Source organism: Melopsittacus undulatus, chromosome 6 (assembly GCF_012275295.1).
Source record: "Melopsittacus undulatus isolate bMelUnd1 chromosome 6, bMelUnd1.mat.Z, whole genome shotgun sequence".
Lineage (NCBI taxonomy): Eukaryota > Metazoa > Chordata > Aves > Psittaciformes > Psittaculidae > Melopsittacus > Melopsittacus undulatus.
In genome coordinates, this window is record NC_047532.1 from 73,074,004 (window position 1) to 73,204,967 (window position 130,964).

Here is a 130,964-nt window from a genome sequence, read left to right on the forward strand (position 1 = left end):
CAAGGAGCTACAGGACTGCAGGAGAGAATCTGGAACTGGCAGTATGTGCATTAGGACCTTGTGTGCACATTGGTTAATGGAGTAGGATGTAGGAAGCGCACATGGCAGGAACAGCAGCTTGCAGTTCAAAATCGTCCCCTGAGCTGACCTTAGGTCATCAGATCTGGCCTTCTGCATCTCTTGAACGAGGACATCAGAAGGATGCTCTTGTACCTGCTATGCTTCAGGCCGAGGGGAGTCCATCTCCCTCTCAGTAAAGCCACCCCACATGAGTCTGGCATTCACTCAAAACTGGCTGCTGATGTGCTGAGAGCAGAATTAACATGAGAGCGGCTGCAGTGCAGGTACCCATCCTGCTCAACACCAGGAGCTGCTGAGGGATCTGCACCAGCATGGGTGCGGGTCAAGAACTCCAGAGCTGGGACACATGCGGGAACTGTTGGGGACAGACCAGATGCCCTGAATGGATGTAGGGAGAGGGGGATGCATGGAGGGAGGGAGGAGGGGATGGATGGATGGACAGACAGAGAGACAGATGGAGGGGCTCCCTGTGTGCCTTCCTCCAGCAGTCAGAGTTGCAGCAGGGATGGGTGTGGGAGAGTCTTACCTCTGCTTATGGCTGGGATTGTAGGCAATCAGCATCAGTGGGGCCAGGCTGCTAGAGGCAGTTCCTGGGGTGCTGTGTATCTGTCAGCACAGCTCTTTTTATGATTTGTAATTACTGCATGGAATAGCGTTTTTTTTTCTCTGGCATCAGGCAAGCTGTGATGGTGTGGGGATCAGGCTGCTGCTGCTCAGTGTCCTCACGAAGAACACTGTCAGTGCAGGCCATGGGGGCCAAGGAAGCCATCTGTCGGCCTCCCACCGAGACCCCAACACCACTGGCTGCTGCTGAATGCTCATTTTAGAGGTGGCAGAGATGGCTCCAAGGTTATTCCCGACCTGTAGCCACCAACTCTGAGTTCAGCATCAGGCAGACATGACTTTGGTCATGTTTCTTGGGGTATGTGTAAGGATGGCAGCCAGGACATCTGGCCTAATACGCCCCACACAGTTATTCCAGCTTAATTTGCCTCCTCTGATCCATCTGCTGCAGAAACCCATGTGTGTCCCCAGCACCTCTGACAGTAAAGACCAACACAAAGCAGTCCCTGACCTTCTCTGCTGTGGCCTCAGCATCCCCAGGCTGCCCCTTTGTCATCAAGATGGTCCCACCAGTTTCAACACTCTCACTTTTGGGGGATTTCCTCTCCTTGATGCCGTTTCTTTCTTTCTTCTTCTTTTTTTTTTTTTGACAACTTATGTGATTTTTACATTTTCCTTTCCTAAAACTGAGCACGTGTGCACTGGATTTCTTTGACCTGCACCATCCCTCTGCAGCATTACACCTAATTGTATGGTGGCTCCTGTTACAGAGCAGCTCACCCCGATGCATCCTGACCCAGGCCCTGTGCAGCACTCTGCACCAAGTCCAGGGAAGCCTCCTCCCTTGGGGGTTTGAGACAAGTTTGTTCAGGGATCACCATCTATGTCCAATAACGTTACCTCTGCCTCTGCTTTCCCCTCTCCAGCCTGACAGGACAGCAGTCAGTGGAGTAGCTGGTCTCCTACTGTCATCTTCTACTTGAAATACGCAGTGTCTCTAATCCTAGTCAAATTTCCACATCAGCCCCATCGTTGCTGCAGTCTGGGTTTTCCCCTGAAGGCAACCTGGTTTGTTTTGCCTATTCATTGTGATGGTATGTCTCCCCTGAGGCTTCTTAGCGGCACAAGGGCCTCTGGCTGCATCCACCCCTAAAGTAGATCAGTTTGGACAAAGTGTCCTTCCTGTTGCCTTCCCACAGCTTCCAGCACCCTGTTTGGCCAGCCACTGTACAGCCAGGGCAGCCCCTGCCACGATGTCACAGAGCCTGGGGCAAAGAGCTGGTTAGAGGTGTCATCTTAAGGTCTGTTACCTGGGAACAGCTCCCAGAGCCACACACAGGAACCATCCCACACCTTCTTCTGATCTGCAGGGAGGTCAGCACCAGCATCACTGCCAGAGAAGCATCCCTGTCAGACCAGCATCCCTGCTGGAGCACCATCCCTGCCACACCAGCATCCTTGCCACATCAGTATCCTGGGGTGCAGGGCTGCTCCCAGGCAGTGCTGATGACTTGTTTATGGCACAGAAATCGTTTTTATCCAGGTTGTCATTTCAACCTGGGACCTTCCCAGCAGAAGCTCCAGCTCATTTTGCCACAGCACAGCAAAGTCCTGGGTGAGGCCAAGGCCAAGGGGCAGCTCTGATGTGAGGCAGGAGGTGAGCTTGGCTGTCCAGCAGCACAGACTGTGGAGCGAGTGCAGGAGGGGACCTGGCTCAATGCAGTGGCTGCTGTAGCTGTGAGCAAGAACAGAAGAGAACCCACAAAGGCTTTGAAGTCCTGGACAGTTTGTAATGGGAAAATCCCAGGCTCTGAAGCTTCTACCTATGTTTAGCTTTAGGTATTATAGTGCTGGGCTTATGGGTTCAGAAACTTGCATCCACACTGGACAGCCAGTTCAAAGGTCTTTCTCCAGAGGGAAGGATTAGTTACCTCCCATTCATCTGCCCAGATGCAGTCAGACTAGTCTCAGAAAAGGTCCTGGTTCCCTAGAAAGGCTCGGGGCAGAGCTGCTCTCCTGTTCCTCCCAAAGGTGGGTCAGAGGAACAGCATTCAGTAGCAGCCAGGATTAAAGCAGCTTCGGGAAAAAACCCATCACAAGTTAAAAGCAGCTGCTTCAGTGTGGTCACAGCCCACATTTTCCTCCTGCTGCTAGTCACTGGGGAAGACAAGTGCCCAGGATGGTGTCTGCAGAGCAGCAGTGTTTACAGGGATGGGATGCTGAGCCATGGTTACATGGTCTCTTGATTATGATTATCACATCTGAAGTCATTCTCGGTGGGTCAGGAGGGGCTGTCTGTGGGCGCTTGATGGCTGTGCTGCTTTCCCCCCTCCAGCCCCTGTTTGAGAGGGATTACTTTAGAACACCAAAAGCACTGGACTTGAGTGAGCATCTTATATTCCCTCGTGTTAGCTCTATCTGAGCTCCCAAAGGAGGAATCCCACTCAGAATCACCCTCAGCCCCTGTACTGAAAGGTGTACTCCATGGATCAGATCTATCTGCATCCACCCAGGATCCACAGAGAGATGTGGTGGCCACAGTCACCTCATGGCTCTTGCCATGCTGCCCCGTAGAGGGCCTGGCTGTGTGATCCCACCATGGCCATTCCTGCTGTCCCTCAGACCCTGTCCCTGCCCAGGGCCTCAGGGAAGGTTTCTGGTGGATCATTGTCCAATGGACTCTTGGGTTTGGTCTCAGTATCGCTGTTGCTCTTGCCAGTGTGCAGCATCAAGGCCCGTGTGCAATGTGCCTCTTGGGTTCTTTCAAGCATTCTTCTTCCCTGCACTGTGCAGCCCTCAATAGGAATCCTCCTCCCTCAGAAATGATTTAGTGTCTCTGAGCCTCCTGTTCCCCAAGTGCTTGGCCTCTGGGATCCCTTTTCCTCCTTATGCCATGTCACACACAGCATTTCCATAGAACAACAGGCTTTGAGAAGGAAATAAATGACATCCTTATGCTTCTTCAAGTAACAGCAGTTGCTCCATAAGTGATGGGATTATATTGACTCCTCTGAGGTTTAAAACCAATCTTGAAATGCTGCCACTGAAGCGCAGGCATAAAGGGGGAAAGGCATTTGCATAGAGCACATGCCCTGCTTTGTATCTGGCACAGTAGCTCCTGGGTGGTTGGGGCTGGGGGGACCTTGGGGGTCACCTCATTTGGCAGCGTCACCTGGAGCCCAGCACTGAGCCTGGATGGTCTGTTTGCATTTCTTGCCACACTGGGGGTCTGGCTCACAGGTAGCTCATCTCTTCCCATACAGCTGCTTTCTGAGGGGATGTTCCAGGGGATGCTTCAAGCTGGTCTCCCTGCTTGACTCGATGCTAGGCATCAAATGCTCAGGTACCCTGGGGTGATTTCAGACTGCCAGAGCTTTAATCATTGGCAGAATCAAGTCAGGTTTACAGCATGGGTGAGAGACACTCTGGTCTGCACAAGCACAGAAGCATGTGGCAAGATGGATGTGACAGGGCCTGGCTGCAGCTCTGCCACATCATCACTTCCATTCTGCATCCCTTGGCATGTTTTCCATTGCTTGTACCACACTGTCAGGACCTCCCTAATTGTCTTCCCTCACTGCAGCACCATGCGCAGAGTCCCCCGAGGGGCTCAACTCAGCTGAGGAGGCAAGTACGCATGCTCAAGGACTGCAGGAGTGCCTAGAAACCCCCCTTCCGAAGAGCTGCACATGGGGCAGGGCTGCTCCCTGCTCCAAGAAACCATGCCCAGGAGGAAAGAGCAGGCATCCCATACAACCTGAGCACAGAGAGAAAGGTCCTGCCATGTCTGTAAAGGGGCTGGCATGTGAAAAGAGCACCTCTACCTCCCAGCAATGCCTCCTCCTCCCACAAAGGTCTCTGAGACCTTTCATTTAGGGATGCAGAGCTGCACAGCTCACGCCATGGTCCGGGGTGTCCTTGGCAGGACCAAGGGCCCAGATGCAGGGGCACAGACCCAGAAAGCTGCCCCCAGAGAGCAGGCAGGAGCACCTGCTGCACCACAGGGCTGCCAATGTGGGGCTCGGGCTGTTGTGGGTTGCAGGCGGCAGCAGGAGCATGGGCAGCACAGACGGTCCCACTCTCCTCCTGCTCTCTCCAAGCACCTCAACTCTCAAAGCCACCGGCACGGAGAAGATGGGAAGGTTTGAGCAGACCGCTGCAGTGGGAGGGATGGGGATGCTCTTGCTCAGCACCGAGCCAACACCGGGCAAACCAACGTGGGGAAAGAGAAGCTGAAAGGGGGCAAGGGCTGCATCCACCCAAGCAGGGCTCCAGCGCTGGAGGGATGGAGCCTGGCCCCGAGCAGCCGCAGCCCCTGGGCCAGGCGGGGCCAGGACTCTCCTCCTGCCGGTGGAGCCGCAGCTTTCTGCTGCAGGAGGGGTTCAGGTGTGTAAGCCGGTCTCCCTCGGAAAGGGCAACAAATATGATGGGAATGTTTGTTTCCAAGGAGTCAGCAGAAGTGAAACCAGAAACAAGCAGCGAACGAAACCCAAATATTTGTGTTTTCTCCACGCGGAGGTTTGTTTGTTGCAAAGTAGCGGCCCTTTCCCTGGGAGCCCAGGAGCGGCTCTTCACATGGGAGCAAGGGGAGCGATGCCAGGACCCAGCAGCACAGCGGAGGTTTAGCTTTCAGACCCTCCTGCCACCTCTCCACTATCAAGTACTCCTGCAAACCAGGAGCATGTGGAGAAGCGGTTCTGAGATGGGGCAGCATTGCCAGCGGGCTCCGGGAGGGAGAGCTGTTCCCTGGGACCTCCTCCAGAGAGGGGCTGCTCCAGCTCTGGCTGTTTCCAGTTTTCCTCACGGAGCTGCATGTTCTGACACTTGGTCATCTTGGTCGGATGGATGCTCTGCATCTGACCAGTCACACATGCTGGGTACCAGCTGACAGGGAAACAGAGGCAGCATGGATAGACAGCACTGGGACTAATTCAGGATTCTGGGTTTTAAGCTTTGATGTGTGTTTATTTCCAAAGAATTTGGATTTAAATAAAAAACCCGGGCAGAGGAGAAAATCTGTCTAATTGCAGCGTGTCTGCTCCTTTCTGGTGTCGCTGGCACTGGGAGAGGTTTGATCTTTCCATTCAGTCTGCCTTTGAGACTGCACAGAAAAGGCACACCTCACAACTCCGTATTTCTTAAGCCCAGCAGACGTTCAGGCTTTGGGGCAGCATCATTCGAGGTGGAAGGAAGTCCAGCACCTTTTGCTTGTCCCTTCTGCTGCTTCTCACTGCCCCAGCACCAAGCTATTGGGTGCTGGGCAATTCTCATCTGCTGCCTCAACCAATCTGCTCTCATCTGAGGCCTGTGCTGTGCTTTATGTGGGTTCTGCAAGGCTCCTGCAGCAGAAGCTGAGCCTGTGTGGGGTCTCTGAATCCTGCTTTCAGAAACAAGCTGGGAAGGGATGTGCCAGCCCAGAGAAATCATCATCCTTCCTGAGGCCCTCCATAGCTGGTCTGCACGGGTCACTGTGTCTGCTAGACACAGGAGCCAAGCCAGCTCCATCCCTGCTTTGCTGGATTTCCTGTCTCCCTCTGCTGCTTCGCTTCCCAGTGTCACTAATCCTGGCCAGGTTCAGGATCTCTGTCAGCTTCCAGAGATGATAACCTAGGTGCTGCTTGCTATGTTCACCCATGGCACTGTGTGAGCCTGGCCGTGTGCTGTGTGTCCAGTGCCATGCGTCTGCTGCTCCCACCAACCTTTCTTGTGGATCACATCTGTTTCTCAGTGCTGTGGTTTCAGCAGCCTGAAAGCTGCTGCAGGAGCTGGGAGCTAATGAAAATGCTACCCAGGGCATTTGGCCTCCCTTCTTGTCCAGGAGACGTCTGCCTCTGGCAAACTGGAAGCTGCTTTTGCCTTCAGAGAAGATGCTGCTGAGCACAACCACTCTTGCCTGTACCATCTGGAGAGTGTCACACTGCTGCCCGCAGCAGATAACAGTGTTTTTCTTTTCTTCTCCTCTCTGCTTTTCCCTTTCATCTTGGCTGTTGCAGCTCTGCAGCTTGCCTGCTGTGATCAAAGCCGGTTCAGTGTGAGCTCATCTGCCTCCCGCTTCTCCACGTGGGAATGGGCTCTGCAAAGATGCCCTGGGCCAGGTTTTCTCGTGCTTCAGCCTGGGCAAAGCCATAGTCACCCCTCCTCATTCCCTGCAATATGCTGGCCAGCCCCAGATGCTGTTCAGGGGTCCATGTGGATTAAACCTGCAATGATAAGCTGCTCTGTGATAACTTCTGCTCCTCCTGCAGAGACATGAAGCTCTTCACACCAAGGGACTCAGGCTAAAACCTGCCACCAGTAGTGATCCCATCACTCCTGCTGCTTCCCATGGATGACAGAAGCAAGCAGACCAAGGGGAGTGAGAGGAAGCCAAGCTCTCCTGCTGTTCCAGGCTCCCCTGTTATATCTGGTGCAGGCAAGCCCCTCCCTGTGGGGTTTCCTCTCTGGGTGGGAAACCTCCTCCTGCATCCTTTCTCCGCAGCAAGCATCCTGCTTGGTTGGATCCCATGCTGCTTTCCAGATCAACATGCCCCGCTCCATGTTTAGCCATGGCAATGGGAGCTCTCCTCGGACACGTGTGGCTGGGATCCTTCACTCTGGTTGGTGTTATCTCCCGCTTCCTCCTTGAAATGCTCTTATGTGTTCCTTCTGCCAGTGCTGCCTTCCCACACATCCTAGGAGGGGGGCTCAGCACATTTGCTGAGCACTAATGAGACTTCCCCAGTGAGCTTAAAACCGAGCTGGACTCCCAATTAGCAGCAGAGAAGTGGGAGCAAGCATGGCCTTGGTGTGGCTGGAGCCCACACCAGAGCCAAGGGCATCTTGGGCCTCACTCAGCAGTGGGCACTGGGCAGGGGGTGCTGGGGACCCCTGTGTCAGGGCCCAGCACTGTCCCTGTCCTCCCGCTGCTGCTGGAACAGGGGGGCCATGCAGGGACACAGCGGGTGCTGTGTTTACAGCTCCCTCCATGCCGTTACCAGCCCAGTCCCTTCAGCAACAAGCACAAAGCCACTTATTACATCAGTTAAACATCCATCTTGTTGTATTTTTTAGCTTGCAGAGAAAAACCACCAGCAGTACCAGGAAGGTATCTAATTATAGCCCATGATGGCAGATTTTATATCCCCAAATTGGAGTGTGCTGTATTTAATTCAATTAGACATTATAAAACTCTCGTTATCCCCTTCAGATGTTAATAAACTCAAGAACTTACAACTCACTTTATTTGGGACTCTCCCCACACTGAGCTGCTATTATTTATACATTTCTGAGCTGTTTCTAAACAACAGATTTTTATTACTTTCTGGCCATATGCCCAGAATAGGCAAAGTTTCGGGGGAAAAAATAAACCCGAGAACTTCTTGTTCTTTTTCTCCTTGTGTGCCCTTTGCTCTGTGCGACCGCACAGGCTGTGTCACAAGCAAGGGGTCAATTACTGACGGGGTTCATGGACCCCTCTGGGGGTTCCTCCTGGCTGCAGTACGGAGCTGCAGCATCCTGCAGGCAGTGGGGACAGATGCTGCCCTCACCCCTTCTGGTGACTTTGGGGGCTCTTCCCAGCAGCAAGTGCTCTCAGATCCACTGGGAGCTGTGGGAAGCCAGGCAGGCTGAGGCTGTGCTCCCAGCTGCAGCCAGGACAGGGCTGCTGCAAACCACCCCACTGTTCCCATAGACCTGCTCTGCTAGAAGCCAGGCACGGCTCCACACCTTCTGGGCTGGGCCCCCTCCCTGAGCGCTCTGTCCCTCTGACACAGCAGTGCTGAACCTTGGGCTCTTCATCGAGGTGATGGCTCTCCAGATGGGAGCTCCACAAACCTGAGTCCTGCAGCTCTCTGGGGCTCTCACAGATGCCTGGGAACAAGACATTCGCGAGGTGTCAGAAGAGCAGCTGGCCAGTGAAGCAGCTCTGGCTGCTGCACTGCAGTGTTCCACCAGCCTCACACAGCTGAGGGCACTCAGCACTCTGGGTGGCTCGTTACAGACCCTTCAAAAGAGCTATTTGCTCCAGCACAGCACTTCTTTGGCTTTCCATGTTGTCCTGAGTTGTAAGTCAGTTGTAAGTCAGTTGCTTCCTGATATGGGGTATCTCAGCTCTAGGGGATGAGGGACTTGTGCCAGCCTGTAGTGAGCAGTCAGCATCTCTCGCAAGAGCCTGCACTGGCAAAAGGGCACCCAGTGCCTACAGGCATTGGCAGCACCTTCAGGAGATGCAGGTAAATGTCCTCAAGCATATGAGGACCGCAGTGGGTGGGAGACTCACTCTGTGGACAGGAGGGGGTTTTGCTGTATGTGTCTGGGCAGCTGGACCAGGTCCTGGGGGTGAGGCTGTGCAGACAGCCTCAAGGTGCTGGTTGTGCACCCCAGTGCTCATTGTGGTGGCTGCAAGGGGGGGTCCCTGTGTGCTCCTTCCCTTGGGCAGGGTGGCAGGACACTGTCTTGTCAGCAGAGTCTTTTGGAGCTGGAGCCAGCAGAGCTGGGCTCTGGTGGAGAGCTCTGGGCATTGGCAGCAAACACAGCTGCTGGAGCCAGGATTGTTCATGCTGTCTGGAGACACTGGCTTGGTGGCCAGATCCTGGAACTGGGATGAGATCCCAGATGGCCCCAGGGTGGGCTCTGGGGTGACTTGAAGCAGGCTGGGCCAAGTGCAGACAGTTGTATCCAGCAAAGCTCTTGCTTTTGCAGGGTATGGTCCCTGAGGTCTGCTTGGGCTTGTTGCATTTACTGGTGGGAAATCAGGGTGAGCAGAGCAATCTGTGCTGGGAACCAAGGGCAAAGCCTTGGGGCAGCTCCCTGCCACCTTCACTCCGACTCACGACACTGAGATATGTCCAGTGCTCCTCACATGTGTGCCTTGGAGCTCACATCTGCCAGTGTAAGCAGGCAACTGCAGCAGGAGGAGTCCTGTAGCTGAGCAGTAGAGGAGGAGGAGGAGGTGAGCTGGACATGCTGTCAGACTCATTTCTGGTGATGCTTTGACTCTGAACTGTTTCTACTTTGGGATGAGAAGTGCCAAGCTGTTTGCTTGCAGTACGGCACAGGGCTGCCTGGAGACTTGGGAGCTGAAAGGAGATGGGAAAGTCAGAGAATTATTTTTGTATGCATGCTCTTTTCTTTTTAAAATCTTTTCCCAATTCCCCTGAGGCTTTTCAAAGTGGGAATCTGTGCACTTGTGTGGCAGCTGCATTGACTGGCTCTGTCATGTTGATAACCTGTGTCTCGGAGAGCTCGTTGATGCTGAAGAGCACAACTCATCCCAGTCCCAGGCCCACTTGACATCTGCTTTCAGGGATGTCTCCTAAATAAAAGCTGACTTGAGCACAGGGGATGGGATACTGAAGAGTGGGAAGAAGGTTCGTCGTTAGAGCAAGCTGAAGACCCAGAATAGGAATAACAGCATTTGCTGAGCTCAGCGAGTAGCATTGGACAGATGAAGAAGTCAGCAAACAGGAACCAAGACAAACGTCAGGGCTGATCCAGAGCCAGGGCTTGGACAGCTGCATCTGCACCAGCTCAGGCTGGCAGAAGTGAAACCAGGAGCATGGGAATGATGGGTATCTTCACATCAGTGCTTGAAAGAGGGAAGTTCTCTAAACTGGTTTTGATTCTGGCTCCATAAGAGGACTAGAGCTGAGCAAACTCCCCTGGCCCCCTGGTTCCTTTGATGAATTCAGACAGAGATTCTGCTGGAGATTATCAGTGATGTGGAGAGATTCCTTCATTATTAATTATTCAGTGAGCATCTCGCTGCACCAGCGCTTCTGCTGCTGGGCAGTTTGCAGGCCCTATGCTGGCATTTGTGTTCCCTCCTCTGCAGGGTCTGGGTTATCTGTACCGTGACTTCTGCCGAGAAGTTCATTCGCAACTAATGGCAAATCAACAGGAGTTTGTACTTGAGCTTGTAGCTTTCCTTCAGGGTTTCTCACATGAAGAAGGTGTGACCAAGTGGACAATGTGTGTGACAAATGGCTGTGGAGCTGAGTGCCTGCGCCTGCCCCAACTGACAGGCTACGGTGGTTTTCTGGAGCAGGAAAACCTGTCTTTACAAATATTTCCACACCTTGGGAAAGAGCTAGCAAGCTGGGAGAGCAGTGCGGGTCTACCTGGGATGCATGGGTTGAGGGATTTTTAAGTGCTGGTCTACCTGGGGAGGGTTTTTCCCCCTGGCCCACTGGTTAGTCTAATAAAAGCTGCTAGCTGGCTTTTATATGCATGGATTAAGGGATTTTTAAGAAAGCAACAGAAAATGTGTGCCTTGGCAACAGTGATGGTCACATTGCACATCAGTAGCATGACTTTGAATCACAACGTCTCCACTGTTTTCCATTGCTAGATGGACTCAGGGGCAGCCTCAGAAGCTGGCACCACAGAACCCACCTCTGTGTCCCTCCTAGGCATCCATCCCCACAGTGTGTGTGGTCCAGGCATGGCTTTTGCTTTGCTTTGCAAAGATTTCAGCCTGCAGCCAAATGCCCACAGTGCTGGTGAGAGTGGCTCATGGGCACTGATGTTAATGTGGCTAGGACAGGCCACCAGCACCATGCAGGGCTGCAGCCTGCCCCACACTTCATAGCACAGTTGGAAACACTTTGCAATGAAAGTAAACCCCAGTATCTTCTTTTGGTGTCTGTGTGAAATGGAAGCCAGCTCACGCTCTATTTTTAGCCTCCCCATAACCAGCCGTGTGAGCAGGCAAGAGGAGCAGCATGCTGATGAGGAAGGTTATCCCACACCGAACCTCCTGCAGGCAAGCTTCTCTTAGGGGGTACCAGCAGCCTGTGCAGGGGGGTCTCCCACCCCTAGCAAAGGGAATGCTCTTGGTCTTCCCTTGCTTATGAGTAAGGAGTTCAAGTCTGCCAAAAAGGCTGGTGTTGAGATCTGGTGGTTCCTCAATAGCATCATCCTGATGGAGCAGAGCAGCCCACTGTACCTGGGATTCATGGATGTGCTTGGTCTCCCTGCTGACTTGGTTTTGCTTTGCCTTTGTCTCAAGGTTGTAGGTGAAATTCCCATTGTGAGAATGAAGATGAGCCCCCATTTGGGAAGGCAATGCTTCGCAGACAGTCCTGGCCCAGTGAATCCTCCTGGCAGAAGATGACAAGACCTGAAGCATGGCTGTGTGGCAGGGAAGGGCAGCACTTCACACTCCCTGAAATACACTACAAAAGCAGGAATAAGCCTGACCTAGATACATGAAATAACACGGTCCCTGGCAAAGTGCTGCAGCACAAGTGAAAATTGAACATTCATCAAAACCCCAACTCGCTCACTGTCCACAGATACACACAGCCTGGAATGGGACAGGTGCAGGGGTGGCATGGCATTGGCACAAGCCACATCTGGCAATGGCATGGATGTGTTAAATCCTGCTGTCAGCCAGGAGCAGGGGTGATACAGGTACCCTCCTCTGGCATTACCTGGTCACAGTGACAGGTCCTGCCCTGCCTGCTGAGAGGGATGTGTTTGTTCCCTGCTGCACTGGAAGGGAACATATGACCTCACAGGTCTCTGCAGGGTGGTCCAACCTGCAGGAAGGTGCTGATAGTCCCCTGGCCTGGAACTGCTGGTTAGCAGTGCTGCTGGCATGCTGTTCCCAGTGTGGCATGAGGCTGTGCCTGCTGTGTTCACCGCTTTGGGGCCCATCTTGGGCTTTCTCTCCCCTGCTTTGCAACAGTGTGTGCTGGAACAAGTCTGCTTGGGTACTTTCCTCGTGCCCTGGAGCGGATAATGTGGACCAAGGAACACGGAGGTCTCTGATCCTCTTGCCAAGTGCAGAACATGCCAGGGCTGGCACAGCCCGTCAGGCAGGCGCTCCTTGGTAACAGCTCCTGCTCTGGCACTCAGGCACTGCCTCACATCCCCACCTAGCACTGGGGGAAATGCAGTTCTCTCTGGGCACTAAGGACTGAGCACACAGGGTGCTGCACGGGGGCAGTGTGAGCAGGGAATGGGAGTGGGAACCCCATTTGGGAAGTGCAAGGGATCAGTGCAAGACTCCCCATTCCCACCCCACAGTTCCTCTGCTCCAAGCACAGTCTGTTTAAGCAACTTCAGTGACTCGAGCAGCTTCAGACCTCTCTCAAGCTCTGCCTCCTCCATCGCAAGGAAGTGGCAGCTGCTGGATGTCTGCCTGTGACATTAATCAGAGTGGGAATGGCAGGCAATCTGTGAGAGAGACAAAGGGGTTTATAGCTCAGCTTAAACCTGAAGTGTTGAAAGGCTCTTCCAGACTGTGGCTTTCAGAGATTGTGACCCCTGTGCATTTAGGTTTCCAGCACGTGGAGGATGAGGGAGCTGACAAGTTCTGTCTTGATCCATTACTCATGTTGTACTATTGATGCTCAGGATGCAGCTGAAGCTGTTGTCTGGGGCTGTCTGTGCTACTTGCCATTAGCAGAGCACAGTGGCAATCGTCTACAGCCAGACCCCATCCCCACAGCAGAGAGGATTTGCTCTGCAAGTCCAAGGCTGCAGCTTGAAGGGCTGGTACACAATTGACAGCTGCTTGGTGGCTGCTCCAATCATCACCTGAATGGAGGAGATAATGAAAATGTTTGCCTGATCCCGCTGATCCTCATGCCAACATGCAAACAGTAGCGCCAGTCACTCCAAAACTGTGTTCAGCCCCATCCTGGTGTGGCTGTGAGCACTGAATATGCTGCACAGTACAAGCAGCTCTGTGAGGAGCTTCCAAAGGTACATGGGAGCACGCAGCGCAGCAGCCAATGTGCTGAGAAGCTCTGCAATAGATCAGAGCTGTGCTCAGCACCCTGCTGATGTGCTGTGTCCCTGCTGGCAACACATGCTGCAGGTTTCTTGCAAGATCTAAGCTGGCAATGCAACAGCCCTATGTAAAGGGGGTGCAGCTGGAGACAGCCAGAGGTGCAAAGCACAGAGCCTACATATTGAATGGGAAGATATTTGAGGGGGGAAATTGTCCCTACTGGAAGTGTTCTGGGACCCACACGCATGAAAGAGAAGCAAACAGGGGCTGGAATTTATGCTTGTGAGCTCTCATTTGGGACTCCAGGCAGAGATACGAGCTAATGTGAGTCGTAAAGGAGAAATATCTTCAGTCATGAACGAGGGGCTGGGGAGATGCTGCTGCCTCACGTGCCCATCCCTGTGGATGAGGAGTTTTGCAAGGCCCATAAACATCAGTATTGTTGCTTTACAGCAGGGAATCGGAGTGTTTGAAAGAGATGTGATGTGTGAGAAGTTGCTGAGCAGCATCCAAACCTCCTGCTGCAGATGGAGTTCTTTGCTGAGTGCCCGGCGGCATCACCCTTGCTTGCATGGGTGCCCCATTGCCTTCATGCAGGATCAATGTGTCCAGCTCCAGTATGCTCTGACCTATGGCAAGGACCAGTCTGGGGGCTGGTGTGTGACGTGTGGGAGATGTGGCATGCCTGAATCCTGGTCCCACTGCAGCTCCAGGCTGTTTTCCGCAATGACACGGGCAGGGGGAATGCCCTGCACAAGGGAGAGCAGCAGGACAGAGAACAGGGAGACGGCACCAGACCATTCCATGCATTGTGCAACACCCTTCTGCCTGTGAGGAGCTGCTCCACAGCCCATCCCAGGCCCTGGGCCACCAACACAACAGCCCCCAGACAAGAACAGCCCCCAGGTGGTTTTCCCAACATGGTGGCTGTTGGCTGCCAGTGATGAATTCACCCAGGACACCAACTTCCCCTGTTCTGGGGCTGCTTTGTTCTTCTCTGCTATGACTCTTTCCCTAGTTAGGGAACCAGAAGTATGATTCTAATAGATTTAGGCTAGGCTCTGTGTGTAACACAGGGGGGAATTTGTACAGACAGATGAGCCTTAAAGCTGAGGAGCAGGAATCAGGCATCTTCGCAAGAATTCTGACCCAGGAAGGCTTCGGTCCTATTTCAAAAGAGAAGAGAAGGAGAAAGGGAGGAAATAACCAACACATGTCTTTTAGAGCTGCCAATGGCAGATTCCCTGAGGTGACCTAGCTGACAATCCTCCTGTTCCACCTCTGACAGGTCCCTGTTTCCAGCTGACCATCAACACCAGTGTCTCCATGCTCTGGCACCTGAGGGCTGGCACACAGGTGGGGGGACAGTGGGATGTGGCAGGACAGCCCCTACTCTCCCCAGCCATTTGCTGGCACAGGTGTCTCTGTAATGGTGTTAACTCTGACTTACTGAATGATTTATGGCTAGCGACGGCTTCAGCTGGGCTGGGAGCTGCCTGCTGCAGAGCTCCATGTAGACCCAAAGGCAGCTCTGAGCCCAGTGCCCGTGTGTGATGCTTAAGCTGGGGGGTCTTTGCCATCCTGGCATGCATGGGTTAGTGTGAAGGCATCAGCCATGTTGTGTCCTTCCCTTCCAGTGTTTTTTCGGGGGGATGCACCGACAGATCTCCACATCGTGAGGGCTAATTTTATGTCCTCTTTCACATTCCCTTGGAGGGCTACATTGGCCTAAAACTGTGTTTTGATCAAAAGGCAACTGAAAAACTTGCAGAAAATCAGTCCAGAGCCTTCTGTGTTTCAGGACTCTGGTGTAGGGCCAGACCTGACATCTCACGTTGTATCCATGAGTACCTGTGGAACACTGTGCTGGTGTCATGGAAGTAACTGTGCAGGTTCAAAAGCACCCACTGAGCACAGCACGGGTCCATTGGCACTCGAGGTCTAGTGGTCAACAGCCTGTGTGATGGCGTTGCCTGGTCCTGCAGCAGGAGGGTCCCATCACTCCCACTACCATCTGCTCTGGGACCACTGGTCTAGTGCTGGACTTGAGTACAAGCTTGAGGTTGCTCTCCTCTATGGGAGCAGAGGATCCTCTCCTGTGCAGGAGATCACAGCGCTTTTTTCTGTTGGGTGACAGGAGGGCCTGGCCGGGGAGCCTGCACCCTCTCTGCCAGCAGGAGAGAACCAGGACAAGTTCCCCCCAGGCTGCCTGCTTGGGCAGCACAGGGGAAGGACACCACCTCCCAGGCACTGCTGGACATAGGTAGTTACAGTGAGCTCCTAGCATCAGTCCTTCTTCACTGTGTTCCTGAAACTTACCCAACAAAAGAGGCATCTTCTAACATGCACCAGAGTGCATGAGTGATACACAAACATGATGTGATGACAAGGGTGAGGAGTGGCAGCATTCCCAGTTATCCAACAGGCAGAAGAGCTGCCTGCAGGGGCTGCATCCAGGAGCTGTGGGGAGCTGTCTTCAGTTTTGGTCCCCACTGCTGAGTGGCTGATTGCTCAGCACTGTGGAGCACGCACATCCTGCTACATGCAACCAGTCCTGCAGCATCACCCCCAGTTCCTGTCCTGCTGAAGTTGCAGGGCATTCGCAGATGCTGTGAAATCCTTGTCTAAAGGATTTCATCTGCTCAAGGGGAGTCATCCAGAATGGGCCACAGCTGGGCACCTGCCCACACAGCAAGGGGAAACTGCAACATGCCAGAGCACTCCATGTGGGCATGCGTGCTGCTCCAGGAAAAGTGGCTGTTGAGCATCCCCTGCCTTGAGGGGAGGATGAGGAGAGCAGGGTGGTAGGCCCTCATGGAGACACAGGTGCTGGAGTCAGCTCCTACCCTGGGACGTGTGGTTCACTCCTCATTTCCTCGCATCATTCACAGAGGTAAATGCACCTTCAGGAGGCCACATCCAACACCCCTCTTGGCCAGAGGCAAAGCAAAGCCATGGTCTATTGTGGTGTGGGGCTTCTCAGGGCTTTCTGACCCCCACATCTCCCCACATACAACCAGAGCAGGTGTTGAGAGGGAAAGTGATACCCAGGGCTCACCGCAGCAGGACTGGATGGTGCTGGTGACTGGAGGTGCCTCGCCAGCCATGAGCTGGCGAGTTCCTGGGAGCAAAACTCCCTGCAGGCTGTAGGTTGAGGCCAGTTTCTGGGTCTGGGAGGTGCTGCAGCTTGACCACCTCACACACAGCCAGGCCCTGCAAACCCCATTGGGTCCCCCTCAAACAACCTTTGGCCTGGGATCCATGGGACATCCAACTCCCCACTGGGTGCAGGAGAAAAGAGAAGCCAGAGCCTCAGCCAGCTCATGATCCCCTTTGGGTCTGCAGATGCAGGGTGTGAGAAAGTCACTCTTCTGCTCTCATGCTGGGAAAGACGGGCCAACTTCACAGGGGAAAAGCTTCTGCTTGAGCCATTTACATGCTGGATCTGACCACTGAAAATCAAAATACCTCGGGAAAGGAACCAGCTGGAGGTGGGAGAACCATGCATTGATGCACAGGGACTCCATCACCTGGAAAACACAGAACTTCCCTGTACTGCCATAGCTGGTGCTGGGAGAACATGAGCAGGGTTATGTATAGAGGCTTATCCGTGTTTATGCCCAAATTCACCTTGTCCACCTCTGCCTTCCTGGTACCAAGCTGCTGACAGCCCGGCAGAGCTTCAGGATGGGCTGCAGGCTTTCCCGGGAAAACACGCTTTAAAATCCTAATTGTGAGTCTTGTTCTCATCTGACCTACTCAACACCACATGATCCATAGAGCAAATTATCTGGGTACTGAGTAATTACAGCTTAGTGCTAATAAATGAGCATCAAACTCGTAATTATCTGCAGAAGTTACTTGATGAATGGTTTAAAGAGCCCCACCATGAATCCAGCCACATTTGGCAGGAATGGAAGGCTGTCCACAGTCGGGGGGGAGGTGAGCTCTGGCCCTTCCATTACCATGTGAGGGTGAGGTTTGTGCTGCCTTCTGCCTGGTGGATTCTGGTGTGCATCCTATTAGGCCTCCAGAGAGTCTTACTTCCTGGCTCCTTCAGAGCCCACCACGGCACTCTGGGCATGGGTGCTGACAGCAGATCTGGTACATCCAGGGGGAGTTTTGCTTCCTGTTGTGGACAGAGAAAGCAAGAAGGAGAAATCCAAGCTGTGTTTCTGCTTCTCTAGGTTCCCAGACTGGGGATTGTTTAGCCTTTGGACAAGTCTCTGGGGCTAACTGATCAAGGGGGAATGCTGTCAACACCCTCACAGTGATGTGCAATAATGTGCAGTGATGGGATCTGGAGCAGGCTCAGTGCATGCACCCGCCTGCTGACACAGTGAGGGGCTGCACCACACCTCTGCCCTCAGCCAGGGGCAGCTGGGACCCCACTGGGTCCAGCCCCAGCTCCAGCCATGGGACAGGGCTGGGAAAAGCAGCTGTGCTCCCAGGAGAGTGCTCTGCATCACCTGATGTGATGGGGCTTCTCAGCTCAGCTTCAGCCCCTTTCCTCTCAGTGGCACCTCCCACCCCCCAGCCTGTGCTCTGTGCCCAGCCTCAGCACACTCCATCCCTCCAGACCACGCTGGGTTGTGCTGCTGCTCCCATTGGGACAGGCAGGACCTGGTAGCCTGTGGCCAAGCTTGGGAGCTCCCTTGCCCACTGCAGCCCACCAAGCAGCACCCTGAGGATGCAGGGAGGTCCTAACCTCATGCCCCCCTGAGCAGTGAGTCCCTGCTGGTAGCAGGATCTTGCCTGGGCACACAGCATCCACACTTTGAGCAGCATTCCCTTCCTCTGGAATTAGTGGGAATCTGTTTTCCAAGCCCGTAATCCTCTGTGGTGGATATAAAGCTGAAGAAACCCACCCAAGCTACTGCAGTATGTGCAATTCAGGTACCTCCATGGCAGTTGCCTGCTGCAGGAAGTGTTGTTTCCATATGGAAATAAACTGAAAATGATGATTTCCCCCCCTTGCTCTGTTAAGCCACGTGCACCACAAAGCAGTAACTCCTGGCTGGCTGAGGGGTGCCCGGCAGTGCTCTTCCACTGACTAAATGAAAAAGCATCTGAACCAGGAAGGTTCTCTGAAGGTCCTTGTAGCCCTGATTTGTGATTGTTTATTCCCGGCAGCAGAGCAGAATCCATTAAAATGGATGTGCCTGTTATGGAGCACATTTCCCTGCTCCCTGCAAGGTGCAATTACAATAATGAGCTGCACGAGAGTGAGACCAGCTTTCCAAGCAGCAGGTCCTGTGAGCAGCTCTAGCTCCACACACCAGGGTACGATGGGCACAAGGGTATGACAATGGGAAGGGCCCTTTCACCTGGTCAGCACCATCCCCTCCCTCCCTCCTCCAGTCCTCCATGGTCAGCAGGACCTGGGGACAGTGTCAAAGCACCCACCCTGCCCATCGCCTTCTGTCCAACAGCACTATGCTGGAGGAGCTGGAGGCTGCTGCAGGGTCCCTGCCTCTGGGGCATGTTCTCTTTAAAAGCTCCCATCCACGTTCTCTTTGTGTTCATGTGCCAGAAACTCACCCGGCTTTGTAAGAAGGTGAGATGTGAAAATGCTCCAGGAACCGGAGCTTTAAAATCAGTATATACATGCTCTGCAGGACCCTCATGCTGGCTGGAGACAGAGAACCCTGTGTAGATGCACACTGGTTTCACCTAGCAGGAGCCTTCAGGAAAGCCAGGAGATAAACCACCTCAATGATAATTCTTCAGAGCTCTTAGATGTGAAGTTTTAACCTTCTGTCTCCATCCAAGTTACAAACATTTCTGTTGTGCTGTGTCAGCTGAAGGCACCGCTGACTTTCTGGGGGGGATCCGGGTGCTTCATCACAGCAGGATCAGCGCTGCTCTGCTCCCATCTAACTGGGGAAGGAGAGGACCTGGCTGGCTGTCAGGTCTCTGGCAATGGAGATTCCACCACATCCCTCACTGAAGTGCTTGCATAGCATATCACCCCACAGCGAGCACTGCGTGTCCTGTTTCTCATCTGAATTTCTGGGTTAAACTCCCAGCTCTGCTCTCCCATCAGACCTGTATGAGGTTAAAGAATCTTTCCACATCCAGTGCAGCTCCCCACATGGTTTCCATGGCTGGGCTGGAGTCACCCCTCCAGAGGAGGATGCACAGTCTCACAGCATCACAACTGCCCAGAAAGGATTTCAGAAGCAGTGCAGGCATCTTCCGCTCTCTGCTCCTCCTGGTGTCCACCTCCTTCTCCATAACCTCACAACTCTGGTCCTAACAGTCCAACCACAGAAGCCAAAGGAGAAACTGGGAGTACAGGAGCTGCTTTGCACCCAGCGGGTGGGTGAAGAGCCAAAACTCAGTATCTGTCTGTTTATCTAGCTACAGGACAAATACTGTGAGAACAGGCATGAGGCAAAAGCAAGGGAAGGGAAGCAGAAACGAAGGGAACTGAGACTTGTCTAGAGGTACAGAGCAAGGGGTGAGGAGTTCACCATGGGATAGGGGCACTTCTCCACCAGTGCCTAATCACTGTGGTACTGCAGACAAGTGTTTCAGACACATCCTGCATGGATAAACCCTCTGGTTAAAGCATTCCCTCTGGAGCAACAACTGCTTCTCCCATGCTCCTGCTGTGCTCTTCCTTTCCCTCTGTCCAGCCTTGTTATCCTCCCTGTTACAGTTTGGTCAGGCACAGCCACCAGCAGAGAGCCCACCATCTCCTCATAATCTGAGCACAGTCCCAGCTCCATCCCTCACTGTCCTTCACCTTATGCTGCAGGCTCCACTATGGTGCTTGTTTCGGCATTGCTGCCTCTCCCCGAGTAGCAGCAGCAGGAGCTCACGTTATCTGGGGATGAGCTTTTCTTGCTCTGTTTTCCACGCTGTGGTTTCTGCCCAATACGAACCTGCCGCAGGGGCCCCGATGCCGGTTTCACTCTCAAGGAGGCGTTGGCTGGAGAAGGACCAACCTCCCACCTTGAGCCCGTGTCCAGCTTCGCTCCCGGTTTCAGCCATGTGAGACAGAGGCCGTGTTGTTTCCGGGATGCCTGCCCGTTCCCAGCTCCCAGATAAGCATCGCAGCTTTCCCCGCCCCAGACGGGCTCAGCCCCACACCTGGGCCTGGCAACCTTCTGGGAAGAGCCCATGGGAAGTCAGCCCCTGGCAATCCCTGCAGTGGTTCCTGGCTCCATGCTGCCTTTCGCAGCAGTCTATGTCACATCCTCAGCTAGTGTATGCCCTCAGCGTGCCTCTTGCTCCCTCCTCGTCCTCACTAACAGACTGTGCTGTTCATTTCCTGCTGGGGGTTTGTTCCCCAGCCCCTGCCTAGTGCCTGCTCCTGCCCAAAGGAGCTACCTCGAACTCCAAGAGCAGCTCTGCTGTGATTTGTTTCTCCTTAAACTCCCTTTGGTTCAGCGCACATTTCCTCTCCTTCCCTTCTAACTGCTGAGGTGTGAGCAGGGAGTAATCACTTGCTGAGTGCTCCAGGGGTGGGGGAGCAGCTCCTTGCTTTCCTGGAAGGGTGAGACGTTTTCAGGGTTCTTGGAGAGCAGGTGATGGATGCTGAGGAAACTCTGAATGCTCTGGAATGAGGCCATTGCTTTTATTGTGGTTACAAGCCTGATCTGGGTCTTAGCAATTGCATATTTGCTTTATGTAATTCCTAAGCTAGCCTAATGCTGGGTGCAAAAGCTGGCAGCAGGGTATGTGCTACCTGTCCGTATGTGAGGCTGCAAGGAAGTGCAAGATGCAGGTTAATGTTCAAGGACTGCTCCAAATACATGTGACAGTGAAGTGGGAAGCATAGGAATGCTTCCCACAGTGTGGTGGGGTCAGGGGCTGACTTCGGGTTTGGGGAGACTGTTCTGGCTGCTGGAAGCCAGTTTCTCTTTTGCAAGGCATAAAGGTTACCCTGCAGCATCCTTGGAGACAGCATAACGTGCTGCAGGAGCCACTGACAGCAGCCTGGACTGTGCTGGGCACAGAGCTGAGGAATGCAGGTACCTCTCCTCCCCTTCCTGCCTGTGTTGGGGTTTGGGGGGCGGGTTCCCACATGCAGTTTGGGATGTTCAGAGAAAAGGGAAGCCTCAGTAAAGACCCTCTTGGCCTGCTCACTGCTCAGCTCCTGCTGTAGTTAGTTACTAGCCCTTGCAGGCTGTGGTCACTTGTGTATTTGGATGGCAAGTGCTTTAGGATGGAGATACGGAATAGCTCCTGCTGCTGCTATGGATCCTTGCAGCTGGTCTGTAGGACAAGAGGCTGCACTGGCCCCAGCTCGCTCCTCTGCCTGCTCCCTGTGGCCAGTGTTATATCAGGGGTTGTTCAGTACTGTTGTTAAAAGCAGGTTCTCAGGGCTGCAGAGGTCAGTGTGTATATGGGCAGTGAAGCTTTCCACCTTACACAAACTCCTCTCATGCATATGTATGGCAGGTATTCAGTAACTACATTGTTCATAGCAGTTTTTCCTGGGACCCTGTGCCCTTTGGTCAGGGTTTTTATGCAACAGTTCTGTGTTCACCCTCCAAGGTGAGGCTTTAGGAGCCCTGCAGTGGTTGTGGAGATAAGGCCCTGGTCTCCAGGGTGGCACCAAACTGTCCGTAACCCATCACACTGCTTTCCTCTGCCGGTAGCCACTGGGCACTTTTCCATTTTACCAGTCAGCAGCAGAGTTCTCTGCAGAGTGTGGCCCCATTCACTAAACCAGCCCCTGCCTCAGCAGCATCCTTCCTCCAGCTCTTGGGCTCCCCTTGAGCAATCCCCCTTTGCCTGCCACCAACAGGGATGGCTGGACTCTGACCTAAGAGGAATGCAAACCAGCACCTGAAATACAGGATGTATTGTAGGACATTGAGATGTGCAGGAGATGGCTTGAAATGTGGCTAGATGGTCCTTGCCTGTCAAACCCCAGCTCCTTATCCAGGGGAGGATTTCCCCCCTGGGGGTCCCAGGGGAGGCAGAAGATGGGATTGCTCAGAACCAAGGGGGTGCAAAATACTCTCCTGTGTTCCTCCTTAGAGAGCTGGGCTGGACCGAGGAAGTGTTGAGGGCTGGTTGTGTGCAGCCAGAGATGCACCAAGCACTGGGGCCTGGCCGCAGCGCGTGACACCACCACCACCCATCACTGTGCCACGGAGGGGTGTTGGCAAGCAGATGTGAAGCCAGAAGAGCTTGTTCTGCGACAGGTGAGGCCGGTGGTTTGCTCATGAAAGAGAGCTGGAGCTTGGATCAGGCCCTGAAATTCCCAGCCTCAACATGAGGTGGTGCAAAGCATCCACTTCCCGTCGTGAGAGCACGGCTCCCTGTGCAGCAGCAAGGACGAACGGAGCGCCTCTGGGGAAGAACTGGAAATAAAGGACGTGCTAATGAAAGCTGGGAGAATGAAGTCATCAAAATGTAAAATGAAAAGAGGTTCTTCATGGGGAATTCATCCATCCCCACTCATCCATCTCCACACCTGCCCACCTGCTTTGTGGAAGCACTGGGGAGGGGGATTGGCAAGTTAAAAGGGTTTTATTCCCCCTCTTTGCTTTCCACTGTAAAAGTACATTTTAGAGGGGGAATCCTGCTTCATAACCCTGTGTTATTTATTCACCAGGCATTCCAGGCACGCGGAACAACTCGCGTGTTCCCACTCCCCGTCCGTGAAGCGCGAATTCTCATGCATACCAGCCTTGGGCAGCAGGAGCAGCAGCGTGCGGCAGCTGCGTATTAGAACGCCCAGGCAGCTCCTGTTGGGAACACACAGGTCCTCCTGGAAGGGCTGCTGAGCACTTGCCACTCCAACACGAGCTGGTGGGCAGATGGAGCCGTTCTCCCCACCCCTGAGAACCTGACTCACTCTGGAGTGGTGAGCACGTACATTAGCGCAGAGAGATCTCCCTCCTGCTGCTCTGCTTGCTCAATTAAAGCACCACCGGAACCTGATCCCTCCGTGTTTTGAACACACGCAGCACCCAGAGCCACTGTAATTGTAAATATTTACCCAAGGTCACCTCTGACACCTCCAGCTTTTACCACAGAGGCTCAATAATCTCAGCACTCATCAGGCTGTGGGAGGGGCTGTTGCCTGCTGCTGATCTCCTGGGAAAGCTCTTTGGGAACTTAAAAAGTAATAATAATAATAATTATATATATATATATACATATATATACACACACTCTGTCACTGAGCTGTGGTTTGGTGGATCCCAGCCTCCATGGGCTCAGCATCAGCTCTGTTCTAGGGATGCAGACACTACTGTGCTCTCCCCTTGATGCTCTCAGTTGTAGCTGATTCCTGGAGGGCAGGGGAAGGTGCTGAGGCTGATCTGCACCGTGTTGTACCTGCAGCTGGTCCAGCCCCTTGTGCTCCCCACATCTGCCAGCAACTTCTCCCTCTGTGTGTCATCAGAGCGGGGGTGACATTGTGGTGCTTAGCAGCTGCCATCTCTGCATAATTCTTGTTGGGGCTTATTTCTCCCTGGTGTACCAGGGGGAAGCCTAGAGATCTCTGAGCTTGGGTCTGTTACAGTACCTGTGGTACCTGCATCCCTTGCAGTAGCTGCTCCCTGGCTGCTGCCACTGAGCCCCAGGTAATGGAGCTCTGCTGTGATCTCCAGCATCTGCCAGCTGTTGGTGGCCTCGTTCCTCCTGCAGCCTGATGTGCCATGTCTTGGGGCTGCACATCAGTGCCGTGGCTCTTGCTGCTTCACCCCAGCCACCAGCACCAGTGCTGAGCAGCCTCGAGTTGTTCCTGGCTGCTTGCTGTGATCTGGAGGCAGCACTGGGCTCAGAAAAGCAGCTTGAATTTCCTGCTGCCTGAGTGAAGGAGGATGGGGCTGTATCAGGCCCTAATCGGGTCGTTTGTTCTCTTCCCATCAGCCTGCACAGATGCAGACGACAAGGACTGGTCCCAGGACAGCCATGAACTACGTGACTTGGCCATGGCTGTGCAGGCTCCATTCTTGCTGCCAGAAAAGCGGAGATAGGATTTAATGCAGACTAAGCGGCGCATATTAAATACCCACTGTCAGGTCCTTCTAGGGAAAAGGGTTTGTGATTCCTTTGCAGCGAGTGAGGTAGGAACAAGGCTGGCTATGATGTGGTGTTGACCTCCACAGCTTGGTGGGGTACTGCTGTCTTCCTCCACTGGGAAGTCACAGTGGGACAGCTACCATGTGCTGTGTCTGGCTGTGAGAGTGCAACACGTGTGTGTGCACTGATGATGCTATCACAGCACAGGATAGCTGCAGATCCCTGCTCACCGAGCCCTCCTCCAGCACCTAGAAATTCTCTTCCCATCCCACCTCGAGGAGGCTGGGAGGCTTTTTCCTGGTGTTGATTTTTAAAGAGATGGCTCAGTGAACACCCTGGGCCATCTTCAAATATAAATAACCTGTGCAGCACATACCCATGTTACCAAGGAATAAACCACACTCAGTTCCCCTTCCCTTGCCTCCCTCTGATGTAACTGCAGTGGATACATCCATATGCACACGGATACCCCACAAATGACATGGGTCACCCCATGGTCCTTCCAGCGTGCAGAGGGCACCAGGATGGCCACTGCGGGAGAGAAAATCTCGGGTGACCAATTGGTCCGTGCAGTCTGCCCTAGTGAAAACCGGTGTGCTGGGGACCCGCTGGGGCCTCCCTGCCGTGCGAGGGGCCCGGTCTTGCCTCCTGCCCGCGGACACGAACCGCTCCCTGTCGCACCGGACTGCCCGCGGTCCCGGTGCGGGCAGCAGATGACGGCTGGGCTCCGGCGCCCACGGGCCGCGGTAACGCGAGGCGGGGGGTGATGGACGGGGAGCGCGGGGCCTCACCTGCGGCGGGGCGGGACGAGGCCCCTGGAGGGGCGGGACGGGGCAGGGCGGGCGGGACCGAGCGCGCCTGGCACCGCCCCCCCCCCGCACTTCACTGCCGCTGCCGCCGCCGTCTCCTCCGCTCCACCAAGATGCCCGGGCAGCGGCGGGGACGCTGCCGCAGTCCGCTGGTAGGTACTGGCCCTGGGCAGCGCCGCGGGGCCTGCCAGGAGTGGGGGGGAACGGGAGCGCGGGGCCCTTCCCGGGGGTTTGCAGCAGCAAGTGGTGGGGGGGGGGGGTCGGCGCCTGCCCTTCCCGGGAGCCGGTGCCCAGTGGCGGCTCCCGCCACCCCTGCTCGGCGTGACCGGCGGCCCAGTGCGGTCGCGAACGCGCCCCGCGGGGAGACCGGGCCGGGCTGGGGGGGCTGCCCCTTCCCCCCACCCTCCCTCGGTGGCGGCAGCAGCGAGGAGCCCCGGGCCCCCCCCCCCCCCCCCCCCCCGACCTTCCTCCGCTGGAAGCGCGGCTCGTTCCCGGCTGCCTGGGGGAGGGCGAAGCGCCGGCCCCGCTAACCGGTTTAGCGACCCGGCCCCGGTGGAGCGGGCCGCGGCTTAGCTCCCTGCGTGTTTCTGTTCCCGGTGCTGTGAGAAGGGATCGGTGAGGGGATCAGACATCCCACTCCCCCCCTGCAGCCCCCGGTGACAAAGTTCGGTTCAATGGAAGTTCCAGGGTAACGGCGCTTCTCGCAGGGCGAGCGCTGGGAACGGGCGAGATGTGCCCGGCCCCGGGAGGCGGCTCCGGTGGTTTACAGCTCTCGGCGCAGTGATCGCTGGGCTTGCACCGGAGCGTGGTTTTTGACTGTTGAGCTGTCGGAAATCGCTCCCGAGCGACCCGCGGGAGCCGCCCTCCCTCCTGGGTCGATGTGTTTCGGTTCCAAACCCACCTCAGCCGCGGGTTTCGGGGCTCTGCCGCGCGGCTGCGGAGGGCTGTGCCGCGGCCAAGGGCCGCGCTGCTGAGCGGGTTCGCGAGTTTCTGGGGAGGGCAAATGGCTCTTGTTGCTCCATAATTTTCTCAAGTCTGGACACGCCGGGTGTTGATGGCTCCGGCTCTGCCTGCCCTGCCTGGCTGCCGCCCAGGCTTCCGCGCGCTCCCGGCGAGCCCTGGAACCTCGGCTGAGCCTTTGTTGTTGGAAGGCGGCTTCAAGGAGACCGGCTGGGCTCGAGGAGCTCTGCAGCCAGCTCGAGGCCGGCAGCCGGGCCTGCCGGGGCTCCCGGGCATAGGTCCAGCGGCGGGGTCACTGCTGGGCAGCATCCGGCAAGGCCGGGCGGTGCCAGCATCTGGAGCGTGGGGTCGAGTGGGGCCCGAGTTGCTCCTTGACCTTATTATAAGACCAATGGTGCCCTTCCTTCCTCACCCCTGCTCCGGCGAGGCCGCGGTATGTGGTGGCGCTGGGTCTGTGCTGGCAGAGCCCTTTGCCTTCCGTGGGTGCCCTGAGCTCTGCGCTGTGGCCATTGCTGCTGTGTTCCTTCTGCCAGGAGCATGCTCGAAACTCCTCACTTGGCTCCTGCCCCTCACGAGGGGAGTAGAAGAGAAGCAAGGGAGGCTGGTTGTGCCAGTCTGCTTGCCCCAAACAGTGATATTAGAATGCTCTCATGCCCAAGGGGGGGGGGTATTCTCTGAGGATGATTCTGGGAAAAGACAGTGAATGGGGTAGAAAGATGAGGAGGGAGAGTGTAAGTCGGGCACAGGAGCGGTTGCATCGGCTCAGGCAGGTGGTGTTATTGCTACAGAACTGGGGTGTGCCGGCAACTCACAGGCGGTTAGAGATGGGTCTGTGCCCTGCAGAGCCTTCTGCAGCAGTGGGTGACAGCAGTGGGTGCCAGTGGTGTGGGGTGCAGCCAGGTGCTGAGAGCTGCCCCTTTTGTAGCCAGGCCTTGAGAGGCAGGCATGGAGCTGCAGTGGGTGATGAATTCCCTTCCCTTGCCAAGTGCTCGTGCTCCAGTAGCCTCATTGGCACCAGCACAGCTTGGAGGGTGATGTGCTAATGAGTTGTATGTCACCGCATATGTGTATATATATATATATATATATATGTGTGTGTGTTTGTGTGTATATATATATACGTATGTGTGTGTTTGTAAGCAGGGTGGGATCATCCTAGAGACCACACGAGATCAATAAACAACTTATTTTTAGAATCAGGATTGTCTTTTCTCTTGATCGTCTCCTCCAGCCGATGAGATGTTTCCAGACCTGCACTCAGGGTTTCGCCCTGAATCCCCTGAACCGTGGCTCTGAACACTCTGGGGCCACTGAACCCTCTGAGGGGGAGGGGGAGGGTTTAAGCTGTTATCTCAGGTAAGCTCCTGGCTTTGGGAGTTGTCATGTCTCAGAGGGTGGTCACTGAGGGACTGTGGCTTTCAGCTGTCCCATCAGAGCCATTGAAACCAGGACTTTGTCTGCCAGCTGCACGGCTGGTTCTTTGCACAGAGCTCATAACTGTGTGATTGTACCTCTGGAGGGAGTTACTGCTTCTCATAATGTACCCACCTTCACTGGCTTGAAACCTCCCTGAAGCTGCTGCTGCCTTCTCTGAGAGAGCTGTCAGGATGTTAGCTCGGGAGGATTTGTGACTGCAGAGAATGCTTCCCCTGAGCATTCTCCTCTGGAGGAACAAATAGCCCTGGGAAGGTGTGGGGTCAGGGTCTGATCTCAGGGCCTGGTCTCCTTGCCAGGGGTTCAACCTGCACTGCTACTTTTGCTTATTTGTAATGTTGTCCACTGGAAAAGGGGCGCATGTTGTGACTGAACAAGTGCCTGGCTTCACAGTCAGCTCTTGCCCATGAGCAGCTCCCTCCCTTCCTGCACTGGGAGGATGCAGTGAGGGAGCTGGTGCCCAGCCTCCCTCTGCTGTCTTTCCCAATCACTTCGTGGTGCTGAGCCCAGGGCACCCAGATGCCAGGGCAGGGAGGTCACGGATGTGAAGAATGGGGCATGTGTGCGCTGCTGAAAGCAGCGTTGTTTGAGGCGAGGGCTGTGGCGCCGGGAGCGGCTCATCGCAGGTCTGGGGCTGCCTTCCTGTTTCCTTACACACGGAACCTCATGCTGGCTCTTCTGACTGGCACCAGCCTCCCATTTGCTGGGCATGGAGCAGGATATTTTGCTGAGCCCCGAGCTGGCAGCTTGCCTCATTCTTGGTGGAGATGTGGGACAGAACTTTAGGCACAGGGATGCATTGGCATCCCTGGGATGTGCAGTGCTTGGTGGCTTCGATATCTGCCCTCCTCTTGTTTCTCGCCCAAGCCCAGGCACAGCCAGCAGCAGAATAGCATCCTTTGTGCCTCTGGACACACTGGCCTTTCTCAGGAAATAGCTTATTGTGCTCGCTGGCAGCTCCAGGCCCCATCATCGCCTCCGCTGGCTGTCCCTGCTCTACTGCACAGTGGGCAGAGGAGCGGGTGCTGCCCACTGGGACCACCGCAGAGCTGGGGCTCAGAATGCCTGGCTGTTCCTGGCCTGCTATGTTAAAGCTCCGGGTTGCATGCTGTGCCCTATTGCTGGTGACATCATGCCCCATGGGACCAGGGTTCCCCAGACCTGGCACCCCTGGTGGGCACCTGCCTATGCATGACCTCAGACCTCCTTGTCCTCTCTGCATTCCCCCTTTCAGCACCATGGAGCTGGGCTGCCTTCCCGCAGCTTGTCCTCATGTCACTGCCTGGCCTTGGCTTCCTCCCTGAGCAAACAGCCCTGACATGCCAACAGTGCCGGAAGGGCCAGGGACAGAACATCCCTCTGCTGCCCCTTTCTGCTGTTCTTCTCTTGCCTTTGGAGTCTTCCTCACAGCCAAATTTAAGCTGTTGTCCCTCTTAGATCCCTGTCTCCGCATTCCTCCCCACGATGTCCCCTGTTCTGTGTGAGGGTGCTTGTAGGGGCTGTGGCTGTCCCAAGTGTCCCCCAGTGTCACATCAGTGGCTCTTGCCCGGAGCTGAGGAGGGGATGCTGCACTGCTGTAAGCACCATTGCTTCCCCCGTCACTAGGAGCATCGGAAAACCTGAAGTGCTCTACAGCTCCAGGGCTGCTCCCTGCCTTGGCTAGGGCTGCCTGGGGATGGTCCAGGCTTGTTCAGGCTGTGCTGAACCGCTGGAGCCTTTTAAACTGAAGTGGAAAAATCCTGTGGGATTCAGAGGGTGTTTCCCGATGAAAACAGTGTTTGTTATTTAAAGCTGCTCTGGCTGGATGTGTCTGAGTGAGGACTGTGCTTGCAGCTGCTACAGTCTGGCCTGGGCTGGGTGTTGGCAGCTGGTTTTGTTTCTTTTCGGGCATTTCCTGCAGGATTTCCATGGTGCGGAAGGAAGAGGGTGCGGATGGGATCCGGTTCAGATGCAAGCTTCAGCCGGTGCCGTGTGGCTGAGCAGGGGCAGTTGCTCTGACCAGGCAGATTGAAAGCAATGCTGGATTTGGTGCTGCCACATTTGAGAGTAGAGAGACTAACTAGAAAAGGGGGTGTTGTGTGGTATGTTCTTGCTGTTTGGGTTCGTGTTGGATGTTGCAGAGCTGGAGGCTGCAAGCTCTTGGGTCTCAAACCTGTGTTCTGCATGTCTCGCTATTTGGGCTCTGCTTGGGAGGGCAAAGGAAAACCCAGTAGCCTGTGAGAACTAACAGGAAATCTGCTACATCAGTGGGAAGCTGAGGCCAAATCCCTGAGATTCCTTTTGCGGCCCATGCAAGAAGCACTCTCACAGGCCTGTGCTAGCTTGGCACAAGGGGCTTGGCACGCTTCGGGGTGCCTGGGCTTTGCATGCCACTGCAGTGGGCTCCTGAAGCGAACAGGGCTCTGTGCAGATCACTCCTGTTGTTTGTAACTGGAATTCAGGTCCAAGGGGGAAGTGAATGGCTGGGTCTGTTTGTTTGTTCCTCACTCTGCACATGCGGGAGCCAGACCGCATCGGGGGATGGCCTAGAAATTAGATTTCATTTTAATACACAAACCCAGTGTTGGGCTGGGTGAGTAACAAGGGGAAAACCTTCCTGAAGCGGGGCTTAAGCGCAGCACAGTGAATGTAAGCTGGCTGAGGGTCTGTATGGAGTAAAGATGTGGACACACACCCCTCTGAAGTGCAGCTGTGCAGCACCCTTCAGTAGCACATCAGGGAGAACATAGAATAAATGAGCTTTCTGCTTCTTCAGAGGGTGTAGAGTGAGTTCAGTGTGCCTTGTGGATGGTCATCAGAACCCCACTGCATCTGGCTGTGTAGCTGGGCTGATGAAACCAAGGCAGGGTAAGGCTGTGTTGATGATGCTTGCGTGCCGGTTGTCATCAACCTGGTTTGAAGGTTTCTGCTTTGCAGCCTGCTCCTGGGCTGAGGAGAGAAACGCTCCTCCAGGCAGTTATGGGTGAGCTGAGCAAGGAAAGCAGACTGCATTTAGAAGTGATTGCAGTTGTTTAACTCAGCGCCCATAAAGGTGGTGGTGATGTGTAAAGAAGTCGTTCAGTGTGCTCAGCCTTCGTCTGCTGCCTGCTCAGCTCTCAGAATACCTGGGGAATTCGGATGAGAAGGAAGGCATGGATTTTCAATGAAGTACAGAGAACCAACTAGATTGGAAAAGACCTTTGAGATCATCAGGTCCAAGTGATGAATTGCTGCACAGAAGTGGTGATGCTCCAGAAACGTGCTGTCTCAGGGTCCAAAGGCAGCTGGGCAATGGGGGCAGTTGCCAAGGCAAGCCCGAGCTGGGGGCAAAGTGTGCTGGCCTGTTATGAGCGTGTGATCAGGCTGTTTGAGGGATGTTTTGGCCTTGAAACTGCTGCTGGTCTCAAGGTCACCCAGGGGTTTCTGCCACTGGGAACAAGCCTTGTGCTGGCTGTGATGGTGTGGTGCTCCCAGGAAGGCCCATTTTCTGAGTTCCTGTGTGTTTTGGATGGCTGAATGCTCCAGGTGCAGAAGTGCAGGAGCTCTGGCTTGTTGCAGAGATGTGTTGGCTCAGGCCATGCATTGGCATCTCTTTTATCCTGGAGCGAGTAATGTGTTGTGGGAGCTGCTGGCACTCCTCTGGAGGCACGTCTGGAGCTGCCTGTGCGTGCCACCGCATCCTGCGCTCCTCTCCAGGGCTCCTGTTGCTGGGTCTTCCCTTGGATCACTTGGCTTCGGTGTTCACGTCGTGGTCTCCTCTCTGCAGGCAGCTTCCCGGAGCTGAGCAGCGCGGCTTGGGGTTGTAGCACAGGGCAAGGATCCTGAGCTGCAGCAGGATGAGCCAGGCCTCACTGAGCAAGTTCCTGGCTGGTGCTGTGCATCCTGGTGTGGTTCTGGTGTACCCGGACCTGGCGCTCCCTGCCGGTGCCTCTGCCCCTGTTGCTGTTTTCCCCTCCCAGAAATGGGCTCTGGTTAGTTTATGTTTTCTGTTTTCTGCTTGGAGGTTTTTCCTAGCTCTGGGTGGCTCCAGCTCTTGCTCCCTGGTGCTGGAAGCATTCGTGTGCCCCTAGGAAGGAGGAACTGTCTGGGCTTTGTCTTGCAGGAGGGTGGTAGGTGCCCAGCTGCATACCTTGGGGCCTTTTGTATAATGAGCAGTGCCAGCCATAATGATCTCAATGCCTGGCATGTGCCTTCCTGTTCATGGCTGTTGGATGGGAGATGTCCTCTGGCATCTCTGCTGGCCTTGTGACCGTGCTGGAGGTTCTCCTGAGCCCCTGCTTTTCTGTGCTTCACCTTTCAGGCTTGCTCTCCTTCTGGGAAATCTGTCTCTCACTGATGAGGGCTGTGTCCTCTCCCAGGAACAGGCTCCTCTTCTTTATCCTCTTTATCCTCTCCTCAGTCCCTGATTCCAGACCTGATGCTTCCTGGTATCCCTTGAAATCGCAGTCCTTCCCTCCATATCCTGGATCATCCTCCTGAGCTCAGTACATGGGCTTCTGGTGTGCCAGCTGTGGGGAACTTGATTTCTGAGGTCAGTGTTGCACCAGTCTAACTTTGTTATGCTTTGGAAGGAGGGAGCCCAGCTTCCTCTGTTTGTCCTCAAAGGATGGTTTTTTGGGTGCTGGCTACTGTCACCTTCCTGGCCGCATGGGTGACATGTTGGCCTTTTTTTGGCATGAAATATTTCAGCTTCTGTTAATCCCTTTTATCTGGTTCCTGATAGAGGACCTTTAGCAGGCTTCATCTCATGAATAATCATCAAGCAGCACTGTCACCCTGCCTGTAGGGAGGTGATTCAGGCCAGGCTTCTGTATCATCAGTGGCAGAGTGACTTGCGTCACCCATCAAGATGCCACGGGGCTGCTGTCCCCTCAACGTGCAGAGTGCTGATGTCCTCTGCCATAGGTGGCTGCCACAGGAGGGGTTGCACTCCCAGTGTCCCACCTGTGTCTGGGGATGCAGGGAGGGCATCCGGGCTTCTCTGTGTTGCCAGGGAAGCTGCTTGACGCTAGGCTGAGGGAGACCATGGTGTGGGTATAGAACCACAGAGTCACAGCCTGGTTTGGGTTGGAAGGAGCCTTAAGATCATCTTGTTCCACCTCCCTGCCGTTGGGAGGGATGCCTCCCACTAGACCAGGTTGCTCCAAGCCCTGTCCAAGGCATGCTAAAGCCATGCCAGGTTGGCTGGATTTATATATAAATATATATAACCTTTTAAAAACACTGTCATTCCTGCCTATATCTTCTTAAGCCTCTGAGCACTTGTACGGTCCTTGCGTGTCCCGCAAAGCGCTGTGCTGTAGCATCACTGGGATGTGCCTGCATTCACTGCTTTTACCAGCCGTGAGCTTTGCCACCCGGCTCCCCGCAGGGATCGAATGCTCTCGGAGGCGAAGGTGCCTGAACCTGTCTCCAGCGGGACTTTCGGGGGTCTGTGATTATTACAAAAGCACCCTACGGAGCGTTTTCCTTTTCTTTCAGATCATTAAAGAACACTTCAGAGTTAACTAGTGGGTATTGTGTGTGCTGCCTATTGTCGCTAAAAGCCGCGCGCTGCCTCCCTTCGGCAGCCCTCCGGCAGGGGGGATCGGGATGGCAGGAAGAAATTACCTTTGTAGTTACCTGCTTCATCTCATGGATCACATATGAGGAGGCTGCAAGGGGCCGAAGGGGGACCTGCAGCCCCTGCGCGCCGGGAGCATGACCCGGTGTCCCCATGGAGCCGGGAGGAGGGCTGCGGGTGATACTCCATAGAGGAGGAGTGCTGCGGGTGATGCTCCATAGCGGCTGCGGTGCTGGGAAGCACAGGCTGCTGCCGGGGACCCGGCTCATGAAGTCAACCGGGAGAGGTTGCGATCCTCCAGGAAACAGGGTGGGATTGTGCACTGGGATACAGGTTGTGCAGGGCTTTGGAGCGGCAGGTTCCAGGGGTATGCCCTGGTCTTTCCCCACATCCTCATCTCTTGGGTGACCTGGTGAGCTGCGTGTTTCCACTGCGGTGGTGTACTCAGGACCTACCTTTCCCGGAGACTAACCCTCACCCTGGCACGAGCCGTGGCATGTGGTGGCCGATGTCCTGCAGATAGCCTGGCTTCGGTTAGACAACACCTCCTGGGTGGCAGGCGTGATCCCCAGAGGATGCCAGGTATTGCATGGCTGGAGGAGCATACTGTGCTGTGCCACACAGAGCATGAGGGGCCACTGCTGTGGGTGTTCGGTGGCATCCAGAGCAGAGGGGGGACATGGGGCAGCATGGGGTGGTGGCTCTGCTGCGGCTCCCTCTGTGTGCTGGAGCCTCCTCGCTGCAGAGCACCAGCTTCTTTGCATGGGCGCCTTGTCATGGTGCTCTGAGAATGCCCCGGGTGCTCGGGGCAGCACCGAAGGCTCCTGAGAGCAGCTCAAACACGTTGCTGCTGCCCGAGTGGGTTATGCTGTGCTCATGCACCCCTGCCCTGTAGCGCTGAGCCATTCCCACTGCATGGGCTGCATCCCACCTGCATTCGCCTCGAGGTGCAAGGACCGGGCTGGCTGCCGGGGCCCCCAGGCTCCAAGCGGGGCCGTGAAGTGGCACAAACACGACTTACAGCAGAGTAACCCCGGAGCTGGGTGGAACTGGCTGGGAAAAGCTGAGTGGGTTGAATCGGTGCTTTATTTCCTTTTTGTGACTGGAAGTGTAAAAGTGCTTGTGTGCAGGAGCGATTGAGGGCTGGAGAGCCCTCTCCAAAGGGATGCTAATAGTTGCCAGTCACCTCGGGAGCGCAGGAGCATTTAGTTTGAAAGGCTTCAAATGACCTGTTTAACGAGGTCAGCGCTGATGTCTCTCTCATTCTGCAGCTCTGGGAGGAGGATGTGGGAATCTGGCTGGCTTACAGAGCTCTCCCGAGGGGCCAGTGCAGGAAGACAGCTAAAAAACTTGTCATGGTTTGAAAACAAGCCTCGGTTTGTCCCTCTCCAAAATGAAGAGGAGGCAACTGTAGTGGCTGAGCTGTGGAGGGAGGAGTGGGGTCTGCAACAGGATGTACCCTTCCTACTGGAGCCCTGCAGTAGCAGAGGAGCTTCCTGTGGGTTTGGTTTGGCTGGTCTGGCACAGCATTGTCACGGCACTAATACACTATTGCTGGCTGTACTGTGCTAGGAGCAAAGCAGGCGTGGAACAGGGGTGCAAACTCCCATCTCCAAACCTTCTGCCCTGGGACTCTCGGTATCGGGGTGCCCTGGCATGAGCCCAGCTGGGAAGATGCCGGGAAAAATGCGTGTCCAAACCACACACCAGCCTCCTCTGGCAATGGGAAGCCTACAGCAGTGAAGCCCTGGGCTGATCCGGCTGCTCTGGTGTTGTGTGGCTTCCCTCCTGTTCAATAGCTTGTGTCTCATCAGGGGCTGTGGACCAAGTTAGACCAGTCTGGGTGCCTCTTCCTGAATGTGGCAGGGGGAGGAGGGGAGTGTAAGCTGTGAAAATTCAAAATATCTGCTACCTGCATTGTTTCTGCACTGGGGATTCATGCCAATGATTCCCCATTGTCTTCAGTTCCCGCAGGAAGCCTTGTTTATCCTACCCCTTCCCAGGAATGCAGCCCCCAGGAGCCTGTGCAGATATATTTAACCTTGCACAAAGCAGCACAATAGCCTTTGAATTCCCGACCCCGTGATATCCGTTGGAAGCTTTGCATTTGGTGGATCTGGGATTTGGAGGCTGGAGCTGGGGCAGCCCAGCGAGGCTTTGGGCTGACGTGCCCAGCCTCCAGTGAACAGCACATGGGATCAGGATCGCTGCCACCAGGTGGGAATTGCCCTTTTCCTGCCGGCAGCACCTGAGCAATGAAGTGGGACTTAGACGCTATCGCGGGACATTCCGTGGGCTCGAGGAGCTGCAGCAGCACAGTGTCTGGAGATGCTGTAGCCCTCAGCAGGATGAGATGCTGGTGGGAGCCTCAGTCCCAGCCACAGCTCCTGGCCCTTCTGAGGCCGTGCCTTGCTCCAGCTTTCTCCCTGCCCTGGTGCTGCACAGTGTCACTCTATGATGTGGAGCAGGGACCCCGAGCACTGGGCTGGCATGGCCAGCTTGGTACCTTCACAGGGATGGGGCTGCACTGTGCAGGAGCCCCTCTTTGGATGAGGATCTGTTTGATGCACAGCATGAGGGTGCCCTGGGGAGCACTGGGGAGGAGTTGGCTCCTCACTGTGCCACAGTCGTGTCGCAGCAGCAGCACCAGTGCCTTCCCAGGTTTCGGTCTGTGTCTTCTGCGTCTTTCTCACAATAGACTTTGCCATGAGCCCAACCTTGTCATCACTAGGGTCGTTTTTCAGCACGTCTTCAGTTCAGCTCACTGTTGGGGAGCAGAGTTGTTTGATGTCCTGTGTTGAGACTTGGTGGTTCAGTAGAAAACACTGAGGTGGTCATAGCTCAGTCCCCAGAAGATGCTCATCCCCCAGTATAGCCCCAGGGCTGTGAGCGCTGAGTGGGTGCTGCTTCTCCAGCTTCCAGACAGGCTGAGGAGTCCCCCCTTGGAATGTGCTTCTCCTCAGCCACCCTGCCCCTCCAGGGACATGCGGGGTGTACCCCAGCATCTCTGCCACCTTGCCTTACTTCTGGCTTAGTGAAGGAGCCGAGCTGTCACAGCGGGTGCAGGAAGGAAGTGGGTTAGGGGCTCCTCTCTCTCTGTAGCTCGTGGCTGTGGGCCCTGGCAGTGCCCAGTTGGGTCTCTGCCCGCAGCAGCAATCTGCAGGGCTGGATGCGTCTCTGTGCATCATCCACTGGGGGTAAGAGCCAGGACTTGCTCATCAGCCTCATGAGACAACAAGAGATTGTTATGAAGCACCAGCTGCTGCCGTGCTGCACTTGCGGCCGTGCCCTCCCCTTGTCCTTGCAGAGCCAGGGGCTCTGGCTGTTGCAGGGATGATGCCAGGCTGGAGCCGCATTGCAGCCGCAGCTGAGGAAGAGGGGAAGGACATGGAGCTGCTGGTATGCTCGTGGAAGGCTTGGATCAAAAGGCTGCTGTGATGTGTGGTCGGGAGCTGCCAGTGCTGTGTTCCTGACAGCAGCGAGGACGAGCAGGTGGCAGGAGCACCAGTGACGACCAGAGAGGTGCGGGAGAGAGATGGCGAGACCTCTAGCAGTGGCTCAGCAGGGAGGGGATGTGGGCCTGGGTGTTGCTGGGGAGTGGTGCCCGCTCTGGCTCCATGCTGAGCCAGGGCCCCAGCTGCTGCTCAGTGCCTGGGCTGGAAGTGGCTCGCTCTATCTGTGCCGGCCTGGGGAGTGTGGAGCTGATCCAAGCACTGCTGCACCCCCAGAGCCATGCACCTGCTGGTATCCCTGGCTCTGGCACCAGGGTGGCTTGTGGAGCTGCGGTCCCTGCGCTGTGGTGGCAGCTCCGGCAGAGGGGCAGAGGCTGGGTTTTGGCAGCTCCAGGCAGAAGCGCACAGCTGAGGAGGCTCAGATGAATGGACTTGGTGCGAGGGGGTATCTGCGATGGGCTGTAGCCTGTGGGGAGTGAGCCTGGCTGCTGCAGTCCCTGGTTCTACTGACTGCTGCAGTGTGGAGAGCCCTAGGGAGCTGCAGCACTCGATGGGAATCAAACCCAACTGTGCTGCGAGTCAGAGTGGGGCAGGGAGATGACTCACACTGCCCAGTGTCCTGCCCACTCGAGGCCATGGCAGGAGGAGGCATGGGAAGGTTTCTATGCCACGTCTGTGAGAATTGACCTGTAAGGCTCGTGGAGGAGAGGGTACCTGATGTGTCCCACTGCAGCATGGGGTTTCTTTGGCCTACTCTGGCTGCTGAGCATCCACACCGCATGGTTCTGCTGCAGGAGCTGGTGAGCAAGGCACTAGAAATCTGTGGTCTTCCTCTCATGTCAGACTTCAAGCACTGGAGCCTTTGGTGGGCACGTGCTGTCCTGAGGCCTTGTGGGAGCACTCAGGGAGCTGAAGAGCCAGGCATGAAGAGGTGAAATCTTTGCTTCAACCAGGATGTAATGGGAGAAAAGCAGATGGTCTTTGGTGCCTGCCTCTCATGTCTTCGAAGTAGATGAGGTCTCTCCTTGCTGGAGACATCATGGGCTTTGGTTGGAGCATCCTTGTCCCCTGCAGGTTCTTTGGGACAAGCTCCTTGGAGCTGCTCCTGCTCTCTAGTGAGTTCCTTCAGAATGGAGCAGCGCTGGGCTCATGCTGAAGGCTTTGCCTCATGGGTGAAGCATTGGCTCCCTCTGTGAGGGCTGTCCTTTGTGCTGCTGGCCTTGGGGTGCTTCCAAGATCCCCACAAAATCCACAGAATGTGTTGGCGCTTGGGACCAACACCAGCACTACACTGTGATGCTTCTGTTCCTGTTCAGTCCTGACCAACCTGACAAACCACCACAAAGAGCCTTTGTGCTTCATCCCTTGCCACAGTTAGCAGCGAATTGGCTGCCGATTGTTTAACCTTTGGCCAAAAGGTTGTCAACTTTTGGCTCTCCTCTTCTCACCATTCCTTCCCATATTGTGCTTCATGGATCTTCAGTTCACACTGGGGGAATCAGAGGTGGCTGCAGATGGGAAGGATTCATACTGTGGCCAAAACTAGCAGTGTAATCAATGGATGTTAGCATGGCTGCAGAAGTGCCATTGACCATTTAAACCATGGGAGAGGCTCAGGTCTAGCACTGGCAGGAGGAGAAGGATGGCAGGGGAAGGTGCTGAGTTGTGGTGGTGGCTTTGGGGCCCCTGTTGGGGCCAGGGCTGCTTGTGCATGTAGAGGATGATGGTGATGAGTACTGGGCGCTCCTGGAGCTGCTTGACAAATGGAGAGGTGTTGTTGGGATGAAAAGGGAGAGAAGTCAGGTGGAAAATGTAGCACCCCAAAGCAGAGCAGCTTGATTTGTAGCCTGAGCGCTGTCGTCACTGCTGCTGCTGCAGAGCGAACAGCAGCAGTGGCCAGATGGATGTGCTGGACCAGTGAGTGATGTGAACGAGGGCTGGAGCCATAGCTTGGTCTGTGCTTGTGTATTGGTTGCCAAGGCTTGTGCAGGGTTTGCATGGTGGGAATAGCTCCCTCTTAGGACTGGGTGGGGAAGAACCCCAACCAAAGCCAGTTGTGCGAGCTGCAAGGGCAGATGTGCTTAGTGGATGCCCCACGGTGTGGAGCCCTCCTCAGCCCTGGGAGCCCTGCTCCAGTATTGGACCCTGATGGGAGCTCAGGAGGAGGTTGAAGTGGCAAAGCAGAACAGTTCTATCCTCTCAGTTAGGACAGTGGAGGCAGTGATGAAGATAGAATTCCAGGGACAGGGGGGATAAGGCACTGTGCAAATGGAGACATGAAACAGCTACAGCTCCTTGGCGCCAGTGGGCTCCAGCCAGCTCTTCTGGAGCGGGTTCAGCAATGGAGCCAGGAGAAAGTAATCTCTCATTAAAAGCTGTTGTTGCTTCATGAGAGTACAGCTCTTGCACAGTGCCCTTCGTTTAGAGAGGTACAGGAGCTGAGGGAGCTGCAGAGCAGCCAGCTTTATTTTAGCACCCAACAAATTGGCTGGGAAAATGCTTAAAGCTGGTGTGGAGATGCCTGTGCTCCAGTGTGATGGATTAAGAACAGCGGCGCGTGGCGGCTGCACAGGAAATCCAGTTTAATCGGCGTTGGGTTTTCCTGCTTTTTCAGGATTGTGATAAGGTGTTTGGGAGGGTGTTTGGGAGGGCAGCTGGGACATGAATTACTGGGATTTCTTCAGGCAGCCTCCGACAGATTCCCCAAGTTACTGAGGAAGCTGTAGAGGCAGGAGCTGCAGGAGGAGATGCCAAGCTCCGGGGGGTGGGGGGGGGGGGGGGGGGGGGGCTTTCAGCTTTCCTGGCTGGAGGGAGTAAGCTAAGGGACTGAAGGATGCTCCTCATCCTCCAGAGGGTGAGGAGCACCCTTTAAAGCCTGGAACTCAGTGTTACGCATGTGGAGCGGCTCCACACACGGCAGTTTACCAAGCTTGCAAGCTGAGCACGGAAAAATTGGGTGATTCTTGGTGTGAACTGGCTGGAGGAGCCTGATGGAGCTCCCCTTGTGCTCCTTCATTAGACAAGAAGCTGGTGCTAATCACACGCCCGGGGCTGTTTGTCCTCATGGGACCTCGGTTCTCTGGGGGCAGCCCGGTCGCAAGGGCAGGGTTAGGGCAGTTCCTTGGCCAGGCTGGTGGCTGCAGGTGTGTGGGGCTGGGGGTGAAGGGCAGCCCCTCTGCCCTCCCCCTCCCCACTGGGGGGATCTTGCTTGCCTGGGGTGGGGGCTCTGGGGCTGGGCTGCGGCGGCTGGAGGAGGGTTCCATTGTTCCCTGAGCGGGGATCCAGTGCTGAGCTGGTTTTCCTGAGGCCAGCAGTGAGCACACAGACAACTGCTGCCCAGATTTGCTGTCCTGCTGTCGGGAGCCAATTAAGGAAAGGGTTGCCATGTTTGATTATATTTCAGTGTAACGTGCGGGTGGAGCAGCACCACGGCTGCTCCCAGCCTGGCTCTTGGCTCAGCAATGCTGCAGCGTTTCTGGGGAAATAGAAACAGAACAACAAGGGAGGGGGGGATGGAAAAGAAAGAAAGAAGAAGAAATCACACTTGCACAGAGAACATCAGCCTGCAGGATTGGCCTGTGCCTGAGCGGGTCCGGAGCAGAGCTGTTTGCCCTGTGGGGCTCTGGTTTTGGTGTGAGAGAGAGCAGGAGGAATTTGAGGTGAACACACAAACCCTGGTAGGAGCAGGGGCTGGCAGAGGTCAGAAGGGGTTGATGCAGTGGAAAACCGGTGGGTGGGTAGGTGGATGGATGGATGGACGGACGGATGGATGGAAGTTGTTGGGTTTTACATGCCCTGTAACAATTCAAGGCAGTGGGAGCTGCTTTGTCCACCTCTGCAGAGGCTGGTGCTGTGCACAAGGTGCACTGACGTGTCACCATCAAATGGTAGCAAAGCCAGGTGTGTCTGGGACCAGGGTTTTAGCATGATAAGCTGTCTGCATTTTTACACTCACTCTATGCTGGTGCATGCAAAGCACTGAGAATCACATCCTCGATAAAGCTAGCCCATGTCTTGCATTGGGGTGAGCTGAGTGCTTCTTGAGCTGTGCATCCAGCTGTGGGCAGGGGCAGGAGGACCCACCTCAAGACAGTTATAGCCAAGCTCAAGAAATTAAATCATGGCTGTTGGTTTTAAACACAGATATGAGTTGCGTTGATTTTCAGTATCTGAGCTCTGTGGCATGGGGTGAGTGGGTGAGCAGCAGCATCTGGTACCAGAGTCCGTAGGGAGACCACAAGCAGAAAGAGCAGGAGGAATTTTGGGCTGCCTGAAGGTGGTCAAAGGCATCAGGGGGAATTTCGGGCTGGCTGACCCTGTCCTTGGGTGATGTGTGCCCGGATGTCCCTTCCCAGGGTAGTCAGGATGATGATGTGAGCAGCATCCCCTCCTGCTGGTCTTCTCTGCTTTTCCTGGTGGTGAACCTCTGCATCACTCACGATGTGCCTCTGAGCTTGAGGTTGCAATGAAGCACATTTGGCTTTGATCTTGTAAAAGCAGTAACTGGGGAGAGGCAGTAGGAGAACCTTTGTATTGAATGACCCTTGGCAGGGTTTGCTAAGGATGCCCTGTGCGCCCCTGGGGTTCCCCACACTCGTGCTGCTCCTAGTCTGCATGTGGGGCTTAGAGCCTCTCAAGTGAGCTGTGACTGTCGCTTTGCCTGTGGGCTGAGAGGTGAGAGTGTGGAGGGATGGAACAGCATGTGGGGTGGTATGTGTGACACCCATGGTGAGGTGTGTGACACCCATGGTGAGGTGTGTGACACCCTTGGCGAGGTGTGTGACACTCGTTGGTCTGTGTCTGTTTGACACCCATGGGGAGGTGTCTGTGACACCCATAGGGATGTGTGTATGACACCCATGGGGAGGTGTGTGACACCCGTGGGCCTCTGTATTTGACACCTGTGGGTCTGTGTTGTGATACCCACAGGGCTGTGTTTGTGACACCCACAGGGAGGTGTGTGACACCTGTGGGTCTGTGTGTGTGACACCCTTAGGGATGTGTGTGTGACACCTGTAGGTCTGTGTAGGGAAGGCAGGTCACAGTGATGCAGACCTCCAGCAGCATGTTGCCCACTGGCAACCACATAAAGCTGGTCATTGCTGCCATTTGTGCCAAGCTCAAGCACCCCGTGGGTGCACTGGAAGGATGCTGCTTGTCTCTGTGTGTTGTGCAGTGGGAGAGATCCCGCCATGGTGTTTCCAGAGCAGAATTTGGGTTTGTAATGTTAGTGCTGTGTTAAACCAACAGCACTCGCAGTCACAGTCCTGCCTGGCTGCTGGGGACGTGGCCAGGGCTGCCAGACCTATGGGCACAAGCAACATGCGGGGCTGTTTGTAGCCCATGTTAATGTTATATAGTGCTTGTATTGAGGGAGTTGATGACTCTGGAGTGAGCCAGTTTTAATCTAATCAGCTATTCCTCGTGCCATGTCAATCCTGGACATCAAAGGGAACATCAAAGTGGGAGGCATGAAAGGCTTCTGCGGCAGCACAGGCTGTGTCGCCCAGGTGCAGGAGCTGCTGCTCCAGCTGCTTCTGGAGGCTCCACTCAGCTGCGTCGCATCTGGGCGGTGCTGTCCCAGGAAGGAAAACAAGTTTCCCACAGGAGTGGCCCTGGGGAGCTATGCAAAAGCCTGGTTAAACGTTTTGCATCTGTCCCTGTCCCTGGAAGCAGCAAGGCCAGGTGAGAGTGCACGGGAGTGCTTTGTGGGGACAGGCCCAGCAAGGAGCAGCAGTGTCTAAGGTTTAAAGCACAAGCACCAGGAGGAAGTGTGCACGGGCTGCCTGGTGCTGCGGTGCTGATGGGGGGGTCGTGGCTGTGCGGTGGGAGCTCCTGGTCCTGCAGCAGGGCAGGGATGGCTGCTGCAGCCAGTGCAAGTGCTTCCGCTTTCCCATAGCTGAGATGGGCTCTGAGGCTTGGGAAAGGCACCAGGGGCTGCAGGGAGGAAGCCCTTGGGAACCTTCACGCTCTGCTGCTTCTGTGGACGCAGCTGCTCTTCACTGTGTCTCTTGGGGGGAAGGCGGGAGTGAAATATGTGTATCTACATAAATATGTGCAAGGCTCACTCAGGCAGGCCCTGATAAGGCTGCTGCAGGATTACCATATCTAAATATCCAATTGCTTAATTTTATAAGCCTCTCGAGCTGGCGCAGGGAAGAGCTCAAGATCTCCTCCAGGCACTGGTGAATCCCATGCCAGGCGGCTGGGAGGAGATGCTGTGATAGAGAGGGCGGGCACGGGCAGGTCCCGGCAGGGCACCCCAGGGATGCACCAAACCCAGGTGCTGGCACAAACTGGCGCTGGGCAGGGTTGGCCAGTCCCTGCCATGGCTGGGGTTACTGCTGGCACCATGTACTGGTGGGGCTGGAACCAGCCCTGGAGCACGTGTGGGCATCGCTCAAGGCTCTGGAGCTGCTTGGTGGGAGGTGCTGGATCATAGGATACCTGCCGGTGGTGGGACCCACCGGTCCTGCAGTGGGCTGCAGAGGGGCTGTCAGTAACATGGGGCTGTCGGTGTGTGCCCCTGTGCCCACTGCGGGCATGTCCTGCAGCCGGGATGGGGAGGGAGCTCAGTGACTGCTGGGTGCATGGAGGACACAGAGCTTGGGAGCATGTGGGGACGAGGGCCAGCTCTCAGGATGCAGTGTGGAGCTCTGCAAACCAGAGCTTGGGAGCAGTGTGACAGCGGGTCCGGTGACTGCAGGGAGCCCGTTTCCAGCCTCAAGCAGAGGGAGTGATCTAAAATTGGAGCATGTTTGCCTCCCGCTGGAATTGGTTCAGGCATCCCTGGCTGTCGCTGGGGTGCAGCGGAGGACAGTGGAGGTGGGACTCTGCGGGCTGTAATTTCCCTGCTCCTCCTTCCCAGCCCTGCTCCAGCAGGCGGCACAGCACCTGGGGACGGTGCGTTGGAGCTCCCATCCCGCTTTGCTCAGTTTCCAGGACAAAATTCATGTTTTTCCCTCCACCAGAAGGAGATGGAACCATGCGGCTGCTGGAGGGGACAGCTGGAGCTGTATCTTTGCTGTGCAGCATAGCTTTTCCACACAGAAGCCAGCACAGTCCCTCCGCTCCTGCCTCGTGCTTGCAAGAAGAAACAAGAAATCATGTGGTTTCTGCTGGGTTTGGCTCCAGCCTTGCTGTCCAAATCCTCTTCTCAGCCGGGCTAAAGGGTGATGGGAAGCAGCTTCCCACTGCCCCTTGTCCCGAGCATCTCTCCTGCCCTGTAGCACCCCCAGGCGCTGTTCTGAGCCAGTGGCTTGGCTCGGGTGGGTGGTACCACAACGTGTCACCACGACTATGGGCTTGTGTGAGCCTGGCTGGGCTGTGTGACAGCATCGGGGGGCAGAGAGCATCGGGGTGCTGCAGAGGCGACGTGTCCAACATCCCCCAGCTGCCTGTTTCTGCCCAGGAGAACCTCTGTCTGATACCTCTGCTCTTATCTCTGCAGGTACCAGCCCACCTTCCCTGCTTTCTGATGCTGAACCCAGATCGTTTTAACTAAAGATGGAAACACTGGAGTCAGAATTAACCTGCCCAATCTGCCTGGAGTTGTTTGAGGACCCCCTCTTGCTGCCGTGTGCCCACAGCCTCTGCTTCAGCTGCGCCCACCGCATCTTGGTGTCCAGCTGCTCTTCCAGCGAGTCCATTGAACCCCTCTCTGCCTTCCAGTGCCCCACGTGCCGCTATGTCATCTCCCTCAACCACCGGGGCCTGGAGGGCCTCAAGAGGAATGTGACCCTGCAGAACATCATTGACCGCTTCCAGAAGGCATCCTTGAGCGGGCCCAACTCCCCCAGCGAGAGCCGCCGCGAGCGGACGTACCACAACAGCCCAACCATGTCGGTGGCCAGCGAGAGGATCGCCTGCCAGTTCTGTGAGCAGGACCCGCCACGGGACGCAGTGAAGACCTGCATCACCTGCGAGGTGTCCTACTGCGACCGCTGCCTACGTGCCACGCATCCCAACAAGAAGCCCTTCACCAGCCACCGGCTGGTGGAGCCTGTGCCCGATGCCCACTTCCGAGGGCTCACGTGCCTGGAGCACGAGAACGAGAAGGTGAACATGTACTGTGTTGCTGACGACCAGCTCATCTGTGCCTTATGCAAACTGGTGGGGCGCCACCGGGACCACCAAGTGGCGTCCCTCAGCGATCGCTTCGAGAAGCTGAAGGTAAGGATCTGGCGAGGTGTCAGGGGCCTGGTGGTGGCTGCCGATGATGCTTGGAGCAGGGGCTGGCTCCAGCAGCACCAGCACTTCTTGTTTACAACAAACAACTAGAGATGCACAGGGTGCAGCTGGTGGGATCCTCTGGGACCCCAGTAGCAGGACTCTGAGCTGGGTCTTATTTGCGCAGTTAGAGCAAAGGCTTTGCTGGTTTGTTTTCCTCCCGGTGCGTGTGTGCCAAGCCCCGGCACCAGCCCTTCTCCCCAGTGTCACTGGTTCTCGGTGGCTTTGCCCCAGGAGCGTGGCTTTGCCCTGTCCTAGGAGAGCTGAGGTGGAGAGAGGTGGCATTGGGGACCCACCAGCATGATCCCCTCAGGCAGCTATGCTGGGGCTGTGCCTGTACAGTCTTCTCAAAGGATGGGAGCAGGATGTGGGCATTTCCTTTGGGCTGCTGTGCGGGGGAACCCTTCTGCTTTACCCATGCCTGATCACTGTGCCCTAAGGAGTGCTTTGGAGAGCACTGTTGTGCCCTCCTCAAGCAGGTTGTCCAAGCTGCTCCACTGTGCTAGGAGAGGGCTGGGCACCAGGAGCCCTGCGGATGGATGGGCTGGGAGCAGCCCTTCAGAGGAGGACTTGGGGGTGCTGGTATGAGAACAGGATATCAGCAGCCACACATGCTCGTGGGAGACTGCTGGGGATTTGGAGGCTGCTGAGGACCCCGTTGTCCCACTGCCTTTGCCTCCTTTCCACCTGTTTCCTGCCAGGAGCAGTCCTCCCATTGCACAATGATCCATTGCAGAAGCCTGTTCTCCACCACAGCTCTGATTTCCTCCTGGCTGGAGTGGCAGGAACAGGCAATCGTCCTGCCCCTCCACTTGCAGCACATATCGATCCGGGCAGAGCTGCTGTTCTGCTGCTCCTCAGGTAGGAGAGAGCAAACTCCCAAGGATCCCTCCGGAGTACTTTGAAACTTCATTCCTATGCCGTGGCTGTGCTGAATGTGTTGTGAACCTGGGTGGGTGAGGTTTGACCTATATACAGGCAGAAATCCCTCTCCATCCCCCCTGCATTCTGCATGAGTCTGCAAAATGCTTTTAATTTCCTTTCTATCTGATAGTAAGAAAATACATAGCTGGTCCCATATGGCACCAGGCTTGGTGTGGCTGCCACTGTGGCAGCAGTCCTATCCCCGTTATAACTCTGCTCATGTGCTTCCAGCTGCTGCTTCCTTGGTCCTTTCTCCCCTAATGTTTTGGGCTTGTTCAGACCCAAAAGCACTTTTCCTGGCTCTTGTCTTGGTAATGTTTTCAGTGAGATCGAGCTGTTTGCTCCTGTGGGTTTTATGGGCAGAAGCAATTCTTCTGTCCCTCTAGCCAAAATACAGAAACCTCTAGTTTTCTGTGTGCAGACCAGATTGTTCTATCACAAAGCAATACCTGGAAAGAAACCCTCCACAGTGCCCAGCTTCCCACTGGTTCCACTCCTGCCCTTCTCCATACTCCCAAGCCTGACAGCCATGCCTGATGCTAAGGCTGATACAGGGGTACCGCTGGGAGGATGGTAGGTGCTGTGGGATGTTCTGGGCTTTGTTCCCGCCTGTGTGGGATCTGTGTCCCAGTGGGGCTGCCCCATGGCACAGAGGCTGCTGTGTGCCTGCAGAGGAGCCTGTGCTGGTTGCTATTTGCTCTCAGGCCTCCCCGTGCCTCTCACCTTTGCATGTGCCTTGCCGTGCTTCCTGGTGCATGTAGCTGTGCCAGCAGCCCCATCCCTAGTCCAGGACATTCTTTTTCCATGAGGAAATGTCTCAATTAGCAAATTGGGAACCTTAGAGAAAAACGAGTGAGGATGTTTGTGCACAGCAAAACCTGGGGGAGAAACTGAACCCTTTCAATCCATTCCCTCTGAGCTGCCTGTGTCAGCCAACCAGGCAGAGCCAACGGGAAGCACAGACCTCTGCCAGCCTCAAGCGCGGCTGCAGCCAGCCCAATTCTGCAGGGTGCCAGAATACCACGTTTTTCCCTTTTTAAATAACAGCCTTAAAAGCGGTTTTGGCCATGGAGGGAGTTCTCCTCTGCCAGCAGCTTTCTTCCTCTGCTGTTAACCCAGGCTGGGAGCAGGGAGCGGGTGGCTGCAGTGCCTTGGGTCTGCAGGGATGGCTTTCTCCTGGTCCTGGTTGCTCCACAGGATGGTGGTTATGTGTCTGTAACCCCTGCCTCCAGCTGTGTGTCCATTGGGCTTGCTCTGGGTGGCTGTTTTCCTACTGCTCCCCCCCCAACTGCAGCACTTGCATGGGATCAATGCTGAGCTCTACCAGCAGAGCCAATATTTGCATTAGTGCTTTGTGTTGTCTTCCTCGTGCAGCCTCAGTCTGTAGCTCTGACCACAAACCTGGCAGCAGTGAAATCCTTGCAAGCGCCTGACATACTTGAGACTATTAAACTTGAGGGTGGTGGGATGCTGCTGGCCGGAACTGCAGCTGATGGAGCTGGTGCTGCCCCGTGGCTCTGCACCTCCCTTCTGTCTCTGAGCTGTTGGTGGTGGAGCTGCTGTTAATGCTGTTAATGGAGTAGCTCCCGAGAAGCCGTGCTGTGCTGTACTGGGGCCATGAGCCCTGGGCTGCGTCTGCTCTTCAGCTCCAGCTTTGATCCTGTAGCTCAAGGGAGCTGGAAGCACCTTTCAGCTTGGGCGTTTTGATGGAAAATTTGGTTTTGAAGCAAATAGCTTCTTTCTATCAAAGGGCCATGCTTCCCATGACTATCTGTGTTGAGAAATTCCACATACACGCCCCTATTTAGGAGAGCTAAACCTCTTGTGTCTAAATCATAAACCGCCTCCCAGTGCTCCCCTTACCCTCTGAGCTGGTTTTCCATCAGACACCCCCAGAGTGTGCCTGTGGCCTGCCTTTCCCACAGAGGCTGTGCAGCAATCTGCCCATAGCACATTATACACCTCAAGGTGCTTTGGGAGCCATCCCTAATCCCTTCAGCATGTTATGGCTTTTTATTTTGTGCATTTTCATCTCTGCTTGTTTCTGTTGTAAAGAAGCGAGTGGTTTTCCTGGCCTGTGCTAAGTCCAAGTTGTGAATGGGGCTGAGGCTTGGGACCTCCCTGCAGGTGTCACATCTTGCCCATTCCCTTGGGATAAAGGAGTTCTTGTTTGGGTTATGCTGCTGTTCACCAGCACATGATTCTGCAGCCGGCCCCTCCACAAAGCAGCTCCATTGCCGTGTGCTCCCCCTCGGACATCAGCCCACCAGCTCCAGCAGCTGCTGGCAGGAATGCTGCAGGCACCAAGGATGCTGATGGTGCAGAGGAGCTGCAGTTGTTTCCAACCTTGGCCATCCAACACTTGGATTTGCTGTGGCAAAAACATCCACCTCTTTTGAAGATGGACAGGGAGGGCCTTCCCGTTTCCACCTCCTTTACTGGGACTTGCAGCCCTGGTGCTTGAGATGAGAGATGTGAATTTGAGGGACCATGTGGATGCCAGGCGGGGCACGCTGGAGGTCGAAGCACCAGCATCACCTGTGTGCATCACCAGCATCACCTGGGATGGATGCAGCAGCACCATGTATCCCTGGGAAGGCTCCTCACCAAGGGTTGTCAGCTACACGAAGGAAGGGAACAACAGCTCTTTGGGTAGGAAAGTGCTTTGTGACAGAGGTGCTGTTCCCCAGAGCTGCTGCTATGTGAGCCTGGCTGTGGGTGCTCAAAGTCCACCAGGATTTTGGTGCTTGTTCTCCTTCCTGGTGTCTTTGGGAAGCGTCAGGATGTTTAGCACAGTCAGTGGCAAGGAACATCTGTCAGCTGGGTTCACAGGCTGAAATCCACATTAAAGATCAAATTAAAAACGTATGGAGATTAAAAGCAAAACTAATGGCTTGACCTAGATAAAGCGTGTGCGGGGACATGGTGCTCTATGTGCTGGTCGCTGCAGTTGTAAATACAGATGCTGGAAGCTCAGAGCTCTCTGAGCACTGCCCTGGCCCTGCTTCCACTGTGCCAGGCACCAGGAATGCCGCAGGGATGCCCTGTGAGGAGGAGATGGCAGCAAAAAGAGCTGGGACCATCTCCTCTGTCCAGGACTTGCAGTGGGGGGTGGTTTCCAGAGAAAGCTCTTTGCTTTAATGACTCGCTGCTCTCTGCTTCTCCATCTGCTCCATTCCCTTTGTGGAAACAGGATAAGGGCCAGCTCAGAGGAGGCTTTTCCTTTGCTGTTGTGGAGGCTTCTGTTGATTGACAGGTTGTAAATGCCAAAAAAGAAGGGAAAGATGTGTTTTGCAACACTTACATCTACTCTTTGCTGAAGGAAGAGCAATAAGCTGAGTGGAAAGCCCGGTGTCTGTGACGCTGCCTCCAGCAGGTTTGTGTGAGTGGGACTCGGATTCAGGGACAACCCAGAACTCCGAGTGCCAGACATGCAGGAAGCCGGTAGTTACTGCAAGGCTCTGGAGAGAGTGGAGGGGTAGAAAGATGAGGAAAAGCCCTCCCTTCCTGCTGCAGTGTAGGACTTCTTCACCCTGGGAGTCGTGAACGGGTTCTCACTTGCACTGTGTGAGTCACTGAGATTGCTGCTTAATTTATAATGTACTGTGCTGCTGCCACAGGGCTAAACTGACTTTCCAGACGTATCTGTACGCATTTCACCACGCAAAGAAGGGTTAGCTGAGAACAGGGGTTACAACTGCAGCTACTGTTACTCCTACACACAGTGCAGGGCTGCACCAGCAGCGGTACAGTGGCTCTGTAACAGCCAGACACGTCCATGCTTCCCTCTGGACCCGCTTAAGGAGAGGATGTGACTCCACCTGAGCTTGCCCCATCCCAGGCTCATGGTGGTGGGAGCCAGGACTCTGTCATTGCTCTAGGGACACTGGTGGGGTGGCCCATGGTCGCCTGCGGGTGCTGCAGTCCCAGGGGTGCTGCAGAGGGGCTGTGAGACCCCCTGATGCAGCCCTGTCTGACTTCAGGCTCCTTGTGGTAGCTGTGGGGCCGGTGCAGGTGAGTTCATCACTTGCGGCTGTGCCAGAAGGCTGGGTGTCCACAGAATGAGTTGCTGCAGCCACGGGGTTGCGAGGGGGCTGCAGCACAGCTCCTGCAATCGATGAATGTCCTGGGACAGGCAGAGCCCCTGCTTCCCCTGCCAGCCTCCTCAGCAGCCTCTTCTGCATTCTGTGCATGAGCCCAGGCATCATCTCCACTCCCCAGCAAGCTCCTGAGGCTTTCCAGCACTGGCTTTTCTCCTAAGCCAGGTAGACAGTGTGTGGTGGGGGAAAACACTGTGTTTTTATGGTTATTTCAGATCGAGTTTGTCACCTAGTGACTGGTTACGTGATCTCTCTGAGCAGGGGAGACCTGTGCCCCAAAACAGGGTCCCCAGCCCAGCATTATCCTCCCCATTGTTCTGTTTGCAGTGGCAACCAAGCACCTTGCAGAGCAGCCAGCACTTACCTGATGTTGAGCATGGGTAAAAGGGCATCTCACTTCATCCCTGCTGCAGATAAAGGCCACTGGTCCCCTGCCAGGACCCCTCTGGCAGGTCACAGGTGCCTTTTGTGTGCTGTGTGGTGGGTGCTGGTCATTGCTGTGGGGTGGGTGCTGAGATCGCAACCAGTGCAGGACCCCTCATTGGAAAGCTGAAAGGCCCTGGAAGGTCCATCACATCTGCACGAGCCCAAGGCGCCAGATTCCCTCCCAGAAACCTGCTATTAAGAGAGGGTTCAGGTTTTCATCTTGATTATCAAACTGCACTATTGTGGCTTGTGAGACATCAACCTGAGCCCCGTGCTGGCAAGGTGCATCTCTTGCTTTTTCAGACACCACGTTCACATCCAGGGTGCTTTCATTGTTACTATCTCCAGAGCACCTTTAGCTGGAAAATGAAAGTGCAAAGCTGTGCAGAAATCACTCAGCGACACGGTGGCTGGGATAAGGCTGAAGGATTAATCTCCAGCCTTTGCCCGGAACTGAGTCTGTTCTGGAAGAGGCATGATGGTAAATAGATGGAGTCATTTTGAAATAACTTTAGAAAAGTGGTGCCACCTTCCTGTACTGCACCCCCTCCGAATGCTGCAGTTTCCATGACCCTGTAGATAAGCAGGGCTGGGAATGCAGGATTCCCCTCTGAGAGCTTTTCTTTGGGGTGAACGAGGCACAGAATGTGCCTGGTTCTGGGAGGGACGGGAGGTGGTTTTGGCAGAAGCTGTTGCACCAGCAAATTAAAAATGAAAAACTCGTGAGTGCAGCAGCTCCCGGGCACTGGGGTTCAGCCCTTGTTTAACTCCGAGCCGATGGTTGACTATTATGCAGTGATTTAGCTGGGTGGGAATAATATGTGTAGAGGTGCTGCCTGTGCCTCCTGCCAGCACCAGAGGCAGGAGGCAATGGCATCATGGGGCAGGATGGGAAGGGAGATGCAGGCACTGGAGGTCCACAGTGTCATGCTCAAAGGGGCTGATGGAAGAGCTTCGTGTATTGTGAGGGAAGGAGCTTCCTCCCTGCAGCAAGAAACTGGGCTCATGGCCCTTTGTGAAGGTTTTTTTGCTTGTTTACTAGGCCTTGGGGCCTATAGGGTGCCAAGAAAATGAATGATGAGAAGAAAGCAGTCCCTGGCTCCCACTTCCTTGGAGGGTGATCTGTCCCTGGGCTTCAGGAGAAGGGAGACATGAGAATGAGAAGAAGACCATTGATCAGCAGCATGTGTCCTGCTGGGACCGGGGCTCTGGGTGCTGGTGCCTCTGTCTCCTGGACCTCTGTCTGGTGGCCTCAGTCAAGTGCTGAGTTTAGGAGATGCTGCCTGTTGGTTGTGCCCATGAATCTCACTCAGAGTGCTGCTTTGCATGGCTGTTGTGTGCTGGGTGCTGCAGACCTGCAGTAACAGCTTCGAGCACTGCAGGAAATGAGGTATTGAACATCTGCAGAGCTCTGCTGTGGCTTTTACTGGGCTCCTCTGCGGCTGGGGTGTCCCTCACACGGCTCCTGCCTGAGGGACGGGTTTAGCAGTTGAGTTTTCAGTGCTATTTCTGGAGACGGGGGAAAATTTGAGTCTCAACACAGCTTTCCAGCGTAAACAAACGCATGCCAGGCCTTGAGCCATGGCCCAGCACTTCTTCAAGCCAGTTTGTGTTCCCATCAAACCTGAGCTTTGTTCTCCTCACCCCACATCATGTGGTTTAACAGAGGGTTTTCCCCCTGTCTTTAAACAGGCTTGTTAGCAATGCAGCTGCTTTTGTGGTGTGGTTTGCTTCAGAGCATCTCTCTGGGTGCCCCAGATCTCTGTTATCTTTTGCAGCTTCTGAATTACCATTTACTCCCGATTCTTCTCTCCATGTGCTCCTGCTGCTTCTCTGCAGCATCAGCTCTCTCTGAGATGGAAAACTCACCCCTGGCTCACAGTTTCCTCCCCAGAACAGGTACTTGTGTTTCCTGAAACAACTGCAAGCTGTTTCCTTTGCAGTGCTTCTGTTCCCTGGTCTTACTGAGGGCATGAGCTGAACTCTAGGTCTGTTGGTTCTACATGAACAGACTTTTAAATGAATAAAACCAGATAAAGGATTATTTTTTATTTATTTATTTAAATAAATACCTGCAGTCCAGTGCCCAGATCAGGGGCCCTTGCACAAGAGCTACACAGAGCCACGGAGATGCTGCGAGGGCTGGAGCAGCTCTGCTCTGGAGCTGGGCTGAGAGAGCTGGGCTGGGGCAGCCTGGAGAAGTGAAAGCTTCTTAAGGGAACACCTTAGAGCAGCTCCAGTGCCTGAAGCGGCTACAGGAAACCTGGAGAGGGGCTTTGGACAAGGGCCTGTAGGGACAGGCCAAGGGGAATGGCTTTAACCTGCCAGAACAGGGGAGACTGAGATGAGCTCTTAGGCAGAAGCTCTTCCCTGTGAGGGTGCTGAGGCGCTGGCACAGGGTGCCCAGAGAAGCTGTGGCTGCCCCATCCCTGGCAGTGTTCAAGGCCAGGTTGGACACAGGGGCTTGGAGGAAGCTGCTCTAGTGGAAGGTGTCCCTGCCTGTGGCAGGGGTTGGAGCTGGATGAGCTTTAAGGTCCCTTCACCCCAAACCAGGCCATGACTCTGTGGTTCTATGAAGTCAAGCTATGGTGGGCAGCCTCACTGGGAAGGGGAGAGGGCTCTGGGCACATGTCCTGCATCCCCCTGCTGCCAGCACCCAAAGCCTGCACTCTCCCAAGCAGCCTCTTTGCCACAAGATGAATATTCCTGCCCCGAGTAGCTGTTGTTTAATATTCCGTGTATCTGGCGCGATGGGTGCAATGAATATTCAGGAGTGTGAATTAGCATAGCTCGGTTAATTGTGCTCCCTGAGCTTGCAGCTATTCGTGGTGCGTACTCTTGCCTGGAAAACAAGAGCAGCAGTTCAGTATCTCCAAGTAATTTGGAAGGTTGGTTGCATGTACCAGGGCAAGCATCATCTGAATTTGTTAGCAGGCTCAAAGTCATGCTCTGAGATGCTGAATATTGCTATTATTATCACATTAGACCCTTAAATAGGCTTACAGGTGTCATTAAGTGATTTTACCATGACAGATGACATGCTTTTAAAAAACCCCACTTTGAATGTCATAGAATCATCCTCTTTGTGTGGTTTATTGTGCCCTTTTATAGAAATCCATGTACAGTAGCAGCACCTTGGCTGACAAAATTCTTCCTGGATTGGGAGTAGAAGTGGATCTTGCGGCCTCAAGATGACGACTATGTGGGGTGACCTGTGCTGCTCTTCCCCCTAGTGTGTCGCAGCTCCTGCTTTGAGATTTCTTCTCAGTGTGCTGGCTCTGGAGAGACCATCCTGCTTCTGGAAGGGGCACGTTATCTGCTGTGGAGCGGAGTGCATCCCACAGAGCTGGCAGGCTCTGGCTCCTGGCGGGTGATGTGACTGTGCCCTTGACCTTAAAGCTCTTTTCCAGCCTAAATAATTCCCTGCATGGCTGGTAAATCAGCCCACTTTGCTTTGATCTTTATCTGGAAACAGGTATGTCTGTGGTGAGGAAAGCAGAGGTGTGTCCCCAAAACCTCCTGAGCTGCTTACAGATGAAATAGTTCTTGCACCTGGAATAATTTCTGGGAGCTGGGTGGTCCATGGGAGCCATATCTGCAGCATCTGCAAAGCCCTGTCCTCACAGGTGATAGTTCTCCTGACCTGCCTTTCTCTTGTGATGGGGCTCTGGCTGTGCACAGCAGGGTGAAGGCTGCCCTCAGGTGCTTGGCATGTCTGAGCTGGGGAGCTGATGTGCTGATTTTGGGGTGTAAATCAGTGTCCTCATCTTTGCTGCGTGGAGCAAAATGGTCTTAGGTGTGAAAAGCAGAGATTTCTGGTTATCTGCCTCTCTAAGGTGCAGATTAGGCATCTCTTCTGCTCCTGCAGTTCCCTTCCTTCTGTTCAGTTGATTTGGGAATGTGTTTTCTCTTTGATGGGAACCTGCCCCTGAGGGGGATCTCTAGTGTTGTCACTTGCAAGCTGCTCCACGTGGCTCTGATCCCATCACCCTTGTACAAGTAGTGCTTCACTGCATGAGCTCTAGAGAAAGATCCCAGCAGGGAGAGACCAGAGTAGCCAAGACCAGGATGGAGCTTGAGGTGGCTGGCATGCTCCTCCATGGGATACTTTTCCCACCTGTGGAAGCAATGGGATTATCCACCTGCATCATGCTGCCTTCTCCCAGTGCAGCCCTTTCAGAGCTGGTCAGAGCACAGCTGCCTGAGAGCATAGGAGTTGTCTGAGAGCTTCTATGGGCTCTGATCCAAACAGTGCCTGGGCCAGCAACCTGCTCATCCTCCACAGCCAGTATCCCACCCTGCAGGGATGGGAAGCATGTGGATGGAGGAAGCTCACATGGCTGCGCCTTGGCCAGCAGCCGCCCGGCAGGGAAGGGGTTCCTGGTGCTGCCCCTGCCAAAGCCCAATCTGGTTGTGAGGGGCTGGGGTTTGGGCCTTCCAGCTTCCAGAGTCAGTGTGATGAGCAGCTGGGTCCCCATGGGGCTGCTGACAGAGCAGGGGAGCTGCCAGCCCCTCCCAGCCCTCGTAGGCACCTCTGGACTATGGGCTGAGCTCAGACAAATAATGTGCAGAACGGTGTGTGTGGTGCAGGATGTACCAAGGCAATAAACCCAGATCCTTCCCTTGATTCCCAAAAGGGCTTTTGGGAAGCAGACATCCGGCTTCCAAGGGGGAATATGCAGGGGTTGTCTTCCAGCTCATGCTCTTTGGCTTTGTTTATTTTTATGGTGATTGGAAAATCCAGGTCACAAGGCAAAAGGCCCTGATGGATCCACCCACAGCAGCTCCATGGCCTAGCAGTCAGCTCATGCTTGTGGCAGAGAGATCCATAAAAACCCAGCCTGTGATGTAAAACGTTAAAAAAAGGCAAAAAGCCCTTTTGTGGCCTCCTAGGGAGGGAATTGTGTCCTGCCTGAAGGTCTTGCCTTACAGCAGAGAAGGAGCTGTTTCCAAGAGCAGTGGCTTGAGGGTAGTGGGTCTGCAGCTAACAGAATGGGAAGCCTCTTTCTGAAGTATATTTGTGATGGTTTGTCTCAAAACAACTTACCCTGGGTACTTCTGTACTGCTCCAGATGGAGTCCTTCCCAACAGCTCCTGTGGGGAGCTGTTTGTTACTGACATTGGGTGGAGGTCTGTGCATTTATTGGGTGCAAGGGTTTAAAGCTGGATATTCTCTGATGGCTCTGCAGGTATAAAACTGGGTTAGGGTCTTGGGGAGCATTGATCCCCCTGGTGATGCCTGGGGAATACTGGTGGTTTATGAGAGGAATCACTCACTAAAGCCATGAGAGTTTAAGTCTGAATTTCTTCCCAGGAACACACAGCTCCTGACAGAAACGCCTTTTGACCAGAGGCTCCTTATACATGGAGCCTTGGTAGCCACCCAGGCAGGCTGGAGATGGGAAGGTGCTCAGTGTGGTGGGGAAAGGAGCCTGGGCTGGCACTACACAGCTTAGGAACGCTGGCACATGAATGTGCTGATCTTGTTTTGAGTGTGCAAGGTGAGGAGAGATGCAGAAGGTTATTTATGCACCTGAGAGGCAGAGATGGGTGGCAGGAAATGTGTGATGGGTTTCATGGCATTCTCCTCCCAGATGCTCTCCAGTGCTGGCATGGGGACTGTGATGGGTGATGTTCTCCAGAGGCAGGAGACACAGCTGTGGTTGCTGCAGTTGCTGGGCCATGGGTTCTGCTTCTAGAGAAGGGATTTGTCCTTCCTGACTCCTTGAGCACTGCTGGAGCTGTGCCCTGGGCAGTGGCCTCTTCCCAAGCTCTGCTGATGCTGTCGGCACTTCCTTCAGTGAGATCAAGATCTGTTGCAAGAAATACCTTTCCTGGGACACCTCTGTCAGCTCTTATACACCCCTTCTGTGTGTGGAGGCTCTGAGAGCTGCAAGATGCAGGCAAGCCATGATGACCAGAGTTTGGCTGCCTGGTCTTCTGGGGCCTCAGAGCAGCACATCCCATTGGGAATATCCTCATCCTCCCCATCAGGGTGGGCACATGGGCATTGCTGGGAACCTGTGCGACCCATGCTAATGCAAATGTGCATTGGTTGCTTGGGACTGGAGCAGTGCTCACAGGAATCCCATTGTCTGTCCCTTGGGCTGATGCTTCCATTGGTGACAAAGAACTGGTTATTTATTTGTCAGTCTTCACCTCTAGTTTTGGCTTTCCTTAGACACGTCTCCCATGCTGCACATGGAGGGTCTGCTCCCAGGCTGCCACGGTCAGGATGCAGCACAGAGCCACAGTGCCACTCTGGCATGGCCAGGCAGGATGTGTCTTTCTGGTGATGGGGCCATCATGCCCGATGAGCATTCCTAGCCAGCAGCAGTCACAGGGGATGTGCAGGGGTTGTGTGTCCACTTGGGGAATATTCATGTTAAAGTTTAGGGTTGGGAGGAAGCTGAAGGAAGGTGGCACAGCCGCAGGCAGGTCCCAGGGCCTTGTCCTCATCAGGGATGCCCTTGGCACCCATGCTGCTGCAGTGCCCCTCCATTGGGAGTCCTGTGTGGGATTAGCTCAAACCCTTCTGCACCATCCCTTTCCACTTAATCTAATGCTGCTTGATTCTTAAAGCTGTGATTTTAGTTTGACAGTGTTCCTTGTCAGTCCCAGCAGGAAATATGTTAGGGACCAGTTGGGAAACAGAGGGGAAAGAAAATTACCAGAAGGTTTTTTCACATCTTTGATCTATCACATTTTTTTATTTATTTATTATTAGCAGCAAGTGCAGCGAGAGGCTCAGCATCCTCCTGCAATCTGTTTGCTGCTCTCTGGGTACTGGCAGATGACACCAGCTGGGCTGGCAAAAAAAACCCTCTGAAGAAAGCAGACTCCGGAGCCCACATTAGCAATTAAACACAGTGCTCGCTCAGTTCCAGAGCTTAATCCATCTTCCCCTTTTCCCCTTTCATTTTGATCTGAGTCCAGGTGTGAGGATTCACGGGGCTCTGACTGGGCAGGTGCTGAGGTGGCTTGTATATAACCCAGGCAGGGTTAATGAAGGTGACGCATGAGGGCTGTGGTGCTGCTGTGCTTGAAAGGGAAGGAGCGTGGTGGCCAAAGACAGGGGCTCAGACCCCTGATTTGGGAAGCGGACACGTGGGCTCTTGCAGAGCTGGTGGGTGATGGAACCAAAAATGTTTGCTTCTGCTCATGGTGGGGCTGGCTCAGCTCTCCTATGGGTCCTGATGTGTGGAGTGATGGTTGATTGCTGCTGTGATGGAGCACAAGGTGGAGGATGCTTTTGGGTCACACCTCTGAGCATGCGGTTTCGATATGCTGAATTTGTACCACTTGCCAAGAGGGATTTCAGTTGGAGCATCTCTGTGCTTCCCAGGAGGGATTTGCTGGAGGATACACATGCCTGGGGAGCAGTGGGCTCAATTCTCACTTGGGAGCCCAGATCTTCTCCTGGGCCAGTCCTTCCAACAAGCTGTTGAGGTGACCCATTTTGGCATGTTGAAACTACCTTCCTCTCATCTCCCTGCTGTGTTGCAGCTCTCATTTCTGTGTTTTATCCTTAGCTGCAGGGTTTGAATGAGTCCTGGAGCCTGCTGGTAACGGCAGCCCCCGGTGAGGTGTTGCTCTCATTGAGCACATCATGGGATAAATCATCTCATAAATCACAGATGAAAGCAGCTTCTCTGTGCTCGGTGGTGTCCCCACAAAGAAAGCCGCATGATTTTAATACAGCAGTGTGGACAAAGCCCCTTTTGTATTGGACCAGAGTCTTGGGAAAGGAGGCTGAAAGCTGATGTGGGAACCACTCCTTTTCCCACCTATCTTCCCCCTATCCCCTTTGGAAGGCACTTGACAGCATGAGGGTAGGAGTGGGCTATTGGCAGCCTCCCTTGATGCCAGTGGCAAGGGCCAGGCTGGGGTGCTTTTCCCTAACCCTAACCCTAACCCTTTCCTCCCAGCTGGAGGGGTTGGAAGGGAATAGGAGGATGCTTTGGTGCAGAGCTGTGTCACCACTGGGCTTGACCACACTGGCAGCAGGACAGTGTGGGGTTTTCATGTGAACATACCCTTGTTTCTCAAAACATAGCACAGTATCCTGCCCAGAGCAGTGCAGTTGTGATCCAGGCCTAGAGCCACCTGCATTCTGATCTTTCTCTTCTTTACCAGCACGTGCTGCTCTGGGAGGAGATGAACATCTCTGCTGGTGGAGGACATGTCCCAGGGAGGAGGGCTGCGGTTTCTGGGAATATATGAACGAATCTGTGTCCTTAGTCCCACAGTCCATTTGCATCAGCAATGGACCCTTTTGAAATAACTTCTGGGTCCTTTCCCTGTCTGAGTTTGCCTCAAGGAGATGCAGAGTCTCTGTGTATAATTAAGGGACAAAGGAGTTTGCTGGCAGTGATGAGGGTGGAGCTGAGAAAGCTATAACAGTTTTAGCCATGTATTGCTGAGAAGGGAGGTGTGTCGGGATGTAGCTGTTCCTTTTCCCTCAGGGATGCTGTGGCTCTTTGGCTTTGTTTCTTCCCTGCATAGAAAACCCAGCAGCTTCATTGTTGGTGTTGGAAGGAGGAGGTCAGTCCCCCTGCCCAGACGCTGTTCTGTTGTTGGTGCTGGAGGGAGCAGGTCAATCTCACTGCTCAGCAGCAGCGAGTTACAAAATGGGGGGCACAGCCTGAGCTCTCGGTGCAGTGACAGACCAAGCTCATCCCAAGCATTCCCGTGGGATGTGAGGCTTGGACCTGCTTTGAAGCTTTATTTATGGAAGCACAGGAGCCTTCTCCCTCAGTTCCTCTGCTCACAGCTGGGGCCGAGGGCAGGGCAAGCACACGGCAGTGTGCCATGACCTCTCCACGTGGCTGGTGCTGTGACAGACCGTGCGTGGTGCTCAGAGGGATGCGCTGCTATTCCCAGTGCAAAACTTGTTCGTCTTTTCTGTCTAAAATGGGACGGGACAGGAAGAATCAGAATCCTCCATGGCCAGCGTTTTCCTGTCCAGATCCAGAGGTCTGTGTGCAGCCTGGCTCAGCGTGCTCCCACAAGGGACTCTGCCTGGCAGCATCCAACCGCTGCAGGATAAAAGGTAGTGAAAGGAATGGCTTGGAAAGAATTTAAATCCAAGTCATGCCCGACCAGGGAGTTTATCTTTCACATTATCCACAGCTGAGCTTTGTTTAACCTTGGATAATTCTTCTTGGGTAAGCAAGAAGGCCCCTCAAACCTACAGCAGTATCTGTTAGTGAGCTTATGTAGTGCTCAAGATCCGCTTTCCAAACCACTGTAATGGAAAAACAGAAATGCAATGTTAATTGGGCTGGATTCAGAGCCCATGACAAGGCCTCTTACAGAAGATGTATGCTCACAGCTGAACTTGCCAACACATACATTAGCAGTGTCAGAGGGAACAAAAAGTTCCCGTTTAGCAAAGATTAGCTTCTAAAGAATGATGAGGGGACCAGGAAGAAAAATAAGGGAAAGAAAAGAACACGAGATAAAGGTTTTCCGAGTAACCCTCTTTGTGGAGGACTCTGCCAGGAAGATCAATGCGGTGGGTTTATTTCTGTGCCTTGACACTGCTAAATTCTGAAAGGGTCTTTTGACCCATTGGTGAATGTGCAGGAAGAGGCTGCTGGGGATGAGGAGCTGGGGCTGGGCAGGATTTCACAATGGTAACACAAGAGCTGCCTCAGCAAGCACCTTGATGGCCTCATCTGATGGGATCCTGGGCTCGCATTCTGGTGGCAAAGGGTGGGAGAGGCGAGGCTGTGATTTTGCTGGATGTGCAAGCCCCCCATATTTCTCCCATGTGCAGAGTCCTACCAGGTCCTCTTGTCTGCTTCTAACCTTCCTCCAGGAGCTACTGCAGGAGCGTCTGGGCTTGCTTGACCCCCCTCTCCATGCCCATCATGGTTTGGGAGCAAGCCCAAAACCTGGGAAACCAGGATGCTCTGTGGCAGCTCCCTGTGTTGCTCCTGTGCTTCCCACCAAAGTCAGGTGAAGCTCTGGCCATCCTGGTCTCCAGTGGGACCATGGCAGGGGCAGAGTGCCACCCATGGAAGTGCTTATCCCAGTCACCTGGGGGTTTTGGGAAGCCCACTGTTGGCAAGGAGAGGGGATGCGAGAGCCTCAGCTCCATGTCAGACGCAGCCTCCCAGGGCTGGTTTGTGTGTTACTCTGGGACTCTGCAGGGAGGCTCAGAGCTGAGTCAGACCCACTCTGAGAGCTGGCAGCGAGAACGTGGGGGTGCAGGAGAGCCCATGCGCTGTGTGCTGCTTTTCTGAAGCTCTTGGGATTTTCCAGCCGGTCTCATGGCTCCTTCAGGCTCTGACTCACCGAGACTGAACACTGCTGCTTGGCAGCCACTGGTTCCTCATCCTGGAGCTGCTGTCCACTGGTGCTCCCGCATCCATCAATGCTTGTTCCTGTGCCTGCTGATGCTGACTCCCATATCCATCAATGCTTGTTCCTGTGGCCAACTGATGCTTGCTTCCATATTAACTGATGCTCGTTCCTGTGCCCATTGATGCTCGCTCACATATTCATCAATGCTTGTTCCCATGCCTGCTGATGCTTGCTACCATACCCATCAATGCTTGTTCCCATGCCTGCCGATGCTTGCTCCCATATCCATCAATGGATATATCCCATGGGCGCTGCAGCGGCTCCCAGCCCTGGGTGTTTGCGTGGCTCTCCCAACTGAGGAGACATCTGCTCAAGGCGTCGCTCAATCCATGCTGGAAAACCATGTGCTTGGGGAGAGGGTTTAAGCTCTTGGTGTTGTTGTGTTGTGTCAGCCCCACTGCAGCTCCAGGCTCAGGGGTTCAATCTGTGGTGATTCCAGAAGCTCACCTGCTCCTTGGTTGACACTTGTCCATGTCGCACCACTTCAGCAGCTGTATTTGAAGGCTCTGCCTTGCTGCTGGTAGCTCTGTTACAGCCGTCCATCACACAGCAGGCATTTGCCTCCCTACAAAGGCACTTCCCTCTCCAGGATGCAAACAGTCTGCAGCAGCATGTGCTGCTCAGTGAGTCGCTGATGCTGCTGCTTTCCTCTATGAGCTGGTGTTTCCAGTTACTTCACCAAATCACAGCTCTGCAGGGTCCATTTCAGTGTAAAGGCTGAAATGGGCTGTGGGCTCTGCAAGTTATGGGCTGGTTTTGTTCCCATGTTTTGCCAGTGATGTGGTTGTACCAGAGAACAGGGCTGGAGGAAGGCAGAGGTGAGCACCAGTTATGACTGCAGGTAAAATAAATCTGGGTGCCTCCTCTATGGATGAGCTCCCCTGATTTGCAGAGACTAGTCTCACTTGATGCTGTGTCCCATGGGCCTGGTGCTGTTGTCCCACCCCATTGGCTTTCCCTTCAAGCAAGGAGGAGGAAAGGGAATATTTCCTTTCCTTATTATCAGAAGCAGACAGTTTTTTTCTGAGGAGGGAACAAGGGCTGTCAGGAGCTCTACACTTCACTGGTGCAGTTCTAGGCAGCTGAAGTGGGTTTTGGCACAACCAGTTATCCCTGTTTGTGGCCTGAAGGCCAGGGTGGTTCTTCCTCACCGCCTTTTCCAGATGGAACGTTTGAAAAGTCTGTCTTTGGTGGGTTTTGGCTTTTCACCTTGAGGTGGGATGTCAGAAGAGTCCCTTTGACAGCATGGAGTGGGTTGGGAGGTCGGGGTGAGCTGGCTGCCATGGGGTCTGCATTTATAGAACCACACAGCAGTGTATGTTGAAGGGACCTTAAAGCTCATCCAGTTCCAACCCCTGCCACAGGCAGGGACACCTTCCACTAGAGCAGGTTGCTCCAAGCCCCTGTGTCCAACCTGGCCTTGAACACTGCCAGGGATGGGGCAGCCACAGCTTCTCTGGGCAGCCTGAGATACGTGGGGAGATCTATGGGGCTGGCTGAAGACAAGGCTGGGCGCATGGCCTCTGTATGCAGCCTGATCAATGTGCTGGTTTCAGGTGCTCTGGGGCATCCGTGTCCCCATCCCTCGGGCAGCACAAGCTGGGGGGGTGGCTTGCCAGGGCTAGAGCTCATTTCTGCAAGAAGGAAAACCTGCCCGGATTCTTTCCCTGCTGCCTGTTCATGTCAGATGTAAGAGCTGGTGTGGGACCAGTGCCGAGACCTGTGGATAAGTAGAAGGGGAGGTGTTCTGCAGCCTGGGTGGCGCTCATGGGGTTGCCCAGGGGTGCACCAGGTTCGTAATGCAGCATCCCCTGAGCATCTCCAGTGCCACCCACTGTGGCAGCCCAAAGGCTGCATGGGAAAAGGGGGTTCCCAGTCAACGCTAAGACCCTGGCTGCAGGAGGAATGCCAAAAGCACCATCTGTCCTGTTGCTTAGTGATGGTTTTGGTGACTTTTTGGTAGGTTTAGGCATTTTGTTTGCTTTTACAGCAGCAAAACAGCAAGGGATGGGACTCTGGTGCTCGCATCTGCACAACAGGTTAAAATCTTCTTGCAGTGTAGCCCTGATGAAGTCAGTGCGTTTGCCCCGGGGCTAAGTTTGTACTGACTGCTGTGCCTCTATCTCAGCATCTCCAGCTCTGGTTTTCACAGTCTCACTGTGCCTTACATAAGCAACAAATCAGCCAAGATAAGCCCCGTCCCGGGCAGCTGGCTGGCGCTCTGTCTCTGCTTCCAAGAAACCCGAGGCTTTCATGTGCTGCTGCCAGAGAGGTGGGAAAGTTTGTTCAGTGAAGGCAAGTCCCACACAAAGGGAATGTGGGAAGATGTTTTTTAGACAGCAGCTCCATGGGCTTTACACCCATGCCCCTTCTCTCCAGCTCATCTGAGTCTTTCCAAACAAATCTGCTCTGCAAGGAAAAGTGTGGAGGAGAGTCAGAGATGAGAGGCTGGTCCCCATCCAGACCACCTTGGTGCTGGGGGCTGCACTCCCTGCAGCCGTGTCACCTAACGCAGCAGCCAGGAGGCAGGAGACAGCTGCAGAGGAGAGGTTCAGTCTCCACACCTTGTGTGGAGCTCTGGGGAGCTGCTGCCATCCTGAGCAGGAAGGAGCCTCACTGAGGGGTAGATCAGACCCCCAGAATGTTCCGCTGCTCTCTGTGACAGCCTCAGTGCCTGAGCACGAGGTAAGGTTTTGGGATGTCTTTCAGAACCTGATGCTGATGTTTTGTGACAATTAATCTTGCTATTTATATCGCTATAATTAGCTCCGTTATTAATGTTATCAAGGCACCACAGTGCTAATTACATGTCTGCTTAACATGTGCTATCAGAGCTGTTTAAAATCCAATGTAATTCTGCTTGACATTATCCCCACCATTAGCGTTATTTGTTGTGTGCTGCAGAAGATAATGTGATGCTCCTAATCACTGGGATACCCACCGGGCACTGTCCCGCCAGGCCAAGCTGTTGAGAACAATGACACAAAGTGGTGCAGCCTTCCCAGGGCTGTTTCCCTGTGAACTGTTAATTTTGGGTCCCTTGTCTCTCAGGCTCTCCCTTGGAAGGTGGGGAGCCCTTGGGGAATCCTGTCCCTGAGAACAAAGTGGACCTCAAGCCAGTGAGGTTCCCATTTGCTCCCCATGTGCCTCCCCTCAGGGGGTTTCACCCCTGCCACGTCTGAACATCATCCTGTTCCAATGCCAAAAACAGGGTTTTGCAGATCTAACTGTGGAGTGAGGTGTCCCTACATCTGTTTCAGGACCAAAACAGTGGTCTGAGCATCAAGGTTTGTTTCCAGGAGGTTGCTGCAGTGCTCATTGCAAGACTCTACAAGCTGTCTGATTCTTTCCCTTGTGCATGTCTCCTGTGGCTTCACCTCTTGGGAAGCCACATGCCGGGAGGGCTCTTGGGGAACCCTTATTTTTTCTTCTCTCCCCCGCAAGCAGACACCCTCCTCAGGACAATGAGCTGAGAGCCAGAGGCCATGAGCATCCTTATCCATCCACTGCATGGGGCCAGACTGCCCATGCTGCTCACCCATCCAGCTCTGGAGGTGTTAAACTGAGATGAAGGCTTCATACAGGATTGATCTTTGAGCCCCTCACGCTGCTGCTCAGGCCCCAGCCTGCTCCTCCTGTGCCACAAACTCCCATTGCTTCTACTGCAGAGATGGGGGGAAGGAAAATAAGCTCCCGAGCGTGCGCAGGAGCAATGGGGAATTAAATCCCTGCTGCTGAAGTGTTTGATCATCTCCTTTGATGCTCAGTGCTGGGAGCTGAGGTTTTCAGGGCATGCTGGGAGAGGGAAGGCACCAAACACGAGCTCTGTATTTCATTACCCATCACTTGCAGCTGTCTCCAGCACGAGACCCTGAGAAAGGGAGCAGGCAGCAGGAAGGGGCAGGAGCACCTCTGGGCTGGGGAGTGAATATTGACACAGCTTTGGTGATGCTGCTGTGCCCCGTGCTGGGTCTGGTGCTTCTGTCTGCCAAGCCTGGGGGTGCTGAGCCTGGTCCCATTGGTGGGATGTGTCCCAGACGTAGGATGGGAGATGGATGTCACAGCCCCAGAGCAGGCAGCTCCTGCCCCACCATGGCTGTATGATAACCCTTCTTCAGCTGCAGTGTCTAGGATGAGGCTTAGCTGCGGGCAGAGGTTTTTGGGGACTTGGGATGTGCCAAGCTGCATCTCCTCCCTTTGGGCTACCCTCTGAGCTCTTCCCCTTGGGGTGACCTGCTGCTCTCCCCATCCTTGTTCATGGACCAGGCACTGTCCTCTTCCTAACCCCTTGTCCCACTGCCTCCCAGGGGCAGCCTCTGCCCCCAAGCACAGGCCATCAGGTGTCCAACACTGCTCTGTCCGTGTCAGACCTGCCTGTGTCAGCTCCTGGCCAGAGGGACCAGCAAAAATAAGGGAGAGAAAAGAGCTGGTGAGGACAATAAGAGCTCCCACTGCAGGGAGGGTGAGGGACCACATCCATGTGCTTAGTGGGACCAACAGGCAGGCTGGAGGATAAGCCATCTGCAGACAGAATTGATGCATCTGATTGCCAATTAATACTTCAGATTAAAACCATGTTCCTCAGTGTTTTGGCTCAGTAAAGCTGAACCTGGGGTCGTGGTTGTAACACGAGTCAAGCCCCCTTGAACTGATTTCTCTCCTGGCATTTGTCATCGACCTCTGATGCTGGATCCTTCTGATCTCTGCAGAGTTCAATATGTTTTCTGCAGTGATTGGAAATGCAGGAGCTTTCGCTTCGCTTTCAGGCTAATTTGGTATTTGTAATTCAAAACATATCTCCCCGGTGTTTAGGCGTGAACTCTGCTTCTAATGCATTTGATGCATTTCACAGTCAGTTTCATAACAGCTGAATCTAAACACTGCTGTGCAGAGCAGGCAGGCAGGGAAGGGTGGCACAGGGACCCTCCTGTAGCGTCATTGCTGTTTGCTTGAGCCTTGCTGCTTTGGTCTGGGAGGTGTGATAGGAATGGAATGAAATAATCGGGGGATTTTGATAATGGGGTTTTTGTCCATTATCTGCCCGGTGAAGGTCACAAAGAATCTTCCTTATTGCTGGATGGAAACCTGATGTCGCCAGGGAATGTCTGATCTCCATGGATTTCTCCCAAGCACTTCCTTTAACTTTCTGTGGAGTGAGAATTTCATCTCTCGTTTCTGCAGCAGCAGCTCAAGTATTTGTTCAGTGCAGGTACCAGTTTGTACTTAAACATGTGTAAATGACCTGTCAAATTCCAGGTTTCCTCCATGCAGCCTCAGGTTGGGCTTTTGAGCTCTTTGGTTGATACTATTAACCTGGAAAGACCTTTCAGGTCTCAAACTGTGTGCTGCCAATGGCCCAGGGGGTGACTGTACCTCCTTGGGATCCATCACAGTCTCCTCAGCTGTTGGTTGAGTTTAAAATGCTGACAAGGGCTGATACAGTCCCCAGTGGTTTATAACCTTACTGCAACCCGACTGAGGAAGGGATCTCAGGCTCTGCACTGCTTGTCAGCCAGTTGGGAAATGAGATCAGTATCTTGATAATGCTTCCTCCCATGTCACTGCACCCTGCAGTTGCTGGAGGGTAAATGCAAGAAAGCTCTCGCTAATGAAGCTTTCTTGGTTGTGAATCAGAGCTCTGGGCGCTGAGGGGACGGGTGTCTTCAGCCAGAGCTGCTCAGGAAATGGCCAGCAAAGTGCTCAGCCTCTCTGGTAGAACCCAGATGGTTCAGGAATCTGTTTGTTGATGCTCTTTTGGTTAGTTTGTCCTTTTCTTCCTTTAATAATTGATCCTAGGCGTTATCAGTGACAGTCTCCTGCTATTGCAATGCTTCACCTGTGCCTGAGAGCAGGATTTGCCAGGCTTCTTTCCCTGGAAATCCCATCTCTGCATGCGAGCCTCACATACCCCTAGGAGTATTCTGAAGGGCTCTCCACAGCCATACCATTATCTGCAGCAAGGAGTTAACATAATTGCACTGCCATTAGTGGACTCATGCAGGCTCATGATCACTGGAATGAGTCTCTTCTCACCTTCCCTTCCTTTCCAGGGCAGCTTCTAAGTGTAACTTGTACATTGTTCTTTAACATGTGCTCCTGAAAATCCTTCAAAGGACATGTCTTCTGTTCCACCAGTCGGTTCTTCCACTAGGATATACATATTTATGGGAGTGAAGCTGCCATTTCTCTATTTTATACTTCGAAAGTAGTTTTGTTCACTTTTGCCTTCAAAGACAGTAGCAGTGGGGCACTGCTAGCTGCAATCCTGCTCATGTTTCATGTCTCACAGTCCTCCTTCAACTGTAGCTCAGCTTTGCAGGGCATGTTTCCTTGTGGTATGATCTATTATGGCCTTGTGTTGTCGTTAGCTTTGCCCTCTGGTTATTCCTTCGCATTCAGAAGGGTGCATCCAGATGCTCACTGTGTTCTGGTTCCTAACCCTTCCTCCATGCCCAAGGTTAATCCACATTCCAGGCTGTGTTTTTTTGCCTGCCTGCTGGAGTCTCTGCCTTCCCAGGGTTGTGTCCATAACTCTGCCTAACCCTGACCCAGGTGTTGGGTGGGTTTCTCCCTGCAACCAAGGTGGGTTCACCTTGGGTGTCTTTAAAGCCCCGAGTATCTCAGGAAGGAACCCACACTGCTGCCAGCACACGAATCCTCTGTCCCCATGCAGGGACCTGCAGCAGCGTCAATGAGAAGTGAAAGGGGCTTGTTCCTTGCAGCCTCCAAAGAGCTTTCACAGAAAGTCATCAGGCTGTTGCTTTTCTGGCTGAATGAAGTGGGGTTTCAGGGAAGGAGATGGACACGTGCTGTGGCTGCGTCAGCACCTTGAGGTCCTGGGACGGAGAAGGCATGTGGTAAATCACTTAGTTTTGAAGGTTCCCATCCTTTGAGGGGTATTTTTCTAACTGTGACTTGTTAAGGAGGAAGAGCTTTGAAATGACCTTAAGCTGTTTTAAATGACCTTAAAGAGTTTTGGATAGTTTTGGGTTAGTTTGCGCTTCCCAGCTTGGAGTTGCACCTGCTGGAGATGCACCTGAGCCAATCCACCCAATGTCCTTTCTCATCAGTGGAGAGAGAGCTGCATCTGAGGCACAGTTTGCTCAGCTCCTCAAAGGGAGCTCAGAACCCAAAAGGACTGAATGACGAAGAATAAGGGCTGAAGGTGGCATCTGCAGTGTCTTTCTGGTTTTGTAACTGTGGCAGGATAAAACAGGATCGTTATTAATGGCTTCTTATCCTGACTGATGGGGCTACTCAGGGATGCAGGGATGCGGGTGATGCTTGATTCCCGTGGGGACAGCAGAGCTGCTGGGGATACCCAGAGCAGCACATCAGAAAATGACCTCTCTAGACCTGAAACTGGTTTGGAAGAACCAGAGACTGCTCACAAGAGGAAAATTCCTGCACAAAGGCATTGCTTGGAGCAGGGGAGATTCGCTCCTCCTGCTCTGTCTTGTTAAAGGAATAAATATAAGCAGTGGAAGGTACACAGATAAGCCCAGGACTCACCACAGTCCAGGAATTCTTACAGCAAATGTAGCAAGTTTAATAAGATGTCTGAAAATCACATTCTTTTAAACTGGGAAGCAGGCAGCCTGAAGTGGGGAGGGGAGACTCGCAGTGCTGAAGTAGGGCAGCTCAAACAAGCAGGTAATGGTTACATGGCTTCAGGAATGAAAACGGGCTCGTCACAGCCAGGATGAAATTCATAAAATATTTAAACATTTTCCAACACTGCTGCAGGAATCCTGACGCCATCCAGGAGGAGGGAACTGCTTTGGGAAGATGAAAGGATGTAACTGCAAAGGACCTCAATAAGCTGTGTGTCTGTGCAGGAGGGTTTGTTAGGAAACGTGCTGCAGCACCTCAGTAGCTGCCCTTTGCAGCTCAGCTGGTTTAGGCTGGAAGCTGAGGGAAGCAGCTGGCACTGGAGACAGGGATGAGAGATGTGGACCACTGAGTTGTGCTGGCAGCACTGCTCTCCTCCAAGTGATGGACACTGCAGTACTTTGGTCCTTGGGTGTTTTTCTTGTCATAGCTGACTTGGAAATTAAAGCTTTTTGGTATCAACAATAACCTCTTCTGATTTCTTGATGTGTTTGTAACTGTTAGAGTGTTGGAGGATTGTCACAGTGCTGAGCTGGAGTGGCCAGAAAGGAATTGTCCTGGCTGTGGCCAGCCCTCCAGCATGGCAGCATTCCATGGACCATCCTGACATCCAGCGTGCAAGCTGAGTTGCCTACGGGCAGTTCCTGGTTTCTCCTCCAGGTTCTAGGACAAGGCTCACACAAGGCACAGGCTGCCCATGCTGTGCTTTGGCGGGTGGGTTCTCCCCTCTGCACTACAGTCTCACTGCTGGAGCCTTTGCACCATGTGATGACTTAGGAGAAGGGCCGACTGCCCCATGGCAGGGAGGGATGTCAGCTGCCTCATCCCCATTTTTCTTCTCATTTTACCCGGGAGAATGGATCAATGTGGCTTGCCAGGGAACAGCTCGTTCCCTGGGATACACTGTGGTGTGGACAAGCTCCAGCAGCAAGAGGTTATCCATCACCAGCGAGCCCTTCCCCTACTGACTGCAGTGGGGAGCACCACTCCTGCCAAGGACTCGCAGGTGCTGGGGCTCTTGCAGCATCTCTCCCTGAAGGAATGTTTTCTGAAGCAGAGCCCCTCTTTCTGTGAATGGTGCAGCGACAGAAAGAAAAAAGAAGAGAGGTGTAAGTTCTTGAGATGCACGCGAGCAGCCAGACAGCAAAACCTGCCAAAACGATGCTTCAGACAGAGTCTGCAAGTAATCAGCAGCATTGGAGGAATGACTGCATTAAACTACTCTGTTTAATTTTCCTCACCCTTGGAGCTGTGTGCGGGACAGCTCTGATTTACAGGAGAATCAGCATGTGCTCTCCTCCCCGCTCCTCAGCTTCCCTGTCTGCAGGAGCAGAAACATGTTGTCATGTTCTCGGGAACATGGAGCGAGGTGCTGGGAGGAAGCAAGTGCAACCCAGGGCTGCTCCTGCTGACTGGCAGCGAGTGGTACCCATGGCTGGTTTTCCTTTTGTTTCTTCAGTTGAGAAACCCGATGTACCTCGAGATATCTGACTCTGGGTGCATCCATGTGGCTTGGTGGATGTTGGAATCTCAGCCATGGTTGAGGATGTGCCTCAGGTGTGTCCCCATGGTACACAGGGAGAGGGAGCGATGCTCCATCAGGAGCTGCTTGAGGAGCATGGTGGGTTTTGTGAAGGTGTGTAGGTGGAGTGATGCAATGAGAAGGGCCCTAACAAAGCTGCTACACCTCAGTAAAAGGTCCAGGAGGTGTTTTGGAGCCTTCAGACCTTTGTGGTGCAATACTCTGGGTCACGTCAGTGTTACAGGTCTCTTGTCCAGCAGCTTCCTGCCCCAGGAGCTGTGATCCTGCTGATGGAACCCGTGTTCCACTGTCAGCAGGGAGGGCCCATGGTCGGTGCCTCACCGCCACGGAGTGGCACTGGGGAAGGGAGGGAGGGAAGTGGAGCCAGACAGGGCAAGCACTGCAGGGGTTTGCCAGGAGATTGGGAAGCGTGAGCAGGAGCAGGGGTGTTTTGCCTTGGAAGAGGTGCCTGTTTCCCAGTGGCTCCGCAGTGCAGTGGCCAGCAGGATGTGGTTTCCTGGGAGGTACGAAGCGGGTGTTGAGAGAGGATGTGACGTGTCCTCTCATTCAAGTGCCTCTTCACTCTGCTACAGGATTTTCCAGCTGGCTCCTGATCATGTGTAAACCCAACAGGCTGCTGGAACTCCTTGCGAGCGATGCCAGCTCAGTTCCCTCCTCCAGCCCTTCCTGCCAAAAACCCCAGCTTGTCTGAAGCCACTGAAGGAGAGGAATTTCCTGAGGAGGATGAACAAGCTGTTCTCAGTCCCATGTTGCTGCAGGGGAGGGTTACTCAGGGCTTGTTGTTCATGGCCACGGGTTAGTGACAGGGAGCAGGAGCAGCCTGGCTGCCCCCCCAGTTCTCATTCAGGGGGAGCCTGGTAAGAGAAGCCCCTTGGCAGCCTTTCCAAAAGGAACAAGGGCTTGAGACTGGGGCTGGAGCATCCCGGGACATCCTGGTCCTGTCCCTCTCTACCCAGGCAATACCCTGTAGCCTGGGAAGCAGGTGGAAGGTCTCCCCTCTGGGGGAAGGTGAGGTGTGTGCAACACGGCTGGCACAGGAGGGCTGGCACCCTGGGTCTTGTGTTACTGCCCATGAGGCTCGGTGTGCATCCTCCGCCATCCCACCAGTGGCTGCCTTTCCCTCCCCTGCTCCTTGTGGTGAGCTGGTGTGTGATGGTGGGCACCCAGGGACACGTTGTCCTGCTGCTCTGCATTTCACAGCTGGTTTGACTTGTATGCGTGTGCGCCTGTACGAGGGGTTATGGATACACATGTGGTTTGTGTTTGTGGTACACGGTGGGAGCTGGGCAGGGACTTGCTTCTATTGAAAGCAGTTACAAATTAACAAGGGCAGTGGAAAAAGCCTAAATAAATCACGGAAAGTAAATGCTCAGTTTTGGAAGCCTTTGCATGAAGATGAATGTGGAAAGCTGGTTGTGTAACAGGGCAGAATCACATGAGACCCTTCCTGGCTCTCTCGCCTGTCAGGTTGCAAGAGAGCATCAGCATAGAACAGCAGCAGCAGCAGCAACAGCAGGTCGTCGTGCAACCAATGCCCTGTGTGCTCCCACGGCAAGGCTTTCCCCAGGCACTCCAGGTTCTCCTGTCCCACTCCAGGAGTTCCCTCTGCTGAAGGAGAGCTGCTGGCTACAGACAGAAAATCTGTCTGTGGTTCAGCTGCTTGTTTGGTATTTGGAGGAAAAGGAAAATCGAGTTGTGGCACGTCACACACATGACTAAATAGAACATGAAGCTCAGCACTTGCCCATCTGTGCTGTGCTACTCAGCTCATTTAACTGGGCCCTGAATGTGTTTTTGTGCATCCAGTCACCAGCAGGTAAACGAATTGCAGCCCCTGAGCTGCCTGTCAGAGCTGCTGAGGAGGGATGGGTCCTGAAGGGGGATTTGGGAGCTGTATGGGAAGCACCTCATCCTAGGCAGGACTCAGCTGCTTCCCATGGGGACTCTTGTGTCCATGCACTCTCCATCCCTGGTCCTGCTCTCGCTAGTGAAGCACCAATGCCTTCTTCTCAAGGATACGGTGGAGTTTCCTTTTCCTCCCTTTTTCTCTCTTCTCTTCTCACTGGTAGAGCAATCATCTTGTCTGTACTTCAGGCCAGAATGTGGGGAAATTATGAACATGTTATAATGCAATTAAAAAACAACCTCTATAACTGTGGTAATTTATATGTACCTACAGAAAACCCAGCTGCTGTAATCAGAGCTTCTGCTGCATTTCAGTTGCTTTAGCAAATCAAATAGAAGGAAATGGTTCCATCTGTGTGTTCATGTGGGCTCGCAGCAGCCAGAGGTGCAGCCAGGTTTTGTGCTGGAGATATCACTAGTGTGGGTCAGCCCCTGCCTCAGCACTGCTCACTGGAGGATGGGTGCTCAGGGGCAGTCTGTGGGTGCTGATGGACAGGGAGGAGCGATGCTGTCCCTGGCAGGCATGGGATGCTGCGGGTATGTGCTGGGCTCATGCCCTTCAAAACACGCATCTCGAGTTCATGCCCCCTGCACAGCAGCCCTGGAACATGGAAGCAGATCCGCTGCCATTTGAGAGCTGCACCTTCAGTGCAGTGGGGGGGGGCTGAGGGGGTGATCAGCAAGTGAGGTGTTCGGTGCCTGCGTCTGGCTGTGTTTGATAATACTGAGCTGTAGGGAGAGGGTGGCAGGAGCCGCCAGCAGCTGCTGCTTCATTATCAACACCACACTGTCACGCAGAACACTTCCTCTTAATGAAGGCACCCGGGGTTTTACTCCATTTTCCAGCCTGCTCCCGCCTGCTGCCTCACCCGCCACTGGCTGCAGTCTGCAGCGCTGCAAACAAGCCTGGGCTATTTTGGGAGCCAGTGGTTTTTCAGGAATGAGCACTCTGCCCTTGCTCCAGGACTGTGATCCAAGTTGTCTTGGCTAACTAGCCCCCAAATTAGCTGTGGTGCTGGGCCTGCTGCAGCCACGGTGAACGTCTCGGACAGCAGTTTCCAGCCAAAGATGAAGGAAGCACCGCAGGGATCCTTTTCCAGCCCTGATGTTTAAAATATTAATAGGATATCATTTTCCCAACAAGAGCTGCAACAGGTTCTGAGTGCTTGTTATAAAGCATTTCCTCTTAGTGGAACCACATATTTTAATGGAAATGTGTTGTCCCTTAAATTATTGATATCCAGATGAACATTGGTCCACTGTGGGTCTGCAGGTATCAACAGCTTCTCCAGCAGGCCCTTTCTCCTGTTCTGCTCCAGTACAGCAGCCTGCAGTGAGGTCTGGCAGGAGCTGCCCTAGCCCCATCCAGAGCTGCCGCATTGCTCCCTCTGCCCATCCCTGCATTGCTCTGGCAGGGACAGTTTGCAGAGGAGAGAGATGCCTCTCCCGTGGTTCATTAGGATCTTGTCCCCCTTCCCTACCATATGCGATTCAGTAAGGAAGCAGGATGAGATCTGTGGATGACGGAAACAGCCATGCTGGCTTCTTCCTGGGCAGGAACCTGGGGAGCAGCGTGTTTGGTCTCCCCCCATTGTCAGAGGGTTTGGCAGAAGTGAGTGGTCTAAGAACATTTTTGAGATATTGAAGATACTCCTGGTGTTATTCCAGCTCACCATGAAGTTTTTCAGGGAGCACAGGAGACGCTTGGTTTTGCTGCATGAAAGAGCACAGCCCTGGCTCCTCCAACAGCCCCAGAGGAGCAGCAAAGGGCAGACACCCCACTGTCACCTCCCCAGGGCCACCGCAGTGTCAAGCACTCACACAGCTCACCAGGAGCTGACAGGAAACCCGAGCTATTATTCCAGAGTTATTCCAGTTGTGGCTCCCTCGGGGGGCACATGGAGTGGGAAATGATCGCAGCTGGGGCACTGGGACAGGGGGTCCTGTCTCTGCTGACCTGTTTGCTTTTTCTCTTCCTCCTCTCCCGGTTCTCGCAGCAAACTCTGGAGACAAACCTCACCAACCTGGTGAAGCGCAACAGTGAACTGGAGAACCAGATGGCCAAGCTCATACAGATCTGCCAGCAAGTGGAGGTTGGTGAGAGTGGTCAGGGGCTGAGGGGGGTGATGGGGAAGCTGCACCAGCAGGAATGGCAGATGCACAGCACTGCTCCTGTGTCCTTTCTCAGGAGCTGCCCTGGGGATGGAGGTGAGCGTGGTGGGAAGCATCCCTGATGCCAAGGTGTGACAGGAGGCTGATGGAGGATGTGGGGATGCTTCCAGGGGTTTCATGGTCTGAAGGAGAGGGAGGTGTGACTGAGAGCCACTGGGAAGATGCATCAGCCACTGGGATCTCACTTCCAGTGCTCTGAGGGGAGGGAAAAAGGTGGGTTTGGCTGTTCCCAGGCTATAACCCTGCTTCTGTATTACGGGGCAGTGGCTGTAATTTTCACACACCTCCCATGTACTTTCTGGGCTGTCCCACCCTGGACCCTCCCCACAGGCTGGTGTGGGGCCGGTGCAGCACTGTTCCTCGCTGAACCTCACTGTTAAAGCTGTTTTCCTCATCTCTAACTCAGTCTCTGTTCGGGGTCAGGCTCCTCATGTGGCAGTGTGGGCAGACTGACTTGTCCCCAGTGCCCTGGCTCAGGCAGGGACATTGTCTCTATCCCCAGCAGCTTCCCCTTGCAAGACAAGGCTGGTCCCAGACTTTCTGCCTGTTTGCAGCAGCCAGAATTTCCACTTCCTATCCTCTTCCCAAACACATGCACTCGCCCTCCTCCCTGCTGCCAGGCAGCGGTTGCCATCTCTCCTGCCTGAGCCCGGCATTCCGCAGTGGAATAGCAATGCTCAAGCTTAAATCGGCAGCGAGGGGGAAAGCTTTGTGAAGAGGATTACAGCAAGCACTAGCAGGAGAGAAGAGATCACCCGTAATCCTGCTGAGGAGAGGGGCTCTGCTGACCTTGCTGCTTTCACCACTTGATCTGTAAGCGCTCTGTGTTCCTGGTGTGCAATCAGGCATCTCTTGTTTGCATTGTGCCACAGCCTGATGCTGCATCTTGGCTGCGGCCCCAGTGCTGGGAGTTCAGAAGTGATGCTCTGCTTAGAAAGCACTCAAGAGGAGGAAGATGCTTCACACCTTGCTGCTGTTTCAAAGTGCACGTACCAATTAATGGCAAATTAATTTGCAGCTCTGTTTGCTGAAGTGGAACACAAGAGAGGCTGTCACAAGCAGGGTTGTTTTAATGGGCTGCTGGTGTTTTCTGGTTGATAAATTAAGCAGCAGTTCCTTGAGCTGGCACCTTCACAAAGGATAAAGAACAGAACTTCCTGACCTGGCACTGCTGGCGAAGCATTGGCTGCCTCCTCCCAGCAGGTCTAGGGGGACTGTGGTACACAGATAGCAAGCAGGTGTCCAGCAGGAAGAGAGGGAGCCAGAATGTCCCTCCATAGCCCTGGTGACCTTCAGCAGCACTCACTGCTCTTAAAGGTCATGCTTTGACTGTGTGACCCAAGTGGGGATGGAGCAGGGATGCATGTGGATGTCCTTCCAAATCTCCTCCTCTGGATCCAGCTCCAGCATCTTGTGGACTGACTTGCTGATGTTTCTTTCTAATTCTGGAAGTTTCAGGCCCCCAGGCTGCCATTTCCTCCGTAGTTTTGGAGTTTTCAGCTTTGTCAGTCACTCTGCTTAAAATAACGGTTGAAATTCATTTCTCAGCCTTACTAAATATGCAGCCCTGCCCTTCAGAGAGCACACTGAAGTGTGAAGTAGAAAATATCTCTGCCCCTCCACACTTCCCTTGGAGGCTGCATGGCGGGAATTGTGCTTTGGAGCTATCTGGGGACACTGTGCATAAGCAGACACGTGCGATCCCAACACCCTGCCCATGTCCAGTGTAAGTCCCACACGATGTCCAAGGGACTGTGACACCGGCACCCTGAGGTGCAGAGGCAGGAAGCCAGCCCCTGGAGAAGGGTGTCATGGGAGTCCTCATACATGGAGCCTGGGAGGAGTGACCCCTTAGGGATGGTGCATGGGGCTGCTGTGGAGAGAGGGCAAAGGGAGCACATCCTGTGATGGAAATCAGGACCATAATGAGCAGGTAGCAGCCCTGCAAGGAGCCTGAAGCACCAGGGTGGGTACTTCAGCACCCTGGCGTCCTGTCACAGGGGATAGAAGTTACTGCCCTCACTCTGCTGCACAGAGCTGGCCTGGTGCATGTCCCCTGGACCCTGTGGATGGCTTTGGGGTAGGCTGGGTTCCCCCACTCCATCTCGGAGCTGGGTTCCCACTGCCTGTGTGAGGAGGAGGAGGAGGTTTGTCTGTGCCGAGTCCCACCTCAGGCTGCAGGGATGTTCCTCATCCCTCTGCGAGCTGCAGCGCCCATCTTCAGGTTTAAGTTTAACCATTGCTTTTTGCTGTAGGGGTGTATTGTCCCTAGCACATTCCCACACATACTTTGAGAAGAGTGAAATATTTTTTCCCCCACTCTTTATGTCTAAGAGCTCTTTTGTGCCCAGCTTTCCTGCAGCCAGCACATGCTGAGAATTCACCTCAAATGCGGCATTTACCTGCTATGGGAACTGGTTCATCCTAATGAAAAGTGCTTTGGGCACTTGACTAAGCCATGCTAGCCTGAAATCCCTGCTCCATGCTCTGCCAGCCCGGTGGGGCTGGGACCGTGGCCTTCGATGCTTCTTTGTGGAGAGGAGGCAGCTGAGAAGGGGCTGTGGTGGGCTTTGTGCCCCCATCTGCCATCAGCCTCAGAGCATGGGTGCTGGCTGAGCTGCAGAGCCCTGGCCCTGGGTGGGTTTTCAGCTTTGGGGTTAATGGAAGCAGGGACCCTGGGTCTCAGCCTGGCTCCTGCCGAAGGATCTCCCCCGCACTTCTCCTCTGGGATCTTTGTACCCAGATCTCCCTCCTGATGGCCACAGCAAACACTGGGGCTGCAGACACAGCCCTGGTCTGTGCTCTGGGAGGGTTGGGTGATGCGACCTCTGCTGCACGCAGGGGTGAGTGTGCTGCCAGCATCGCCTGTGACAGCCGGGTGGCAAGGCAGCACAGATTGCTGCAGGCTCCAGCCCCTGATCTCGTCCCCCCTCCACAGCAGATGGGGCAGATCCTGCTCTGTTTTCCTGCTAGAGCTGTCCTCGCAGCCCATCGGCTGTCTCCCACTTCGGAGTTGCATAAGCTGCTGGCCAGGTTTAAAAAAAGCTCTTGTACGGAATGTGTTTTAACTCTGGGCTGCCTTCAGACTTCCCCACTGCTTCACGCAGCTCCGAGGGCATGCAATGAAGACAGCTTATTCTTGTCCTCTAATGCACTGGTGGGTTTGAGTGACAGGGCTAGAACCCATTCTGTCAAGTGTATCCCCCCAAGGATGCTGGTCTGTCCTGGAGGCAGATGCCTGAAACCTCTGCCTGTGCTGTGCTGAGCATGCCAAAACACGCAGGGAGATGGGGATGTTCCTGAGCCTCTGGTGCTGGGGCTGGCCGGTAGTGCACAGGCTTTGTTGGGAAGCGATGGAGCTGTGACTGGGGCTGAGCCTGGCTCCTGCAGCCGGTGCCCCAGGCAGGGGCAGTACCTGTGGAGGAGCCTGAGCACAGCCCCACCACCAGCACTGACCTTGAGTGTGCAGAGAGGAGGGACTCACACCCTTCTCCAGTCTTCTTCCTTCCTCCAGCTGGATGCAGGAGAGCGTGGAGGATACCTATTGCATGTCCCCTGGTCTGAGCTGGCGAAGCTGCGGGGCTGCTGGGCTCAGGGATGAGTATGTCCCTCCTAACAGCACATGTGCTTTTGCTGCCCTGGCCAGGTGAACACAGCCATGCATGAGGCCAAGCTGATGGAGGAGTGTGACGAGCTCATGGAGATCATCCGCCAGCGCAAGCAGGTCATTGCTGTCAAGATCAAGGAGACAAAGGTAAGGAGAGCTGAGGAGCTTGAACCATGGTTCCAGGGTCCCCTCTTGTGCCCATGTGGCTGGTATGTCCCAGCAGCACACACACACAGGGGCTGACAGCAGCTCATTGCCTTGGTGTGGAGGAGCTGAGCTGCTCTGGGCAGCCGTTGGTGTGAGCTCCCCCACGGATGGGGCACGGGTCCTGGTGTCCCCTCCTGCTGTCCGCAGGGCTCCCCTGCCAAGGACAAGGCACGTGCTTGGAGTGGCCGGAGGATGCAGGGCGCATTGATGAACGTGACAAATGGTGCAGTGCTTGGATCAGGCCAGACATTTCCTCAGGGCTTTTCTAACTCTGCAGTGCTAATAGGATATAGTGGAATTAATGCTGAAGGGCCACCCGAGCCCTGCACTGCAGGTGAGGGAGAGGCACATGCTCTGCATTGCAGCACTTCTCAGCCCTTTCTTCTGGAGGGGGAAGATGTTAGGACCCTTCTCCAGTAGTTCTGGCTTTTCCCAGTGGTTTGCATGTGATGGGCAGAGACTGGAGGGACAGGACAGAGGGACAGGCTGTAGTTCTGAGTTTACAGTGAGTGTGGTCAAGCCCTTTGCCTTTCATGCTGAGCTCAGAGGTGCATCAGGCTCCAGCTCTGCGTCCATCACTTGCTGAGAGCTGAGCTGGGGAGCAGCATCACCCCACGTACACCAGTGAAGGTTTGGGAGCGGGTTGTGCTGCAAGTGCGAGAGCAGCACGATGCTTGGACCCCTCAGCTGAGGTGGAAGCTCCGGAATGCTGCTTTTATCCCAGCCACCTCAGGAACATATTTTATGTAATGGTGCCTTCTGCTGGTCCATCTGTCTGTCTGCCTCTCATTTCCCACCTTGCCCCTTACCATGTTCTGGCCACGTTGTCCAGTTTCAGCCGTGCTTGGCAGGGAGCAGGAAGGCTCAGATGTTTTCCTACAAACTGACAGCTGGGTGGAGGAGAGGCCCTGATGAGGGCCCAAACCCACACGCAGAACAGTGCTCGGCTGCTTATAGCCAGGGTCAGAGCTGCAAGCTTGTGGCCATGTAGCTGCAAACTCAGCACTGGACCAGTGGCAAGTGGACATGGGAATGGTGGTACTGGGTGTACTGCGAACGGGATTGGGTCTGATTTCCAAAAATTAACCATGACACCAGGTAACTTCAGACACCTGGAAGCTGGAATGAGCCTTTTTGCTGGTGAAGTCAGGCTGGGGATGTTAAAGTGTGGGTCTGCAGCACCGTGGTGCCTGGCTGCAGTCCCTGTGCTGAGGGAGGTCAGGCACCTTCCCCATCACTCTTGACACCTCTGAGCAGCGAGGAGCCCCAGCCACAAGCACTGGGGAGCTTAAAAAGCTCCAAATACAGGAGATGGGAGGAAGCTCTGGGCACAGTGGCTGGTTTGAAGCGTTCCAGCTGCAGCTCTAGAAATGCTACTTTCCTGCTAAACTGGCACTTGGTTTTCCATTGTTCTGTGGTTTTTTTCCTGACAAGCAGCCCAATGGATGCATGGAGCAGCCTGATCATAGTGGCATGTGGTGCTGCAAAGAGTGGCCAGGGACGGGAGGCCTATGGAGGATGCAGGAGGAGGAGGCAGCTGGTCTGAAGAGCACTCTTCATGCGCAGCACGGATCCGGTGCTCAGGGCTCTGCAGGTGCTGGTGTCACAGCCCAGCCCAGTAACGCTGGCCTCTGGCCATGGCACCTGCAGCTCCTGCCCTCAGTCTTAGTGCATCCTGCTGCATTGCCTCCCGGCAGCTGGCAGAGAGTAGGCAGGGGCAGGGGCTCTGCCGCCTCTCCCCACCCCTCCCTCCACTGCAGTGGCACTGACCAGCACAAGGGATGTGTCTATGTGGAGCTCTGAGGCCTGGGGGACCCTCTTGGGCCAATTAGGAGCTCCAAGATTCGGGAATGGGGAAGGCTGTTCCCCTGCGGCATCCCACAGCAAGCTCTGCCCAGAGCTCATCCTCACCTGCAGCAACGGGCAGGCACAGCTCCCGGAGAACATCCCATGGCAGCTCCTCACTTGCTGCCCTGCAGTGCATTCTCCGTTCATACCCCCCTGGAGTACCATGCTCTGGAAGTCCAACAGGAAGCAAGAGCTCTGGGATGTGGTCCAGGAGCTGCTGTCACGGCAGCTCCATGAGGATTTAATGTGCACTGGTCCTGCCTTAAAAACAGGAAGTAGGAGATAATGTGAGGGCTGCAGAGGAGCAGCACAGCCACAGCGCACGGCTGCTGCCTCAGGATGCAGTCTGGGAATGCCATGGGTGGTCACATGGAGTAGAGGACCCAGTTCAGCTCTGTTGTGTGCTCACAGGATGAGTCCGGCTCGATGCTGGGTTGCCAGTGAGGGATGGGTGATGGAGTTCCTCTGGTTGGTGCCATGGGCACTTTCCTGGGGGACCATTTGAGCAGCGCCGGGGCTTTTGCCTGTGGCTTTCCCACCTGGAAGCAAGATTGAGCATAGGGAATGCATTGCTGCTGTCTGTCCCCAGAGCCTGTGGGGATGATTCTGTGCTGTTTCACTGTTTCTTGCCTCACTTAAGCAGCCCCTGGCCTGGGATGGGGTCTCCCCTCTGCTTTCCAGGCCATGTGTTGGCTTTTAAGCCCCTTTTTGAGCCCTGCTGTGCCCCCCTCACAGGTGATGAAACTGCGGAAGCTGGCCCAGCAGGTCGCCAACTGCCGGCAGTGCCTGGAGCGCTCCACGGTCCTCATCAACCAGGCAGAGCACATCATGAAGGAGAACGATCATGCACGGTTCCTGCAGACAGCCAGAAACGTAGCTGAGAGGTGGGATGTGGCTGGAGCTGTCCTTGCTGGCAGGGACATGCCTGGGGATGCTGCCCTGTGATGTTCCTGGTGCCCAGCCCTCAAAGGACAGAGGCTGCATGGCAGGTCCTCATGAAGCTGAACATCTCCTGTGGGAGCAAACATCATTCCAGGCAGGGAAGGGGTGGGAATGCTGATCTAGAGGGAGCTTGGAGGGTAGTTGGGGGTGGGACCCTCCAGGGATGAGCCCCCCACACACCTCTGTGGGATCTGTCCGCAGGCCAGGCCACCCTCCTGGGGCAGGAGCAGGGGTAGTAGGTACGAGCCAGTATCCCACAGCATCGCTGCTAATCCCCAGCCTCAGAGCTGCTGGGAGCATCCCGCACCCTGACATGTATTGATGGGCTCCTCTTTTCTTCCAGGGTCGCCATGGCAACCGCCTCCTCCCAAGTTCTGATACCAGATATCAATTTTAATGATGCCTTTGAAAACTTTGCTTTGGATTTTTCCAGAGAGAAGAAGCTGCTGGAGGGGCTGGATTACCTGACAGGTGAGCATGTACTGCATGGGAAAGGGGCTGTGGGTTCTCACTGGCAGCACTTACCTGGTTGACTGGGGCTGTGCTGCCACCAGGGCAGTGACACTTTTCTGCGTGTCCCCATCCACTCGTGCACTCTGCCTGTCCTGGAGGGTGGGAGAAGTCAGGAAACATGTCAAAAATGAAGATCTCTGTGACCCACGAGTTGGGTTGGGTTGGAGAGACCTTAAAGCTCATCCAGTTCCAATCACCTGCCACGGGCAGGGACACCTTCCACTAGAGCAGTTGCTCCAAGCCCCTGTGTCCAACCTGGCCTTGAACACTGCCAGGGATGGGGCAGCCACAGCTTCTCTGGGCACCCTGTGCCAGCGCCTCAGCACCCTCACAAGGAAGAGCTTCTGCCTAAGAGCTCATCTCAGTCTCCCCTGTTCTGGCAGGTTAAAGCCATTCCCCTTGTCCTGTCCCTACAGGCCCTTGTCCAAGGCCCCTCTGCAGGTCTCCTGTAGCCCCTTTGGGCGCTGAGAGCTGCTCTCAGGTCTGAGCTTGGGGTGCATTGGGAAAGCAGGACCTTACCAGGCTGTTGTCTGTGATCTCCCACAGCGCCGAATCCGCCATCAGTGCGGGAGGAGCTCTGCACGGCCTCCCATGACACCATCACTGTGCACTGGATGTCAGAGGATGAGTTCAGTGTCAGCTCCTACGAGCTGCAGTATACCATCTTCACCGGCCAGGCCAACTTCATCAGTAAGTGACGGCACCAGCGACGGGCGCCGCGCTGCGCTGCTCCGGGGAGGAGAGAGGTTCTTGGGGAGAATAGGCAGGTTAGAGGCTGGGAATGGGGGGAGGACACTGTGAGGGAGGGTCCGTGAGGTCTCTGCTCAAGGCTGGGGTCAGGGATGTAGGAGCCCCGGGCTGGGGCTGTTCTGCCCTGCGCTCAGTGCCTGCAGCCTCCGGCCCCTTGGACCACTCAGATCAGTGGAGGGTCTCCATCCGTCTTGGCTCCCAGATCCACACATCTCCCCCCTGACACCTTATGGGCAGGGCCTCTCCAGAGGCTGGTCACTGAGGTGATTTATCACCCCCAGAGCAGTACTGAGGCACATCTCCAGGTACCTTTTCCTGAAAGTAATCTGACAGAGCTCAACATTCTTCCACACCACCACAGGTCTGCTCAACAGAAATGGGACCTCCGGCTGGCGGGGGCTCTCGCTGGTGAGTCTGTGGACATAGTTGCTCACCCCACAAGCTTTGCATCTCCGAGGCTCTCCTGGCTGCAGGGGCTGACTTGGTGCTCATTCCCGGGAAGGTTTATCTGGGAAAAAGGCACAAGCTTATAGGGAAAGGGGGGTCCTGGGGTTTGCACAGAGGGGAGGGGGTACAAGAAGAGCTTAGCCGTGAAGCTGAGGACTGTTTCCCAGTGTCAGCAGCAGCAGCAGCAGTGGGTTCTTTCTTTGTGTGCCCAGTGGATCCTCAGGGTGTCAGAGGTACGTACGTGTTATGATTCACCCAAGGAAGCTGAGGCTGCCCCATCCCTGGCAGTGTTCAAGGCCAGGCTGGACAGGGCTTGGAGCAAGCTGCTCTAGTGGAAGATGTCCCTGCCCATGGCAGCGGGTTGGAACTGTCTGTGTTTTAAGGTCCCTCTCTGATTTCTTTTAATGCTGCCTTTTCCTGAAACTGGAGGGTGTTTGTGTTCTGGAGGAAAGTTGATCCATGGGCTGGGTTGTAGGAGAAAGTCCAGGGAAACTGCTTGTTTCATGCCAGAAAAAAAACAAAACATGGATGTTGTAATGGGAGAACAAAACCAGAGCTTCCAGCTTGTCCATCCTGAAGTACTTTGGAGGAGCCCAGAATCCTGGCAGCACGGCTCCTGAGAGGAGTTTTTATTCCTGGTTTTCCTTAGTAAGCACTTACCACTGTAGGAAGTGCTGACATGATGCTTCTGCATTGTGGACTTTGGGGGCTGCTGCCACTTTATCTCTCCAGTCCAGAGGGTGTCAGTGCTGGAGGCGCTGGGTCACAGCACAGGAAGGCTGTTAAGTGCACTCTAAAACATGCAGGAAGCTGCCAGAGAAAGTTCCTGCTTTTAGGAACTCCGATGCTCAGAGCTGGGTCACGCAGCCTGGCCAGCAGCTGCTGTCCTCAAGCTGGGGACAGGACGGGTCCATCCCTCTTGGTCCTGGCTTCAGACGTGGGAAGGTGGGAGTGATGGGAAGGGACAAGGACAGGGGCAGCTCTGGAAGGCAGCCCAGAGGGGCACCCATCAGCTGCCTTCGGTGGCTCTTTGTGCAAGGAGTGAAGAAAACATCAGTTATCATCTCAGAGGATAACATGAATAATGCATTGCCAGTTGACACAGCATAGTCAGGTCTGGTGATGAGAGCGTTTGAGCCCTGGCTGAACTCATGCATGAAGAGACTGGGGCAGGACATGAGGAGCTTCCCAGGAAAGGAAATACCTTTTAGAGGAGCACACAGTTGGCCTCCACGCTGTCTGTGGAGCCAGGAGCTTGATGGGAGTTGGACATTTGTACGGATGACAAAAGCTGCAGTAAAAAGGATTGGTTTTAAGCTCTGGCAAGGATGGGAGCTCTCAGTCTCCAGGGCTAAGCCCTTCTTGGTTGTTTGGGAAAGAAACCTGCCTGAGAGGCCAAATCATTCCCAGACTGTTGTCTCTCAGCCACCGCATTCTTTCTGATGAAGGGCTTAAAGCTGGTCCTTGCCTGTGGGATGATAGCACCTCTTCCTCTCTGGGAGGTATAAATCAGCCTGAGCGTTGTGCAGTCAGTCAGGTCTGGTTGGTCTTTGCACTCTGTCCTTTCCTGTGGATAAACCTTCACCCCCCCATGTCCTGTACCCAGGTCTCTACAACTCCATGGACAGCTGGATGATTGTCCCCAACATCAAGCAGAACCACTACACGGTCCACGGGCTCCAGAGCGGCACCCGCTACATCTTCCTTGTCAAGGCCATTAACCAGGCGGGCAGCCGGAACAGTGAACCTGCCCGGCTCAAGACGAACAGTACGTGTGGGTGCTCGCCTCGCCTCAGTGGGTGCTGCGGGAGCAGCTCCATGGTGCCCAGGTCCAGAGGGGCATGGCTGAGCACTTCCTGCTAGTGTGGTGGAGACCCAGGGTTCAATGGTCAAGTGTCCCATCTTGCTCCATGTGTCAGATCCTTCACGGCCTCCAGGCACAGCCTCCTGATCTGCTGGTACCCCACACAATGCCCAGGGCTCCCTGCCATCAGCTCTGCTCTGCCAGTGCCTGCAGGTCCCTTAGCAGCTGCGATGTTGGGGGACACTGAAGGTCCATCTTTCTGGTCACTGCCGCGGGTGTGGGGTTTATGTGATTCCCAGGGAAAGTGTTTCGGGAAACCTCAGAATTTCTGAGTGTTTGATTCAGCAATATGAATATGTATATAGAGAGAGAGTATTTGAGCAACTTGCTCTAGTGGAAGGTGTCCCTGCCCTTGGCAGGGGGTCGAAACTGGATGAGCTTTAAGGTCTCTCCCAACACAAATCAGGCTGGGGTTCCATGATGATTCCATATATCATTTCTCTCTTTGTATGAGGGCTCTTCTGGGGTGTTCGCTGCTCGTCACTGGGGTCATGTCGACTGAAGGTGTAACCCCTTCATGCTACATCCCCAGCACCTCTCAGTGGCTGTTTCTCCTCCCCCTTCATGTTTGTTGTTCTATGGCAAAGGGTTTCCTCTTTTCCCTGTGGGTAGTAGGAGGTAATGCAGGCTCCTCTGCTGCTGTCACCTCACAGGAAGTGTCAGCAGCTCGACAGGGAGAAGGGCCAATTATCACATTTCACAGCCCTCTTTCTGCTCCTGAAGGGATATTTGGAGAGATCCCTTCATCACCAGAAGGTCAGTGTCAGGACATATTGATTTCTGCAGTGTTAGTGCTGTCAGCACTGGGGCTTAATCTGTGTTCCTGAACAGAAGACCGTGGGAGAACAGTTCTGGTTTAGTGACAGAGAGAAACCTTCCTTCGCAGAGCCTGGTCCTGAGTCAGTCTTATTTATTAGCAGGTGTCCAAAAGGGAATGAAAGTGCCAGAATACCAGGACAGACCCAGCTCTGGTAGTAAATAAAGCTCAGGGAAGGCGGTTTCTATGGTTCTTTCCTTGGCCGTGGCAGGGGACCTGCGGGTGCAGGTTAGGGAAAACCATAGCAGTGCATGCTTTGCAGGCATTGCTGGAGTCTTTGAGACCCTCAGGAGGGTTTGATCAGCACCGGCTGGTGTCAGTTAGGAAGCAGTTTGGCTGCCTGTGTGCTGGTAAGGTCAAAGAGGTGTTGCAGCAGTTGGGTTTCAAGCCAGCACTGCAGACCTGCAGAATGCATCGAGTTGGATGCTGTAAGTGTGCAGGAAGGCCCCAGGCTCCACCTCTCACCCAGTCTCCCTCAACACAGGCAGGACCTGTGTTCACTTCCAGGCTGCCTTCTCCTAGTGCTGACACCTTGTTTGGCAGCAGAGGAGCACCAAAAACCTCGGGCTGTGCTGCCTGTGACAGGCAATAGGTCAGCTGCTGGTGACAGCCTGGGTCAGCTGCTGGTGGAGACGTGCTCGATGCTGCAGTTCTGCTGCTGTGAGTGGTACTGTTATTCCTGACCTCAGGGTCTGTCCTCCCATCCCTGTGCTTGTGCAGCTCTCATTACTGCTAATAGAGCTAATTCCTGAATGGTCAGGAATTCAGGCTGCCCACCCGGCCTCAGTTTGGCTCACAGTGCATCCCAATGGCCACTGCCATTACCTGGCATCATCCTCCCATCTCAGCCACATTTTACATCACTGACAGAGGACAAAAGTTGCTGACAAACATGAATCCTAATCTGCATGACTCCTACTAACAGGTCAGCCTTTCAAGCTGGACCCCAAGATGGCCCACAAGAAGTTGAAGATCTCCAATGATGGGCTGCAGATGGAGAAGGACGAGAGCTCCTTGAAGAAGAGCCACACACCCGAGAGGTTCAGCGGGACAGGATGCTATGGAGCAGCGGGAAACGTCTTCATTGACAGCGGCTGTCACTACTGGGAGGTGGTGGTGGGATCCTCAACCTGGTAGGCACCACCCTTGTCCTCCCTCCCTTCCTCTTCAGGAGGCCCTCAGGCTTCCCTAAAGACATGTGGGAGACATAAGGGTTAAACACCCAGGGCTTGGCAGAGCTGCTTGTGGGCATGGAGGCTGCTGAGACCTTAAATCTGGTGGCTGTGGCTGTCAAGAGGTTGATGAGTTTCTCCTCTCTGCTGGAAGCCTTTGGCTCCAGCCCAGTGAGGCTGCAAGGTAAAGCTTCTATCTCCATTGCCCTCCCTGACCCTGAGCAGCGGGTCCCCCTGCTTGTTGGGATACACATCTCTGCCCAGTGATGGCAGAGGGGCACAGCCTAACTCGCTGCTTGCTCTGCATCACCCTGTGCTGCTGCATGGCTCTGCCCCAGGGAGACTGCCTCCATAGCCCTAACCTCAGCTGCTCGCTCCCAACTGTGGCATGGAGCACCCCCAGCACCTCACTGCTGCATCCCCCAGCCCAGGCTGCCCTCAGGCCCCAGCCCCATGGTGTGTCCCGGATGCACATTAATGTAGCCTTCAGTGAAAAGCATTTTCCGACTTCAGCAGCTTGGTTTGTGAGCTGTTTCTCAAGGAATAATTGTGTCTAAACTGCTGCTTAGAAATGGACCCGTTCCAGGCATTGTTTTGCTGGTGACTGGATCCTGTGAGGCCTTCAGAGGAGGAAGGAGCTTTCCAATACCTTGCAGCTCCGGGGCTCTGCGGAGGGCACATGCTGGTGCAGCCGATGGCATCAGCTGAGCCTGGAGTCCTGTGTCCTGGGGATGCTCATGGCAGGGATGCTTGGATCAAAGGCAGAGAAGGACCTGCAGCTCTCAGGGGCTCCAGTGCCACCTTCTGTCCCCTGGGGCACCAGGCACAGCGGGGGGGTGCAGGTTTCACCGTGGGCTGGCAGCTCTGCTCCATGGTGGCACAAGGAACAGAGCAGGGGGTCAAACTTGTCTAGATATGTCACTGCTGCCTCTCACCCCTTTTCATCCCATAAAGCTACTGTTGTGCTGCTTCCACAGGAGGAAAAGCCTTATAAAGCAGCCATAAGGGAGGCAGCAGCAGCAGTGTCAGGGCTGGACTTTGTCCTTGAGGCTATGGCTAATCCAACCCTCTCCTCCCCGGCAGGTATGCCATTGGTGTGGCGTACAAGTCAGCCCCCAAGAACGAGTGGATTGGGAAGAACTCTTCGTCATGGGTCTTCTCCCGCTGCAACAACAACTTCATGGTGAGGCACAATAACAAGGAGATGCTGGTGGAGGTGCACCCGCAGATGAAGCGCCTTGGCGTCCTCCTGGATTACGACAACAATGCGCTCTCCTTCTATGACCCGGCCAACTCTCTGCACCTCCACACCTTTGAAGTCTCCTTCATCCTGCCCGTGTGCCCGACCTTCACCATCTGGAACAAGTCCCTGATGATTCTCTCGGGTCTGCCTGCCCCGGACTTCATCGATTACCCAGAGCAGCAGGAGTGTAACTGCAGGCCCCAGGAGTCCCCATACGTATCAGGGATGAAAGCCTGTCACTAGGCTGCCCTGTCCTGCCCGCAGCGCTGGCAGTGCTGGTGATGCCAGTGGTCAGATCCTGCTCCTACAGGCCAGCACCTCCCACACGCAGCTCGATGAATCCGTTTTAAGGGGAAAGAGGAAGAACCACTGCCCACTACAAACCAAACTGCTCGTGGTGAGCTCCACCTGCGTCTTCCCAGGCAGATTGTCACCCAATGGCTTCTCCTCTCCTGGGGGTTGGAAAGGCTGGGGTGGGTTGTCAAGTGACATTCTGAGGTGCTGCAGTGGTCGAGGGGGACAGCTCATGTGTCTGCAAGGCCCAGGTTGGAGCAGCAGGGGTTTGCGCCCTGGAGCCCAATGGTAGCTTGTCTCAAGAGCCAGGCAGGACCCGAGCATTGCTCTCTGGGGAGGATTTTCTGTTTGGCTGGTGTTGGGCAGCGTCTGTGGCGTGGTGGTCAAATGTACGGCCCCCTCATGCTTGGGGAGCAGTATGGTGGTGGCGTGGTCATGGTGGTGATGAGCTGGATTGTGGTGATGCACTGGATGGTGATGAGTGGAGTCAGGGACCCCCCTTGGGGAGCACGCTGAGAGCACATTGCCCCCAGCACAGAGGTTTGACAGATGCCCCTTCCCAGCACAGGGTCTGGCCCTGCCATGTGCTGCTCTATGTGAACCTCCATGAGGTTCATGTGTGGTATCCATGCAGAAAAAACACATTGCCTCATGCTGAGTAGATGTTCACATCCTGCCCAGAGACCATCTCTATGCTCTGTGACCCCAAATCGCAGTTTATGACCCCAAATCTTGTCTCTTGGTCTGTTCTCGGCCATGGTGTTAGTGTGGAACCATCCTGTTCACCCTGTGGCAAAGGACTGATTCTGTTCCAGGGGCTCTAGCCTCCCCTGGTTACTGGGAGTACTTTGGCTGCCAGCAGTGCTCCCAGTCACCACAAGCACCAAGTCCTGTGGCCAAGCTTCCATTCCCACATTTGTTTAAAAGCCAGGAGGAGCTGGGCCAGGCACATGGGGTCAAAGAGTCAGTGTGGGTACCTGCAGCCAGGATCCATGATGTGATTTGGGGTGTGTGATGTCCATGTTGCACGCACAGCAGCAGATGCCAGGGGAAGAGGTCAGGTAGCATGAGCAGCCAGAGCCAGGCTGGTGCTTGAGCTTTGGTCTGTGGTGTTAGAAAACCCAGTTTTCTCCTCTGGATATGGCTGCCTCGGTGGCAGTTCATGGGGTCAGCCAGTCTGAGACCTCCAAGCCCTGCCGGCCTTTCCTTTTCCTGGACCCGGCAGATGAGGATCTACCTCAGAGCACAGCCCTGGGTGGGGGTCCCAGCTCCAATGGGGCAGCAGCACTTCGGAGCTTGTCCCCTACTAGCTGGGACAGGCTGGTTGATGTGGTTGGAGCCAGTTACCCCTGCCCAGGAGCGGGTGCACCCCCGGTGCCCTGGCTGGGGGAGCACATGGCACAAAGCCTGGTGCTGACAGCTGACAGGAGGCCGCTTTGTCCAGGGTCAGTGTGTGTGAAGAGCCTGTTTCCCAGCACAGCACCCACTGCTGATGGTTTTGCTGACAGGCTGTAGGGAGAGAGCTGTGGGATGGGACCTGGCCCCAGCACTGCCATGTTCCTTCTGACCCAGGCTGCCTTCCAAGGCGCATCCCTCCTGCATGGATGGAGCAGTTCCATGTGCTTCCCTCAGATGCAGCTGGGTCATGCTGCATGCTCCCCATGGCTGAGCACACACACAGAGTTCATGGTAAGAGGATAAGTTGCCCTTTTCAGTTGGATGTTTTTCAGACACACGGGGCCGTTGTGCAAGTCTGTTCCCTGTGTGCTGATCCCACACGGGGCTGCTCTTAACATGGCAACCTCAAGCAAATGCCCAAGCACTGGAGATGGATTTTAGCATTTGCAATCAGGTGCCGAGCTTGGCCCTTGCATCCTTTGACTGGCTGGTTGCTGGAGGACTCAGCGTGCCCAGTAACTCAGAGCACACGAGCCATTAATGTGATGTTTTGCACCTGATGAAATTGCACTAATCGTGGTGGGGTTCCCCCTGCCTTCACACATGGCTCACAGGGGACAGAGCAGGGGGTTCGCACCGGGCAGGGGATGGAGCGGGGGGCTCACACCATGAGCACACAGCTCTGGGGCTCACCCACAGTGTCCTCTCCAAGTCTTGGAGCCACAAAACCCACATGGGTGTCACCAGAGGGTGAGTGAGTGGCCCCGTCCCTGGTCCCCACTCTGATGATGCTCCCCAGGTGCTGCCCCCGGCCCATGAGCGCCCATGGTTCTGGTGCTGTGGGCCGGGGGTATGAGTGAACCCATTCCCCACATGGACACGGGTGGGGACCTGGGACTGCTGGGTGCTCCTCTGCTCCTGGTGACACCATGGTGTGCACTTGGGCTGTGGTGAGCTCCCGGCTCCCATCAGCCTCCCCTTACCATCTGTACCATTCCTGTTCTGCTTTGATTTGGGGGAGGGTTGTTCTTAAGTTACAGTTTTTCCCCTTTTCTGTTGGTTGTTATTTTTTTGCAACTTCTTTGTTAATGTGTACATATATATATATAAAATATAATATAATATATATATGTTACTGGCTCTGTGTGTGTGTGGCAGAGGTGGTGTGGTGCACAATGTCCTTGGGATGCTCTCCGTGGCAGCGATGAGTTCTCCAGACCCCTGACAAAACGCATCCCCCAAGCCACAGGGTTCCCGAGTCATGGGCACAGCAACAAACCAGCGGCACAAACAAAAAGGCCTTTACCTGACACACGGACAGGGCTGGCCCAGAGGCCGTGGAAAGCAGAGCGGGCACCACATGGGGCTCAGCAGGAGTCTGGAGGGGTTTGCTGCTACAGGTCATGTTCATGCAGGAGGACCTGACACACGTGTGGCTGTGTATCCACAAGAGCAGGGAGTATGTGGTGCCTGGTGCCATCCAACAGCAGCAGTTCTTGTCATGTAAGAGCCTGTGGGGTGGCAGGTCATGGGATGCTGAAGCCCCATCCAAAAGCCCATCCACACAAATACTAGTCCCCTGCTGTCATTTGCACTGTCTCCCTGCCCCAGTGCTCATCCTTGGCTGTGAATCTCTCATCCCATTCCGGCTGCCCTTTGCTGGAGGTGAGGGATCAGTGTGTAGAGCGTAGGACCTGCTTGGCCAAGGAGGAAGTGAACACATAGGCCTAGGGGAGCCAGAGCTCATCTTCGAGCAGAAATGCCTGAAGTATTTATGAAGTAGATCCCATCCGGTGCCCACTGGCAACATAGTATTAAATATTTCTTGCTTTATTCCTTTGCTCTGGGCTTTTTCTTGTTAAACATTAACCACCAACACTTGGAACCTGGCCTTGAGCCTGAGAAGCTGATTTCTGTATGGGAACAAGTGGTCAATGGCATTTGCATTGCCCCAGAGCTCGGCTCTCGCTGCTGGTGTTGCTGACAAACACAACTGTGATGAGCTGCTTGGTCACTGGAGCAGAGCAGTTCTGCAGCAGCGGCTGCAGAAGGCAGTGTGAGAAGGCTTCTAGGGCCATCTTGGGACTTGGGCAGCTCCAGCTCTCATTGCTTCTGACCCATTCATCAGGTTTTCTTCATAGGACATCACTAGTCACAGGGAATGCCAAACACCCACACTGATGCTATGGTGAGTTGGGCACCAGCCAGCCGTTGTCCCCACTGCAGATGAGCACAAGAACCAGGACAGTGTTTGATGAACCACTTGCTAAAGAGCCACTAAAGCTCATCTGTCATTAAATGTCACCTGTGGCAACCACATTGGTCTCCCATCCTCGTGGTCATGGGCAGCCTGGATCTCCTGCTCCAGGGGAGAGGATTAATGTGTCCTCCTGGAGTGGGTGTCTCTGTGGCATTGTGGATGGTGTTCATGGGCCTGTTCTGCTCTCCCCAGAGGAGGAGAGAGGCTGAGAAGCACAGCCGGTGTCTGTCTGTGCCATCCCCACGAGGAGCCTGCCAGGGAAGCTGAGCAGCCATCTGCCCACAGCGGCAGGAGCTAGCAGCCTGCTCCAGCATGGATTCTGCTGCAGTGCTTCAGGGTTCGTTCCCACATATTAGTGTGGCTCCCAGACATCTCTGAGCTGGACGCCTTGGTTGTGGGGCTTCCTGCAAACTCTGCATGGCCACTTCCACCCACAAGAAACTCCTCTTCCCCCCGCACTCATCCTGCACTGAGTCCAAGAACAGTGTTTCAAAGCCTTCCTCCCGAACTCAAGGTTTGGGCACAAGCCTTCCTTCTCAGGAAGGAATAGCAACTCCAGAATGGTGGAGGAAGGAGCTCCTCAAGCTATGACCCATTTGTGGACTTCAGGGCACAAGGCGATGGAGAGGCCAAGAGCTTCCAGAGAGGACCTGCAGTGAGGAGAGCCAGGGATCCTCCTGTACACGGATGTGGTCCAGGACACACTGGTCCTCCCATTCTACTCGATTGGCTGCAGATGGGGATCACAGCTCTGGGGGATCAGATGGGACTGGGCATTGCTGTGAGTAAACTGGGCACTTGCCTTTGCATGAGCCTCAGCCCTGCACAGGGTGAGGTGAACCCAGATGTGTTCAGCGCTGGGAACTGTGGAAAAGCAACCGCAGCTTCGGGAAGCACAGTCCTGGAGCTGCTGTCAGTCACATCCTGCCCACTGAATGAAGGGAAACTCCATACCATCACTCCGGAGACGGCTTTATTGTCCATGTAATGACTGCTAATCAGGGAAATGGGACGTGTCTGAGAGGGACTGCCTGCTCTACTCCAAGCTGCTCACAGCCCAACTCCATCAGCCTGACCCTGAATCTGCATCTCCGGGATAAACCATGGGACCAGTGCATGGTCCTGGGGGATGCAGAGCATCAGGGCACAGGATGGGAGAGCAGGAGGCTCATTCCTGCTGAGGCTGCACTGCGAGGCTGGCACACAGGCTTCTTGGAGCCAGGCAGGGGCAATTGGAAGGGTTGGAAGGATATAGGGCAAAAGGAGAGGAGCTGGTAAAGGGTCACCTTGAGATGCTGCCCAGACAGTATGTAGCAGTGTCTCCTCTAGTGTCTTCTGGCTGCTCACAGCGTCTCTGTCATGGGACCCTCCTTCCTCCTGCGTAACCTTTCAGCCATGATCCCAAAGATGAGCACAGCCAGCCCCAGCACAGGGATGCTCCATTCGGCCCCAAGGTGCTCCATTCAGCCTCAGCACAGGGATGTTCCATTCAGCCTCAGCACAGGGATGTTCCATTCAGCTCTGGCACAAGGCTCCATTCATCCCCCTCAGAGATGCTTCAGGGATGCTCCAGGGATGCTCCTGGTCACAGAGATGCCCCATTCAGCCCCCTATGCATGCTGGGTATGGGGCAGGGCTCTCTTGCATTTTCTGGAAGCCAAAGGAAGCTTTCTTTGCCTGTACAATGGATGTAATTTACCTGTACAAGGAATGTCACTGTGTTTTTAGGAAACAGCTGGTGTGAGCCAGGGAGTAGGAAGGAGCTTTTCCCTCTTTCTTCTTGCTCTATTTGGTGCCTTTCTCCATTAACCTCTGCTTTCTAGGAAACTGTCTCTCATTGATGGGCACCTGTGAAAGTCAATTTAAACCATTACTGACATGGCAGCTGCTTCACAGAGAGAGAGACTTTGCTGAGCAGATGAGATGAGCTCTGGCACTGCTTTCCAGGAATGTGCTTTTGAACACACGACTCCAATGTCTCTGGTGCCACAAATCAAACTGGAAACCACTTCCTCGCGTCATCCGGGGGTGCAGCATCAGTCTGTGAGTGAGGGGAATGCCTCAGGAGGGCAGAGGCACATTTTGGGGTGGATCTTGGCTTTTTGGGTTTTCATTTCATGTTTTTTAGTGAAACAGGAATCTCAAAGTAACTCCCTTGCCGGAGCTCAGAAACGCCTCTGACTTCACAGGGCTTCAGCCCTTCCCTGGGAGGCTGCAAAGCAAAGAGGACAAACTGCTATTTTTAGACACCAAGTGACATAAAGAAGCTGCCTCATCTGTTCCTGCTACCAACAGCAATGTCTGGCAGTGCGATGTGGTAATCCTGGCCTGGTGTGTGGAGTTGCAGCCCCTCCATCCATGGATGCAAATCCCTTTAACCAGCGAATTCAGACCAGGCAGAAAAAAACCCTCACCAGTTTAATAAAGGGACAGGAGAGAACATGACAATCCCCGGTCTGCCGGGGGCAGGGGGTTTAGAGTTGTCTGTGCTATGTGGTCTGAACTGGCCCCACATCAGTCCTCCTTAATGGAACTCTGAGACTTTAAACACTCACCTGCGGTGTCAGCCCCTGGAATTGACTGTTCCTGGTCATCAACACAGCAAAACATCGCTTAAGGTGTTGCTCTTGGTCTGGTGATGGACAAACCTGCAGGGAGAGCAGAGAGCCTTTACCTGGGTTTTAGAGGGTGTGTGGAGGTGGAGATATACAGAGGTTACCACCACTGTGCAGACAGCGCTGCAGGACCCAGCTGCTGCCATGGACATCACAGCCAGGGAGCATCACCACCTGATCCAATGGAAGGAGCTGCTGGATGCTTATCATTTGCTAGAGCACAAACAGGATGTTAAGGATCAGCCAGAAGCACCAGCCCAAAGGGCAAGCAGACACCAGTGCAGATCCAGCCATTCAGAGGGACCTGCAAAACCCTGGCTCATCTCCTGGGAATGCCACATCAGGACTCCCGCAGCATCCTCCCTGCTCCAGAGCAGGTCTTTGGCCAAGGCAGAAGCATAGAGGCTGTTAAATGGAAATGAGTTCAGTTCTCCATGGCAACAAGTAAGAAGTGGGTCAGTGGCGTGATGCAGGGATGCTTGTAAAGTGAGCACAGAGCCAGAAAAGCACAGAGATCCCTGGGATGAGAATGAGCCCTGGATACCCAGCTCCCCAAGGGACACACAGCACAGCCAGGTACCCTGGCCCTGCCCAACCTCCAGGGATGGTAGTGCCCAGCTCACAGGGAGAGCACAAGGGTGTCAGCTTCCCTGGGTGCTCCTGTGTGCACCCCAAAAGCCCCAAGTGGAGGCTCTGCCCAACCTCCAAGGCACAGCTCCTGAGCACAGCAATCCCTCCATCCCTGGCCATGGTCTTCTGCCTGACTTCTTAGAAATGTGCCACATAAATCCATCCTTCCCCTGGTTCCTCAACCACGCTGAGCCAAACGCCCACTCTATGTGTGGTCCCTGCTTTCCTGCTGCTCCTGGTTTGGATTTGGCTCTTTTTGATTCACAAAAACCAGCAGATGACTTGTGTTGCCAGGGTTCTCTGCAGTGGCCTCACTACACTCACTCGGCAGCATCTCACTGCCTGTAATCAGTAGGATGCAGCAGTGCTGAGCTGGGATCCAGGCAGCACAGCCCCTGTTGCTGCCCTGGGTGCTCTGGTGCAGGTTTCAGCATCATCCCGTGGGATACCTTTTCAAAGACAATGCTTCACTGATCACCTGCAACTACAGCCCAGCCCTGAGCTGTCAGTGATCTGAAGGGATAAAGCCCTGGAATGGTGGGACCAGCAGTGCAGAGCATAGCTCACCCTGCCCTGCCCAACTCAGGTACAGCATGAGCACAGACACATTTTATTATCAGCTGCAAGCTCTGAGCTGGGTGACAGACTTACCTGCAGAGCTCCTGCAGGCCTGTCAGAGCGGTGAGTTCAGGTGCCATGCTGATTAGCAGTTATGGGGAAGCATCACAGCTTTTGGCCAGTTCCATGTTTCAGATGACACTTGGGTTCATGTACCACAGACATGGCAGTCATTTCTCAGAGCTTTGACCTTCACAGAACCATGAACTACCAGACCGGTTTGGGTTGGAATGGACCTTAAATACCACCCAGCTCCAACCCCCTGCCATGGGCAGGAACACCTTCCACTAGAGCAGGTTGTTCCAGCCCTGTTCAGCCTGGCCTTGGTCCCCCTCTATCATGTGTTTTTCCAGACTCAAACTGCCCTTGTCATTCAAAGCCCTCTGTTCTTAGCTCCCAGCTGGCTCAGGATGTGACCTTGATGTGAATGACTTCTCTCGAGTAGCATCTTCATTTATAAAATGGGCTTCTTAATCCTGCTGTACCTGGTAATGAATTAAACACACTCTTAACATTTACACAGCACCTTGAGAACAGAGGAGCACTGTTGATGGCAGAATTACAGTGTTATTTCAGCTCGGCAGCACAAGACGCCTGTGCAAACACAAGCAGCATCCTCCAAGACAGCCACAGCAACCTTGTGTCTTCATCCTGTCCCTCGCTGGAGCTGGAGCCCCTCCGGACCCACACTGAAACACAGCAGCCCTAGCAGCAGACCCCCAGAGGAAAGCCTGTCCCTGCAAGCTGGCTCTTCTGCAGGCACTGCTCTGTTTTACAGCCCCAGTGAGCTCTGCCCATCGCAGCCAGGCTGGCCCAGCAGCCCCATGTCTCAGCCAAGCCCCAGCATTGCTCTTCACAGCCCCCTCACACCCGGTTCACCACCACAAAGATCCAAGAAGGCAGGTATGGGAAGGGGCTGGGGACAGGGCAAGCCTGGGATGCTACTTTACCACATCCCTGCGCTGGAGAGGCAGCGCTGGCATCATGTGGGGCTGGTTAATGGGATGGGAGCCTTTCTGCCAAGTGTTCCTGACTCCAGCGGCACCGCCCCCGAGGCTAGCAGCTGCCCAGCCCAGCACGCCAGCAAAGGAATGTGCAATTGAATCACCAGGGCTGGTGACAGATTGTCTGACAGCTGTCAGGGAGTGAGGCCACAGCTCTGGAATGCTTTATCAGCGTGGAATCCATTTGCAAGTGCTCTAATTACCTTCCTAATTGCCATTGTGATGAGGGACCCGCGGCTGCTCACCTAGCGCAGGGCACCCTAAGCAGTGATTGACCAGTGCAAGGGCTCAGAAGGTGGACAAGCCTGGATCTGAGATAGAAAGGAGCTGGTGGTGACAGGAATCTTTTCCTCCCAGTTCTGGGCTCTGTCGAACAGCCCTTCAGAAACTTAAGCATTGTTATAAGAGATACAGGTTTCTGCCCCCATCACTCCCACAGAAGCTCTCCCGCCCTGATGGGCAAAAACTAACCTCTTATTTCCAACCACATTGTCATCTTCTGGCAGGTTACACTCTTTGTTATGAGGACAGCAAGTGAGCTCCCTCCTAACTCCTCCTCAGTGCGTTGACAGACCGTGCCCAGGGCTCACCCAGATCCACTGGGAGAAGGATGAAGGCCTCAGGATACCCTGCCAGGATCCTTTCCCGTAGTGCTGCAGGTTGGTGTGGGTTGAGTGCAGCTTTGCAGCCTCAAACCAACCTGTCTACAAGGGGAACAATGGGTCAGATGAATCTCTGAGCCTTGGACACTGCTGGGGGGTCTGACATAGGAGGTGGTCAGAGATTATAGTTTTGGTTCCAGTTTTCCTGCTGTGTCTGTCTCTCTCCACGGATGCCTCTTGCCTTGGTGTGAGGGGTCGAACAGCTCCATCTCCACCAGTGCTGGGTCAGTGCTGGATGCTGCTTGCTGGGATCCCAGGGGTGGGCAGGGAGCAGGGACAAGAACCCTGGGCAGGGAAGATGGCCTTTCCCATTTACCTAGGCTTTCCTTCCAGAGTGTTTCTTCTTCCCTCCCATTTCAGGGCTTGGAGGAGGCACAGTTTAAGAGCATCCCAGTGCTTCCAGCTCCCTCCACTTGACAAAGCAGCAAGACACAGAGAGGGGAAAATGTAAGAGTGCATCCAGATCAACTCATTTCTTCAAATTTGACATAAACTAGGGCCTTAAAATATTCCTGGGCACAATAGGGAGAGTCTTGGGAGGCTTCACCTTAATCCATGTTTAATTTCCACTTAAGAAAATGTCACTGAGGATGTTTAATAAGAATTAATTCTGGGCTTTGTAGAGTCACTTCCAATTAAACAGCCTCAGTGTTTCTGGACTCCTCAGACACCAAAGCACATTGGAACTTGACGCCCATTCATCAGCTCCAGCCTCCACTCAGCCTCAGGCACTGTCATCGAGGGGTGATGGGTGAGGAGCTGCAGCTCCTGCCCTGGCTCTGCTGCTGCTCCACGGGGAGTGCACCAGGCTCTGGCTCAGCACAGGGATAACTTTAGCCATCACATCCAGGCTGACAGTGAGGGGCTGCTGTGGTCACCTATGGAGGATCTGTAGCCAGGGATGCTCCAGCCCCTCTGCACCCCCTGGCTTGGATCTCCCCACTGGATCCCTCTTCAAACATCCCTTCCTCTGGCTGGTTCTGCACTAAGCCACACAGGCCTCTGTCATCGAGCAAAGAGTGAAGCCTACAAGTGTGTTGTGTGTTATTTATGCTCCTCTGGATCGTGTGTGAGCAGGAGCGCTGCAGTTTTAAAGGCTTTTAAAATCAGTTAAAGATTTAGATTTCTCTGTTGGTGACATTTGCAGCTCGCTGTTGCTAAACACTCAAGTACAGCTCATTTGCAGACATTAACAAACACATCAGGGGAATCTGGAGCAGTAACAGAGTGTGGCAAATCTCCTGTTATTTATAATACTTGGTGTCTGGGTATCACTAAGCCAAGGGCTGTTAGCCTGCAGCTGGAGTATCTATCTTCCTTAAATAGAGCACAGGAGCTGCAGTTGGCCTCGTTTGCTGTGCACATGTTGTGGAAGCAGCATCCATCCCATGTCTCTCCAGGCACCAGTAGGAAAGGGTAAAAATCACAGAACCACAGACTGGTTTGTGTTGAAGGGACCTTAAAGCTCTTCCAGCTCCAAACCCTGCCAAAGACGGAGACACCTTCCACTGGAGCAGATTGCTCCAAGCCCCTGTGTTCAACCTGGCCTTGAACACTGCAGGGATGGGGCAGCCACAGCTTCTCTGGGCACCCTGTGCCAGCGCCTCAGCACCCTCACAGGGAAGAGCTTCTGACTAAGAGCTCATCTCAGTCTCCCCTGTTCTGGCAGCTTAAAGCCATTCCCATTGTCCTGTTCCTACAGGCTCTTGTCTAAAGCCCCTCTCCAGGTTTCTTGTAGCCCCTTTAGGCACTGGATGGAGCTGCTCTAAGGTCTCCCTTAAGGAGCTTTCTCTTCTCCAGGCTGAACCAGCCCAGCTCTCTCAACCTGATTCCATAGGAGATAAATCCTTATGGGGAGAGAGACATTTTCACTCTCCAGCAGCAGCAGCAAGGTGCTGTATCACCATCCAGGTGGCTTTCAGTGACACAGGGATTAGCAGCAGACTGTGTAAGACCCTGTAGAAAGTGTGATGGGACCCTGGACCTGACTTAGAAAGCAAACATCTCCTCTGGTTGCTGGTGAAGGCAGGACAGAGCCCTACAAACCAGTACTGCCATTAACCAGGTTTCCCAGGACACCACAGGCACAGGGGGCTCTTTGGGCCTACTCCACGACTGGCAGAGGTGGGGAATCATTCCCAGCCCACCCATGCTTGGCCCCAAGGCTCATTCACACCCGTCAAGCCCCAGCTTTCCTCATCTGACAGCATCACCCTGAGAGGGGTGTGCTGAGGCTTGGAGCTGAGCTCATCACAGAGAGGGATGGACAGAGCAGCCCTGGAGCCTCTGGTCCTGCCCCAGGGCTGGATCCGATTGCAGCGATGTGCCACGAGCCTCTGCCCACTAGCAACCAAACCAAAGCAGCTCACTTTAGAGCGACTGAGGAGACACAGAGCGTCACTTATTTCCTCTAATTAATGGCCAAGCTTGAGCAGGGCTGGGTTTTACCCAGTAATTCAGACATGAGAGACTCCATAATCACCCCCAACACATGAGAGAGTCAGTCCCCTATAAAGAGCTTTGAATGAAGATCTTTGATGCACTAGTTACACAGGAGGCAATGAATTACTTGCTGTGTTTAAGACAGCCACATCATTTATTGAGCTCTGGCAATTAGGCCTTTCCAGTCTATTGGAGACGAACCGAAGCAGACATGATTCAGAGCCCTGTGCTTCCGGCAGCCCTGGCGTGGCACACAGTGAGCCACCGTCTGCCCGAGTTACAGCTCCTGTTGCCCCAGTGTCATACATTATTAATCAGCCACAGTTCAGGAGATCCAAAGTGATGGTGGCTTTAATTAGATGGGTCTCTTTTTAATCTCCAGCATGCACAGCGCTAATAGGAGTGTAAGAGGGAGGGTGTGCTCTGGAACACCATCCCCTCCTCCTTCCTCACACCCAGCTGAAGTCTGTAGGTTGCCATTAAGATCCATACACATGATGGCTCAGCTGTGCACCACCCCTTGTACCTCCTGCGCCAGCAGCAAGAGCTCATCAGAACCATTCTGAACAGGTAAAACTAAGGCTACTGGAGAAAAGACCTTGAGCTGAACATGCTGGAGCAGAAGCATCATGATTGGAATGCAGCTGGGTGAGAGGAGGAGTGCTCCTGTGCAAGGAAATGAGTGCTGAAAGGGAATGAGGCATCGGGAATATGCAGTGGGCCATTATCTGGTGTCCTCAACATACTGGACATGGAACTGTTGGAACAGGTCCAGAGGAGGTCACAAGGATGATCAGGGGACTGGAGCACCTCCCATATGAAGACAGGCTGAGAAAGTTGGGGCTGTTCAGCCTGGAGAAGAGAAGGCTGCGTGGAGACCTCATAGCAGCCTTCCAGTATCTGAAGGGGACCTACAGGGATGCTGGGGAGGGACTCTTCATTAGGGACTGTGGTGATAGGACAAGGGGTAACGGGTTGAAACTTTAACAGGGGAAGGTGGGAAATTTAGATTGGATATAAGGAGGAAGCCCGTTCCTGTGAGGTTGGTGAGGCACTGGAATGGGTTGCCCAGGGAAGTTGTGAATGCTCCATCCCTGGTGGTGCTCAAGGCCAGGTTGGACAGAGCCTAGTAATATAGAGCATGACTGTGCAAGTTGAGTCAGACAGGGAAGCACCATATGTTACATTACTATCTTCTTCCCCATATAAAAACCCAGCACAAGGTTTTTAAAAGCCTGCCATGCTGGCTTCTTAAGGAGAATCACAGCCTGGTTTGGACTGGAAGGGCCCCTAAAGCTCACCCAGTTCCAACCCCTGCCACAGGCAGAGACACCTTCCACTGGAGCAGGTTGCTCCAAGCCCCTGTGTCCAGCCTGGCCTTGAACACTGCCAGGGATGGGGCAGCCACAGCTTCTCTGAGCACCCTGTGCCAGCGCCTCACCGTGCTTTAAGCAGACACAAGCCATTCATTCCCTGCCCTAATGCCAGGAGCACACTTGGGTCCAGCAAATGCTTGCAGGTAGCAGCACAAGAACCCCAGCCCAGTCCTGGGAAGGGAGGCTGTTCAGTAAATAGCAACATCACTAATCCAGAGCCTGCTCATGAATGATTTATCAGCCACCTCGCACCAGAGGTCACATCAGGTGACAATGGAAGTCGTCATCTGTGCTGAGGTTAATGGCTCAAGGAATTAGCCGGGAAGGAAATAACATCATAGCGAAGATTCCTCAGCCCTGTGCTGCAAAACACCTCCCTGCCGGTGGCAATTGCACAAGCCACATGCTAACACCCTGGGTGTGTGACCCCTCTGCCTAGGATACACTTGTGTTGCACAAAGGCTTTCCTTTCCTTCCTTCACACATAAATGCTAGCACAGGGACTTCCTAACATTGCCAGTTTTGTGCTAGTGTCTTTCCCCGCTCCCAGGGCTGCTGCTCTGTGCAGTAAGCTAAATCCTGAGCTCATAAATATCCCAAAACAGTGAAAAAATAAACTCTTTCTTGTAAAAGCAGCTGAAAATTCATGTACCTGAGCCAAAGAAAGAAGAACTCAAATCAGAATCCTCTCTCCCTTTTCTCCACTCTCTATATGTGCATGCCTCTATATACTTAGAGAACTTCAAACAATTCTGCTTCAGCTTCAGCTGATCTTTCAAGTCATTTCTCAGCACTTTTTAAAATGAAAAGCCATTGGAACTCCTCCTCCTGCAAACACAGAGAGCCAGTTTCCATAACAGCCATTTCCAACCATTTATCCACTCAGCAGCTTCCCGGCTGGAGAAGTCACTGGAGCTGCACATGCAACATGAGGCACCTGTGATTTTACACTGAGAAAGCTTAACACAAGGCTTGGGGTGGGGGAACTGATGGGGTGTCATCTCCTGTCTTCTCCTGCAGGCTTCCCACTCCCAAACCTCCCAGTCAATCAACCTGCAGACTTCAGCACATCACATCCATGGCTCTGACCCCCCTGGCCTGTCATTGTCCTGATTTAATCCCTTTGGAGAAAGACAGGAATTGCCTTTTCAGCCCCAGATTTACAGACCCTCTGCTCCATGTTGTGCTGTACAGCACTGCAGCCCAAATCCCTATGGGTAGCTCCAAAGCCTGCCCATGTTCCCAGCAAGTCCTGGCTGTGCAATGGGACTATAATATATACTATATAATACAAATCAGATTACAGGGAACCCAAACTGTCCCCCTGAACCCATCCTGAGCTCTTCACACAGGAGTGAGATGAGCAGTGTCAGCTGCTTGCCTTAGCGACTCTGCACTGCCTGGCAGATCACTGATGAAGCCTTGGACAGATCCATTTGGGGTCTTCCTGCAGCGCCCTAAATCCTGTTCAGTCCCTCCTGGACTTGCTGAAAAGCTCCTCCTGAGACCAGCACCTCCTGCAGCAGCAACACAGCAATTCATGCAGCCCAGCCCATGAGCACATCCCAGCTGCAGCCTCTGCTCAGCCAGCACCTGCTGTGACAGGGGACTACTACACGGGTATTTATTTCATCCTTACCAAAGAAGGGATAACAAAATGGGTTTGTTTGCTCCTGGAGCAGCACCACTGGCCCTGTGTGCAGACCTGTGGCACAATGAGCCATCCCCTCTGCCATGAGCTCACCATAAACACAATGAATAAAACAGCACACGCAGAGGGAATGAGGGAGCTGCTGCCGGTGAACCCACTGCACTAGCAAGCAGGGCTTGAATGGATTGAACCACTCTGGCTGCTTCTGATGACACTGCATAGTCAAACAAAGCACAGGTCAGGAAGTACTGCTGCTGCCCAGATGCAATTAGGAGACATTCTTTCTGCATGAGCCACAGCTGTAAGTTCCCTCATAAAGCCAGACAAGTTCTGGGAACGTTCAGGCCATGTTTTCATCTCTCATGGCAAGGGTTTGTGTTTAAGAGCAGTTTTCTTCCCTGTATTCCCAGGCTTACAAAGGCCCTGGCACAGCCACAGCACAGGCACAGTCATGGGCTTGCAGACATGAACAGCACCCCTAGGCAGGCTCCCCACACAGTGAGATCTGGTCTGGAACAGACTCCCAGAGCAGAAGTTTGACTCTGGTCAGGGTGCCCGAACCTGGGCACATCAGCTTTGAGCTCAGTTTCTCTGCTGGATCCCACCTGGGAGCAGAAGGGACACACTGAGGGGGAGGCAGTGGTGCCCCAAGGCTACGCAAGAACAGGCAGCATCCCCACAGCTGCATTTAGATCAGCCAAAGAGGGCTGACTGCTGTTAAGATCCCTCATGCATCCTTATTTTGGCCAGGAAGCAAAGACCTTTCCCTCTTTAAAGAGCGGCCCTTTAAACCTGCACCTGTTCCAGCATCACCCAGTCTCACATCCCTGAGGACCACTGCAGGAACTTGCCAAGGAGACAGGAGCTCAGCCAGAAGGAGCAGCCTGGCCGTAAGGTGGCAGCTGTGGTGAGTAATGGCTCCATTGCTGATCCGCTATTGGAAGTAATGGGATAATAATGGAACAGCATCTGCCATGATACTGAGGGTGCAAAGTGCCTGAAAACTCTCTGATATAAATACCACAGAGCCCTGCGGGTGGAGGCTGAGAGGATAGGAGGAGGCGAGAGCCTTCCTGTGGTGGTTCACAGCTTTCCTCATAGGAAAACTTTCCTCAAGGAAGCAAGCTCCAGCCAAGGAGATGGGCTTGGGAAATTCAGCATGTGGCCAGTTCCCAGAGGGGACATCTCAGGGTGAAAAGTGCCTCTGAGCAAGAAAACAATGAAGATGAATGTCCAGAAACATTGTGCCATGCAGAGGGCCTGAAAGGACTGATTGTTCCCAACAGAGGGGAGACGGATGGGAAACGTCTGGACAAGAGCCTGCGAATCCACGCGTCACATGGCAGAGACAGATGAGGACTTTACATTCTCTGACACAAGGCGAACAAAATGCTCATTGCCTTTATAGCTGGCCAGCCCTGCTCCCTCCAACACTGCTTCATCCCCAGCCCTCCTGCACCATAAACAGCATCTCGGAGCTTGTCAATCCTTATCCCTTGGTACTTGTTCTGAAGCTTGCTGCTGTGGCTGCTCTGCTTAGAGATGCTTGTGTTCATCCAGGGATAAACAGATTAGACACCAGTGGAAACTGCCATGTACCAGGCCTGGAACTGGCGTTCGGGTAGGTGTCATCTCCTAACTGCAGTACCCCTGGCAGATTCTCTTTGCCTTGTGTGCCTGACAAAAACTGAGTAGACTACAAAATGCTGTTCAGCAGCATTTGTTAGATCCCTCAAAACATGTCTGCTTGACACCAGAATCACAGCATGGAGCAAGACTTAAACAATCCAGCAACCTGAAATAAAGGCAGTAGGTCCCTAGAGGCCACCTTATTTCAGGAAAACACTGGGTACCAGCTCTCTGTTGGGATCACTTAAAGAGAAATAAGATGGGGGATAAATGTGGAGTTGCGCTATCACCTGAAATGAAATGCAAGAGAAATCACACCCGTTGCCATGCAGATACAGACAATAGCAAAGCCAACAACAATAAGAGTCAGGAGCTGTCAAAAACTACTGCTCATTTCAATGTCAATGCTACTTTGAGGCAAGAGATGAGAAAGAAGCTCTGAAAAGCAAAGAAAATCAGCGTCACCCTGAGCAAGGTCAAATCCAGAGTCACCCACTGCCCAGGGAACTGTGAGAAGCATTGTCTCTAATAGCCCAGGCTTTGCCCTCCCTCTCTTATCCAAGCTGTTCTCTGCTGTGCTTTGATGGTTGGAAGCTCCCCCATCCATGGTGTTCCCAGCTCTCTCCATCCATGCTGACATCTGCCCTGGACACGCTTCCTCCCTGGTGGTCTTCCAGCTTCTGGAGCAGCCAGAGCCTGTCTGGGCCAGGTGCATTTTCTATGACAGGGAGTTATGGGCTCTTCCCATCCAGCCCCTGTCAGCACAAGCCAGGACAGACGGATGAATGGACTACACAAGCTGATCAGGCCAAGGAGAGTGAGAAGAGACTCATCCCCATGGCCCAAGAGGGCACCCAGAGGCGCTCGTGCCACCCTACAGGTGAGACTCAGCCTGTCAGGCCCTGCTCCAGCAACTCCTGTCCTTACAAAAGCCCAGTCCCAGTCAGTCACAGCTGCAGCCAGGCAGGCTTCTCTTTAGCCTAATTTTATGCCTGACTGGTAAAGTCCCATCCATGCAGTATTTTGCAGTGATTTTCTCTCTGAAACAATTTCCCTCTGACACCGAGATACATGATTTTCAGACCCATTTTCCTCCCACAAGCCTTTCTCCTGCCATTTCTTTCTCTTTTTGGTTACCATGCAATTTGTACTGATGGAAAGAAACAAAACCTCTTTAAGCACCATGCCTTTTCCCAGACAGGATCTCATTTATGAGCACTGTTGATTCCAGCCTCTCTCTCCTGACCCAGGGCTGCAGCCATGGTGAGGAGGTGGGTGGAGGAATGTGAGTGGGTTGATCTGAGGTGACAGATGGGGCAGATCCACATCCCACGGAGGGGGCTCTTATGCCAGGGCTCAGGATAAGGCCATTAAGCTGCCCCATCCCCTGCTGCAGACCAGCAGAGCCCCACCAGCTCTTCTGGGCCATTCGAGCTGCACTTTCCCCTTTCAGCATTGTCAGTGCTAATGTGCAGCATGAAAAGCAAGTCTGGTCCTTTTATTGCTCCATAAAGAGTTCACAGAGACTTTACCCTTCCCATGAAAACCTGCCCTTTGCTTTCCAGCCTGTTCAGCCCCTTGGCAGAGAGCAGCAATCACTGGCTGTGGGTCCCCAGCCATGCACTGTGTCCTCGATGTGAGGTGATGGTGCTGAGACAGGCTGGAAGCAGCTCCTGCTCTCCCAGCAGGAGAAAGTAAAGCCAGGAAGGCCTTTCCATGGGCTCTGATTCTCATCCTTATGAGGCACTTGTTGCACCAGGATTGGAAGGGGGCCAAGTAGCAGCTCACTCCTCCCATGCTCTCCTGCCTTTACAGCAGCCCTGAACTGTGCTCACTGCCCACACAGCCTCAGGGAGGGAGCAGTGGGGCAACCCAAGTACAAGGATATTCATTCACCATGGAAATCATCCCACATGAGACTGACCCATATCTCTGCCACACTCTGCATTCTTTCTTCTTTCCTTCCCTGCTCCAGCCTCCATGAGCCCCATGTACCACTCTTTCCATACAGAAACAAGCTTTAGACCCAGGTTCTGCAGCAAACCCAGCCTGAAAACACAGCAGGAGCCTTAAAATCACCCCAAATGCACCTCCCCCCCCCATGCTGCCCACCTCACTGCCCATGCCCCATGTGCTCCGGCAGCACACACCCTGCCCCTGCAGCACAGACTCTTCCATGGGGCTCCCAATGCCTTTGCACTTTCTGTATGGGTGCTCCCAGGAAAATCGTGCCACACACTGGGGAGGACAGGCTCTGAGGGACTGGTTCTCTACTTCCAAAGGGCACCCAAAGGACCAGAGCTGCACACCCAGCAGCAGGGCCTTCAGACAGCTCCTCAGACCAGGAACTCTTCCAAAAGAGGACACAAAGGGATCCTAACACCAGATCCAGCCCAGAGGTGCTGGCTCATCTATGGGACCGTCAGGCAGGTGCTTGTGCTGCTGCAACTTCACCTCTCAGCTGCTGGGCAAGGCTCCACCACCTTAACTTCACATGTGCCAGGCAGCCAGAGGGAAGTTCTGCTCCTTGCGGCAGGACTGGAATTCCTGATGTTTCAGGCTCCAGCTCTGCTTTGCCCTAGATGCTCCTTTAAGTACCATTGCCAGGGGTTTCTTACTCTCCTGCCTCTCCTCCCAGCTGAAGAGGCTCTTTACGATCCTGCATCTCATGAACAAACAGTAAATCTTCGCAAGATCTCCTCAGTTACAACTCTCCTCCTGCATTCAATGAAGGCTTCACTGCTCCCGCCTCGAGCCCTGCACAGCTCTGCAGAGCATCATTACCTGCACATTGAGAATGCTGGTCCTGTCAGCACTGTGCTGATGCTCTGCACCCATGTCCAAAACTGTCACCTCCTGCCAGAGCAGCTCCGGAGCATGGGTATCCTGGATTCCAGGTCAACTGCAGTTAAACACCATGTTTCACGCCCTACCAGGCCCCCAGCTCCTTCACTTCATTCCGCTCCAGGTTCAGAATGAGTTCTGGATCCTTCTTGCTGTTTTTCCTCTTCCCTTCAGTGAGGTTTGCTGTCAGGCCTCTACACAGCTGCAACCCCTGAAATAACAGTCATTTACCCTCCTGGGGTTTTATTGCTTTCACAGTCACCAACTGCAGCTTCGGAGACCCTCACCAAACCCCTGCTTAAAAGCAGCAAAGGAGCAGCCAGCCCATCCCCCAGCAGGCTCAGGAGGGACTGAGGGCTGCTGTTCACATCTTCCCTAGCAGGCAGCAGACCGCTTCATCCACCTGACACCACCCATCACCAAACACATCCCCACCAGCACTGGGACACCCAGACCAGGAAGGCAGATAAAATGGAGCTAGGAAGTTCCCACTGAGCAGCTTCCTGCACCCTCTGCCCTCTCCAGATCAAACCCACATCATTGTTGGCCACTGCAGATCCATGCAGGAACAGGTTGAGCAAGCCCTGCACAGCACAGCACAGCTCCCATGCAGCCTCTGAACCAACAGGGGCTCCAGCCGCAGAGAATCCCAAGTGCATCGGGTCCCCTCAGCTACCTGTGACCTGTGTCCTGCGCCCGGTCAGTGGGAGCTCACAGAGGGTCCCAGCCAAACCCTTCTTTAGGGCACTGCTGCTGCTGACAGCACCTCTGATCTCCAGGTCTCTGCTAAGCAGAGGCACTTCCTTCCCCTCTCCTCATGCAGTTAATGAGCAGCACACGCTCTTGCTGTTTGGGTTTTTTTCCACACTATCATGTATAATAAATGTGGGTTTGATTAATTTTTTACACGTTGCTCAATGCATCAAACATGGATGTGAGATTCCAGTGGCAGCACTGCGCTTCCCCTCGCTGGGAAACACTCATTTCCCAAACTGTCTCTGAAGCAAGTGTCACTTCCCCAGGAAGGGGAGATGATTGTGACAGTTTCCTGGGGGATGCTGAGGCAACATCTGCTCTGTGGTTCTCAATCAAATGCCTGCATTTTCACAGCTCCAGCCCAAACATGTTTATGGTAAATACCCATCTCAGATGGAGTGAAAACAGGTAACCTTTCCCATCTGTGCAAACATACATTTGCTCCTGGCAGAAACTTGGAACCTTCCTCATTTTTACCACTGTGTAACGAAGTAAATCGAACATTCTGTTTAAATCAGCTTTTCTCAAACTCAAGTCACATTAAAGTACATCTCAGCCCCAGCCAGGTGCCTGTCTTCTAGGGAATGGGGTATCTTTCCTAAGGGCCACATGTGCTCAGCAATATCCCTGGAATACTTACATCCGCAGCTTCCAGGGTGAGGAGTGGGGACCTCTCTGCCCATGTTGTGTCCTGCTGCCTGTGCTGGAGCTTGGGAAGATCCAACACATCCCAGACCTGGAGGCATCCCAGGGCAGGAGGTCCTGTGCTACTGCTGCTGCTGCCAGGCTCTGGGCTTGCCTGCATGGCCTCATCAGCCTTTTGCTCAATCATGGGGCTCCTCTGTGCTATGAGCCCCCACAGGGAAGCGATCAGTCCCAGCAGTGTCCTGCTGTCCACAAGCATCACAGGAGGAATTTCCTTAAGCCCACAGGCACCGGTGAGTGCAGGCAGCTCAGCTGGGCAGAGCCCCAGACTAACCCTAACTACCTCTGACCAAAGCCAACCCAACAGGACACCAACCACAGCATCCAGCCTTGCTGCCAAGACAGTGTTTGCAACTATTCCCAATTCCCATCAGATTTCAAGCTACAAAGGTACATAGAGCTCCTCAATACCGGAGCAGGGCAGTTAAAAGGGAGTGAGGGAGAGGGCAGGTGAGAAGCATCAGGAAGAAATGCAACATTGCTTTAGATGCTCTCAGCTGGTTCCTCAGGCACCCAGAACCTTCGCTCAGGGTTCCCCTTGTGCAGCACAGGACTCCCCTGGTTTGATTGGCCAAGGGGATTTTAGTTGGTGGCAAACAGCTTGTGGGTGCAGGAGCCAAGTATTGGGGTTTTCCAGGAGTTCCCCATGGGGCTGGCTGAGCATTCAGACACATGTGAGCATTTCAACCCCCTGCAACCACCCAGAGACAGGTCTCACTGAGGAAGTACCTGGCAGCTGAGAGGACCTGTATGAAATGCCCTATGAAAGGCACATCTCCCTGATGAAGCACGCTCAGCTTTGTGTGTGTGAGGGACAAAGACACAACACAGATTTTGTGTCACTGCAAAGCCCTGTGATGAGCATGGCCCCAGGTCACAGCTCTCACCACATTGCAGGGACATCCCAGCTCTGGCTTAGCTTCCTGACCTTGCTGAGTTCATCCCCATTGCCTGGGCAGGAGTTTTTCCTCTCCCGGCTCTCCCAACCTGCGGGATGTCTCCGAGCTCTAACAGTGTTTCATGGGTTGTAGTCAGGGAACTGAAAGAAACAATGCCATGGAGACTGCAGCTCACACCACATGGGGAGCAGGGGAGGGATCTCCACCAGTGAAGCACTTGACTGTCTTCACTTCATTGAGCATTTTATTAGGGAACTCTGTAGTGGCTGTGGTTAATCGGGATAATTCCCCCAGCAACAAGCACAAGGGCAGTAGATCACAGAGCATTAACCAGCCCCTGCCCCTGCCTGCTGCTACACAGTGTTTCCAGGAGCCTGTAGAACTCTGGGACTCCCCTGCCCAGTGTGTAACTGGTGATGAATCACACTGTGATGGACCATGGTAGCTTGGTCCATCATGCAGCATCCAGCAGCAAGAAGTGGGGTTCTGGGGCTCGGGGTCTCCAGCTGCCTGCACAAACAGCAGAGCCCCCTCGGTGGAGTCACCCAGCTCTGTAAATGCCTTGAGTTTTGCCCTGTTACACCCCAAAAGTTATCTCCATCTACCTCAGAGGAAAGCGCCTCAGTGTCGTGGGCCTGGGGTTGTATGCTCTGCTGGCAGGATGAGGAGCCTGTGTCCAGCTGAGATGACCTGGTCCATTTATTGCTGTCTCACACAGGAGAATGTTACTGCACTGAGGCAGGAGCAGCCGTCAGCAGCCCTCGGGTTTCGATGTGCCCATGGAGCCTGCCTGTGAGGACAGGCCCTTCAGAGAGCTTGGGAAACGAGTGGGAAGGGAAAAGAGCTGGTAGAGAGAGTGTGGCACATGCACCCAGAGGCTCCGTCCTACCCAGTCTGACCTCACTGCCTGGAGCTATTCCCTGGCATTCAGCCTGTGCGGGGGTTTATAGAATCACAGAATACTTAGGGTTGGAAAGGACCTTAAGATCATCTAGTTCCAACCTCTCTGCCATGGGCAGGGACACCTCACACTAAACCATGTCACCCAAGGCTCTGTCCAACCTGGCCTTGAGCACCACCAGGAATGGAGCATTCACAACTTCCCTGGGCAACCCATTCCAGTGCCTCACCAACCTCACAGGAACGGGCTTCCTCCTTATATCCAATCTAAATTTCCTAGCTTCCCCTGTTAAAGTTTCAACCCGTTACCCCTTGTCCTATCACCACAGTCCCTAATGAAGAGTCCCTCCCCAGCATCCCTGTAGGCCCCCTTCAGATACTGGAAGGCTGCTATGAGGTCTCCACGCAGCCTTCTCTTCTCCAGGCTGAACAGCCCCAACTTTCTCAGCCTGTCTTCATATGGGAGGTGCTCCAGTCCCCTGATCATCCTCGTGGCCTCCTCTGGACCTGTTCCAACAGTTCCATTGTTCCTGCAGGTGTCATTTTGTACAGTGTCAAACCCTGTCTCCCAAAGCCCCTGATGTCCTCAGCAATTCTATCACACTTTTTGCCTATCACTGCCTGAGCTGTGCCTGGAAAACACTGATCCCAAAGCTCCAAGGTTCAGGGAGGTAGGCTGGGTTTGTGCAAGAGAGACAGGAGCTCCAACGCCAGCCCAGGTTCCTTCAAAGCCAGGAGCACGCGTTCCCCTCTGCTCCATCTGCATGTCCCCCAACACTCTGTCCGGCTGCCTTTGGAGCTCAGTGCATTGCGCTCAGCCCTGGACTGAACCATCGACACATGGAAGCTTTGCTTGTGTCTGGCTGAGCAGATGCTGCTTCTCCTGTCTGCCAGCACTGGTGTTCTGCCAAAAGACAGGCTACTCTGAGCTGGAGGAAACAGCAGATCTGAGGCAGCACGATGGGGGGCAACTCCTGTTCACAGCTCCTGCTCCTCCGCACAAGGACTTTGGGCTCCTGTGGAGCAGGGGTGCCCAGGAGCCTCTCTGGGGCTGTCACACAGGGGATGGGGTGTCCAGGTCTGAGGTTGTGCAGGACCTGGAGGGTCCCATGGGGCAGCAGTGATGGGATGCTGGTGTGAGACAAGGATGAGCTGCCCCCTGTGTGCTGGGCATGAATGGGCTTGAGCATAGGTGAAACCCATGCAAGGGGCATCACAAGGGCTGGAAATTCTCTGGAGCACTCACTCCAGCATCTCAGAGGCCTTTTGAAGGCCCCTGAGTCAGCTGTAAGAGATCATGAAGGGGACTGGTCCCACCACCTCACTCTGCCTCCTTGTGCATCCCTTAGGTTGCTGCCAGGGACCAGTTCAGCAGCACATTTCAGAGGTGATCTGGAACAGCACCAAAAAAGCCCTGGGAGCAGATTTCCTCTCCAGAGAGTGGCTAGGACAGGCATGCTGCCTGCTTAGCAACCGACTTGAGGGTGAAACCTAGCGTGGTACCCAGGTCCCCACCCCTCACCTTACCTGGGTAACAGGGGAGGCAGGAGGGATGAGGATGATAGTGCTAGTGATTCTGCTCCTTCTCCCTGCAGCATCAGGTCACAGTGGAGGGGGATCTATGTCATGCCCGGCCTTTGCTCCCTGAGTTATTGCTACTTCTGAAGCAGAGGTTTGTGGCTTACTGCGGTGTGAGGAGGCAGCACTGGGTGTGCAGGGGAGTGCTGGCAGTGGGAGCTGTGGTGCATGAGGTGCAGCAGCAGCACTGTAGGTGTGGGTTGTGGGTGCGGGCTGGGGACTCCAACACCCTTGTCTGCCCATGTTCACCCTTGTGCCTCCCCAGAGCCCTGCTCTTTGCCAGGAATTGCCAGGAACTTTCCCCTCTTAGTGCCTTCTTCCTGTTGGCAGGATGAAGACTCTCTGTCAACAACAGCACATGATGTGGTCCTGGTGTGCTCCACAGTGCCTCGTGGTTCAGTCGGTCTTGCCATCAGCTATTGGTACCTCTCCTTCCACATACCTTCTCTAGTGCTGCTCCTGGTGCTTCTATACACCTGCATTGCCATTGCCACTTTGTGAGGTTCTCAATGGCTCTGCTGCAAGTCCCTTCCATGCTCCCTTCCCTCTTCCAAGCTTCACTTTTCTCCTAACAATGTGTGTCTTTACACTGAAGGTTAGAGAAATGCTTTTTGGCTGCAGGAGATTGCACTGTCCTGTCTCCTCTCCACAGGAACCATTCCCAATGTGCTGTTCCTCCCACATGTAATATGCAATTTCTTTATTTAAGAAAACAAGGGTAAATGTTTGCTGGTAAACATTCCGGGGAAGCGTGCCAGTGAGCATTCCCTCCCCTTCCTTACGGGAATGTAACCACCAGCGTGCTGCCAACCACCAGGATTGTCATGTTTTTCTCCTCATGCATTAAACTGTCTCACTGATTACCCAGCCTCTTGCAGCAGCCAAAGCCCAGGCAGCACTGCCATATGCTGGCACACGATGGGGCTTCTGGATCTGTGAAGTATCTAATGCTAATCAGACGTAGAGAATATTGCTCCCTGTCTGCATAAGCAACCATACACCACTGCCTCTGAGTGAGAGATCAGGAGCAACCTCTCTGTCCATCTGTTCCTGGCAGGGTCTCCACCAGCCTGGTCCTGCCCACGGTGCTGGGCACTGCCTCGTGTAGAGCAGAAGTACCCACAGTCCCCAGGAGCAGAAATCTCAGGTGAGCTGATGGGAGCAACAGAAACACGCCATGATCAGCTCCTGACCGCGGCTTCCCAGCCTTCCCAGCACAGAGTGACGAGGGGACAGGGACATCTCCAGGGAACCAGAGACGGGTGACCCCTTCCTGCAGGCTTAACTCACAGACCAAGCTCAGCTCCAGCATAACTCACAGATTCCTGCTGCTCCCGCCAAGAGGCTTGTGTCAGAGCCACTCCCAGAGTAACGAGTAACTCCCCAGAGTAAGTGCAAAATGTGCCTCAAAATACATTTAGAACATTACAGAGTGGTTAAAACAGGGTCAAAAACAACCTTAGTGCTATGAGAAACCATTTCTTTTTTCAGAGTCTCCGTCTGCCAAGAAGCAGCTTCCTGAAGCCTCTTCTGGCCTTTTGTTTCCTTCAAGATAGAGAAAACTGTGCCACTGCTCCTGGATATGACACATCCTCTGCTTCCAAAGGGATGTGACAAGGGGCCCTCTGGAGATGCCTTGAGGAGGTACCAAGCAGCTCCAAGCATCATCCTGTGTGGTGGCCTCAGGTGGCCCTGCACAGAGCAGAGGGCCAGCCTCATCCCATGTGAGACAGGCAAAGGGGATGCAGCCCTGTATCATCCCAGGCAACCTCTAATGAAGACAGCGTCATTAGGAGTCTGCATCATCTCTGCTCTATGGGAGTCCTCACCTTGCCAGCAGGAAGCTGTAGAAATAGGCTTAAGCCGGTCCCTCTGGACTTGGTCCCTTGTGGCCGGTCACACACTGCAAGATCAGAGCTGGGGGATGTTTTCTCAGACTTTAAACTCACTGAACATGAATGTCCTCCTTGGACACAGGGTAGTGACCTGCCCTGGACACCAGCATGGGCTGGTGGGTGCCACAGACACAAGGGGCTGCTGGGGATGGAGCATGCCTGCTGAAATCCAGCTTGGCACCTTCCTGCTCTGTGGCTATTTCTGGGTCTCAGAGGTCACATCTGCAGCCACAAGGTTTAAAAAGATGTGTGCACTGGTCCACTTGTCACCTCTAGCAGGGACTCCTGCTGTGCTGATGTCTCTAAGGGCAGCAAGAAGTCAGTCGAGCTCCAGGTCCAGCAGCAGGAGAGGATAGCCCTGTAATACCCAAAGCAGGCATCAAGTGTAAGAAACAGGGTCCCTGTCACCAACTGCAGCCTGCACCACCACAGAGCCTCAGTCACTCTCCATGCTTCTCCCTCCCGTGCACCCCTGGAGGAGCCCTGAGTCCCCAGCAATGCTCCAAGTGCTGCTGCACAACCAGGACCTGGCACAACCACCTGCAGGACTTGCACACTCAGCTCCAGGAGCTCTGTGAGCCTCTCTGCTGGAGGAAGATGAGGGAAGATGCTGTGCTCCTTGACAATGGTGCAATCAACTGCAACACCAAGCGTCTTCCATTGCAACTCCCACTTGCTGCTCACCCAGCAGCATGACTGGAGATCACATCCCACTCTAGCAACCTGATGCGGGAGCCCATAGCGGTTAATGTGACATTTAGCACACAGTGTGGCTCACACACTGCTGGGATTCAGCTCCTGGTGGGTGTTCTTTGTGAATAAACACTTTAAAGTGTGCTCTCTTTCATTACATTCCTAAAGAACAGAGGTTCATCAATCACTTCCCTTCCATTACAGCTACAAAGAGCATCATAAACAAATCATAAACACACATAAAAATGGCAGGCAATTGATTTTAGTATTTGCATAATATTAAAATGACTTTATCACCAGCCCAGCCTTCAGGAGGGGACATCAACGACGTTAATTCAGTAACACCTTCCAAATCAGTTGTTGTTGGTAGGTAAGTGATGTTCTTCAGAAGCTCAAGGCTAAACTGAGAGGCCACCAGTGCTGTCAAAACAGCTCTTAGACAGAGGTTCTTCCTGTGGCCTTGGTTGGCAGAGCCATCGCTGTGCTGGGGTGACACTGGTGGGTTCCCTGCAGCAGGAGGTGGGTCTGGCACCCTGAAGATGCTACCCCAGGAAACCCTCTCCCACACTCTGGACCACAGGCACAGGGTGCCCAGAGAAGCTGTGGCTGCCCCATCCCTGGCAGTGTTCAAGGCCAGGTTGGACACAGGGGCTTGGAGCAAGCTGCTCCAGTGGAAGGTGTCCCTGCCTGTGGCAGGGGTTGGAACTTGATGAGCTTTAAGGTCTCTTCCAATCCAAACAGTTCTATGACTCTGTGACTTTACCCTGTGACTTTACTCTGTGACTACCCTGGGTAAACTGCCCAAACCCATGGCTGGTGGAAGAGAACAGGGCTCATTTTGATAACCTGGAATCTCCTTCTCCTGAGGAGATGCGACCCACTAGGACCATGTGCAGAGGCAATGTAGCATCCGGAGCTGGGGGACTGGGAGCTGTCTGCTCTGTGCTGGGGGATGGGAAGCACCAGCTCTGGTCCTGCCCAGCATGGGGACGGAGCTGCCTCTGTCGGCTCAGCTGGGGGCTGCTCACCACTGGAGCAGCCCGTTCCTGAATGGAAAATTACCCCTATTTGGTTAATTGAGTAGACACCAGTGAAAAACAAGACCAAGTCCCACACACACAGAGCCCTTTCAGAGAGTGGGGTAGTGAGAAGCAGCCCATTGTGCATGGCAATTAACTGCAGATAAGGTGCTTGGGCAGGCACAGAGGCCAAGAGGAGACTCTACACCAGTGTGAAGACATGGATAATTACTTCCCCGGCACTGAGGAGGCACACAGACTAATGAGGAGAGGGACAAACGGCCTTTTATTTGTTTTTTTGGCTTTGTGTTAATGGTGGTGAGTGGTTTCTCTGTGCCTCTTGCTGCTTGCTGAGCCTCTCCAGACTCCTTGCGGAGTGTCTGTCCCCATACACCCTGGCTGGAGCCAGAGCTGGGACACACTGCAGCTCACCGGTGCCAATGCCACGTACCACCTAACCAAGTGCATCTGGGGCAGGACACTCACAACCTCCTGCCTCACTGGTGGGTTGGATGCCTACCTCTAGGGGATCCTGGTGGTCCTGCTGCTCTCCAGGAAGCTGCTGCACCCCTGAGGGTTGCTGGCACTGCACGATGCTGTTCTCTGGTTTGGTCTTTCTAACACTGTTTCGTCACGGCTGCTCTGGGGCCTGGAGCTGAAGCTCTGTGGCTTTGGGTCCAGGTGTTGCCATGGGTCTTGCTCCTCAGCAGCTCCCACAGCACAGACCTGCAGAGCTGAACCCCATTCACTGCTTGTGGTGACTCTGGCTGCTGACCAATACCCACATATCTGCAGTGGTTTGTTCCACCCCACACATTGCTTTGCTCTTGATCACCTCCAGACCTTCAGAGAACTTTGGTGAACATGGACGTGCATCCACCAGCATTCCCCTGCTCCTCCTGCAGCCTGGCAGGTGTCTGCTTCATCCTCCTCCTCCTCCCAGCACCATCCCATCAGCATTCCAAGGCCCTCTCTTGTTTGGTCAGCTCATTAGCAACCCCCATCAGCCCCATGTCACTTCCCCCACCTCACACCAGGGTCAAGCCCCCCAGCAGCATGCAGAGGAGCAAACCCGACACTCTTTGTGTGTCTCCATCCAGGCAGGAATCCTGCCTGATGCATGAAGTGCTACAGAGGATCAATTAATGAATTATGAGCCTGCTCCTGTGCTTGAGCCAGGGGATGTGAGCTCTCTCTATCTCCTGCCACAGCTCCAGATGTGTGCACACACCTTGGCCTATGTTCACCTCCTGAATGAACGTTGTGCTCGCTCTCTCCTGAGCTAATGCAAATAAATGAGAGGAGCAATGGTTTGTGAGTGAGAGGCAAAAGGAATGAACCAAGAGCAGTTAAGAGGCAGGAGAACTGAAAGCCGTACTTGTGGAGCCCTGAGCTGGCATAAATCACTCTGTGAGTGAGTGACCTGTCATGAATGCTGACAGAAGCTCAATTCCAAAGCAGTTATCCCCTGCTCATGTATCAATTACGATTGCTAATTTTGAAACCAAACCCAGCTAATGCCAACTGGGGACCAAGAATCAAACCATCAGGAGTTAAACCATCACACAAGTTTTCTAGCGATTTTCATCAGGATTCTTGAGTCTGAGATGGCCAGAAAATGCTGGGCCATAAAAGACACAAAACTGCTGTGAGATGAAAGAGGAAATCATAGACATCAGCTCTCATCTCAGGTGGTTCTGCTTGCAAAAGGAAGTAGGAGGTGTTTCCTCCCTCCCCTCCACCCCCCCCCCCCCCCCTTCACCACCGGTGATTGGATTATACTGGTGGGCTGCTGCCTTCCACTGCCACCCCAGGGGAGGTGAAGCAGCAGGGAGTGGAAGACACGAGGTGCTGTGAGGGGCTCCAGCCCATGGTTCCCTGCCCACCTGGGGGAGCCATGGCCTGGCTGAGTTCGGAAACTCACTTCCCAAGCTCCAGATGGGTCTCCAATGGGCCAGGGGCTGGTGGGAGCCTGCACAGGGAGAGGCAAGCATCAGCCCATCTCTGCCCACAGGGTCAGAGTAGATGTAAGGCCGGTGTCCAGGCTGTTGTCACTGCACCGCTGGAAATGAGGGTGGCTCTGGGCTCAGGGCAGGACACCTGACTGCTGTCTTCAAGTGTTTCCTGGCTCCTGAGCTGTGGAACGGTCTCACTGCAGAGCCACCAGCCCAGCTCCAGGTGGATTTCTAAATGGGATGTAATGACAGAGAGAGTGCAAGACCCACTGATGTATTGATTTCCCAATAAAAAGGAATCACAGCTCCAGCTGTTCCAGGCCACAGCTTCCTTCCCTTGCCAGCCTCCACTGTTTGCTTCTCACAGGAGCTGCTGCCAACAGCCCTGGGCTCAGTGTGAGCATCTCCTGCCCATCCTCACCCTGCTGTCTGCCAGGTTCACCCCCCACTGTCTTGTGCTGACTCTTATCACCCCTTGCATGATGAGCAAGAGTGGAGAGGTGGCAGCAGGAAGATGCTGGGATGCAGCACAGTTGTAAGTGGCCATGGGGTCGAGTGCCTGCAATCTGGGGGTGCTGTGTCTGTACACAGAAGTGATGTATGTCAACAGCCAGAGGTCTCAGGTGGATTTGCCTGGATGTTTTCTATATAAAGAGCTCCTCCAAAATGAGCTTTTAAACTCAGAAGAGAAGTTCCACCTGAAGAGAAACTGGAAGGAGCTGCTTTGGAAGCTTGGGAGCCTCAGGAGCAGACAAGAACATCAGAATGAAAATGAGACAGGATCACAAATAAACCTGCCCCATGTCCTCCCAGCGAGTCCCTTCCTCTGGCCCCTGCTCTGTCACCTTCAGGAGATACAACAGCTCTCCCTAGCCCCTGACAGACACCCTCACTGCTGGAGGGGACCCTGGGCCAGCTCTTCCATAGAGCCAGCATCCCAGTGATTCTCTGGCTCAGGCTCTGTCTCCTCCTGGGACTGTGGAACGATGAGGTGAGTGCTGCAGCTGGGGAACAGGCAGGAACAGTGGGGTAAAGGTGGATAGAGCCCAGAGCACGCCAAGCTCGGCCATCAGCAGCTCTGGGTTGTGGCACATGGTGAAAAGCATCTTGGGCCACATCCCTTCCAGAGGAGAGATGATCGGGATTTCTAGTGTGATTGCACAGTGACACCTAGAGGACAGGCCCCGAAAATTGTCACCATCACACCCAGTCACTGCACCAGCAGAGAGTGAGGGGGCACTGGTCCACAGGAGCTCTGCAGGTATAGCTGAGAGGCAAACCTCCCCTTCTGTGGTGCGCTGTGTTACTGGACACATCTCACACAAGGAGAATAAAAGATTCCTTTCTGTTGTGAAAATGTGTGTTTTACTGTTGAAAAGCAGCACTATTTATTCCAGGAGAGGCTGTCACCCCAGGCCTTGAACTACAGCCAGGCAAAAAAAATACACTGGTAAATTATTATGTCTCTGAAATATACATTGCCCATAAACCAACCCATACCTAATTAAACATATTGCTGCAGTGTCTATGGCTCCTGCTCAGCCATTGACAGTCCCACTGACATATGAGAGGCTCAGCTTAGGAGAGAACCAACACCACTGAATGTAGATGTGAAGCCAGGCTTTGGCAGAGGGGGCTCTATTCTGTCCCTGCCCTGCCTGGCTGGGTGCTGTTGCAAGGTGCCACCAGCCCTTGCACAAGCAGCAGAGCAGCCCTTCACTCCAACGAACCCTCCTTGGCAGGCAGGACACAGTGCCACAAGCATGCACACAGGCTCCTGTGAGCCCCTGCAGGCTCAGCACCAGGAGCTGGAGTTAGCAGGGGAATATCCCCAGCCTCTGGCTCAGGAGAACCAGTTACATGGCAATAGGGACTCCATAACGTGTGATGATGGGATGAAAAGAGGGGAGATGTTAGTTAATTGTTGATCTGCTATCAAAAATACCATCCTTTTAGTGCAGCTCCTGCTCCAGTGGGCAGCACATCCCAGACCTGGACCTGAACTGTGGCTGGGGGCTGGAGGAGCTTTGTATGTGTTCCTGGAAAATGGCTTTCAGTTGTGAGTAAAACAAGAGCAAGGGAGCACAGCTGGGATGACATGGATTCCTTGAAGGAAAATGTGTCAGTGTCTCCAAAACATCTGACACTGCTCCTGCTTCCAGCAGAAGGCTCTGCTTATTGGCTTGGCCAAAGGTCTGAGCAAGGTGTTGCACCAAAGGCAGGCGGGAGGCCAGGAGAAGAACACTGCTGTGGAAAAACTGACTCAGAGAGAACACTGGGGAACTTACTCCTCAGTTCTTCCTGATCACCACCAGAATGGACCCCACTGCTGCCTATGCTAGTGCTTTCTGCAGTGAGCCTGGAAGAAGGAGCTGGAAAGTGGAGCCCTGTGCACAGGTGGCACGAGGGGAAGTTGTCTGAATCCAGAAAACCCCACCCCTGAGCACCCCAGCATCAGTAACCAGGTGATGAGTTTGTGGCTGAGTCTCTCCTTCAGCAAACAACCACTGTAGCACAAGTTTCCAGAACCCAGTGTCCCTGCCAGGGGAGAGCTGAGTTCATTTAGAGAGAAAATGAGCCTCTATAATGGTTAGCAGAACACATGAGCTCACAACAGGGAATGCTGCATCCTGTTTTGGCAATGAATGGCATCAGTGAGGAGACCTGGGTATAGGACACACTCCTGGAGTGTATGTTCTGCCAGGGAATGTTCAGTGGGAGAACAGGGACAGGGAGGAGGTGGCAGCTCTGCTTGGAGAGACTTCACACTCATCAGATGAGGTTCTGGAGACACGGCATTTGATGAAGGGGATTGCATGGAAGAGAAGGCAGGCCCCAGGTGCTGTTCCCTGCCCTCAGTGTCCTGGGCTATGGGACTGTGTCCAATCAGCCCCATGGCCCCTGGGAGCTGCTTGACGGCATTAGAAGGGCAGCTGGGTGAATGGGGATTCTGCAGACACTGGCTGATTTTGGAGCAGGAATGGGAAAGGTACTTCCTGCACGAACCATACGGATGGTTTGGGAGCCACAGCACGCCAGGCTCCGAGGTACCGTGATCTGAGGCCACCGTGGGTGGTGCCGCTATGCAGCCAGGGCTGCAGCGGGGTGTTTACCCCCAGGCTCCAGCTCATGGAACAGCCCTGATCCCTTGTGGAGCTGCGGCACCACCGCACAGGTTTGGAACGGGTACTGGGGGACAGGAATGGCTCCGGGGATCGTGAGCTGCGCCGGGTGGGGATTTTCCCTTCAGAGCCCAGCGGAACCTCTCCAGCCGCTGCTTGAAATGATGTTCTCAGCGGCTGCTGCTCCCAGAGCTGCTCCGAAGAATCTGCAGCACAATCCTTGGCAGAGAGCACCCTCCAGTGGGACTGCGAGCACGGGGGAAGCCCCACGCCTGCAGCTCCTGGGGCACGGGAGGGAACCGGGCTTCTGAGCCACATAACAGAGCCCCTGGTGAGGGTCCGGGAGCCCCAGAGCCTGGCCCATCCCGTCTGAGACAGTCCTGCACAAAGCACAGGCTTGGCTGTTGGACGCTGGACCCCGCTGGCATTGGTCCCAGCCAGTGTCACGGCTCCAGCTTCACAGGCTTCCAAGAGCACATCTGGGGAAGACAGTTCTGTAAGGAGATGATGATCCTCACCCATAGCCCCTATGCTGAGAGAAAACAAGAGGCAAAACCATTTACTGTCTAGTGTGCACCAGTGGCTCAGCCTCAGACTCCTGCTGAGGTCTGAAGGCATGGGCATGACGGAGCACCCTGATTCGCCCACCCTCAGAGTCTGCAGCAAGCCCCCCACAGCTGGGTGGCAGCAGAGCAGCTTCCAGGAGTCATTGCAGACGAAGGAGCAGAGGGAATCCCAGCGCACAAGGCACCAGGCAGCCCACGTTCCATCCTCCTCGACGTTCATCCCGCTCCCTCCCACTGGCCTCAGCTGGAAGCAAAGCCCAGTTCAAGGCAATGAGGGTTTCCCAGCTCAGTTGCTGCAGTGGGAGCCCTGGGACAAGCAGAGAGAAAGCTCAGACGCTGCTGCTGACCCCTCCATCACCCTGGCACCCCTGCCTCCCACCAGCAAGTGAGGTTCACCCAAAGCCCTGCACCCAATAAAGCCCACACAAGCCATCACCTCCAGCTCATGCCATATCCTTCCCCTGAGGAGAGGCTCTGCTGTGGGGTGGAGCAGAGCAGGAAAAGCATCTCCTGCAGCATCTGGTTGCAATCAGTGTTTTCAGAGCTGGCTACGTTCCTTCCCGGCCAGTAGCCAACTGGGCTGCTTCCCACAGGATCCAAGACCATTGCTTTATGTGCCGAGGTTTCGCACGTCCGCTGTAGTGAGTTGCATCCCTGGAGCAGGGCCTGGCTCCAGCCCTGCCCATGCCGAGGGCCTGGCCCCTACAGAGCACCAAGGCCCTGGGAAATAAACCCAGCACAGGCACTGCTGATTCCTCCCCTGGGGCTTGTCCGGCAGCTCCAGAGCTATCGCAGGGCTGCGGCTGCCCATTTCAAGCCCTCCCACCCTGGCAAGCCCTGCTCCCGCTATGATGGCCATCATATTAATGTGGTGACCTCATTATACAGCTTGCTTTGCTTTAAAAGGGTCATTTTAGCTTTCTCATGCTAAATATTTGACAGCAACTTCAGGAAAGTACACCTTGTTCAGAAAAAAAGCCAGTTGGAGTTCCTAAGCAACCTGAGCTTGTGTTTTATGAATGCTCCTATTGCACTATGTGATGGTTTAATGAATGAATCCCTTGGCTCCCGGAGCCAGGATACCTGAGGGTCTCTGTGTTCACTCAGTGGTGTCCAGACCTCTCCAAGTTCAGGGAAAGGCTTGGAAATGAGGCCAGTGGCACACAGTAAACAAAAGGTTGAGCCCTTGACCCTCACCAGGCTCAAAACTGTTCTGCTGAGGCACTCCCAAGGCCAGGAGCAACCAAAGCACCCACCAACCACCTCAGCCCTGCATCACGAAACAGAGCAAGAGGAACCTGCCTCAGAGCCAGAAGGAAACTGGATACATCCCTATTTCAGGGTGGCTCTTGCAGCCGAGTGAGAGCTGCTGGGAAGGACAGTTCACACCTGGCTCCTGAGTCCTGCTCTGTGAGGAACTCTGGAAATGAGCAGATCTCTGCTGGGAAAGCCGCAAAACCAGGCACATTGTCTGTGTGTGTTCCCTCCCTTGGCAGGAGGAGAACTCGGTGCTGGGAAGGGCGAGATGGGAATGGGAAGAGAGCAGAATAGCAGAGTGGAGTCGAGATGTGTGGAAGTCGAACCCTTTACACTGGGAGAGCTCCTGTTGGGCTGGGTGGGCTCTTATCTGCCTAATGGGAAAGGGAAAGAAAGGGAAGGGAAGTGAAGGGAAGGGAAGGGAAAGGAAGGGAAGAGAAAGGGAAGGGAAAGAAAATAGGCAGTGTGTTCTTCACATGGTGGTAGCGCAAATGAAGCATCAATAGCACAGGGTCCAACAGGTTTCACCATGCAGGGAGAAATGGCATCCTGCTTGGGAAATTCCAGGCAGAAATTCCATTCCTACTCTGCCCCCAGCATCTGGGGCTGCTGGAGATGGGGTGCTAGGATAGCTGGATCTGGGGATTCACCCACCAAGGCGGCTCTTCTCTTGCCTCTTGCTGCTTCATGCTGCCCAGGACACTTGTCCCTTGCACCAGGGACCTCAGCGCTTTGCTCTTCAAAGCACAACGAAGTGTATGCTTCGGGGAGGGGGGACGGAGGAGAGCAGCCGCTGGGAGCACGAACATCCAAGGGTGAGGAATGCCAGAGGAATACGCGATGAACGTTCTCTCCCTGCTGCACCTACGGGCTCTGCCAGTCCGCTGAGAACCGTAGCCACGCCTGCACCCCTGAACGTGGAACCAGGTTCTGCGGGTGCCCGGCCCTGCCAGCCCCGACGGTGGGCAGGTAGTGGGGGCAGCTGTACAGTCCGGAGGGGTCCCGGGAGCGGAGGGTCGTACCGAGCAGTGCCGGTACCTGGGGGTCCCGTCCGGGGGCGGTCCCTCTGCTCCCGCAGCGCAGCCGGGTCCCGTCTGTCCCTGCTGGTGTCGCCGGCCAGAGCATCCTCGAGCAAGGCCGCCCCTCCTTCCCCTTCCTCCTCCTTCCTCCTCCTCCTCCTCCTCCTCCCACCGGCCGGCCCCGAGACCCGGCGCTGCTGCCGGCCCAGAGCCCTCGTCGCTGCGCGGCCGGAGGGAGCCGCTCGGGGGAAGCCGCGTCGATCCCGGCGATGCCGTTCTACAAGCGGAGGGTGTCGGCTGGGAGTGGGCGGGCGGCGGTGCCGCTGTCCGACCTGCGGGACGTGTGCAGCCTGGCAGCGCTAACCCTGCTCCGGCAGCTCGCCGAGCTCTGCGGCCACTCGCTCGCCCTCCTTGGAGACATCGAGGGCCACGTCCTGGCCCTGGGCCACCGCGCCGGGCGGCTGCACCTCCGCGCTGCCCGCCTGCAGGCGCTTCTGCGGGGCCGACCGCTGCGCGGGGCCCCAGGTAAGGACACCCCGGCCCGAGGTGGGAAGTCCCTGTCATGGGGATGCTTGGCTTCGGGGGACCCCGTGAGGGCTATCTCCACCGCAGGGAGTCCCGTCCAGCTGGGGGAATGCGTGGATGGGGTGTACCCGGCCAAGGTTGTCCTCGGGGAGGTTCCATCCCCTCACCGCGATGCAGTGGGGCTTCTGCCACTGTGGTCCCCACTTATGTCCTGCGTCCACTGCCCAGGATGGGCGAACCTTGCAGGCTCCTGCTGCCGAGGCTCCTGCTCCGGGATCTGGTGCAGGGGCCCCGGGAGAATGGAGGTGTGGGGGAGCAGGGAGCAGGCAGCTGAGGAGCCACCAGGAAGCCCTTTGGGAAGCAGCTTGCAGCCTGCTGCTGCGGGGTGAGGCCGGGACAGCTCGGCAACAGCCTGGCCCTCACTCTCCCGCACGCAGCGGGCAGTCTCCAGGCTGCCGGCCAAGCACACGCATCACGCTGCTGCCCCGGTTACCAGGGCTGATGGTGGGAAAGCAGGGACAGGGCTATTCTTGCCTCTGCACCCATGGCTTTGCCTCGGATGCTTCAGACTGCGGGGCTGGGGACCGAGGTGGCCATCCGCTTTGCTGTGCTGTCGGCTGTCACTGGGGTTTGTGTGGCTGGTGAACATGAAGAGCAGCAGCACAGGCGCCATCAGCTCATCCTGGCAGCCCTCGGGGTTTGTTTTCGCCTTGGCCGTTTGCATTTCCCATCTGGAGCGTTTGGGTTTGGCACAGGCTCCGGGGCCTGGTCAGGAGCAGGCAGCTCTTCCAGAAGAGCTTAAAATAAGCTTGCTTTGGAGTTGTTTATCAAAGTTTGCTTTGCTGGGACAGGGAGCGCTGCTCTCAGAGCTGCTTTCCCTGGGATTGCAGCATGTTTCTCAGGCCCTCGGCAAACTGTGTTCCTCCTGTGCTCCGTGCAAGTACTGCTTTGCTGCTTCGGCTGTGTAGAGCCTTGGGAAACGACTGCCAGCCCCTCGCAGCCCCTGGCAGCGTGATTAGCTATGCACTGATCCTGTGAGGGCTGAGCACTCTGTCAGCTGCCGCGGGGAGGAGAGGCTCCCACTGCCCTGTGCATCAGTCACTGGGGAAATGAGGGTGCAGGGAGGTACCACTGACCAGTGCACGGCACCAGCACAGCACCAAGCCCGGACTGGGCACCACTGTACGTGCTGGTCTGTTGTCCCTCGGAGGAGGAGCTGGCCATGAGGGTGACCAGATGGTCCCTCACTGCTGCTTCTGGCAGGCCGGCTGGGAATGCCTGTGGTGGCTGCAGGAGTAAGTGTGCTACCGTGCTGGGTGGGATAGTGTGAGGGGCAGCATGGGGCCAGCATGGGGGACATTGTGAGGAGTGGCTGCTGCTGTGGCAGGTCGGGTTTGAAACCCCTGTGGTGTTCTCAGCTGCACACCTGAGGTTCCTCATGGAGCAACATCCTGGCTGGTTGTGTGCAATGCAGTGGGTGAAGAGCCTTCCTGCCCTGCAGCTCCTCATCAGGGCACAAGGGACATACATGAGTGCCATGTGCAGCTTTGGGGGGATTGAGCTTCCCGCACACCAAGGGGAGCAGAACTCTCCCACCTTCCCACCTGCACCTCCTCCATGCATTGTTGCTGCTCCCGTGGGGTGTGGATGTGGGACCTCGGCTTTACTGAACCCTTTTTGCTTAGAGAAGAGCAGAATTCTGAGTGTGGTTTCAGTCCCTGTTTGTTTTTCTAAGAGCTCGTGGGGAAGGGTTCATGTCTCCGGAGGACGGGAGCCCCTTGCAGGCCCCCAGGGAGGGCAGACTCAGCCCAAGGTTATTCAAGAGCTGCTGCCCTGTGCAGAGTCCCCTGACTGAGGAACAAATGCTTAACACCCTGTGGAGGGCTTCAGGGTTTTGGTTCTCCTTGTTTCCACCTCCTGAAGAGGATCCAATTGCAAAAATCAGGCTCATCCTTTTAAACTGGAATAAAACCCCAGCGCTTTGTCCCTGGGAGGTGGAGGTAAAAATCACCTGGGACCAAACGTGCCCTTCATGCAGCCGGTGGGCTCTGGGTGAAGTGTCAGACCAACCAGCTCTAAGGACAGCTATGGATTGGCCTTGCAATCCATCCCACAGTGGAGTGGGATCCAATACCAGCCTAGCACAGCGGTGCCTTGGATGCTCCTCATAGCACTTCAGCTCCCAGCACTGGGCATCCTCGATTTGGTGAGGAGTTTTTGCCTGGCTTTAGTTCCTCCTGGGCAGGTTTAAAGGGATACAAAAGCTGTGGGTCTTCTCCCTGGCAAGGGAAGACCCATGGGCTGCAAAGCAGGATGTGTCCATCCAGCTGCCTGGAGGCTGTGAGCTGGTGGGAGCTGCCTTGTCTTGTCAGGAGGTAGATACGCTGGTGCAGCAGCGTTGCTGCCAGATGATGGGATCTCACTGGAAAGGCTGGGGGAGCACTCAGTCCAAGGAGGCTGTGAGGCTGTTCCCAGTGCAAGAAGGCAGCCAGAGGCTTCTGGATTCCTCTGCTCCTATTCAGCGTCAGTGGTGTGAGCACAGGGGGCAGGGAGCATCCTACATGCTCCTGCTCTGTGTGTGGGATGAGGATGCCACGGCCATGCACGGGGGTCCTGCTACCGAGAGGGCAGAGTGAGGCCAGCTCTCCATCTGCCCTCCCTCCCTCTCCCCATCCTGCTTCCCTTGGTATGGCCATGTCTTAGAGAGATGGCACTGACCCTGGCTCTCTCACCACCACTTGGCACTGAAGGCAGCCCAATAAAGCTCCTGGCACTCTGGCTCTCCTGCCGACTCCCAACTGGTGGCTGTCCTGCTGTTGGCAGGGCTGTGGCTCCATGGGCACCAGTTGGTGGCACAAGCAGCGCTCCCAGCTCAGCCCTCAACCCTCGGGACCCAGCAGCTCCAGAAATAAACCTCAGTAAAGAAGAGGCTGGGGCCTGGTGCCTAGAGCTGTTTAAATGGTGTCCCTGAAGAGCCAACAGGAAGGTTCTCTGAAAGAAGCCCTGGGCGGTGCTGCCAGGAGGAGCTGTGTACTGCTCTTGCCGAAATATGCAGTGCTCATTGTCCTCTGACCTCCCAGTCCCTGTCCAGAAGCAAGGCACAGAGATGGGCAGAGCCACCAGCCTCCCATGCTGTCCCCCCACGCTCCTCACCAGGGGGTAAGGGCTATCACAGATGTTCTTCAGGATTCTGTCACTGGTTTGAAAACAAGAGAAAGCAGCAAAGGTGGAAGGAAAGAAGACCCAACCCGCGCTGACCTAGGTCTTGCGAGGCTGGGGCAGCCTCCCACATAGATTCTCTCACACATAGATTTCTGTGACCCAGCAGTGTTCCAGTGGCTGAGAGGACAGGTCCCAGAGGCTACCCCAGTGATGGACCAAAGCCAGCATGGGTGGGTGGATGGGTTGGTGGATGGATGGATGATGGATGGATGATGGATGGATAACGGATGGATGGATGGCTGCAGCTGCTGAAGGAAGAGAACCGCACCCTCCCTCTTAACAGGAACCATCTGCAGGAGTGGCTGGATGAGGAGGTGGATCAGTGAGTGCCTCACGTCTCCCACCACAACAGCTTTGGCTGAGAGCTGTCCTCTGAAAACACATCCTGCAGGTCCAGGGGAGCCCTGTCCCTGCCCCTCAGCAGTGCCCCATACTGCACTCAGGATATCCGGGAGCTGAGACTGAGAGTGGCACCACCAGTTGGCTGCTGCCACCTCTCTCCCTCCCTGCTGCTTTTTTGCTGGGGCTGGAACCCCTGCTCGGAGGGACCTAAGTCCTGCTAATGACAGGAGGTGTTGTCACCCTTGAGAAGCATTTTGGCAGGGTTTACATGAGAGCTGACCTGGCCAGTGTTCTTGTTCCCAGAGCCAGGCTGTGGCCATTGGGGCAGCAGGTCCCTGGGGGCAGTGGGTCCTCAGGACCCCCAAGGCTGTGCAAGGCTGTATGGGGACAGCAAAGACTTTTGGGGGGGATTTGGTTGGTGGAAGCAGCTGCTGGGCTCACATCTCTGCTCATCCCCAGGACAGGGGCAGCAGGAGGTGAGGGCAGGGGACAGGACATCTTTTCTACCCCACACATCACCCCACTCCCACAGGGGTTCTCCTGCCCCGTGGAAAGGCTGTGGCCAAGGAAAGCCCCAGGGCAGAGCCAGGAGCAGTGGGCAGGCAGCTATGAATGGGCTGTGGGCCCGTGTGAACCCCCGGACACACCAGGGGGGGTCCCCGAGGCTGGAGTTGGGAGCAAAGCACCTCACCCAGCTGCCTGATTCCTGTTTGTTACAGCAGAAGGGAGGCTGGCACAGCTCAGCAGCGGGGGGCATCGAGGAGACCCGGGGGTCCCGCCGATCGCGTCCCTCATCGGGGACGGGTCCAGGCGGGATGGCCGCTCCGGTCTCTCTCGTCTCCATGACTCCAGCCTCGGCAGCAGGGACGTGTAGCTATATCTTTAAGAAGGGCCTGGGCTGGGGTGGGAGAAGCGTTTCCATCCAGCCCTTCTCCCAGCAAACCTGGATCGAGTTAGCGTTTGCGAGTGAGAGAGCGCGCAGTTGGCGCCTTGGCCGTTCCCCGCTCCGGGCCGGGGCAGCCACCCGGGTGCGAGAGCGGGGCAACCTCCGGCCCCCGTGGGCACTGTGCCGGCAAGGAGAGGAAACGGAGGAGGCAGAGCAGGGTACGTAGAAGTTTTATCCTCCTCCCCGGCTGGACTCGCTGCCGTGGCAGCCCCGCAGGACGAGGGCAGGGAGCGCGGTGGGGACGGGCGGCCGCCCCCAGAGCTGGGCGCTCGCAGTGGGCAGCCCATGGCTTGCCCCGCTGCCGGGGCTGGCAGAGCCGCCCGCTCGGCTCCTGCTGGCTCCTTCCTGCGGGCACTGCCCTGGGATGGCAGGATGGGGCCATGGCCTAGTGGCAGAGCCCCGGGGGGATGCAGTGCCTCCCGCTCCCTGGGCAGTGCCCGTGTCTGCATGTGTCCTTCCTCTTCCTCCCCACCCACTCGGGCTGGGGCAGGAGCACCCCCAGGGACCCGCGGGGTGAGGGCAGAGGTGCTGAGGGGCACGGTAGGCGTGCAGAGGAAGATGCTGGTTCCATGTCCTGCACCCCATATCCCCTGCGATGGGCCTATAAATGACACACACCAATGGATCCTCTATGTGTGACGATCTGGGTGCGTGCCAGTTTTCTGGCACAGCCGTTGTGGGGTGTGTTTGGCTTCCCCAAACCAGAGGAAGCTCTGGTTGCTGGAGGTGCAGGTTCTTGGGGTGATCAGGGCTGGGGTCCCTGTGGCCTCTCGGCCCAACTTCTGCATGGGCAGCTGCATTTTTGCAGCTTACCCTGTGCTGGTGGCACGGTGGCCATCAGAGCACCCTGTTGCTGAGCCCTGTGTGTTTTCCTTCCCCTGAGTAGCCCAGGGGCCCAGAGCAGCTGTCCTGAGCCTGGGGGGGAGCATTTCCATGGCACGGCAGTGAGCAGCCAGGCACTGGAACACCAGGCTCTGGAGCGTGCAGGGTCAGAGCACTGGAGCAGCCCCACACAGCACTTACCCCACACTCCCACCCCGTGCTGGGCTGCTTGAAGGGCTCCAGCGCGCTGCTGGGGGAGGGGGAATGGACCCCCAGCGATGGGCACACCGTGAGCACAGTGGCCAGCGCTGGCAACAGCAGTCCCGGGGAGGATGGGTGAGTCCCCGGTGCAGCTCCCGGGACAGGGAGCAAGGAAATGCGTTGCTGCACTGGAGGAATCCCGGGAATGCAGAACCCGGAGGGGACACGAGGTGGCACGATGGCTACAGCTCCACTTTGCGGCCGCTGCAGGCCGGTTCTGGGTGCCCAGAGGCAGGAGGTCACCAGCAGCGGTGTTGGTGCCCCATCCAGCACCATTCTCCAGGATAAATATTCACAGCTCCCAGCATCCCCGGGCTGTGCTCCCCGACCCCACTCCCAGCCTCGGTTGCTGTTCTCCAATGAGCTCATCTGCTTTGCTGCTTATTATATATCATCAGCTCATCCGCTTCATTGGTGCTGGGGCTCCTTCAGAGAAGCTGCTGCTCTCTGTCAGGAGAAGGGGTGCTTTGGGAATATGGCTGGCTTCCCTCCACTCCATGCTTGCACGGGGCACACCGGGGTGGGTTGCACATTTGCCACCTTTCACCCTCGGAGGCCCCACTACAGTGACCTGGGCTGCGGGTGGGAAGGTCGGTCCTGCAGCTGCTTTGCAGCTCACTTAGGCTGCGAGAAGCACACAGGAGAGCTGCATGTGCCTGTGGGGCTTGGAGAAGGACCCAGGAGCTCAGGCTCCATCACCACAGATGAGGAGTAGTTCAGGGTGATGAGTAGCTCTCTCAGCTCCCCAGAATGGGCTGTGGGAAGAGCTGTGCTGTGGGTTCATGGACCCGCCACCTCCAGCAGGGCTGTTAGCAGTGGTGCTCCTGCAGCCTGGTGCAGCACCTTGGGCCTTGGCTTGGCCGCAAGCTTGGAGGAATGGGAGAAAACATGTTCTCTGCAATGTTCCCCAGGCCCTGCGCCCACCCAAGGAGACGCAGGACCAAGGCAAGGGGGGACAGACCCGTGCAGGGGCAGGGGCTGCGGTGCTGCTGGGGGCCCCCGCACTGCTGCAGCTGTCACCCCCACCCGCTCCCGCAGCAGTCACACACCCCGCTCCTTGCGCCGAGTACTGATCCAATTTATGGCTGTTTCCATAACAACCTCCCAGCGCTTTCTGGTCCTTTCTGTCGCTATGTGGATGCTGAGCCTCGGTGGGAAGGGATGCTCTGGCCTGGGATGGGGTGGGTTGGGCTGAGCCATCACCAAGGATCTCTGCTCCTGGGTGCTCACTCACTGCAGGCCGGGGCACACAGAGCAGGTTCTCCCCATTCTGGAGGTGGTTTTTTCCCTATCAGAGGGATATGGCAAGGTCTGGGTTGGCAGAGACCAAGGGCAATAGTTGATCCAGGTGTGCAGCCCTCTCCCTCTTGGAGGGGTCCTCAGCAGAGCTCAGATGCTAAGTGCCAGGGATGGGGCCCCTGAGGGTGCTGGCAGCCAGAGATCCCTATTTCTCCTGACAGAGACCCCATCACCCACAGGCCTGGCTGTTGCAGTGTCCCATGGCTCTTACACAGGCTTTCCCACCGGGGCACCAGCCCCAGAGCTCACCCCACACCCTCCTGTCTCCCACCATATGGGTCAGGCTGCTCTTGGAGCTGCAACACTCCCTGCGCTCCTGCCTCCATCCTTCCCCTTCTCGGCCTCCCATGCCACAGGGACAGCCCTGTGCCCCCCGCCTTCGTCAGCCCCATCACCCTGGTGGGCTTTGCAACCCCAGGGCCACCAGCCCATATCTCCCGGGGCCTGTCCAACCTCTGGCCCGCAGCCAAACCCGTTCCCCCCGTGAGTTCCCCAGCCCGGTACCCTCCCTCCA

General features: G+C 54.7%; 1 protein-coding gene across 1 annotated transcript; it reads left to right on the forward strand.

The window, feature by feature from the left end:
* The first annotated feature begins 25,240 nt into the window (after nucleotides 1-25,240).
* Nucleotides 25,241-90,068, forward strand: MID2 (midline 2). The gene is made up of 10 exons (XM_005143576.3): nucleotides 25,241-25,319; nucleotides 44,006-44,727; nucleotides 73,662-73,757; nucleotides 77,483-77,590; nucleotides 80,234-80,382; nucleotides 80,784-80,911; nucleotides 81,500-81,643; nucleotides 83,757-83,918; nucleotides 85,757-85,964; nucleotides 87,087-90,068. Exons 2-10 carry the CDS (start codon nucleotides 44,062-44,064, stop codon nucleotides 87,487-87,489), a joined length of 2,064 nt encoding a protein of 687 aa, XP_005143633.1. The 5' UTR covers nucleotides 25,241-25,319; nucleotides 44,006-44,061; the 3' UTR covers nucleotides 87,490-90,068.
* Nucleotides 90,069-130,964: the final 40,896 nt, after the last annotated feature.

What these genes read in the sequence shown, in the direction of transcription:
- MID2 (XM_005143576.3), top strand. Translation starts at nt 44,062, where the DNA reads ATGGAAACACTGGAGTCAGAATTAACCTGCCCAATCTGCCTGGAGTTG. An exon ending in TCAAGATCAAGGAGACAAAG is followed by an intron (nt 77,591 to 80,233) that starts GTAAGGAGAGCT and finishes CCCCCCTCACAG; the next exon opens with GTGATGAAACTGCGGAAGCT. An exon ending in GCCAGAAACGTAGCTGAGAG is followed by an intron (nt 80,383 to 80,783) that starts GTGGGATGTGGC and finishes CTTTTCTTCCAG; the next exon opens with GGTCGCCATGGCAACCGCCT.